This window comes from Nelumbo lutea, chromosome 1, assembly GCF_056320005.1.
Source record: "Nelumbo lutea isolate HS-2025 chromosome 1, American lotus-T2T, whole genome shotgun sequence".
Classification (NCBI taxonomy): domain Eukaryota; kingdom Viridiplantae; phylum Streptophyta; class Magnoliopsida; order Proteales; family Nelumbonaceae; genus Nelumbo; species Nelumbo lutea.
The window spans coordinates 199,274,394-199,395,891 of NC_142684.1; the positions used below are offsets into that span (position 1 = coordinate 199,274,394).

At 41.0% G+C, this 121,498-nt stretch overlaps 1 protein-coding gene across 1 annotated transcript; it reads left to right on the forward strand.

Annotated features, from left to right (window-relative positions):
• The first annotated feature begins 7,411 nt into the window (after window positions 1–7,411).
• LOC148880296 (putative serine/threonine protein kinase IRE) lies at window positions 7,412–119,956 on the forward strand. The gene is given in 18 exon segments (XM_088962164.1): window positions 7,412–7,950; window positions 8,121–8,188; window positions 8,281–8,451; window positions 8,561–9,395; window positions 9,398–9,879; window positions 37,345–37,517; window positions 37,777–38,026; window positions 74,480–74,572; window positions 74,665–74,805; window positions 74,927–75,019; window positions 92,675–92,852; window positions 92,901–93,010; window positions 93,796–93,884; window positions 118,787–118,843; window positions 118,937–118,988; window positions 119,078–119,254; window positions 119,346–119,426; window positions 119,514–119,956. Coding segments are annotated over 18 exon segments (3,555 nt in total). The 5' UTR covers window positions 7,412–7,526; the 3' UTR covers window positions 119,595–119,956.
• The last annotated feature ends 1,542 nt before the right edge of the window (window positions 119,957–121,498 follow it).

The window sequence follows — 121,498 nt, forward strand, 5'->3', positions numbered from 1 at the left end:
CTCCCAGGCTGATTGAGCCAGTGTGACATCTCTCCTAGTTAGGCCAAGCGCGAACTGGGATGAGGAGCCATGGATCCTTCACGTTGATGGCTCCTTGAACCAGCAGGGCAGTGGAGCCGGAATAGTTCTGCATGACCCAAGTGGCATGAAACTAGAGTACGCACTATGCTTCGAGTTCGCGGCATCCAACAATGAAGCAGAGTACGAAGCGTTGATAGCCGGGCTAGCTCTAGCCAAAGAAATGAAAGCCAAGCATATTATCATTTGCAACGATTCTCAGCTCGTGGTTAATCAGGTCATAGAGGAATACGAAGCTCGTGAACTGACTATGATTTCCTACTTGGCCAAAGTAAGAGAGGGTCTGCTCAATTTCCAGTCACACTTCATCAGGCAAGTCTCGAGGTCGGAGAACGCTGAGGCCGATGCCCTTTCCCGGTTAGTCAGCACAAGTGATAACACCATGAGAATCGTGTTCATAGAGAACCTGCCTCGGCCTAGCATTCTTGGGGGGGGCAGAGGATGTCGCTCCTGTCGTTCAAGCAGAGTCAAGCTGGATTGACTTGCTCACGAGCTTCCTACTACATAGGACCCTCCCTGGAGATCGCAATGCCGCCATAAGGGTAGAGCGTTAGGCGGTCAAATACGTCACGATAGACGGATGGCTGTAGCGAATATCCTACATGCTCCCCTACCTGCATTGCTTGTGACCTTCTGAAGCCGAGCTCGTACTCCGCGACACTCATGAGGGCCTATGCGGCGGACACTTGGGGGGCAGGCCCCTCGCCCAAAAAGCACTACGACAGGGGTACTACTGGCCAACAATGAAAGCAGACGCTATTGAGCTCGTCAGAAAGTGTGACAAGTGCCAGAAGTATGCCAATATCCACCATCAGCCCGCTGCCGACCTCAAGTATCTCACCAGCCTGTGGCATTTCGCACAATGGGGCATCGATATACTTGGATAGTTTCCACCAGCGGCAAGCCAGAGAAAGTTCCTAGTGGTAGTAGCAGATTATTTCATCAAGTGGGTAGAAGTTGAACCTCTTGTAACGATTACAACCCGAAACGTCCAGAACTTCTTCTGGATGAACATAGTGTGCCATTTCGGGTTTCCTCGGGTACTGATTTCTGATAACGGTAAGCAGTTCGAGAACATTAAATTCCAAAACTGGTGCCAAGTCATAGGAATCTGACAGAACTTCACTTCAGTCGCACACCCTCAAGCAAACGGTCAAACAGAAGTCACGAATAAAGCTATCCTCTGTGGATTGAAGGCACGGTTAAACTGAGCTAAAGGACTATGGGCTTACCAAACCACAAAGAAGACCGCCACAGGAGAGACTCCCTTCAACCTCACCTACGACACCGAAGCAGTTATCCCAGCTAAGATCGAGGTTCCCTCCCTACGACTGGAAGCTTATGATGACAAGGAAAATGAAGATGAGCTACGTACAAACCTCGACCTACTCGACAAAGTAAGGGACCTTGCATATATCAGGACCGCAACTTACTAGCAAAGAGTAGTTCGGTACTATAACGTCAGGGTCAAGAAGCGGAACCTCCGCGTCGATAACCTGGTCCTTCGTAAAGTTATGGTACCTGAGCCTGGCGTTGACAAGCTCGGACCGAATTAAGAAGGACCCTATCGAGTGAAATGGGTGCTCGGGGAAGGAACATACGAGCTCGAAACCCTTGAAGGGAAATAAGTACCTCAGGCATGGAATATTGTCAACTTAAGGCAGTATAACCTGTAACTATTGAGTAGACCATGCATCACTCTCAAAGCCTAAGGGCCAAAATCCCAATGCTAACACGACCTCGGCGCAATAAGACACAGTCGCCTCCATGGCATGGGTAAACTCCATGGGCAGACTATAAGTCACCCCCTTAGCCTAAGGGTTAAAAAACTGAGCTAATTAAGACCTCGGCACCGTGAAAGACTTAGCCGCTCCATTGGTAAAAGCAAAGTGTGAAGTACTAGAGACGTAAGCAGCTCGGGTCTGAACCCTACGAAGCATAGCTCGTCTCAGTACATCGGTTGAACCAAATGAGGAACAACCTACAAACATACAGTTCGGGCATACATGGTAACTACTTTGCGGTATACTATAAAAATGCCTCAAAACACTAAGGGATAGCTCGGGGTAATAATTACCGAAAACTCCTATTTCGGGTGTGTAGCTCTAATAACTTGAGTGATGAGATCGCTTTGGCAAAAAATAAAAGAGCACACCATACTTAGCAGAAAAAGGAAAATTTTCATTACTATTTCATAAATAAAAACTGAGCTAAAAAGCTCAAGAAAGTTCAACAAGAAGTAAAAAAGGGCACAACTATCCAAGAAGAAGATTTTTGAAAATCGGGTTCTATCACCCGGGAACCACCAAAAGTCAATCAGAAGAATAGAAAAATAGAAGAGCTGCCAGCCTCAAGGGTCCACCTCCTCTACCTCGTCCTCGTCCTCGTCCTCAGGGGAGTCAGGCTCCTCCTCCTCCACTTGGTCCACCGTTTCGGGAGCCAAGCCCTTAATTGTGATGCCCGTCGAGGTTGAGCCTAGACAACTTCTTTCAGACCAACCAGCGGCAAAGCTTGAATCCGGAACGGTATGAGCTCGAACTGTACTCCACTTGGAGATCGTGATACTCCTGGGAGTCCTTGAAGTCCCAGACCGCCTTAGCCCACTTGGCCTCAACCACGGTGTTGAGGTTCCGAGTTCGGTCCAGAAGTGTAGACTCCAAGTCTCGAACCTGCTGGCGAAGGAGCTCCCTCTCCGCTGACACCCTCAATGACTCCTCCCTGTAGCGCGTGCTCTCCTCAAAAAGCCTGGTGATCTGCATCTCTTGGTCACGAACGAGCAGTTCCTGGGCCTTGCTCCCGTTGCGAGCTTGAAGGATCTCACCTCGGGCCTAATCGAGCTTGCCCTAGAGCTTCTAGACGTTGGCCCTCTGATTGCGAACGACGCCGGAGTGGATGTTGGTCTGAAGGGCCATGGTGTGGATGGTGGAGTTCATCTGCCAACAAGAGACTAAGGTCAGAAAACAGGAAAAGAAAGGACAGAATGAGAAGAAAGAGAAAAGACCACTTACCACCATACAGTGAGAAGCGGCGAGCGCCTTGGGCTCCATCTCCCCCCACCTAGCGACCTCCTCATGGCAGATCGCCCTTCGGCTCTTCCGCCCAGCCATGAGGTAATCATTGACACTCTCCCAGTTCCCTATCGGGAACTGCAGTAGGGGAATGGGCAGGAAGGCCCAAGAGGAAACAACCCTTGCCTTGGGAGCTCGCCCTCCTCGAAGCTGCCTTCTCCGACACCTCCTTCAGAGGGGGCCAGTGGAACCTCAGGCGGTGGAGAAACAAAGTCTGGCTCAGTAGACTCGAACTTAGTGCCCCCAGAAGTGGAAGCTCGGTCAGGACGCGACCTCTTCACCTTACGCTTCTAGTTACTGGAAAGAAGGTGGCGCACGTCAACACCAGACTTGATGGCTTCCAAAAAACCACAAGGCACTAATCGACCTAAAAGACAACCTACCTGGACTAAGGCCAGCTTGCGCGAGCTTTTCCCCGGTCAAGTAGTCTGAACAAAGAAGGCCTACTACTACCCAGGACAGCAGCGTTTTCCGAGTTTCAAGGTCCAACTTAACCCCAGAATCCTAGATGGCAGCCCTCCAAGAAGTTGAGAAGGGCCACCCCTTGGGGTTACGGACCACAAAATAGTCCCGCTTCCAGGTCGAAATCCTGTTTGGCAGCTTGTGCAAGAGCTTGAAGCCACGATGGGGAGAAAAGTAGTAGGAATGCCTTTCCGGAGGTGCTCCGACAGTAGCATTTTTTATGCAGAGAATGCAAGAAAAGATATCAAGATCAAGGGGAAGACAATACTCATAGCATAGAGAAATAGTCCCAACTACATTCCGGATGACGTTGGGATGAAGCTGGTTAATGGTGACGTTGAAATGATTCAACACCTCCACTATTAGAGGGTTTAGAGGAAGATGCAGGCCAGCATTGAGCTGTTCCTGGAAAATCACTATGTCATTGGGACCATGCTCCTAGGGAAAGTTACCAAAGGGGAGACTGTAGATGAGGTCCCCGGGAAGGTTAAAGTAGTAAACTAGAGATCTAAGTCTCTCCATCGTCATAGAGGAGGGACCGAAAGTGTTAGGCTCTCTACCCCGAGAAGAAGAAGCCACCTCGATGGAGGCCTTTTGAGCCTTCAAAGGCTGCTCCCAAGCTCTCTCTGAGCTCGAGGGGGCATCGTCCTGGTTACCGTCCCGGGGATAAAAGTGGTACATATACCCAAACATGATTGACAGAATGATTAGACTCACTGGAAAAGATGAAACGGTGTGAACAGGAGAAGAGCTTGGGCAGACTAGATGAATGCGCGACCTCAGAATCCGAAGACAAAGCAAGTTAGCATGAAAGAAAATGAGGCTTGGGGTCCCTCCTATTTATAGCCACTGTGCCCCCAGATCAACGGCCCAAATTGAGACAGATCTGATGGTTCACAGTCAAGCTGACCGCACGTCTTCTGAAACCGAAATGTGATTGGCTGCACGTCCCCCATGATTGAGGTAATGACAGCTGCACGACATCCAGAGTTAGGAGCCGCTTTGGCGCGTTTCTCGAAATTTGGAAAGTCAGAAGTCCCCTGGCTTTCGCGTGCACATTTAGCAGTCATTCAAGTTTGAACTTCGGTCAAATCCACCCATCGCACTTCATGAACTCCTCACGCTAAGGTAGCACTCTTAGCCCGAGGAGTGGGGACAATTGATGGAGGGTGATTTGACCTGACCCCTTGAGACGATGACACGTGGACATGACTCAGCACGAGCAACAACTCAGCACCACAGTCTGACCATGACTAAGTAACAAGCCTAGAAGGCAGCTCACTATGCCATAGCTCGCTATAGGGGGCGATTGCTACAACACGAGCACGAGGTCCCCCGAGCTACTGAAAGGGAATACTCTGAGACTAGTCTATCCAGTTTGCGAGCTAGGATAACCAGCTCACTCCAACACTTAGGCAGAAAAACTGCCCCAAAGGCAACCTTGAGAGGGGTCACCTCGAAGTACCCCAAGGAGATCGATACAAAGCAACTCGCGACAGGATAGTTCACTATGCGACAGGATAGCTCGCTACAAGGTAGCTCGTGACTAAGCGATGCGATGCTTTCAAGAAGTTTTTATCTAACAAAATCGTACCCATCAGACTGCGTCATGTCTCCTGACTGACGATGCAATCCCTGCCAATTCAACCGATTGCACCCACATCTCTCGACAGATGGCGGCGTGCCTATCCTCCCGAAACCTGTCACTCATCCGGTTGGGTAGTACCCTGCAATGGTTACCTGCGTAGCCCTGGCAAATAACGGCTGTGGCAAAGGTCCAATGGCTATTACGCCCGATTTGACAAGAACGCCTATATAAGAGCTCCCTAGTTGAAGGGAAGGGCTATCTCGAACATCTGGTATCTTGAACTTACTCGAACTTTCTCTCGAGCTAACTCAGTGATCAAGCACGATCTACACTCTTAGTATTTTTTACACTCTTTTCTATTTTCTCCAGCGTTCTAACTTAAGCATCGGTGTATTCCCACCGGGCAAGTCCCCTGGGAATTCTTCACTGTCTTCTTCTCAGGTGCCGTTCATTGCCAGCTAGGACCCACTCAACAGCCAGGTAGGAGTGCCTGGACCACGCAACATCAATAGGGAAAATAATTTTTTCATGGATCCCACATAAATCTGAAAAAGGAAGATGGGTAGTTTGGTCAGCTGGAACCAAATACTCATTGACCAACTCCCCCTCTTCCCTTTACTAAAAAAATTCCCCCTCCCAAAATCCAAAAAAAAAAAAAAAAAACAAACCCTAAAAGGTATTATCTAAAACTCCCTACAGTCTCTGATTCTCTTAAATTTACCCTAACTTTTTGATACCTCAAGAGACTCCCTTTAGAAGTTTTGGGATAAAACAAAAGTAAATAAAAAGCTGAACAATTGTTGTAAAATTATTAAATTAATCTTTTGATTCAAATATAAAGAATTTCATCTCACTAAGGTTGTATATGGAAATGCAAATATACATAATGCATTTCGGTTTTTGAAAATGCAAAACTGGGTTAGTTTTGCATTGACAAATTTACCTTATTACCAAACAACTTTTAGTTGTAATATATACAAACATGAATCCCGAAAAAGTTATACACCTTTTTCTTAACAAAATCCACTTTTAATGCAAATTTATTTATTTTTTTGGATGCAAAATTACAAAATCCACTTTTAGTTGTAATGTTTGGATGCATTCTTGACAAACACTAATAAAACTTAACCATAGTGCATATTTACACTCTATTTGCATTGTTTGCAAATGTAGCCTAAATGGAGACGGAATACAACACCAAGAGTGTTACTTTAAGGCCTCATTTGTTTGACATTAAATTATTTTACTTGGATAAATGTGTTATCTTGGGAAGGTGTTACTCAAGTAAGTATATGTACCCTTGTTCTTTTTGTGATACAATATTAATTGGATAAGTGAACAAATTTCCTAAAGGACCCCTAGATTTTTTGCTGGGGCAGCGGCATTGGACATGAAGAGAGACAAAGAGAGGCTATGGAGTGATCTCTCTTTTAATTTCTTACTAGTAGGGTACATTCAAACTGCAATACATTAGAGAGTTTTATTTAGGTGGCGTTTGATAAATCTAAAAAGTTAAAAAGATATTAAAAATGTTTGAAATCTGAGAAGAGACATAGTTGTGTTTTGATTATTCGGTAGTTTTGAAATTCACTAATTTAACTATTTTACCCCTAAATTAGACTATTCGGTAATTTTGAATTTAACTTGTACTATTTCATAAAAATAATTTATTAAATTCAAAATAATATAAAAAAAATGAATAAATTACAAAAAAGAAAATGTAATTTATGAAAATAAGAAAAAATTGAAAATACAAATAGAATATACTTAGTGGAGAAGAAAGATGAATACGATGAACAGAAGATGGAAGAAGAAGAAGATGGTTGGAGGAATCACTCATCACCTCTGGTTAGTCGAAGGAGTTACTTGCTGCCACTCTCGAAAGTTGCAGCGGCTATCAAAAATAAAAATCAAATGATAGAAAAAGAAAGAAAGAAGAGAGAGATGGAGAAACACAGACATGCTTTTAAGGGTGTTTTGGACATTTGGCCTGATTTTTTATAAGGGAAATCTAAATCCGGTTCGAATGCTCTATAAAACCGATACATAAGAATCTGATTCGGTTTTGATTCAAATCTGGACCTACCTTATATCCATGATTCGATCCGTTTGCAGTCCGAACTGCATCTCAGGAGTCAGGATGATGAACATCATGAACTATTTAAACCGAGCCGAGTGTTTCGGCCATTTCGTATTGCGTGTCAGCTGTTGAAGCTCGAATTTCCCGCGAAAACTTGCACTCCTCTCTCTATCCCTTTCTTCCTCTCTCTCAACATCACTCCTCTCACTGATCATGCACAATAACACCATTGTCACCTTCTCCATTATCCATGTCCAGTCTCCCGACCTCCTCAGATCCTTCTGATTCAAGAGACCAAAATGCCAATCCGAACAACGGGGATTCATCGGCGGCACCGCCTGTTTCACCGACAGCAACTACGACAACAAAATTCAAGACTTGGAAGATCCCTCAGATACCAATTCATCGAAGCGAGGTAGAGACCTCGGAGATACAAGAAGCCAGCGACGGAAGCGACGAAATGGAACTCGGTCCCGATGACTCTTCTCCGATCCTAGCATCTTTTCTTGGCCTTAACCCCATTAGAACTAGATCGGCTCCTTCACCGCTCCGTTTCTCATCTCCACCTGTCGCCTCTCCCAATCAGACCAATGAAAAGAACGAGAGCATAGACGAAGGCAATACTTGCCCCAAATTCGTTCTTCCTCATCACCCTTCCCTCTCAGGGGAGCCAGGTAGGGTTGGTTTTTTTCATCCTTTTTTGTGTCAGAATATTTGGTCCGAGATAAAATATGTATAAAATATGTAAAGTTTATCGTGAACTAGTTTTACTAAGTGCGAGACGTTGATTCTTACGGCGTTCAGTTTGTTTAACCACTGGAGATCAACTGTCTGATCTGTGTAGGGAAAAGGAGCCACTGGATTCAATCGAAATCCTTTAGGGTTCCGATGACACTCAATCCAGGTTTGGAGGTAATGAGTTCTTCATGCACTTGGGAGTCTTTGAGGTTGAGTGCGAAATGCAGGCTAGTTTGCTCAGCTTCATGATAAATCCCCTATTGCAGGGTTTTGACACAGCCAAGGAATTCCAGTCTCCACGCTTCCAGGCCATAATGCGTGTCACAAGTGGTCGTAGAAAGAGAACTCCTGACATCAGGAGCTTCTCTCACGAACTAAATTCCAAAGGTTTACGGCCCTTCTCACTGTGGAAGTCTCGTACCTTGGGACATATAGAGGTAACTATCTCCTTTCACGTATGGATTATAAAAATGTGTGAATTTTGATAGGGCTATTCCTCTTCATTGTTGATGGTTTGTTCTATTTTCATGGCATCACCTCTCCCAGGAGATCATGGTTGTTATTAGGGCAAAATTTATCCGATTAAAGGAAGAAGTTGACTCCGAATTAGGTATTTTTGCTGGTGATTTGATGAGCATACTTGAAAAGAATGTTGATGCTCGTCCAAAATGGAGAGAGACTTTGGAGGATTTATTGGTTATAGCCCGAAAATGTGCAAAGATGTCAGCCACTGAGTTCTGGTCAAAGTGTGAAGCCATCGTGCAGAATCTAGATGACCGGCGTCAAGAGTTGCCCATGGGAACTCTAAAACAAGCCCATACCCGCATTCTCTTTATCCTCACCTGATGTACCCGTCTGCTGCAGTTCGATAAGGAAGGGGGTTTTGAGGATTAACATATTCTTGGGCTTCATCAACTCAGTGATCTTGGAGTCTATTCAGAACAATTTTTTGGGGCTGAGAACCCAAGGGTCAAAAGCTCATTGAGTGGGAAGGAAGCTAATGAGAAACACACAGATAAGTCACATGGGCAAGAACAAAGCAACTTGGATATGCATCAAGATCAAGATGATCAGAATTTGAGTTATGTTAATGCTTCAAATATTGGAAATGCTAAAAGCAAGGATCGAATACCCTCTTGGAAGAAATCTCCATCTTCTGCTGAGAAGAGCCGAAGGGAAGGCATAGATGAGAAAGATTCCCAGGCCAAAGATAAATTAGAATCCTCGGGGCTTCTGAATAAGACGAAATTGGGTGTTGACAAGAGTGCTGATAATACCCCACAATTTCCTCCTGGAAATTTAGATAATTCTTCAAATGCAAAAAGAGTTTCTTGGGGTTTCTATGGAGATCAACAAAACATAGTGCATGAGAATTCAATGATCTCCGGATCTGTGAGGTCGAAATACCAACTGTACATGTTGAAGATCACTCCAGAATCTGTACAATTTCTGATAGATGTGACCTAAAAGGATTAACAGTAAATGAACGTCTTGAAAAAGTTGCTGAAACTCTTGAAAAGATACTAGAAACATGCACTCCAAAAGGTTCAGATGCTGAACAAGGAAGCCCGGATGTTTCATCAAGTATAGCTGAAGATTTTGATCCTGTATTTCCTGAACAATCTTCTGAGGACTTGCTTGACTGTTTACCTGAAACTGATGGTCTTTTTATCATGGACGATATAAAGAGTTTGCCCGACATGTCATCTAAGATGGGTTCTATTATAATGCCTGATCAGGGCACAGCGTCATCATCAGCTGGAAGCTCGACTCCAAGATCTCCGTTGTTGACTCCACGGACTAACCAGATTGAACTGCTGTTGAGTGGAAGGAATGCAATTTCAGAACTTGAAGACTTTCAACAGGTATTTTTCTTATTAAGGTATTATTTCATACTATTAAGAGTGAGACCATTTTAGCTACCACTGAAAATGTAATGTCAACTTAACTTTCTTCAGCTACAGTTGATATTGAGAATGTACAAAACAAGGTCTGAGCTGTACAATCTATAACATCTTTGTGTGACAGGCTTAAAATAGAACAAAACAGGAATTCGGAACCACGGGCAAGAAGCCTGATATAACTTTCGTCTTGAACTAACAATATATTTTACATTTTCTTGATCAATAAGAGAAGATTTTATTAAAGTCAAACTTGAATATTACATCAAGGTGGGAAAATTCTGCACTCCAAAACTACAACTTTATAGCTTTGCCCAAAATATTTGATGCCTAACAGCCCCTTGTTTAGCTAAAGTACCCCAATCCCTTTTTCTGTTTTCACCCATTTAAAAGAAACACTCAACTCCCTTGCTATACTTCCAATTTCCCAAATTGTGTGCCCATAGATCCATGGGATTTGAGTACTGCATCTTGTGCAAGAAATGAAAACCTGAGAGTCCCCTTCTACCTCCAAATTGTGGAGTCTAAAATGCTTAGCAAATTTTAGTCCATGGAGTAATCCAAACAGTTCTGTTGTCAGTGCATCACCATTTACTAAGGGTCCTTAATATGAAGCTAGCAGCCTAGCATCTTTCCTTCTGAGTCTCAGAATACACCTCCTAACCCAGCAGCAGCTTGATTACCAATATAACTTCCATCAAAGTTAAGTTTCATAAAATTGGTTGCAGGGGGTCTCCAGTCCATGATTGTTCTTTCCTTTACTTGGGCTGAAAGTGCCACTTCTTTCCAAGTTCTCAAAACGTCATTTAGTGAGAAAACTTGGAAATCCTACAGTCTTCACCCAGTGTGCAACTTTTATTTTTACTGTGTCTATGATTTCCACCTCTGTCCTACTCTTTTCATTGAAAATCCTCCCATTTCTTTCTTCCCAAACAGTTCAGATCATAGCAGCCCTCACTTCTTTCTGCAATAACCTTCCTCTTTTCTTTGGCTATCTCAAGAAGTTTGGGTCAAAGAGACCCACTACATCCTGAGGAGTCCACCTGCACCCAAAGAGAGAACAAAGATGCTCCCAAATACAAAGCACAAAAGGATAGGGTAAAAAAAATGAGAAATAGTTTCACCTTTGTTTTTACAGAGGATGCACATGTGAGGGGTAATGCACTTACTTGGCCTTTTTTTCTACAACATGTCATAGCCTCATAGGTGTTAATATTTCCAAGGAAAACTTCCCAACATAATGCCTTAATTTTAGGAGGGATTGGCTTACTCCAAATTTCTTTTACATTGTAATACTAATTCTGTCAATATGTATTTAACCATGGCCATTGCTTGGTGCAAGAAGAAAAACAGTCCAAAAGAATGAGGGGACTGAATTAAAAGTTGTGAAAAAGTATTAGATATCAGCATCAAAGAGAAAAGAAGAGGAGAGAAGAAGAAGTTGGCGGCAATAGGGTTTTGGGAGAATTGTCAATCGAATGTTACTCCCTTCCCCAATCCTTTTCATTAAAACATAATTTACAAAGTTTTGGTATTTACAGAGAGGCCCTTAATTGGGGATTAACTTAATTAAGCATAATATCAAGAAACATAAAAGGCTCATTAACAAAAGAAACAGAACATAAACAAATAAAAGCATCCTATAGGCTTGAGAAGGTAACCCTACTAATTGAAGCTTGAGAAGACTTTCTGAGGTATTATTTTGATTACAAGACACAAACCAGTTCTCTAACTGAAGTTTTGTTGCAAGGGATGAAAGTTGGGAGGACTCTAAATTATAACAGTTTACTGGTTGAAGCCCATTCTAGCTTGGTAATCAGATGGATACAGAATAAAAGAGTGGGTCCTTGGTGTTACAAGCATACCATAAGAGAAGTGAGCAGAATTGCAAGAGAGCTGAGAACCACATTTAATTGGGTAAACTGGACAGAAAATGGCTTGGCGGATGCCTTGGCAAGACAAGGGGCTAGTAGGGACAAGGTTCAAAATATCGACATGATACACCTGATATCATATTGTATGAGATATGGGTCGAATGATAGATATCGATTCAATTAGTCCTGTATCGTTTGTATTAGTGATGTATTGCCTAATATCATATTGTATTGTTTTGCATTGTATTGTATCATTACATATCATTCAGTTTGAAATTCGAAATTCTAATTTTTGAAATTTAAAATTTAAACCAGTCATTAACTGCACCAAATTCCACTCATATCCCATATTCTTTTTTTTGATAAATCTCATATCCCATATTCATTGTGCCTTAATCTTCTTAATCTCTCTTATGAAATGCAAATTACAAAAATGTCTCACAACTCACAAGGGTGTAACAAGGTTTGAATCTGCTCTTCTACAATCAAAGTAGTGACAACACACCATTAAGCCATTCTCTAATTTCATGCAAGTATTTGACTCTAGTGTTATTTAATTTGGGGGTCAAATGTATTTTGAATAAATTGTGGTATATATGAATATCAAACCAAAATATTAATAAAAATGATCATAAAATTAACATTTTGTAAATATTAACAAAATAAATGGTCTACCGAATCTATAATTTTAATAATTTACAAAATAAACTGCAATGTGCATATGATACATACTTAAGAAATTCCAATTGCTATGATGTATTTTTCAATTAAGACTATATAATTCTTTAAATCATTAAATAATAAATAAAAATATATTTATTATTGACAAAGAATTAAAAAAATATTTACAAAAATTATCTTAAATGTTTGTTTTCTTTCTTAATGAATGGCTTTTCTACCAAAAAAGGATATATGTCCTACTATATTGACTTTAATCTATTTTTTATGTAAACTATTAAAATATGCATTTCTTATGTTATATATCTTATTTATAGTTAATTTGAACCTTAAATTTAGCCATGTCAATATATATGTGGGATTTATGACCATGTGTTCCCAAACTGTATTTGCATTCATATCTAAGCTATTCCATATGATACATTACACGATACCAATACTTCGATCATTGAGTAGGGAGCAAGGATTTAATTATTGATATGATATGCTCAATATGGGATGTATTTTTTTGATCAGCAAAAGAGAAATTTATTTGAAATTAGGGTTAAAATAAGGTTTTACAGTTTTGTGTATGGGATAAAAGCTCCCACACTATTACAAATTTCTGTGCCACTTTACATTGCAGGCAAAACAATTGTTGCCTCAAAGCCCCTTGTTTAGCAAGATAATCAGCTAGCCTATTTGCATTCCTTCTAACCCATTTGAGTTCAGCCTCTATATCCCTTGCAACCTTTTCCACTTCCCTTATCACTTGTCTGAAGGTCCACGGAATACTTCTATTGTTTTTAGCCCAAGAAATGATCACCTTGGAATCCCCCTCAACCTCAATGTGCCTCATTCCCAGTTGCTTAGCTATCTTCAGCCCTTGTAACAATGCCATTACCTCAGCTTTTAGAGAGTTGCCCATGCCAATCGGTCTAGAGAACAAAGCTAATATTCTCCTTTCCGAATTTCTGATTACTCTCCCAATACTTGACAGTCTCGGATTTCCAAAAGAGCTTCCGTCAAAATTCAGTTTAAACCTGTTACCATCTGGAGGTTACCATTCCATCCTTTCTCATTTTCTCTTGAGGATTGTGCTACTTCTGTCCAAGATCTCATAATATCTATGATTGAGAAATCTTGAAAGATATGCATGGATCTTACCTAGTGAGCTACTTTAACTTGATGGTGTCGATTACCTCCTCCATTGTTCTACTTTTGTCCAAAAATATTCTGTTGTTCCTTTCTTTAGGGGTGCAACTTGGGCGGGCCCAACTTGAGCCCGAACTGGCCCAATTCGGAATTTTACACGGGCTGGGCTTGGGCCCAAGAAGTCGGGCTTTTTTATGGGCTCGGGCCTAGCCCTTAGGTAGCCCAAACCCGGCCCGAGCCCGACCCAATTATATACATTTATACATATATATGTGTATATATGTAAATGTTGCATGCATTTTTACATATATATATTTGTATATATAACATTTGTATAACTATTTTGCATGCATATTTACATACATACATAAATATATGTATATATTTGCATAAATACATTATATATGTATAATTTTAGAGTGGGTTCATTGACCAACCCGACCCGGCCTGGGCCTAAGCCCAACCCAAGTGCATCAAATTATAGGGTGGCCTGGGCTCGGGTTGGAAAAATTGGGCTTGGTCTCGGGCTCGGGCCTTAAACCTAAATTTTAGGGCCAGGCCTAGGTTGACCATAAACCCGACCCAACCCGCCCGACTTGCACCCCTACCTTTATTTCCAAATAACCCAACAAATAGCTGCCTTTGTAGCTTTCCACATAACCTTCCCTCTTTTCTTTGGTTGACTCAAAAAGTCCCGGTTGAAGAGTCCTGCCACATCTTGAGGGGAAACCCACCTGCAACCAAAGAGACTACAAAATAATTCCCAAATGTGATGCACAAAGGAGCAAGATAATAACAAGTGTGCCAGGGACTCGCTACTTTCCATACAAAGGGAGCACATGTGAGGAGAAAGGCTTACATCAAGCCTTCTTCTTTGCAACATATCACAAGTATTTACCTTGCCAAGGAAGATTTCCCAACAGAAAGCTTGAATTTTTTGGGGAATAGGCTTACTCCATATTTTTTTTTTCACAGGGAAATCCCCAACTGGGATGCTAGTTGAAGCAAGAACATTAAAGAAGGAAGAACAAGAGAAGGGGCCATCTGAGGAGCCTTTCCATATTCTAGAGTGTTCCAAGGATGGGTCGAAATGAACTTGTTCTATTAGGTCCAACAACTGAACTAAAGAGCCATATTCATTTTCCCTGAGGCCCCTTTTGAAACCAAGATTCCAATTAACCCCATTTGGACTAGGATTTCCCAAATTTCTTACTGTTTCCCCTTTGAAATTTGACAGAGTGTATAGGTCAGGAAAAAGGTCCTTAAGTGGACTATCTCCCACCCAAAGGTCTTCCCAGAAACGAATTTTATTACCCTAGCCCACATCAAGTCGAATGAAATTAAGGAATGTTGGGTAAATTTCATAAATTGCTTTCCAAGGAGAAGATGAAGAAACGTGAGGGGCAATTTTTGCATCCCTACCATTTCCATCCAAACCATGAATACTCTCAATGACTTTGTGCCACAGCCTGCCTCTCTCAAAAAGGAATCTCCACAACCATTTTCTTAATAAAGCTAAGTTCTTGAGTGAAATATTTCCTATTCTCAGACCCCCTTGATCCTTGGGCGTTCTAACTTGGTCCCAATTAATCAAGTGAACCTTCCTCTCCTCTCCTAGGTCCCATAGGAAGTCTCTCATGTATTTTTCTAAATTTCTTGCTACTCTATAGGGTATTCTAAAGGTTGAAGGAAATAAATAGGGAGGTTTGTCAAAGTGGCTCTAATCAAGGTTATCCTTCCACCTAGAGAGATATAATTCCTTTTCCATAGAGCTAACTTCCTAGCAAATCTTTCAATGACTGCCTTCCAGAAACTTTCTGACCTAGGATTGCCTCCTAAAAGTAACCCTAAGTAGCTCATTGGCCAACTTCTAATCGCGCACCCCAAAATCTCTATGAATCTATGGAGTTCCCCTTCCTCTAGATTAACCCCTACATTGCCTGTTTTAGTCCAATTTATCCATAATCCTGTCACCCCCACAACGTTATCCAATAGTAATTTTAGGTTTACCACTCCTTCCTCATTGCCACCCTCACAAAAGAATATTGTGTCATTTGCATATTGGAGGTGGGTAACAACCACTTGATTTCTACCTATCCTCCACCCTCTGAACAGTCCTTGGGATTCAACTTTCACCACCATTCTGCTTAACACCTCAGCAACTATAGTGAAGAGAAAAGGGGATAACAGGTCTCCTTGCCTAATTCCTTTCTTAACCGGAAAGAAATCCTTCGCTACACCATTAATAAGAATTTAGTAATGGACAGAACTTAGGCATCCTCTAATGCAAAATCTCCATTTGGTTCCAAAGCCCAACCTTTCTAACATTTGAAGAAGAACTTCCCAGTTAACCATATCATAGGCTTTCTCTAGGTCCACTTTACACACCAACCCTTTTCCTCTACCCTTTCTTTTTTCTACAACACACTCATTGGCCACTAGAATTTGATCCACAACCTGTTTTCCTTCCACAAAGGCACCTTGGAAAGGTGAGATGATTGATGGTAGCACTTTCTTGCTTCTTTTTGAGAGAACCTTTGCAATAAGTTTATATACACTCCCAATAAGACTAATTGGCCTATAATCTTTAGGGGTTTTGGCCTCTTTCTTCTTCAGGATTAAAGTGATAAAAGTGGCATTTACCTCTCGAGGCACCTTTCCTTTGAAAAAGGATTCATTGAACATATTATAATTCGGCCTATCCTTGAGTTTTGTTAGTCTGATAACAGCCAAGAAGAGAGGCGAAGAAAGAAGAAAGAAAGAGAAGAAAGGAGAAGAAAAGTCTGGTTTGAATGAGAGAAAAAATTACCTCCCATTCGGCCATATATGTTTTATATTACTAACATAATGGAAAAGACATATGTGCCCCTACTTAATTGAGGGACACTAGTTCTAACATAATAATACACATCAACAACCTCAACATAAGTATAAAGACAGAAATACCCCTACATACTCGACACTAACACTCCCCCTCAAATTGATGAGTATATATCATATAATCCTAGCTTGTTACATATGTAGTCCACTCTTTCTTGACTCAACCCCTTGGTAAATAAGTCTGCCCATTGGTTCCTTGTGTTAACATATGCAGTGTCTATCACTCCACTCAACACCTTCTTTCTCACAAAGCGATAGTCAACCTCTATGTGCTTGGTTCTTTCATGAAACACTGGATTAGAAGAAATATGAACTGTAGCCTGATTGTCACAGTAGAGCTTCGTTGGAGTGTTAACATTGTATCCCATCTCTTGTAGAAGGTTCCTTAGCCACACTAATTCACAAATAGTATGTGCCATAGCTCTATATTCTGCCTCCACACTGCTTCTCGCCACGACTGTATGCTTCTTACTTTTCCATTTACCATATTACCCCCAAGAAAAGTGCAATAGCTTGTGGTAGATCTCCTATCAAATATAGAACCGACCCAATCAGCATTAGTATATCCTTCTATTTCAAGTTTTCCACCACTTTTGTATATCAAACCACGACCAGGAGCCCCCTTTAAATACCTCACAATTCTTAGAACCACATCTAGTGGGGAACCAGAGGTTTATGCATGAATTGACTTACTACACTAACTGCAAATGAAATATCTGGCTGAGTAATGGTTAGGTAGTTCAGTTTACCTACAAGTCGTCGATATCTGCCAGCGTCTTCAAACACTTCACCCATATCACTATTCAGCTTAGTGTTTGTTTCTATAGGTGTTTCAGCTGGCTTAGCACCTAACATACCTATTTCTTACAGCAAATCAAGCACATATTTCCTCTGACATAGATTAATACCATGCTTAGACCTTTCTACTTCTATTCCCAAGAAATATTTCAATTTACCAAGGTCCTTTGTTTGAAAATGTTCGTACAGAAAAGTCTTCAACTTGTCAATGCCCATTTTATCATCCCTGGTAATAACAATATCATCTACATACACCACCAATAGGATTTTTCTTGCCTGAGAGTCATGATTGAAGATTGAATGATCAACTTGGCACTGTTTCATACAAAACTTCTTTACCACCTCACTGAACCTACCAAACCATGCTCGAGGAGACCGTTTAAGCCCATAAATAGCTTTCTTTAGTCTGCATACCTTACCATCCTCCCCCTGAGCAACAAACCCTAGTGGTTGCTCCATATAAACCTCATCGAGCAAATAACCATGCAAGAAAGCATTCTCGATATCAAGCTAATAGAGGGGCCAATCATACATAGCAGCAAGAGAGATCACAACACGAATCGAACCTATCTTAGCAACTGGGGAGAAGGTCTCTGTGTAGTCCATACCATAGGTTTGGGAGTACCCTTTTGAAACCAGTCTAGCTTTCAGTCACTCTACACTACCATCAGGTAAGTACTTAACAATATAAACCCACTTACAACCGACAACCTGCTTCCCAGAAGGAAGAGTGGTGAGGTCCCAAGTATGATTATGAGTTAGAGCTAAGAGTTCTTCTTCCATTGCATGGCGCCATCCTGGAGAGGCAAGGGCTTCTTGGACATCCTTATGGACAACAATAGAGGATAACAAAGAGATAAACTGACGATGGGAAGTGGAAAGGTGAGTGAAACATAATTAGAAATATGATGTAGGGTACAAGTGCATTTACCTTTCCGCAAGGCAATGGGAAGATCAAGATCAGGTACTGGGGTTAGGGCTGGTGTGGGGACAACTGCCGGATCTGTTGACGTTGATGGAGTTGGAGGAGGAGCAGCTGGTACATGTGGGCGATGTGTATGCACTTGACGGATAGGTGGACGTTTAACAGGTAGTGACACTGGAGGCTAGGACTTGGTCACAACTAGAACAAGAGGAATAGAATCCACAACTGGAAGAGGAAGAGGAGGAGGTGATGAGGAGGAAGAAACATCACCAGACCCCAAGAAAAACGGAGTAGACTCAAAGAAGGTAACATCAACACACACAAAGGAACATTGAGAACTAGGATGATAACACTTATACCCTTTCTAGGTCTGGGAATAGCCAAGGAAGATGCACTTAATGGATTGTGCATCTAATTTGTCCTTCTCGGGGCCCAGATTATGGACGAAGCAGACACATCCAAAAGCCCGAGGAGAAAGAGGAAACGAAGACAAGGTGGGAAACAAGTTCATGAATGGAGAATGACCATTAAGGATAGACATAGGCATCCGATTAACCAAGAAACAAAAAGTAAGCACCGCATCACTCCAAAAGGGTTTGGGAACATTCATGTGATGCACGAGAGATTGAGTTGTTTACAAAAGATGATGATTCTTTCTCTCAGCCACCCCATTTTTGTTGTGGGGTGTAGGTACATGAGGTTTGATGTATAATGCCATGTTGTTCCAAGTATTTTTGAAATGATTAAGAGAAGCATTCACTGTCATTATCGAAACGAAAAATTTTAATGTGAACACCAAATTGGTTGCGAATCTCAGCATAAAATTTTTGTAAAATGGTAAACAATTCACTCATTTCTTTCATTAAATAGAGCCACATCATCCTTGAATAATCATCAACAAAAATGACAAAATATCTATGTCCATTGTATGACATCACATTATAAGGACCCCAAACATCTGAATGAACCAAAGAAAAAGGACTCGACACACGGTTATCAACCCTAGGACTAAAGGGAACATGATGATGTTTCCCCAACTGACATGGCTCACAATATAAAACAGAAAGTTGACTCAACAAAGGAGCCAAAGACTTCAAAACTTTCAGCGAAGGAAGACCAAATCGACAATGACACTGGAGAGGAGAGAGAGATGATTGGAGAGCTGTTAATGTTCTTCTACCACCGTTAAGATAATAAAATCCACTAGCTTCAGACCCTCCACCAATCTTCATCCCTGTCTTGAGATCCTGAAAAACACACGAAGAAGGGTAAAAGGTAATAGAGCAATTGAGTGACTTGGTCAACTTACTAACAAAATAAGGTTAAACGGAAATTTAGGGACATACAAAACTAAGGATAAAGATAAGGGGGTCATGTTAACATTGCCAATACCACAAATGGAGGATGTGGAGCCATTAGCAAGGGTAACAGATTGTGATGTTGAGCAATGAGAGAGGGAAGAAAACACACTTGGAGTTCTAGTCATGTGATCGGAGTCTCCAAAGTCAATAATCCAAGGATTGGCTGTGGATGCCAGACAAGCCATACTTGAGTGTGCGAGAGTAGCCTTGTTTTGTTGAGATGTGGCCTAGACAAACCTCTCATACTCATCACAGGGGGACACTCATCATCTCCTTCCTGGGAACATCTGTGGATGTAGGAAGCATCTGATCAACTGAGCGGCTCTCCTGTCTGAAGCTGTTGTCACAAGTCATGGCATGATTGGCCCAAGTTGAGGGTGGACCATGCAAGTCATAGCAATAATTAATGGTATGTCCATCCATACCATAGTGAGTACACCTCATTGGACCCGAACTATGTCCTCTGCCACGGGCTCTCCTTGAATCTCTACCTCCAGTGCGACCACCACCATGGTTATGTGTAAGTCCACCACCACTCCGGCCATATACTGGACCATTGCTACCACTACGGCTAGATTGAGTTCCCCGAGCTCCACCTCTAACACCACGGCCCCTTGATACTGCAAAGGCTGATCTATCGGAAACATTAGAGTTCTCAGTAGATCCAATGGAAATCCTTCGAAGTTGAGTAAACACCTCTTCTAAGGAAGGGAGAGCTGATCCTCCTAGTATTTGAGCCCGCACTGGTTCATACTCAGATTTCAGCCCCACCAAAAATCGAGTCACATCAAGCTGTTCTCTCTGCTGTTGCTGAATTTTGACATAAGAAGTGAGGGGGTGATAAACATTCAACTCATTATGAATGTTTCTTAGACTAGCATAGTACTCCTCAAGACTCTGTTTGCCTTGTTGTAGATGAAAGTATTCCTTGTACAGTTGATATACTCTGGTTGTATTGTCTTGGCCAGAATACAACTTCTTAGCATGGTCCCACACATCTTTGGCAGTGTCAAGAAACATGAAATTTACACTAATCTTGGGTTCCATACTGTTCCATAACCATGTGATAATCTGTGCATCCTCTTGTTCCCAATCATCATACTCATGAGAATCAGTGGAGGGTTTTTCTTCCCTTATGTGTTTCACCTTCTTCTTTGTCTTAAGAAAAACTTCTATAGATTTAGCCCAAGGTACATAATTCTCTCCATTCAGTTTAATGGAGGTCATTTGAACATTCAGGTAGTCAGTAGGGACAATCACATTAGACTTGCTATCGCTGCTGTTTCCCATTGCTGAATTCTGTTATTGCTGAATTTGGCACATTGCACACTAGACCACACCACACATTGATTACACTGGTTTCAACACTTGTTATTGCTGAAGATTGCACCCTTTACACTACAAATCCTACCCCACGACTACCTGAAATCTCACCACACTATATGTGGACCACTCCTCCCTTTGAATCACACTGAAAACAACATAAACCCTAGCACACTACAGTCTGAAATCCCATCATACGATCTGAAACATACTTGATGAAGGGTGATTTGGCCCGACCTCAGCACGTGGACACATGGACATGACCTGGCATAAGTGGCTACAAGAAGAAGGACCAAGTTCGGGGGGCAAAGGCAGTCCAGCCTTTCTGAGCTCTAGCAGCAGAAAGGGTGTTTACGCCCCTCAATACAAACCGGGCCGAGATCCTCATGGCAATCAAGGACGCCCCGTATGTAAATTGGCCACCTCGGCTCAAGGCCGATCCTAATGTTAGGAACAAAAATTTGTATTGTAGTTTCCATAGAGATCACGGTCATAGTACCGAAAATTGTAAGAATCTCCACGATGAGATAGAAGAACTCGTCCGTCGTGGATATTTGAGAAATTTTGTACAGCATAGCAATAATAATAATAATAATAAAGCAGGTCGGCACGGGGAACATAATAAAGAAGCCCCCGAGTCCAGCAGACAGGTAGAGCAGCCGTGGAGGCAGCCTCCAGACGAGAGACCAGTCCGGGGGACCATTCATGTAATCGTCGGAGGATCGATTATCGCGGGCTGCACTTCGACAGCAGCTCGGTCATCAGCCCGCGAAGCCGCCAGAGAAGAATTAAACCCCCCAAAGCGGCCAAGGGTGGACGAATCGATCTTGTTCACTGAAGACGATGCACGAGGGGTCCGTTACCCCCACGATGACACGCTCGTCGTCAAGATCAAAATCAACTACTTCGAGGTCAGGCGCGTCCTAGTAGACTCGGGCAGTTCGGCGGATATCCTCTTCAAGGCAGCTTTCAATCAACTTCAGCTCCCAGAAAGTGACCTGAAGCCCGCAAGCACTCCACTAGTGGGGTTCAGCGGCGAAGAGGTCAGGCCTTTGGGGAAGGTCACTGTATCGGTGGAGATCGGTACTTGGCCCAATGTGGTAAGGCTCAATCATGAGTTCTTGCTGGTCGCGACCCCCTCTCCGTACAATGCGATAGTAGGTCGGCCCTTCACCCATGTCCTGCGAGCGGTAGTCTCCACCTACCACCTGGTGATGAAGTTCCCTACAGACTTTGGAGTCGGAGTGGCACGAGGCGATCGACTCGAGTCCCACAAATGCTACGTAGCCGCCCTCAAAGGAAAGGCCAAGGTAGCTGACGACCTTGAGCTAGGATGACTTGCAGAGCAGTTCGCGGAGCAAGCTACACCTACCGAGGAGACCATCCCCATCCTGGCTTCAACAGAAGACCCAACTCGAGTACTTCAGATCGGCGCTTCCATTGAGGAGCCCCTGCGGTCTCAACTGGTAAGCTTCTTACTCAAAATTTAGATGTTTTTGCATGGTCAACGGCAGAAATGCCCGGCATAGACCGCAACATTATCACTCATAGACTTAATACTGATCCTATAGTTAGGCCCGTTAGACAAAAGAAACGTAACCTAGCCCCGGAGCGATGGAGGGCAGTCGGCGAGGAGGTCGGGAAACTCCTTCAACCGATTTTATCAGGGAAGTCCATTACCCGAGCTGGGTGGCCAACCCCGTTCTGGTGAAAAAGGCTAACGGTAAGTGGCGCATGTGCGTCGACTACACCGACCTGAACCGAGCTTGCCCAAAAGATTGCTTCCCCCTTCCCAAGATCGACCGTCTAGTGGACGCGACTTGGGGGCACGAGTTGCTGAGCTTCTTGGACGCCTACTCGGGCTATAACCAAATCAAAATGGACCCAGCTGATGAGGAGAAGACTGCCTTCATAACCGAGTTCGGCCTGTACTGCTACAAGGGCATGCCCTTCGGGCTGAAGAACGCTGGGGCTACTTTCCAAAGACTTGTAAATAAGCTGTTTAAGCCATTTTTTGGCAAAAAAGTAGAGTGTTATGTAGACGACATGGTCGTGAAAACCCAATTTTCACATGAATTAATACAAGATTTACACTCAGTCTTTGAAATCTTGTGTAGATTTAATATGAAGTTAAATCCGAATAAGTGTGTCTTCGGTGTCAGCTCGGGTAAATTCCTAGGGTACATCGTCAACCGACAAGGCATTGAGGCCAACCCGGACAAAATCAAAGCCATCCTAGAAATGAGACTACCCCGAAAGTTAAAGGAGGTTCAGAAGTTTAATGGCCGGCTAGCCGCACTGAGCCGCTTCGTGTCCAAGTCAGCAGACCGTTGCCTGCCCTTCTTTAAGGTCATAAAAAACAAAGGTTTTGAATGGACTAAAGAATGCCAGCTCGGCTTTGACGAGCTCAAAAGGCACCTGGCCAACATCCCAGTCTTAACCCGACCCGAAGAGGGTGATGTTTTAGAGCTGTACCTCTCGGCGAGTGACGAGATGGTCAGCTCGGTACTAATAAGAGAAGTAGATCGGGTCCAACGGCCCGTCTATTATGTTAGTAAATTGTTGCAGGGAGTAGAAACTAGGTATCCCGAGATAGAGAAGTTAGCTTATGCACTGGTGATGGCAGCCCGAAAGCTCCGCCCGTACTTCCAAGCTCACACCATCGTTGTCCTTACCAACAAACCTCTAAGGCAAGTCTTGCTCAAGCCCGAGGTCTCAGGAAGACTAACGAAGTGGGCCATCGAGCTCAGCGAGTACGAACTCCAGTATAAACCGTGAACTGTTATCAAGGCCCAAGCCTTAGCATATTTCGTTGCAGAGTGTACCTTCAGTTCTGAGGTCCCTAGGCCGGTGGAACACGGGACCCCCACTGCGGGCGAGCCCAGGGTTCCCGGGCCGGTTGTACTCGAGCCCCGTGAAGTAACAACCAACGCGGTATCTCTCCTAGTTAGGCCAAGCCCGAACTGGGATGAAGAACCCTAGATCTTTCACGTAGATGGCTCGTCAAACCAGCAGGGCAGCGGAGCTGGGATCGTTCTGTGCGGGTCAAGCGGTGTGAAACTGGACTACGCACTACTCTTTGAGTTCGCGGCATTCAACAACGAAGCAGAGTACGAGGCACTGATAGCCGGGCTGGACCTGGCAAGGGAAGTGAAAGCCAAGCATGTCGTCGTCTGCAGTGACTCCCAGCTTGTGGTAAATCAGTTTATGGGTGAGTACGAAGCCCACGAGCCCACCATGGTAGCATACTTAGCCAAAGTAAGAGGGGCTCTGCTCAACTTCCGGTCATATTTCATCCAGCAAATCGCAAGATCAGAGAATGCCGAGGCCGATGCCCTATCCCGTTTAGCTAGCACTGGTGATAACACCATGAGGGTTGTGTATATAGAGGACTTGCCTCAGCCTAGCATTCTCAAGGGGGCAGAGGAGGTAGCTCCCGTTGTTCAAGCAGAGCCGAGCTGGATTGATCCGCTCATGAGTGTCCTGCTAAACGGGACCCTCCCTGCAGATTGTAATGCCGCCAGGAGGGTAGAGCGTTAGGTAGCCAAATACGTCATGATAGACGGATGGCTGTACCGAAGATCCTACACGCTCCCCTACTTGCGCTGTCTGTGACCCTCGAAAATCGAGCTCGTCCTCCGCGATACTCATGAAGGCCTGTGTGGCGGACACTTGGGGGGCAGGGCCCTCGCTCAAAAAGCACTACGACAGGGGTATTACTGGCCAACGATGAAAGCAGATGCAACCGAGCTTGTCAAAAAATGCGACAAGTGTTAGAAGCACGCCAACATCCATCACCGGCCTGCTGCCGACCTAAAATACCTCACTAGCCCATGGCCATTTGCACAATGGGGGATTGACCTGCTCGAGCCATTCCCAACAACAACAGGACAGAGGAGGTTCCTAGTAGTGGCAATGGACTATTTCACAAAGTGGGTCGAAGCTGAACCTCACACAACAATTACGACTCAGAACGTGCAGAACTTCTTTTGGAAGAACATAGTGTGTCGCTTTGGATTACCTCGGGTATTGATCTCCGACAATGGTAAGCAGTTTGAAGACATCAAGTTCCAAAACTGGTGCCGAGACATGGGATTTCAGCAGAACTTCACCTCGGTGGCGCACCCTCAGGCAAATGGCCAAACGGAAGTTACGAACAGGGCTATCCTTTGAGGACTAAAAGTGCGCCTGGACCGAGATAAGGGACTGTGGACGGACGAGCTGCCCAATGTACTATGGGCCTACTGTACCACGGAAAAGAATGCCACAGGAGAAACCCCCTTTAACCTTACATACGGCACCGAAGCAGTCACTCTAGCCGAGATTGAAGTCCCTTCGCTGCGATTAGAAGCTTACGAGGACAGAGCAAATGAAGACGAGCTACGTACCAACCTCAACCTGCTTGACAAAGTATGGGACCTCGCATACATCAGGACCGCGGCCTACCAACAAAGGGTAGCTCGATATTATATCGCCATGGTTAAAAAGCGGACTCTCCGCGTTGGCGACCTGGTTCTCCGTAAGGTTATGGTGCCTGAGCTCGGCGTTGGCAAGCTCGGTCCGAACTGGGAAGGACCCTACCGAGTAAAGCGAGTACTCAGGAAAGGAACATACGAGCTTGAAACCCTAGAAGGGAAACAAGTACCTCGAGCATGGAATATTGTCAACCTAAGATAGTATTACCTATGAGTAACGGAGTAAACCACGGGTCACTCTCAGGGCTCAAGGGCCAAAAGGCAGTTTGGGCAGGTTAGGCTCAAGTAGCCACCTCTGTGGCGCGAATGAACTTAAATGGTTGAAACGCCGAGCTGACCAAGGAGCTCAACACCATAGCACACTGCACCGAGGGCGTGAGCAGACCAGTAGACCCTATGGCGCTAAGCCTGAAAGAATGGTAGGATCCATCTTATGGACGCCAAAAAGATTGCGGAATGGGTGGGCGAATTTAAAAAATTTTCCTACCTTCTCCCAACTGGGAATCGTATTCCCTAAATTTAGAATACAATATTCAAGGATCCTACTTGAACCATAATCGAACCAGATCTAAACCAAAAGGAAAATGGAGGATTATACCTGGTCCGAAGAAGCAGTATCTCCCAAAGTTGGTGTTCACGCCCAAAGAGGACACCAAGATCCGCTCCTGCTGAAGATGACACAGCTGTAGGTGGAACGGAACCAGCAGAGTACGTCCTACACACTGGATCCTTCTCAAGAACCCTCTGAAAACTCTGAGCACCAAATCTTTTACAGTCTTTTCTGCAAGACTGATGTCAAGAATTGATTTCTTGATTTCTTTCTTCTGCAAAGATCAAATCTTGCAAGAAGGAATGGCAGCGGCTGGAGGAGAACTCCTAGGATGAAGATGGTTGAATTGCTTCTCTTCTCTCTGGATTGTGTATGAGATCTAATCTCAGTTCGCAGGATGCTTTCTTGCTTGAACCCTTGGTTCGAAAATCTCTTTTTTTCTCTTAGGGTTTCACCTCCTTTCTTCTTGATTAAGAAACCTCCTAAATTAGGAGTTATTCCAATCCAAATCAATATTTGGATAGGGGATTATCTTAATCCTATCTCCAGATTAAGTTAGCTTACTCCTGATCTTATCAGGAGGTTACCAGATTCAAATCTGATTTGAATTTGGTCTCCCAGTGTGGATAAGGTTAAAGGCCCAAACCTTTTGCTAACATTAATCTCAGATCCGCCCCATAGATGGGTGATCATATCAGCCCAACTCGAAATGGACTTTTGGCCCATTAAGTGTTCAGTGCTTAACTAGTTTCCAATCTGCTGCCCAGTTGGGCTTCTTTGTATGGCGTGGGACCCAAGCATTGATCTACACACCAGCCACATGGGTTCGGCCCAGCCTTTATTACAAGGCCCAGCCGAATTCACTGAAAAGCTCAGTGAACCCCTGAGCCCATCACATGGACCCTATGGGCCCAACACTTACATCAAGTGGTCCCTGGGCCAAGCCATCTTATAAAAACCCAGGGACTGTGGGCAGGTGCAAGATTAGCCCATCAGGTACTATCCTAAATGGTCTTACACTTAACCTCTCAGCCCTTAATAACCAAGCACTGCCCGACAAGAGAGGACCTCTCCCCCGGCTGCAAGGAATAGTGCCGCACTCTCCACTCACATGGATCCCGGGAATTAAAACCATTTGCAAAACAAAATTCCAATGATTGAAATCAACTGCCGGCAGTTTGGTTTCCATCAGAGAGAGTGCATTCCCGATCATTACCTTTGTCCGACAAAGGGGCTGATCCTGTCACTATGATCACCCACTCAGATGAATTCTCAGACTGTCCCAACATACCCAGGTTTTGATCCCCGCTAAGGATCTCACTGATTGGCATATCAAAGGCAGCCCGATCCGACACCTAGTGAAGTGTCATAATCGAGTCTAGGGGTCAGGTGTAACTTTCCAGTTTTGCCCATCTGTCTCCAAGGTCCAAGGCAATACTGGAAATCTGGTCCGGTTCAAGGATTCGAGTAATCCCATACTGCATGTGCCTTGGGTCTTACCCTGGTGGCCGAGACAGGCCATCCCAACACTTGGTGGCACACCAATATCAGCATTGGCAGGACTAATCTCCCCAGACTTATCCAATTGGCTGTGAACATTTAAAACTAACACGAGTCTCTATAAGTGTCTTGTTTTAGGGTCTTACACAGAATTATACCAAACAACATGAATCAAACATTCACTTTATTAATTTACACTAAATAACAAAAGTACATCAAATCGGATTGAAGCTAAGGGCATACAAAACTGTCTAACAAAGCCCACCTCGGTGCACGTCACAAGGCAGTTCGGGCATACGCCTTACTATGCCTTATTATGTTAATCACCTTAGTGCACGCCACAAGGCAGTTCGGGCATACGCCTTACTACGCCTTACTATGTTAATCACCTGTATATGTCACAAGGCAGTTCGGGCATACGCCTTACTATGTTAATCACCTTAGTATACGCCATAAGGCAGTTCGGGCATGCACCCTACTATGCCCTACTACGTCAAACCACTCCGCACACTCAACCATGATAAGCTCGGATAAAGCAGTACTTAGAAAGATCACTTGGAAAAGGGTCAATTTCATTAACTGGTAAAGTTTGTATAACGAGTTAAATAGAAAAGAAAAACAACAAAGTACAAGGACTGAGCTCGCTGGCTCGGAGTACAAAGGTAATTACTTCAGGGGCTCTCCACCCCCACATGAGACCCCCTCAGGAGCTTCGGGCTGGTCAGGGGTTTCTTCGTCACCACCCTCCTCCTCTGAGTCCGGGTCCTCCGCTGCTTGACGAGCTATCTCGTCCGTGATTCGCGAGGTGATGGCGCTTGTATCGAGCTCGGGGTATGTATGCCTTATCAGCCTTGCGGTAGGCCTCCCCCAGAACGGCATCAAACTTATCAGACTGGAAGTAGTCAGCGACGGCTTTGGCCTTCGTCTCCTCTATCGTCTGAGTGAAGATCACAGTCTTCTCCTACGATGACCACCTTTAGGTACTCCACCTCGTGCAGAAGAACCTTCTTATTTTCCTTAAGCCCTTCCGCCTCTGCTCTAAGGGCATTCAGCTCGCCTTTCAGCACTGTCTTCTCGCGTGTCAACTCCGCTTTAAGGGCCTCCATCTCGCCCCTCAGCTCGTTATTCTCACGGACCAGCTCGTCCTTCTCCACCGTAAGCGCTGTGATGATGCCCCTCTGGGCCATGGCACCGCTCTCCAACCGATGGATCTACTCACGGGCTATCCTCAGTTCGGTATGGGCAGAGCGGGAAGACTCCTCGGTAGTCAAAGCCCGCTTCAGGTTCCTCTCGGACTGAAGGGCAAGGGCGTGCACAGCGGAGTTCACCTGACAAAGAGGTTAGTTAGTACCGAAGAAGCGCAAATACAAAAGGAAAAGAAAAGGAAGGGAAGAAAACTTACCACCATAGTGTGGGTGGCAGCCCGGGCTCCATGCTGTGTAGGGTTGAGCATATCGGCCCAAACCGAAATCTCCTCGGAGTAAGTGGCCCCCTTGCTCTTCCGAAGACCGCATTGGGGGAGCAGGATGCTTCGGCCCCCATTCGGGCTCCCCGAACTAGAGACAGCCGTCTCGGTTGTGTGAATGGGCTTGGCGGAGACTTCAGCTGCAACGTTAGCAGCTCCGGTGGCAACCTCGGCCTCAGCTTCCGCTCTCACAACGGCCTCAACCGAGGCCTCGGGCTCCATATGAAGGGATGAGAGATCCATCTATAGACGCCCAAATCTTGCGGAATAAGGTGGGCGAATTTCAAAAAAAAAATCTCTCCCTTCAACTAGGGAATCGCATTCCCTAGCACGGGGAGTGGGGGGCAATTGATGTAGGGTGATTTGGTTCGACCTCGTAGCACGGGGACACGTGGACAGACCTGGAATAAGTGACAACTCGTCAAGTGTGACAGCTTGTCGAGAAGCCAGGCCCCACTCGCCTCGAACCTGAGGATGGAGCCCCTGAGCTCCCCCATGCGAAGGGACCCGAGCTCCTCATGGGACCCGAGCTCTTCCTAAGGGACTCCGAGCTCTCCCTTCCTAAGAAGGAAGCACCCCAACTTTTGGCTAGGTGTCCTGAGGGAGAAACACCTCGGGACAGCACCATCAAGACCCCTGCTCGTACCTGCTCAAGGCTTGCCTCCAGTACGGGCACCCCGGTGTACCTCGGTGCCTCGGTGAAAGACAAACCTGCCCCAAGTGGTTCGGTACACGGTAGCTCGGCAGACTGCGGGGAGATCTGCCTGACATCCGTACCTGCCGGATCCGGTGGCAGTGCTCAGATCCCTGGCCAGGTGGCGTTCTGCCTGCCGTCTCTAAAAGACATGGCCCGCCAGACATCCGTGCCCTGCAGTAGCAGCCCGTGGCGGCAGCTTGCACCTGCCACCTCTGCCCAGTCAGTAACGGCTAGGGCAGTGAGGGTTACGCCTGATGTGACCGAGCTCCGGTATAAAAGGACCCCGGCCCTCACAAAGCAAAGGTATTGAAGCTTAAGCACTTTCAGCACTCTTACTCTCTGTTCTTCCTTTGAGATTTCTCCAGTTCAAACTTAGCCATCGGAGTGTTCCCACCGGGAGATCAGTGAGCACGACTTCAGATAAGTTTTTCACCAAAAACTGATATCAAGAACGTTTCTTGATCGCACCTATAGGTGGAGAACAAACTGGCAATGGCGTAGGAGGAGAAGGCAAGAGCAGAAGATGGCGTCAGTCTCACTAGAGCTGTCTTCTCTCTTGTATCTGTAATCAGAATCAGGTGTACTGGGGTTCGCCCTCCTCCTCCTTTTATAGCCTTAAAGAGAGGTTCTCCTAATCCTATTAGGAGTTTCCTAATCCAAATCTTTATTTGGATCTTGACTCTCTTTAAGAGATAAGGATAATCCCTTATCTTATCTGCAGATAAAGATCAGCCTTCCTAATCTGATTAGGAGTTTCTTGATCCAAATCTCTATTTGGGTCTGGACTCTCTGAATGGATAGGGACAATCCCTTATCCTATCTGCTGATCTAAATCCTAGATCCGCCCCTCCTTTAATTAATCAAATTAAACCAGTTCGAATTGGCTTTAGGCCCATTAAGTCCATGTGCTCTCTTTTCCTCCAAACTGCTGCCCAGTTGGGTATCCTTGTATGGCGTGGGACCCAAACATTGATCTACACATCAACCACATGGGTTCGGCCTAGCCTCTGTTATAAGGCCTGGCCGAATTCACTGTAGAAAACAATGAACCCCGGAGTCTGTCACCATGGGCTCTTAATGGGCCCAACACTTATATATATATATATATATATATATAATATATTTTGCAAAACAAATTTCAATGATTGAAATCAATTGCCGGCAGTTTTGGTTTCCATCAGAGAGAGTGCATCCCTGATCATTCACTTTGTCTGACAAAGGGGTTGATCTTGTCACTATGATCACTCACTTAGATGAATTCTTAGAATGTCCCAACATACCTAGGTTTTGACCCCCTCTAAGGATCTCACTGATTGGCATATCAAAGACAATTCAATCCGACACCTAGTGCAGTATCATAATCGAGTCTAGGGGTCAGGTGTAACATTCCAGTTTTGCCCATCAATTTCCAAGGTCCAAGGCAATACTAGAATTTTGGTCCGGTTCAGGGTTTCAAGTAAACCCACACTGCATGTACCTCAGGTCTCACCCTGGCAGCTGAGACAAGCCACCCCAACCAACTTGGCGGCACATCAGTGTCAGCTTTGGCAGGATAGATCTCCCAGATCGATCCAACAGCTGTGAAGATTCTAAACTAACACGAGTCTCATATGTGTCCAGTTTAAGGGTATTACACAGAAACACACCACAATAACATGAATCAAATATGTATTTTATTCATTTACATTAAATGTCATAAGTACATCATTCTGATTGGAGCTAAGGGCATATACTGTCTAACAGAAACCTCTAAGGGAAGAGGGCGACCACTCCTTTTTCAGCCCTTTCCCTTATCTCCAACCGATGACAAATAAACTAAGAGAAAACCCTAGACTGGGTTTGCAGAAAATAGAAATCTGGGCATATCCGAGTTGCTTAGTTGAGCTCTAATACCATATTATAATTCGGCCTGCCCTTGAGTTCTGTTAGTTTGATAACAACCAAGAAGAGAGGAGAAGAAAGTAGAAAGAAGAAAGAAAGAGAGAGAGAAAGGAGAAGAAAAGTCTGGTTCGAATGAGAGAAAAAGTTACCTCTCCCATTCGGCCAGATATGTTTTATATTACTAACATAATGGAAAAGACACATGTTCCCCTACTTAAGTGAGGGACACTACTTCTAACATAATATTACACATCAGCAACCTCAACATAAGTATAAAGACAGAAATACCCCTACATACTTGATACTAACAGAACACTTCCAGAATATCAATTTTCATCCAATCCCAACATTCTCGAAAGAAGGCCATTGAAAATCCATCCGACCCATGGGCTTTTGATCTTTCCATGGAGAAGATTGCATCCTTGATTTCTTCCAAAGTAAAATTCCTTTCAAAAAACAAGGATTTCTCTTCTAAGATCCTATCCCCTTCCATTTCTTGTAGCTCTGTTGTCACCCTGCTTGAACTTGTGAGAATTTCCTCGAAATGGTTTACAAAGATCCTTGTGATCTCTTGACTTTCTCTTACTTCCTGATCCCCCTCCTCCAATACTAAATATTAAGCTTTTCTTTCTTCTTCCGTTTGCAAAAATTGCACAAAAAACTTAGTGTTACCATATCCTTCAACAATCCAATGATACCTTGACTTTTGTCTCTAACATATTTCCTCCTTTGTTATTATCTCTTCCAATTCTTGCTTGATTTTCCATTGGTCCTCTCTCTCTTCTTTTGATAACATTTTGATAGCCTCTTTCTTGTCTAGCTCCTCAATCTTCCCCACTATGTTATCTTTCATTTCCTCTACCCTCCCAAAATGATCTTTATTCCACTCTTTTATTTTCCCTTTTATCCTCTTTAATTTCCTTGCAAAGCTTAACATTTTCATACTCCCCAAAGGTCTGAGTTCCTGCCACCATTCCTTCAATCTAGTTTTAAATGAGTGATCCTCAAACCACATATTTTCAAACCTGAATGGAGTAGGGCTTCCTCTTGGACTTTCCTTCTCAGTGGAAATGGGGCAATGGTCTGAAGTAACCCTAGGTAGCCCTTTCACTACCATTGAGCCCCACAATTCTTCCCAGTCAGGAGTAATGAGAAACCAATCCAGTTTGGAACAGGTGGGGGGGATTGAAAATTTGACCAAGTATAGTCCACCCTTAGCATCGGAGGTTCACTCAATTCAAAGGAATCTATTAAGTTATTAAACTTCATCATGCTGGTAGTGATTCCTTGGTTTGGATTATTTGTTTCTCCCGAAAATTTGATGACATTGAAATCACCTCCTACACACCGTGGTCCCTCCCAGATTCCCCTAATAGCACATAATTCCTCCCAAAAAGCCTCCCTGTCTCTATAGGAGTTAGGGCCATATACATTTGTTACCACCCATTCCCTCCCATCTGATAGTCTTCTAATTTTTAAGGAGACTGAATATCTACCAATCAATTCCTCCACACGTTCCATTTTCTCATTTCTCCAAATGGTTCCCTCTTGAGGCTCCCCATGATGGGGCATACGACCATCTTAGACCCCTGGCTCCCCAAATGCTTCTTATCCGCCTTCTATTCGGCTATGAAAATTTGGTTTCTTGAATCAATATCATATCTGGTCTTTCTTTTCTGAAAGTATTCCTGATTATCCTCCACTTTTTGGCACTTCTTAGGCCTCTTACATTCCAGCCAACTATCTTCATTTCGACCTGTTTATGACCCCTTATCAATGGCTGCCTAATATTCCCCTCTTTTCCTTTTCAGGCTCCCCTCTTCCTTCTTCTCATAATTTATTCCACAATTAAGCTTCTCCAACTCGCTTCGCTTTCTTCTTCTTTTCTTTCCTTTTTTCCTCAAGTATACCTTACTTCCTTCATTCTTCCTTCTCACTCTTCTCTTACCTTCTGACTCTTCTTTCTCTCCTGGTTCAGCCTCCAAGCACCCACAGGATGGTTTATTCTATTTTCATTATTCTCCAAAGCTAGGGTCGAGTCAAATAGGTTTTCCAGGATTAAGGACCAAATTCTAGCTCTCTCTTGTTCTATGCTATTGTCCGGTAGGTTCTCAGAATCTTGGGCTGTGGCACTTTTCATTGAGAGATTCCTGGGAGGAATGTCATTGGCTGAACCTGCGCAAACACATGAAAATAATTTAGAGGGGTCTAAACAAGGACTCACAGGCTGAAAAGGTAAACGCGAAGAAAAGGGATTAGGGACTCCCTATGCTAGCATGCCTGATTCCTTCCCTTTATCAATACCCACTGATTTGGAAATCTTGACAGGCAACTCTGATATAACATCAATGTTCTGTTCCTCCTGTGCTTCTTTGTCTGGGTTAGTACCAAGATCTGACACTCCTTTATTAATATCATGATGTTGTGCCTCCCCTGGGAGTTCCCCATCTTCCCTTTTGATTGAAACTGAGTTCGCCACTAAATCTGGGGCAGGACTATCATCGGTTTCTTCTCTTGGAGCCATGCTGGTGTACGTAGAGGGGTCTTCGAACAACAACTCTGTTCCCAGCATTTCATTGCCTCACAAGATGCACGTTTTAGCAGTGTTGACACTTCTGATACTATCTTCTAGCTCCGATTGATACACCTCTTTCCTTAGGTCTTCCCAACTCTGTTCCCAATCGCTTTCCTCTTTGGATTCGTCGCTCTCGTGCCCATTAAATTTCAGATTGGGCTTATCAGTAGATGTTGAGTTGTTCGTCCGCACCGGCATCCATACCCATGTAGAGGTGCCTCCTTTTCCGGCACCCCTAGGAGCTTTAGAAGTGGCTCTGCAACTCTGCGTCAAAATCACGGCCGGGGGGGGCGTGAAGGGATGAGAGATCCATCGTATGGAAGCCCAAATCTTGCGGAATAAGGTGGGCGAATTTCAAAAATTTTTCTCTCCCTTTCAACTGGGAATCGAATTCATAGATAGTAGGATACACAAAGTCTAGGGGTTCACTTTTAAGCATTTAGAATCATAGATATGTCAGCCACCACAACACAACCATTACCACACCACTGCTGTCGTGGACATCAGCAGTCTACTACTATTCTTTCAGCACACATGCGAGCAAGAAAACAAAGGAACATGACTGATATGTGTATCAGTTTCACCCAGCATCACAACAACTAACTTTTGAAGCACAAAAAATTAGCATTCACAGTCCATTTCTGAACACACGACAGCAGTGTCCATACCTGTATACGTCCAGCCCTCTTCGTACACTGAATAGAGGGTCTAGTATACCACTTCAACGACCACCACAGCACTTGCCAGAGGCATTCTCACCTCCAAGCCCTCAAAACGGCAACACCTTTTCAGCCCTTTATCGAGTCTTCAATCAGGTCAGCTGTAGGATGATGAAACCTACTGTGAAGCTGGCGGCGAACCCAGGAAGAAGACAGCAGCAAGAAAACACGAAACCTTATTGCTCTGATACCATGTGAATAAACCCTAGTTGATTCTAGGTCAAAGTAGAGAAGAAGAAAGAAGAAAGAAAAGAGAAAGAAGAAGAAGAAGGAGAGAAGAAGAGTGTTCGGCCATACTAGAAGAGAGAATGTGAAAAATCACTCTCCTAGCCGACCCACTTGAATTTTATTCATAAAACTTAGAGTTACAAGAAAGACAATTTTGTCCCTCAGAAGATGGGACACATAACTTAAACTCAGATACAATAGACCTTTCACTTTCAAGAAGATACACCAGAATGACCAAAATACCCCTGACTCAAGCATTCTAACAGTCACCAAGCGGGGCACCTCCTCCGGCTTGAGCCCGCAGATTCTTACTTTGATCGTTGTCATGCCACTGAAGCTGCATTTCTCCATCAAGCCACCCAATGTGTGGATTATTTTCTCTACTGTCGACTTATTCCAGAAGTTGAAAGGCACCCCAACAAGCTTAATGTTGAAACAACCTACTGTAATATCTCGCTCATTACAAGACACACACCACTCTTTGATGACGATCAACCTTTCCTGGGTTTCGATAGAAGAAAGTTCTATCTTCACTTCCCATGTGTCGAGAATGGCTCTGTTTTCACTAAACGGTACCACAAGAACAGGTTTTTTTTGATGCTAAAAATCTTCACTATTTCCTCTGCAACGAGCTGCCATTCATTAATCTTTTTTCCAGCTATCAACACAAATCTGTTCTTCCATTTCTGTTTATCTACTTTCAACTCCAGCTTACTTAATTTAACAGAGCAAGCTACTGACATATTTAGTCTCTGTTCCTCCACTGCCTTCTGAGTTATTTGCTCTCCCTTGCCTACCATATCACTCTCACTCTCCCCCAACTCTGCTTTCTCCTTTAAAGTCTTTTGCTGAACCTTTTCATTTATCTCTGTCAATACCAGGTATTCCTGTAGCTTTTCTGCAAAACACTTCCAACCTGTCTTCCTATTTCCTTCTGGGATACACACAAACTTCCTTATTGCCCTCCCCAAAACATTCTGTTATCACCATAAACCACCCCTTTCTGTTGTTTCTTAATTCAGCTATAAAGTTCTTCCTTTCCATATTCAACTGACCTTTCCATCCAACTTCTTTCTTGCTGTAAATAACTCCATCCACAAAACCCTTCACCCGAATCACTGCATCTCTGCAAAGAAAAATAGTTGTTTTTTTCTCTTCCCTGATCTTCAGGCACACCTGTCCCTCGTTTCTACAAGCTTCAAAAACATACTTTTTGGCTTCGAACTCCAGCTCTCTTCTCCATGTTGCCACTGGCTTGAACTCCATAGCTCCTCCTCCTTTCAATATGGGGTGTATTGTATTAGTATCGGGGGGGGGGAGGGTATGTTGCATACTACAATTTGGCACATAACCTCCGATTTGTCAGTATCCTATGCCTTTGTATCAGTTCATATTGTGTTATTTCTGTGATGAGGATTGCTATGAGAATCCTGTTGATATGTTGACAAAGCCTCTCCTTGGTGCTAAGTTCAAGCCAAGGTTCAAAATTTTGTTTTGTATCGGGCCTTATCTGCTCGATATGCCAAATGTGCATCTCTTGGGGGTTTAATCCATTTCAAGGGGTAGGCAAGCCTAAGACCTGCAAAAAGAGTGTGGTACAAAGTACCAATACATCCCTTCCATTGTATCGGGGTGTATCGATACTTTGTACCTTGGTTCAAGCATTACTTGGATTTGATTGGTGCCTGCAACACTTGAAATATACCCCTTGAGGGCCTATGTGGTGAAGGTAGAGAGAGCCTTTTATTCTTGTGTGGCTTGGTGGAATTCAAGCCAAGTTTGTGCCTTGAATTCTTGTTTTGCAGCCCACTCCATGACCCAACCTAACATTTGTGGAGAAGAGTCCCAAGGGGAAATTCCATTGAGGTCTGTGGTGGATGTGGAGGCCTTGGGCTGATGCGGGGTTGGAGCCCCATGTACCCAACCCATTTTGTATATGGATCCCATATACATTTCGTGAGAGAGAAAGCTTTGGGGGCATATTGGGTGTAATGGAGTTAGGGTTTGTGTAGGATGCACAAACTTGTACTTGATTTTTGACTAATTGGATTTCTCCTCCTCCTCCTGTGGACATAGGAAAAGGGCTGAACCATGTTAAATCTCTATGTGCTCTTAAGTTAATCTGTTTTTGTTTCTTTTCTGTTTGACCGTTGCTTTACTTGCCAATCAATTTAGGTCTTGGGTTTGTCATAACGAGAACCAATTTTTCAGTTTCTTTACTGTATTGTTCTTATTAAATTTGAGATTTACTAGCTTTACTTGTTAAAGATAGTTTAGTTATTTGTTTTCTTTACACTGCAATACCCATAGACACTCTTTATTCTAATTATAGTTTATCTCTTCTAATTCTTTTAATGGAATGGCAGATAAACAAACTGTTGGATATTGCTCGATCTGTTGCAAGTATAAACACTAATGACTATAGTACATTAGAATACCTGGTGTACCGCCTAGAGGACCTGAAATATGCTATCCAAGATAGGAAGGTGGATGCCCTTATTGTTGAAACATTTGGAAGGCGGATAGAGAAACTGCTACAGTGAGTACAATTCTTAATTCTAATACAACACTAAAATGTCATTGATGAAATATAACTGTAAAATGTATTTCCTGGTTTATAGAATAGTGAAGCATATTACTTTATTATTGTATTTCTAATATTTCAATACATTGTTTTTTATTTATGAAAAGACCTATTGTTGGTGCTTTTGTACTCCTCCCTCATTGATTCATTTTTTTTTATTCAATCTAATAGCCCTTTATTTCTATTTCATCCAACATGTTCCCCAATTACACAGGGAAAAATATGTACATCTTTGTGCACAGATAGAAGATGAAAAAGCTGATTCATCGAAGGTCTTGATTGATGAACATGGTTCATTAGAAGATGATCCAATTCGTAGCTTGCGTGCAAGTCCCGTAAATCCAAATAGTAAGGACCGAACATCTATAGAAGATTTTGAAATTATAAAACCAATTAGCAGAGGGACATTTGGACGTGTTTTCCTTGCAAGGAAAAGAGCAACCGGTGACTTATTCGCTATAAAGGTAAGATTCTATATATGGGTTACATTCCGACTTGTAGAAGTAGAAACAAATTAATTACCAATCATTAATGTTAATCTTTTCCTTTGAAGTCTTCTATTTCGTTTTTCAAATGGTAGATTTTAGTTTAGAATTTTATGGATCTTTTGGTATTCATTTTGGAATTTGATTGTAATGATTTTGATACACTTGATGTATCTATATCATGATTGCAAATTATGCTAACCACTGCATTCTCCTATATTCTTCTTTTGCATATATGATTCTAGTAATGAACATGGTTAGAGATTTTGATATTAATAGAACTATTGAATTACTGTGTTACCCAGACATAATAATGACACAGTCACACAACTGGATATGTTAGATACAAAAATTAAACTAAAAATTCAAGTATCTGACATGGTACAATGCCCTTGTTTAGATATCCTGGTATCTAGTTCAATTGGATTTTGTAAAAAAAGGATTAATAAGATAGAAATTCTCAGTGAGACAGAAATACAAGAGAAGGTTAAGCAACTGGATGTGGACAAGAAAACAAGCTATATGCAACATGTTAAAAGGTTTTTTATAGGCTGTTTGTCTTTTGTTTTTATTTCTGTTCAGTATCACAGGGGTACTATTGTAATTCCCCCTCTTTTATATTATGTTATGGTTGCGCTAATATAAATACCAAAAAGCTGGCATCGCCAGCACTGAGTTTTGCTCACAGATCTCTCTTCTCTCTTCTCTTCACTTTCTCTTCTGGATAATATGGTATCAGAATGGGCCCATTTGATCTAAAAGGAGATCGAGAAAGCACTCTTTTGTCTTCTCCCTTCACTTGCTGCTGAATTTTTTCTCTGAAGAACCAAGGTAGATCTTTGGACTGATCTCAGAAGCTTCTCTGTCACTTTTTTTTTTTAAATTTTATTTTTTTCCTGATCATGTATCAGGACAGAACCAAAACAAGGGGATCGATCAACTGATGTGAGGTGATCAGCACCTGTACCTTCCTTTTTTGTAGGATCTAGTGATCCTTGTGGTGGTTGTAGGTCGGAGGTGACCTGTATGTGCTGTGACAGCAGCTTTGTGGCTTGTTTGTAGGTCGGAGATGACCTCTGTGTGCTGTGACAGCAGTCCGGTGGTTAGTGTGTAGAACAGTGATGACCTGTAGGTGTCGTAATAGCAGTAAAACATTTTTTTGGTGATTGAAGGACTGTGCTTGAACTAAAAGGTGGCTGCCTCTAGTTTCCTGGTGCAAATTATTATTTTTTTTTTCAGAATAATACATTGTGTGAAAGGGAAACAGGTTGGACTGTATTTTTTTCTAGTTTTTTTGGAACTCTTTTGAGTGTGATTTGAACCAGTTATCATGAATAGTGAAGATTCTGCCACATCTGGTGTTTCTTCAATGTAGAATGAACTGAGTGGGGGTAAGGATTTATCCTTCCCTATGGCTGTCATACTTCTTGATGGTCTCAATTACTTAGAATGATCGAAGGGTGTTAAGTTATACATTATTGCAAGGGGAAAGAAATGATATATAAATGGAAGAATTAAAGAACCTAATTCTGGGAGTGCTGAACATGACACTTGACAGATGGAACCAGGAAAACAACATGGTAATGTCATGGATCTTAGTGTCTATGCAACCTTAGGTGAGAAGAAATTTTATGTGGGCTGAAATAGCTTATGAGATTTGGGAACAAGCAAGGTCAACCTATTCTGAATTGTGCCATTATGCAAAGAATCTATCAGTTACAAGTAGAATCCTCTACTTGTAAACAGGGGGAGAGGAATCTCTTTGTGTACTATTCAGACTTGTCTTCCATTTGGAAGGATTTGGATGACTATCAGAGTGTAGATTGGAAGTGTGATGAAGATGCCAAAGCGTATAAGTCTCTTGTTTCACAGCAGCGAGTCTTTGCCTTTCTCCTTGGCTTGGACCCTATGTATGAATCCATTAGAGTACAGATCCTTGGAAGCAAGGATCTCCCATTTGTCCAAGAGGTATATGCTCTAGTACAGTCAGAGGAAAGTAGAAGAAATCTGATGAATAAGGGACCGTTTGGCGCACCTTTCAGCGCAGTCTTTCGGCTGTTTACAAGCCGGGAAGACCGATTTTTGGTCTATTCCCGTTTGGTTTGTGGAAGATCTAGCCGTCAAAAGACGGTGCATCGAAAAGATGCGGGAAGCCCATTTCGGGCTGATTATTTGAAGCTTTCCGCGTCTTTCGCATTTTAATCTCGTATGAAAGGATGTGGGCAGATGCAAGGAAAGACACGCGTCTGCCAAACTGCCATTGGTCTGCTCAGATTTTATGTCAAAAGCTCAATGTGTCTTTTGACTGTCAGAGCTACAAGATCTTCTCTAAAGGACATGCCAAACGGGCCTTAATTCTGGGGGAGATCAGAGATGTAGTCGTGTTGGCAGCGAAAGGAAGTGTTGTTACAGTTGGGGGAAATTCCTTTAAGAAGGGAGACTCTCAAAAAAGGGTGGATGACAAAGAAAAATTATGGTGCACCCATTGCTAGAAGTCTAGGCACACTCGTGACACATGCTGGGATCTTCATAGGAAGCCGAAATGGGCTTAGGAATTAAGTAAGAAACAAGGTTCTGATCTGAATAAGAAGTTAGAATAGCAAGGTTCAAGAAAGCTCACTACAACAAACATTGCTACTTAGGAGAACTAGCCCTTGACTACTACTGCAGCTTAGACATAAACCTCTAGTTTTGACCCTAATGAGGATATCATTAATTCCTTCCATCACCATTTAGAACTTTATGGTAGGGCAATTTGTCAGATGGATTCTCCTCCTCCATCCACTTCATATGCGTCTACATCAGGTAAATCTACCACAACTCTCCATGTATCGTTTCAATCCCTTGACTCTCCTTGGATAATTGATTCAAGAGCGTCAAAACATATGACTGGTAAGTCTACTTACTTTCAGACCTATCATCTTCTCTCTGGAAGAGAGAAAGTGAGACTGGCTGATGGTTCATTCTCTACCATATCTGGTCAAGGAACCATTTCTCTTCATTTTGGTTCTACTCTTTCTAATGTTTTACATGTGGACTCTTTCTAATGTTTTACATGTTCCACAATTCTCTATTAATTTGTTTTTTGTTAGTATTATCACCATTTCATTAAATTGTTCAGTAACCATCTTCCCTTCTTATTGTGTGATTTAGGATTTGGCCTCGGGGAAGATGATTGGTAGAGGATGTATGGTGGATGGTGTCTACTTGTTGGAGAATAAGGCTGGTCTTGCAGTCAAAGAATCAAAGAGTCTGTCTAGTAAGAGTTAGGCCTATTTAAGGCACATTCGTCTTAGTCATTTATCCTTCGATTCCTTAAAAATTGTGTTTCCAGAGTTGTTTAAGTCAGTGTTAGAGTTGATATGTCAAACTTGTCAGTTGAGTAAACATTGTAGAACTCATTTTTCTTCAAAGAATAATGAATCTAAATTTTCTTTCCTTATTGTTTATTCTGATGTTTGGGGCCCAATAACTTTACCATCTGAAAGTGGTTGCAGGTATTTTATTACCTTTATTAATGGCTACTCTAGGTACACATGGGTGTATCCCATGCGAACTAGGGATGAAGTACCAAGAATTATCCAAGATTTCCAAAGAATGATCTTCACCCAATTTCAAACCGAGATCCAAATCTTCCAATCTGATAATGCCAAAGAATACTTTCATAATGATTTCACAGAGTTCTTTGCTTCACGTGGATCACTCCACCGTAGTTTCCGTGCCTAAACACCACAACAAAATGGTGTAGTTGAAAGAAAGAATCACCACGTTCTTAAAGTGGCTCGGGGATTATTGATTCATATGAATGTCCCCATATGTTTTTGGCTTGAAGTTAACCTTTGTGCTGCTTATCTCATTAATCACATGGCCTCTCGATGGTTAGAGTACAAAGCCCCACATCAACTTTTGTTTCCCAAGGCTCCTCTTTTGTTTATTCCTCTTCGTGTATTTGGTTGTCGTTTTTTTGTCCAAAACTTGTCACCCACTTGTGGGAAATTGGATCCTCGTGCTATTCCTTGCATCTTCTTGGGGTACCCTACAACTCAGAAGGGGTAGCAGTGCTTTGATCCCGTCTCTCGAAAATATCATGTTTCTGTGGATGTCTCTTTTTTTGAGAGTGAACCTTTCTTTCTTATTTCTCCTCAGGTGAAGTGTAGGCATGAGGAAAAACAGGTTCAACTTCCTCCTCTGCCTCAGATTCAGCTCCCTCCTCTTTCTGATCATCCTCCCATCCGTGTTTTCTGTCGCTGTCACAAAGGCCAACCAAGTTCAAGAGTTGTGGAGTATCTAGAAGCTATTACCACCAATGCCGCCAATGCCACCCATTGATATTTCTGATCCTATTTCTATTCATACCTCTAGTGCTGATGATCTTGACCTTTCTATTTCTCACCGAAAGGGTGTTAGGTCTTGCACCACTAAGCACCCCATTTCCCATTTTGTTTCTTATGAAAATATTTTACCTTACTTTCGGGCATTCCTCTCTTCCACTGACAATGTTCCTATTCTTACTCCTAAGAATGTGGCAAAAGCACTTTCGATGCCTAAATGGACAAATGCGTTGAAGGAAGAAATTAATGCATTACATAAAAATGGTACATAGGAATCGGTGAATCTTCCTGAGGGGAAGGATCTGGTTGGATGTAAATGGGCATTTACAGTAAAACATAGGGCTGATGGCATAGTGGAGCAGTGTAAAGCTTGTTTAGTGGCAAAAGTGTTCACTCAAGTGTATGGGATGGATTATGCAGAAACTTTTGCACCGGTTGCTAAGATGAACTCCTTTAAGGTTCTTTTCTCTTTAGTTGCTTAACTTTGATTGGGACCTTCACCAACTAGATATCAAGAATGCATTTCTAAATGGTGATCTTGAAGAAGAAGTGTACATGGTATAACCCCTTAGTTTCCAGGCTTAGCTACAAGCAATGTAAATCTGATCATACATTGTTTGTGAAAAGAGGAGAAGGGAAAATTGCAGCCCTAATAGTTTATGTTGATGATATAGTTATCACTGGTGATTGGAAAGATGAAATTCAAAAATTGAAGGGACTTTTTGATACTCAGTTTGAGGTGAAAAATCTAGGTCCTTTGAGATACTTCATTGGAATTGAAGTTGTTTGATCACAAAAGGGTATCTTCGTTTCTTAGAGAAAGTATGTCTTAGATTTGTTACAGGATACAGGAAAATTGGGAGTGAAACCCGTTGGTTCTCCTATTGATTCTAATCACAAATTAAGTGATTGTGAAGGTGAATTCATCAACGATGTGAAGCAATTTTAGAGGCTTGTAGAAAGATTGCTATATCTCTCCATGACTCTACTAGACATTGCTTATGCAACGGGTGTTCTTAGTCAATTCATGCATGCCCCTAAGACCACCCACCTTGAAGCAGCTAAAAGAATTATCAAATATCTTAAGAAATTTCCAGGTGTAGGTTTATTGTTCCAAAAGCACGAGCATTTGAAGGTTGAAGTGTTTACTGATGCAGATTGGGCATGATCACTAGATGATAGGAAGTCTACCAGCGGCTACTGTACCTTTGTGGGAGGAAACCTAGTCACATGGGGAAGCAAAAAGCAAAATGTGGTGTCTAGGTCTTGTGCTGAAGCTGAATATAAAGCAATGTCTTGTGGAGTGGCTGAAATAATGTGGTAAAAAAACTTGTTGAGTGAGCTAGGATTTACCGTTGGACCTATGACTTTATATTGTGATAATAAGGCAGCCGTAAACATTGTTGCTAACCCAGTACTGAATGATAGAACCAAGCACATTGAGGTAGGCAAGCATTTTATCAGAGAAAATGTTGTCAAAGGGAAAGTGTGCACCCCCTATGTCAGGTTTGAAGATCAACTTGCAGACATCTTTACAAAAGGGTTACATCACTTGCGGTATAATGATCTATGTGACAAGTTGGGCATGATTGACATCTATGTCCCAACTTGAGGGGGAGTGTTAAAAGACTATTTATAGGCTGTTTGTCTTTTGTTTCTATTTTTGTTTAGTATCGCAGGGGTACTATTGTAATTCCCCTCTTTTATATTATGTTATGCTCGCCCTAATATAAATACCAAAAAGCTGGCACCGCTAGCACTGAGTTTTTCTCATAGATCTCTCTTTTCTTCTCTTCCTTCTCTCTTCTCTCTTCTCTTCACTTTCACTTTTGGATAATACAACACTTAAAGTGTACAACAATAAGCACAAAAATACCAAGCTGAAAACAACAAAACAAGTTGGATTGTTAAGGATTTCAGACCTGAGCCTGAAGTAGAACTCTTGGAACAGCTCCTCTATGGTAATAATGGCATTAAGCTGGCCTCTTGCATGAACATGCAGCGATAGAGGGATTGGAAGGGGCCAAAATGGTTGACTCCCCAAAACCCAAGCTCCTAATACTTGAAAACCCTAGCTAAGGTTGTACTACAACTCAAACAAGAGAGAAAAGATCCTACAAAAAAACCCCTTCTCTTTTATAAAACTCAATGGCTCGTTGGAGAAGCCGACTAAAATATTTACACATAAGCCCCTAGAATGTTCTCCCTTCATAAACAACTCTTAAGAACAAAACTAACTTCAAAAAAAAAAAACCCCAAAAGATAACTTTTGTACAAAAAGACCTAAGAGACCAAAACCCAATAGAAGTGCACCCAATTGCCCTTAACTAGAATTTAAATTATAAAAATGATGAAGGTACCCCCTAGATCCACTTTGTTAACAATGCTACCTAAAAGCAAAAATTTTGGATCCTACTACAAAAAAACATATAAATTTAGAATATATTCAACAACACCTTTAGATGACGACTATACACAACTTCAAAAGGAGTCTTCCCTGTAGATCTGCTAACTAAATTATTGAAGGCAAACTTAGCTTGTGGTAGGATAAGATCCCATTGCTTCAAGTAATCTCCAACTAAACTCCTCAACAAGTTGCCCAAGCTTTGTTCAGCCACTTCAATTTGTCCATTTTTTTTGTGGATGAAATGTATTGCTATATTGTAGGCTATCACCCATACACTTCCATAAAGTTCTCTAAAAGTGGCTAAGAAATCTTGTGTTACGATCTAATGTGATAGATCTTGGCAACCCATGCAACCAAACAACTTATTTAAAAAATAAGTTAGTTACATGAGAAGCATCTTTTGGTAATCAATAAAGTGAGCCATTTTGGAGAAACAATCAACCACAACAAAAATAGAGTAATTACCCCTAGCTATTCTTGGCGACCTTAACACAATCCATAGTAATATCAGGCCATGGTGCTTTTGGTATGGGCAAGGGAAGATAAAAACCCGTATTTTGATGTTGTCCCCTTAGATGTTTTCTTTTTTTTTTTTTTTTGATAAATTTTGTCTCATAGATGTTTGGCACTTGTGACACCTATCAACATGGTAGAACGTATCCTTTAATAATCTTGGCCAAAAGTATCTCTCTTGAAGACCATCTCAAGTGTCTTTTTGCGACCAAAATGTCCCTTACAATGTAAATCAGCAATGAGTAACACTCTCAAAGACCTTGATGAAATACATAGCCTATTGCCCATGAATAGGTAACTGTCATTCCACACAAACTTGGATCAACTATCCTTGTCACCTGCTGCATAGCTTCGACAAATAGGGCCAAAATAAGGGTCATTTTGGTATTGCTCTTTGATGGAGTTGAGTCGCACAATATTAGTAGGTATTGTGGTCACCAAGTGAACTCTCCTACTTAATGGACTGACTACCTGATTTTGCTATCCAACTTTATGCTTCAAAACGAAATTATATTCTTATAAAAAATCAACCCATTTAGCATGCCTTTTGATGTAGGAGTTGAGGAGCCTAACTTCAATGGAGGTTTGGTGTTGGCCTGTACCCCAAACAATTCGGGCTTTTTGTTGGGAGGTGATTCTCCAAAAATCAATACTCTAGATATTTTGCAAATAAAAAGGCCAAATTTATGCCTATCACCCCAAGTTTGTAGCCTCTGCTTGGGCTCTGGTGAGACGACCACACACCTATTAATTTTTTGTCCATTTATGTGCTTTATTTGGGCTTGGTTCTCTTCTATCTTTGGTTGTAGGTGGACACCTCCCAAGGACGTGGCAAGCCTTTTTGACCCAAGCCTTTTCAAGCAACCGAAGAGATGTGGAAGATTAAGGTGGAGAGCCACAAGAGTAGCTATCGTATGGTTAGTTTGGCAAGAAAGGAACAATAGGATCTTTAAAGGAGTTGAGAAATCCAAGGAGGAAATTGTAGAAAGAACAACCATTATGACTACTCAATGGTTGAAACTTTGTATTTGTTTAAAGACTTCTCAATTGAAGATATTTATAGGAATTGGGGAGTGGTGGCATCTACAACTCCCATAAAACCTACTGTGCAGGAATTGTGGTCCCAGTTGTAAACTAGTATTTTAAATCTAGGGTTTGTATGAGAAAGAAAGAAAGAAAGAGAGAAAGGAGAAGAGAGGAATGTGTCGAGTGGTGTGTTCTTGTTACTGTTCACACCCTCAAAAGGCACTTTATATTTTGAAACAAGAAACTACAAAGAGGTCCCTACTTGGGTGCCCAAATACAAAAAGAGTATAAAGGGAAGAGGTAAAGACTAAAAACACCCTTGCCTAAACTTTCTCAACACTCCCTCTCAAGCTGAACATATATGTCAATCATGCCCAGCTTGGCAAGGTTCTAAGCAAACTTTGGGTGGTGAACACCTTTAGTGAGGCAATCGGCTAGTTGGTCTTCAGATCTTACAAAAGGAAGGCAAATCTCTCCACTAGCAATTTTTTCTTTAATAAAGTGTTTATCCACCCCAATATGCTTTGTATGATCATGTTGAACAAGATTGTGGGCAATGTTTATGGCTGCTTGATTGTGACAATATAGTCTCACTGGGATATCCGTTTGGTTGCCCATCTTAGCCAATAAGGTCTTCAACCAGAGTAGTTCAGATACTCTATGAGCCATTGCCCTGTATTCTGCCTCAACAGTCGAATGAGCAACCACAAATTGTTTCTTCTCCATGAAACCACATTGCCTCCAACTAATGCACAATAACTAGATGTTGATTTTCTATCATCAATGGACCCTGCTCAATCTGCTTCTGTGTAAGCCTCAATCTTTAGATGGTTGTGGTTGGACTACAACATCCCTTTACCAGGGCATCCTTTCAGATAGGCTAAAATTCTATTAACTGTCTGCATATGAGAGGTCCTAAATTCATGCATATATTGGCTAACCACTCCAGCAGTGTAGGATATGTCAGGTCTAGTCAAATAGAGATATAGAAGGCGGCCCACCAATCTCTGGTATACCCCTTTGTCTAGAAGAGCTTCTCCTTCAGTAGCACTTAAGTTGTAGTTGGGATCAATTGGAGTTTTTACAGGTTTACACCCTAATTTCCCAACTTCATGAAGCAAGTCAAGTACATATTTCCTTTGTGACAGAAAAATTCCCTTCTTAGATCTTGTAGCTTCATGCCAAGAAAGTATCGAAGATCACCAAGGTCCTTAATCTCAAATTTGGAAGTAAGGAAGGACTTCAACTGGGAGATACCTATGATATCGTCACCTATCGCAACAATGTCATCAACATATGCTATTAACGTTATTACTCTTCCATCAACTCTTTTAATGAATAAAGTGTGGTTTGCCTGAGATTGAGAAAACCCAATCTTTAAGATAGCATTTCTGAACTTGTCAAACCAAGTTCTAGGGGATTGCTTGAGCCCATACAAGGACTTCTTTAAGCGACAAACTTTTCCTTCACTGTTAGGAAAACTCACCCCAGGTGGCAAGTCCATATACACTTTCTCTTGTAAGTCCCCATTGAGGAAGGCGTTCTTCACATCCAGTTGATATAAAGACCAAGGGTAATGAGCAGCAAGAGACATGATCACACGAATAGGGTTCATTTTTGCAACTGGAGCAAAGGTTTCCAGATAATCAATGCGATAAGTTTGTGTGTATCATTTGGCTATAAGCCGAGCTTTGTACTTCTCATTTGAGCCATCTACCTTGTGCTTAACAGTGTAGACCCACTTACACCCAACAGGAGTCTTATCCTTAAGACAAGGGACAACCTCCCAAGTTTGGTTCTTTATCAGGGCCTCCATCTCTTGGTTCATAGCTTCTTTCTGGTGAGGGGAATGCGTTGCCTCTGTAACATTGCGAGAGATGGGAACAAAAGAGATGGTAGAAATATAGGCACGATAGGAAGGTGAGAGGGCATCATAAGACACATAGTTAGTAATAGGATACTTGCTGCATGCCCTTTTCCCTTTTCGAATGGCAATAGGAAGATCAAGCTCAGGATCAATAATAGAATTATCAGGAGGTTCAATATTACCTGATCTGGGAGATCAGATTGTGATGGGCATTCTACTTCAGGAGCCACCCTCTTATTGCGCTTGATGAAAAACTGCTGCTAGGACCGAGGCTGACACATAGGAGGAGTAGGAGGAGGAGAAGGAATACCATCGTTACAGGGAAGAGAGGAAGGAGAAGGACGAACAGAAGAGATAGGGACAGCAAGGCAGAAGGGAGTTCAATCTTCACTTGCATTCTCCTCCTGAAGAGGACGGGATGATTGGAAAAAAGAGGACTCCAAAAAGGTAACATCCTTAGAGACATATCTCTTGCCAAAGAGAGCATCAAAGCATTTATAGCCTTTTTGGACTGGGGAGTAACCAAGGAAGTCACATTTAACTGACTTAGGATCAAACTTACGTCGGGAAGGACTCATATCGTGAACAAAACAAACACAACCAAAGATTTTAAGGGGGAGATTGAAAAGAGGTTCATTAGGAAAGAGAAGTTAATGAGGAGATTGAAGATTAAGGGTCCTTGGAGGAAGTTTGTTGATGAGATACACATGTTTCAACAGCATCACCCCAGAAACGGGTGGGAACATGAGTCTGAAACAGTAAACCTCGAGCAACTTCAACCACATGCCTATTCTTCCTTTTAGCTACCCCATTTTGTTGTGAAGTATGACTACATGAATTCTGGTGAATAATTCCCCGATCTTCAAGAAATCTATCCAAATGATGTTCAAAGTATTCCTTGGCATTATCAGGTCTTATTATCTTAATTCTTTTGTCAAACTGTGTCTCTATCATATTTATGAAGTTTTGAACTACCATAGGAACTTCATCTCGACTTTTTATCAAGTAGAGCCATGTATACCGATTGTAGTCATCAATGAAGAGGATGAAGTATTTATACCCACCCATGCAAGGGATAGCACATGGGCCCCAAACATCAGTATGAATCAAATGAAAAACAACATTACTTCTTTTACTACTTGCAAAATATGTGGTTTTACATTGTTTTTGTTAGAATGCTCGAGTTAGGGGTATTTTGGTCATTCTGGATTATCTGCTTGAGAGTGAAAGGTCTATTGTATCTGAGTTTAAGTTATGTGTCCCATCTTCTATGAGGGACAAAATGGTCTTTCCTGTAACTCTATGTTTTTGAATAAATACAAGTGGGTCAGCTAGGGGAGAGAGATTTTGACTCTCTTCTAGTCTGGCCGAACCTTTCTTTCTTCTTCTTCTTCTTCTTCTTTCTCTTTTTTTTTTCTTCTTCTCTACTTCAACCTAGAATCTGCTAGGGTTACTAACAGTTTTGATTGATGAGAAACTTCACATTCAAAATTCAACTTTGACATTAAGCCAAATATGTTTGGAAACAAAAGTTTTATAGAATTGAAAGACATGATCAAGACGACAATGCTACAATTTCAAAAGACTCATTTTCTCATTTGGACAAGACTCAGTTTGGCTCGACAATCCATGCTCTGAAGGTCCATTAAAGAGGTAGACTCTATCAGCTTTATGCCCACTTCCAATCATCTTCCCCGTGCTCAAGTCTTGAAAAACACAATGGGTAGGAAAAAAGGTCATTGAGCATTTATGGGATTTTGTAAGAGAACTAACGGACAACAAATTTTTATGTAATTGGGGCACATGAAGAACTGATTCAAGAGAAAAGTTATGACTAAGTTTGACTTCACCGTAACCCGAAATAGGGGTTTGAGATCCATGAGCAACAGTAATCTTGCCCTTCCCTGGGTTATCTTTTATGAGGTAAAATGTGAAGGCATACTAGTCATATGGGCACTAGCCCCGGAGTCTACAATCCAAGGACTAATATGTGGAACAAGCAAGTGCAGCATTTGTCTTGGCATATGAATTAGATGGATTTCTAAGTCCAGAACCGGATGAGGAGGATGTACCACCCTTTTCCAACTGCAACAGTATATTCTTGACTTTGGCCATTACATCAGAGGAGTCATGAACATCAGAAGGTTGAGCATTTCCCTTCCTCCCGATTTTGTATTTTTCTAGTTTTAAGTGAGGATTGAACTTCCAACACTTTTCCTTAGTATGTCTTGGCTTCTCGCAATAATCACAAACCACATCCTCAACCTTCTCAATAACATGGTGCTTAGTAGTATTTTGTTTGGATCGAGTTGACATAAAGGCAGAGTGATCAATCATAGGTGGTTGCATCATGGCTCTCCTTCAACTCTTCCCTTGTACAAGGGAGTACGCGGAAGCAAGAGTGGCAATGCCGGTACTAAGAATATGTTGCTTAGTGAAATCAATCTCTGGATTCAAGCCAACCGAGAAATCAAAGACTATTCTCCTCTATATACTTTCGATATTGCTCACCATCTTCAGGGTCCTTCCATATAAGAGTCTTCAGCTGATCCATTTCCAGATAGACTGTAGAGAAGAGAAATACATAGCCACAGATCTCTTCCCCTGACACATACTACAAGCTTCCCTCCGAAGATGGTACACTCTAGCAGTATTGTTAACTTCGGAATAAGTAGCAACAACTCTATCCCAAATATCTTTGGCCATTGGAAGAAACATGTAGTTCTGGGCAATATGAGGTTGCATTGAGGAAATCAACCATGACATTACAAGGGAGTTATCCTGTTCCCACTTTGCATATTTTGGACCTTCCAGATTTGGCTTCACCTCCTTTCTAGTGATGAATCCCAGTTTACTTCTTCTAGTGATGGTAAGTTTAGTAGATTGGGACCACTCTTAAAAGTTGGTTATATCAAGTTTAACAGTAGTTATCATACCACTTGAAATGTCTACACTTCCTAGGAACACACTAGAAACCATTTGTACATCCTTAGATGATTCAATAATCTATCAAAACACTTTTGTGTCAACCAAAAGGGGCCCTAAATACTTAACAACTAAGGACCCAAGAAACTAGGCCACCACACGGTTAAGAGGCAAAAAAAGGCCAAAAAACTAAGTTGGTGCCAAAATAGAGGGAGAAATAGCTAATTGTAGAGTTTGGTCCCCAACTTCTGATGCTTATTTTCCTGTGCATCTTTCTTTGGTTTGCTCACTCACGTTGATCCTATGGGTGTGAACTTCCTAGTGAGAGAAATCTGGTCTAAACCGATCCCTCCAAAAGTACAAGCTTTTTGTTGGGAAGTGTTCTTAGGGAAGGTAAACACTTGTGATGTGTTACAGAAAAAGAGGCAAAAAAATTACCTCTCTCCTCATGTGTGTGTCCTTTGTTTGGGTTGTGGTGAAACCCTAACCCACCTACTTTTATCCTCCTCTTTTTCTTTTGGTATTTGGAATGTTGTTTGTTCTCTCTTTGGATGCAGATGGGTTCCCCCATAGGATGTGGTAAGTATATTCAGCCCCTCTTTCTTGTGTCAACAGAAGAAAAGAGGAAAGTGCTTATGGGAGGCTGTAAGAGCAGCTACAGTATGGACTATATGGGAGGAAAGAAACCTGAGAATTTTGTTTGGAAAAGGTAAAACAAAGGAGGAAGTTATTGAAGCCATAAAAATCAGAACTGCACATTGGGTGAAGACCATGGAGATTTTCAGAAACTACACGAATGAGATCCTAAGAAATTGGGCTGAAGTAGCACAAACAGATGCACCCAAAGTACTTGCAAGCATGGAATGGAAGCCATCGGCACTGAACAAACTAAAACTGAACTTTGATGGGAGTTCTCTTGGCAACCCAGGAAGGGCAGGCATAGGGGGTGTGTTTAGAAATCATCTAGGTGTGGTGGTGGCACTCTACTTAGGACCAATAGGTTTTGGTGACCTAATACAAGCTGAATCTCTAGCCCTACTTCAAGGTCTAAAAATGGCTGAGCAGACAGGAATAACAGATTTAGAAATAGGAGACTCACTATTGGTCATTTCTTGGGCCAAAAACATCACATCAGTACCTTGGAAACTCAATTTTATCTTAAGAGAAATTGACAAATTTGCAAGGAGGATCAACTCTCAGTTTGGTTGGGTCAAACGGGATGCAAATGGGATGGCGGATACCCTAGCAAAACAAGGGGCAAATAGATCTTCATTGTATTGGGCAGAATTATAACTGATTGCTGGAGATTGCAGTTCAGATTAGTGTCCCTCTGCAATCTTTTTCTATTGTAACTGAATTTCTTTGTTACTAATGAAAATTTCTTTCTGATAAAAAAAAAAAACTCCCAAAAATTGTCTAGGGCTTAGAAAAAAAATGAGACCACTTCCTGTTGCTTCCAAGGTAAAAAGCGACTTGAACGATCTAGGTTTTGCGGCAGAAAAACTGATTAAACAAAGTGTATAAGGCTCGACATCAGATCTGGGTTTTTTGTGATTTTCTGCTTGAAAATCTATTACAAATCATAAATGCTTTGAACAAAGACAAGAGTCATACCAAAAATCTTCTAAAATGAGGGCGAATCAAACCATATATGATTCATGTATTGCTGCCAACACTTGTACGGATTGCTGACGTCATCCGGCGGCGGTATGACGTTAACAGTTCATCTCATGCAAGAGAGTTAGCAAGAAAGGTAATCCCAAGTGCCTTTACCTGCTCTGATACCAAGTTGGAAACTAGTATTGTAAATCTAGGGTTTGTATTTGAAAGAAAGAAAGAAAGAGAGAAAGGAGAAGAAGAGAGGAATTTGTCGAGTGGTGTTTTCTTTTTACTGTTCATACCCTCAAAAGGCACTTTATATTTTGAAACAAGAAATTACAAAGAGGTCCCTACTTGGGTGCCCAAGAGAGTACGAAGGGAAGAGGTAAAGACTAAAAACACCCTTGCCTAAACTTTCTCAACAGTCCTCAGCAACACAACAAAGAGTGAAACTGAACTTTGATGGGAGTTCTATAGGTAGCATGGGCCCTTCAGGTATAAGGGGAGTATTCAGTGATGAAAATGGCAAAATTGTGGCTATGTTTTCAGTGTAGAGATAGTGAGAAGATATAGCTGCAGGGCTATTTTTGTACTTTTACCATCTTTTGTTGTACACATATTTTATGTACTCTTTATCTTATACACTAAGGGCAGATTTGTTCTTTTATCCTTTTTTAATATAAATATCTCCTTTAGGGTGTCGACAATCACTAGGTGACACATCCACCAATCTGCTGTGTTCTCTCTTTCTCTCTCTCTCTCTCTGACTTTTGATCTGACTTTGACATGGTATCAGAGCAGGTCACGATCTGATCTGCATATAACCTCTTCGTAACCCTTTTCTTTTCTGCTATCTAGAGTACTCCCTGACAGTATTTGGGAGGCTCTCCAGTGCTCTTGAATCCCTTATCTGTGGCTGCGTTTGATTAGAACTCTACAGACACATTTCCTGGACTGTTGTGCCATCAGATTTCTCTTTATTGTTGGATCTCCCTCTAGAGGCATCGGATCATACTAAAACTTTGGATCTAGTGTCATCCAGAGATGATCTACTAACTCTAATTGGTTTGGTTTGAATCGGATTTTTTTAGAAGGGTTTTGAGCCACTTCTGAGTTCGGCAGATCCTTGTAGTTTCCTTTTCTGGACATTGGCTAAAAGTACCTCTTTCTTTCTTTTGTTTTGAGCCCTACTCTTTGTTTAGAAGTGTGGTTTTCTTGCTCTTGTGATTCAATGACATTAGAAAGGATGGAGGTTCTCCCTATTAGGGGGCGCTCGTTTTTTTTTTGGATTTTGAGAGGGGGGAAAGTTGGTCAATGGGATTTTGATTACCATTGACTGAGAAACCCATGTTCTTTCTTCAGATTTATGTGGGGATCATGGAAAGTTTATTTTCCTAGGTATCACTTACCCGGGTAAGTGATACCCATCTCCTAGGTGGGTAAATTACTTTCCTACCTAGGGAAAAAGTTGCCAACACTTGAATGGGACAAAAATGCCCCTTTTAATAATGGATTTTTATGACTAAAATGGTCATTGCCTTACTTACATGGAAATTAAAAGAACATAGGTAAATGCACTTGGGTAAATCTTTCTTGGGAAACACTTACCCGGGTAAGTGCATTTACCTAGGTAAATAACTTACCAAGAAGCAAAGGGCCTTAAGTTTAATGGTACGAACTATGCACTTTGGAAATTTAATTTTCAATTTCATGTGGAGACAAAAGGTCTTTGGGGATATCTGGATGGATCTGTAGTTAAACTTGATGATTCCGACATTAAGGGTCTTAATAAGTGGAGAATGGATAATGCGAAAATCGCATCATGGATCCTAGAATTGGTTGAAATTGATATTGCAATTCCTATGAGAGGATACAAGACCACCTATGAGATGTATGAGTATCTCGAGAAAGGAAGGTCCAAAATATTATGCTGGGTTTATTAACTTTTGGATAAAGTATGAGCTTGTACACATGGGAAAAGATCCATCAGAATGTTGCGTGAAGTATATGAAGGAACACTTTGATAGAAGGAAGATTATGCACTTCCTAATGCGTCTTAGGCCTGAGTTTGAAGTTGTCAGATCTAATATCTTGAGCCAAGGAACACTTCCTGACTTGGATTCTATTCTTAGGGAAATTTTGAGGGCTAAAACCAGATTTGCTACACAGACTACTCGGGATGGGAGAAAAGAGTCGAACATCAATACTGTCTTCCTAGCAACAAAACTAAAGGGGAGGGACTTCTATAAAGTACAATGCTACGAGTGTAAGGAGTTCAGGCTTGTTATCTCCCTTTGCAAGAAAAAGAATACATGCACTTACTGTAAGCAGTTTGGCCATATTATTATTGAATGCCATACTCTGCCTCGGAAAAACAATGGATCAAATCAGAAGAAAGGAAGCTACATGGCTTATCAGACTGCTGTAGATGGATCAAATGCTGTATCCTCCATTACTTTTGTGGCTACCAAAATGACATTGCAAGTGGCATGTCTGAAGAACGGATTCAACAACTCATGTCCTCGGCCATCTCTTCAGCCTTCTTTGCTATTGGTCTGTTTGGTAAGTCACCAACCTATTGTCCCTCATCGAATCATATCTGGTATATTGACTTAGGAGCCTCTAACCATATGACAAGGGCCACACTTGGTCAGTGGCCCAAGCTCACCACCAATTTGATTTCAGTTGGCCAACTTGTAGAGGAAGGTAACATTGCCTCATTCACATCTGATGGTTGTTTGATACAGGATCGGAAAACTTGGGAGGTGAAGGGGATTGAGACGACCGTTTTCTTTGGAGTTTGAGAAGAATAAGACTGCACCAGTTTCTACTTGTTTGATTTCTACTACCTTTAGTTTTTAGTCCTTTAATTGTAATAATGATTGGCATTTGTGGCATAAATGTCTTGGCCATCCATTTTCTAAGAATCTTGATCAGTTATTTGCTTCTGGTAATTTAACTGTTTCTGCTACTGTCAAGAATGTTAATAAAGATTGTATTACTTGTGGTTTATGTAAGAGTCATATTTTGCCTTTTCCTTCTCACTCTGAGCATGCTACAGTAGTCCGAACCAGTGAAGAAGGAAGAAGAAGATGAGGAAGAAGACAAGAGAAAGAGAGAACAGGAGGGTTTAGTCGAACTAATTAGTCACCCATTCAGTCGACCCCCTTGTGTTTATTAGGTTCTAATTACACTTACAAAGACTAAACTGCCCTCACTTAAGTGTGGGGCAAAGTACTCTAATAAAACAGCCACATAAGCAAAGTACTTAACTGACATAAGATTACTAAATTACCCTTATTCGGCTCACTCTAACACTCCCCCTCAAGCTGGAGAATATATGTCATATAATCCCAGCTTGTTACATAGATGATTCACTTTCCCTGAGTTTAGAGCTTTTGTAAACAAATCTGCCCATTGATCATTCGAGCCCACATGTTTTGTGTTTATCTCTCCAGCAAGGACCTTCTCCCTCACAAAGTGGCAATCAACCTCTATGTGCTTTGTTCTCTCATGAAATACAGGATTGGATGAGATATGGAGTGCAGCTTGGTTGTCACAATACAGTCTCATAGGTTTATCCATGTGAAACCCAATTTCTTGTAGAAGATTCCTCAACCACACTAACTCACATGTAGTATGTGCCATGGCCCTATACTCAGCTTCAGCACTACTTCTGGCCACAACCGTCTGCTTTTTACTCTTCCACGTCACAAGATTTCCTCCAAGAAATGTGCAATAGCCCGTAGTAGATCTTCTATCATTCACTGAGCCTGCCCAGTCTGCATCTGTATACCCCACTACTTCAAGTTTTCCTCCTGGTTTATACAATAGTCCATGGCCTGGAGCTCCTTTCAGATACCTCACAATTCTAAGAATTGCATCCCAGTGAGGTATACGAGGGTCCTGCATGAATTGGCTCACCACACTGACTGCAAAGGATATGTCGGGTCTCGTGATAGTTAGATAGTTCAGCTTCCCCACTAGTCGTCTATACCTTCCAGGATCTTCAAATACTTCTCCTGTATCACTGCTCAACTTAACATTTGGTTCCATAGGGGTCTCAGCCGGTTTTGCACCTAACAGTCCTGTTTCTTCCAATAGATCAAGAACATATTTTCTTTGGCACAGATTTACACCTTGTTTTGACCTGGCAACCTCTATTCCCAAGAAATATTTCAATGTTCCAAGATCTTTTGTTTGGAAATGGTTTTGCAAAAATACCTTTAATTTGCCAATCCCCAATTTATCACTGCCAGTAATGACAATATCATCCACATAGACCACTAATAGAATCTTCCCAGCTTCTGAGTCATAGCTGAACATTGAGTGATCTACCTGGCACTGCTTCATTCCAAAACTCTTCACCACTTCACTGAACTTCCCAAACCAAGCACGCGGCGATTGTTTCAACCCATAAATTCCCTTTTTCAATCTGCATACCTTACCATCCTCCCCCTGAGCAACAAACCCAGGTGGTTGCTCTATATATACCTCCTCCACAAGATCACCATGGAGAAAGGCATTCTTGATATCAAGCTGAAACAGAGGCCAATCATACATAACTGCCAGGGAAATTAGTACACGAACAGAACCAATCTTAGCCACCGGAGAGAATGTCTCCATGTAGTCTACTCCATACAACTGGGAGTAACCTTTAGCAACAAGTCTGGCCTTCAGACGCTCTATACTACCATCTGGCAAGTATTTCACAGTATACACCCATTTACATCCCACAACATGCTTACCATGTGGGAGAGTAGTAAGTTCCCACGTTTGAGTATGTTGAAGAGCAGAAAGTTCCTCCTCCATTGCCTGCCGCCAATCAGGTGAACTGAGAGCTTCTTGGACATTGTTAGGTATGGAAATAGAGGATAAAAGGGAAACAAACTGGCGATGTGATGTAGAAAGACGAGATAATGAAACGAAATTGGAAATGGGATGGAGGGTAGAACTGCGTTTGCCTTTCCGTAAGGCAATGGGTAGATCAAGGTTTGAGGGTTCAACAATAGGAGCCATGAGAGGATCCGCAGATGAGGTAGAAGCTGGAGGAGGGGCCGATGCCGTTCGACGTGTATACACTTGCCGGATTGGTGGACGTTCGGTGGTGATCTGCATGGGATGAGGTGATGAGTCTACTCCAACAACAATATCTGGAACTGGATCACTGACAGGGAGAGGAAGAGGAAGTGCGGGTGGAGAGGAGGGTGCTTCAGGGCTTGAGAAGAAGGGGACTGACTCAAAAAAGGTGACATCAGGACAGACATAGCACTTCCGGGTAATGGGATTATAACACTTGTACCCTTTCTGAGTCCGTGAGTAGCCAAGGAAGACACATTTAATTGAGCGTGCATCTAGCTTGTCTATTCCAGGGCTCAGATTGTGGACAAAGCACACACAACCAAAGACACGAGGAATTAATGGGAATGGAGATAAAGCGGGAAACAAGATAGAGAAGGGGGACCGACCATGAAGAATGAAGGAGGGCATCCGATTAATGAGAAAACATGCAGTGAGTACAGGATCACTCCAAAAACGTTTAGGAACATTCATGTGGTGAAGAATAGACCGTGCAGTTTCAAGAAGCTGACGGTTCTTCCGTTCGGCTACCCCATTTTGTTGAGGGGTGTATGCACATGATGTCTGATGAATAATGCCATGCTGTTCTAAATACTGTTGAAATGAAGTAAGAAAGTATTCACGACCATTATCTGAACGGAGAATTTTGATTGGAATACCAAATTGTGTGCGTATTTCAGCATGGAATTTTTGAAAAATAGAAAACAATTCACTTCTTTCTTTCATTAAGTAAATCCATGTCATTCTTGAACAATCATCAATAAAGGAGACAAAATACTTGTACCCATTATAAGACTCTATTTTGATTGAACCCCAAACATCTGAATGAACCAAAGAAAAAGGACTCAACATATGACTCTCAACTCTTGGACTGAAGGACACACGACGATGTTTCCCAAACTGACATGACTCACATTGCAAAACTGACAAATGACTCAATGACGGGACCAAAATCTTGAGAGCCTTGAGAGATGGATGTCCCAGTCGGCAATGCCATTGTAGAGGAGTAAGCGAAGTCTGAAGAGCAATTGAAGATCCACCACCGTCAAGATAGTACAGTCCACCAGCTTCATGCCCCCCACCAATCTTCTTCTCCGTCTTGAGATCCTGAAAAACACAGGTGGAAGGAAAGAAGGTAACGGAACAGTTAAGAGCTTTGGTTATTTTACTAACAGACATAAGATTGAATGGAAACTTAGGGACATATAAAACAGATGATAAGGGCACAGGAGCCATGTGAATATTACCAACACCACATATGGGAGATGAGGACCCATTGGCAAGTGTAACAGTTTGTGATGTGGAGGTTTCAGAGAGAGAAGAGAACACACCTGGAGTCCCGGTCATATGATCTGAGGCTCCAGAGTCAATAATCCAGGGAGAGGTTTTAGATGACATGCAAGCAATACCTGATTGGGCAAGTGTGGCAGTGGTATGCTGTGAAGTAGTTTGAAGGAACCGTTCATACTCATCACGCGGTACGCTCACCATTTCCCTCCCAGAGGTAGATGTAGATGTGGGATGAGTTCGGTCTGCCGGTTTATTGTCACTGATATCAACCTCACCCGCTACAGCATGATTATCCCATTTAGAGGGAGGGCCATGTAGATCATAACAGAAATTCACTGTGTGTCCCTCTCTACCACAATGAGTGCATTTCCTTGTAGAGTTATTCTTCCCTCTGCCACGGCCTCCCCCTGAGTCACGACCACCCCGACTAATCATGGAACTGCCACGGCCTCCTCGGGGAGCATGACCTCCCCCTCTCGTACTATATCCAACCCCTCGAGCTGTCACAAGTGCTGATCTATCAGACTGTGTGGAGTTCTCTGTCTGTCCCAAAGAGATTCTACGAAGCCTTGAGAATACTTCCTCAAGTGTAGGAAGAGTAGAGCCCCCCAATATTTGGGCTCTAACTGGTTCATATTCCGACTTCAGCCCCACTAAAAATCTTGTAACATCTAGTTGCTCCCTTTGCTGTTGCTGAACTTTAATATCTGGAGTAAGGGGGTGATAGACATTGAGTTCATTCCTTATATTCTTCATGTTGGCATAGTACTCTTCTAGTGTTTTGGTTCCTTGTTGTAAATCAAAATACTCCTGATAAAGCTGATACACTCTTGTTGTGTTATCTTGTCCAGAATATAGCTTCTTAGCATGCTCCCATATATCCTTAGCCGTATCAAGAAACATGAAGTTGGCACTAATTTTAGGTTCCATACTATTCCACAGCCAAGTCATGATTTGAGCATCTTCTTGCTCCCAATCATCAAACCCTGGAGAGTCCTCCGATGGCTTTTCATCTCTTACATGCTTTACTTTCTTCTTTGCCTTGAGAAACACTTCCACTGATTTGGCCCATGGAACATAGTTCTCCCCATTCAGCTTAATTGAGGTCATTTGTACCCCTAGGTAGTCGGAGGAAATTACCACCTTAGGTTTCTGATCATTGTAGCCATCTCCTATTGCTGCCATTGTACTCTTTCACAGTTGCCTCTAACCTTACTTCTCAGCTACAAGCTGATTGATGTTGTTCACAGTTTGATACTTCAGCACCTATTGCAGCCCCTAAACACAACAGTGGGAGCACACACTTGTTCTTCTTTACACTACTGCTGACTTCACACACCTCCGACCCACATAAGCATCACAAGCACCACAACACAACAGTAGGCCCTCTTGCAACCACTCAATAAAAAAAATTGCGCATCACAAGCACCACAACACAGTCAAACTGCTACACCCAGTTCAGATTTGTTTAACACACTTAAGAGGGCATTACACGACCACAAGGAGCTTGGCAAGGTCACTGCATTCCACCTTACACCACTCGGCCACCTACAGCAGCCCTAACACCACTCAACAACTCACAGCAGCCCTACACCATTCGGCTACTGCACACACAGCCCTTTTTAGGGCAACAATGAACCTAGTTCTCTAGGTTCTAATCAGTACTAACTGATTCTTGAAGGGTTCCTACCCAGAAATACCAGCAACACAAGAGGACTAAATAACCAACCTTCCTTTGAGAGTATCAGCCAACCATTCACTGCTGAAATCACCTTCCTTGATGAAGAAAACTGTGCGCAGCAGAGAGCAACGAACTGTGATGTCTCAGACCTAGGGCGAACCAGCTCTCTCCATTAACCAACTAGAAACGAAGAGGAGGGTGTCACGAACACAGCTGAGATGCTTTGCAAGCGGAAGCATGTCAGAAACCTTGCTCTGATACCATGTTTTGGAGCAGCTACAGTAGTCCGAACCAGTAAAGAAGGAAGAAGAAGATGAGGAAGAAGACAAGAGAAAGAGAGAACAGGAGGGTTTAGTCGAACTGATTAGTCACCCATTCAGTCGACCCCCTTGTGTTTATTAGGTTCTAATTACACTTACAAAGACTAAACTGCCCTCACTTAAGTGTGGGGCAGAGTACTCTAATAAAACAGCCACATAAGCAAAGTACTTAACTGACATAAGATTACTAAATTACCCTTATTCGGCTCACTCTAACAGTAACCTTTATTGATGACTGCACTCGTTTCACTTGGCTTTATTTTCTTTGAAAGAAATCTGAGGTTTACTCTGTATTTAAACACTTTCATGCTTATGTTACTACCTGCTAAAGTGAGCTGAATAAGGGTAGTTTAGTCATCTTATCTTTGTTAAGTTGTATGCTTATGTGGCAGTTTTATTGGAGACACTCTGCCCCACACTTAAGTAAGGGCAGTTTAGTCTTTGTAGAAATTATTAGAGACTAATTACTATTAAGGGGTCGACTGATAGGGTTTACCTATCAGATTCGACAGTCCCTTCTTTTCCTTCTTCTTCTTCTCTTCTTCTTCCTCTTTCTGGTTTGGGTTACTGTAGCAGCAGTCGAAACATTGTGTCAAAGCCATGTTCCTGACCTACTTCAGTTCGTGAAACTTCTCAGCAGTGTTCGTGACCTCTCTTTCTTCGGTTCTGGGCTGTTAATGGAGAAAACTGGTTCGTCCTAGGTCTGAAACTTCTCAGCTCGTCTCTTTCTGCTGTGCCTAAAAACGACCTCAGCAGTGAATGGTTGGTTGAGACTCTCAAAAGAAGGTTAGTTATTTCTTCTCCTTGTGCTGCTGGTATTTCTGGGTAGAAAATCTTCAAGAACCTGCTAGTACTGATCAGAACCTAGAGAACTAGGTTTATTGTTGCCCTAGTTCTTGGAGAAAATCCCAAGAACGGGCTGTGTGTACAGTAACCGAATGGTGTAGGGGCTGCTGTAAGTTGTCGAGTGGTGTAAGGGCTGCTGTAAGTGGCTGAGTGGTGTAAAGTGTAATGCAGTGACCTAGCCGAGTTCCTTGTGGTCGTGTACTGCCCTCTTAAAGGTGTTAAACAGGTCTGTACTAGGTGTAACAGATATGATTTTGTGGTGGTGCTTGTGATGCACAATTTTTATTGAGTGGTTGTAAGAGGGCTTGCATGTGATTAGTAAGTGTTGAATTGATGTTTATGTGGTTCGTGGTGTTGTGAAATCAGTAGTAGTGTGAACAAGAACAAGGCTTGTGTACCTATTATTGTGTTTAGGGGGCTGATATAGGTGCTGGAACATCAAACTCCTAATAACAACACTCAGTTTGTAACTGAGAATTCAGGTTAGAGGTAACGGTGAAAGAGTACCATGGCAAAAATGGGAGATGAGTATAATGATCAGAAACCTAGTGTGGTGGTTCCCTCTGACTACCTAGGTGTACGGATGACCTCAATTAAATTGAATGGGGAGAACTATGTTCCATTGGCCAAATCAGTGGAAGTTTTCCTCAAGGCAAAGAGGAAAGTGAAGCATGTAAATGAAGATAAACCACCGACTGACTCTCCAGGGTTTGATGATTGGGAACAAGAGGATGCTTAAATCATGACCTGGCTATGGAATAGTATGGAACCCAAAATTAGTGCCAACTTCATGTTCCTAGATACGACTAAGGATATATAGGAGCATGCTAAGAAGCTGTATTCTGGACAAGATAATATTACAAGGGTATATTAACTTTATCAGGAATACTTTGATATGCAACAAGGAAACAAAACCCTAGAAGAGTACTACGCCTGCATGAAGAATATAAGGAATGAACTCAATGTCTATCATCCCCTCACTCCAGATGTTAAAGTTCAACAACAGTAGAGGGAACAACTAGATGTTACAAGATTCTTAGTGGGGTTGAAATCGGAGTATGAACCGGTTAGAGCCCAAATATTAGGGAGCTCTACCCTTCCTACTCTTGTGGAAGTATTTGCACGGCTTCGTAGGATATCTTTGGGACAGACAGAGAATCCCACACAGTCTGATAGATCAACACTTGTGACAGCTAGAGGAAATGGACATGGTACAAGAGGGGGAGGACATGCCTCCCGAGGAGGCCGTGGCAGTTCCATGTTTGGCCGGGGTGGTGGTCGTGACTCAGGGGGAGGCCGTGGCAAAGGAAAGAGTAACTATGCAAGGAAGTGTACTCATTGTGGCAGGGAAGGACACACGGTGAATTTCTGTTATGATCTACATGTCCCTCCCTCTAAATAGGCTAATCATGCTGTAGCTGGTGAGGTTGATATCAGTGACAGTAAACAGGTATACTTAACTCCTTCCACATCTACATCTACTTCTGGGAGGGAGATGTTGAGTGTACCGCGTGATGAGTACGAACGGTTCCTTCAAACCATTTCACAACATACCATTGCTACTCTTGCCCACTCAGGTATTGTTTGCCTGTCATCTAAAACCTTTCCCTGGATTATTGACTCTGGAGCCTCTGATCACATGACCGGGACTCCAGGTGTGTTCTCTTCTCTTTTTGAAATTTCCACATCACAAACTGTTACACTTGCCAATGGCTCTTCATCTCCCATCTGTGGTGTTGGTAATGTTGACATGGCTTCTCTTTATTTATCATCTGTTCTATATGTACCTAAGTTTCCATTCAACCTTATGTCTGTTAGTAAATTAACCAAGACTCTTAATTGTTCTGTTACCTTCCTTCCTTCCTCTTGTGTTTTTCAGGATCTCAAGACAGGGAAGAAGATTGGTGGGGGGCATGAAGCTGGTGGATTGTATCATCTTGATGGTGGTGGATCTTCAATTGCTCTTCAGACTTCACTTACTCCTCTACAGTGGCATTGCCGACTGGGACATCCTTCTCTCAAGGCACTCAAGATATTAGTTCCGTCTTTGAGTCATTTGTCAGTTTTACAGTGTGAGTCCTGGCAGTTTGGGAAACATCGTCGTGTTTCCTTCAGTCCTAGAGTTGAAAGTCGTATGTTGAGTAAAGGGAGAGATTAGAAGAGAAGCAAGAGAACACAAGTTGCTGAAAGGAGGGACAGATTCTTGACAGATCTGCCGCCGCCACTCTCTTAATATTTATAGGTTTATGTTTAGTACATGATGAAAGGACACATCTGCCCTTGGTACTTACATAATAAAGAAAGTAAATAAAACTGAAATAAATAACAGCTGAAATAGAAAACTGACTCAAACTGACACTACTATAACTGAAACAAATACTGCTGTCCTACGAACACAGTGGGGACCACTGCAGTGGAGCCCACATCAGTGTTCTCTACACTCCCCCTCAAGTTGGGAGTAGATATCTATCTTGCCCAACTTGAATAGGTCTGTCTCTAACTTCTTTCTTGGTACAGCCTTGGTGAGGATATCCGCGAGCTGCATATTGGATGTGATGTACGGAAGACACACTTCTTGTGATATAACTCTTTCTCGCACAAAATGTCGATCAACTTTGATATGTTTAGTTCTGTCATGCTGCACTGGGTTGTGGGCTATATTAATAGCTGCCTGATTATCACAATACAACATTAAGGGCTTTTCATAGTCAATACCCAACTCTTCAAGTAGTGACCTCAGCCATAAGATTTCAGTCACTCCATTAGCCATTGACCTGTATTCTCGTATGTTTACAATATCTTTGGAAAGACTTGTGAGCAAGCCAATGTGTCTAATTTGTCATTAGACCTATTCATGGGCCAGGTAGTCTGATGGCCTAGCTCGGCCTTGCTCGTTTTTTTTTGGGCTAGGACAAAACTTCAAGCCCGCGGGCTCGGGCTCGAGCTTTCTCAAATAAGCCCAACCCGAGCCCGAGCCTGGCCCGATACTATTACATATAATAAAAAGCATTTATTTTATATATAATAATATTTATATCTTAAGTTATTAATAAATATTAATTTACCATTAGGAAATACAAATTAGTTTATTAATTTATTAAATTATTACTAAATTAATATAATATTAGTTTATAAAAGTACATTGAAAATAAGACATTTTGTGTACAAGTCGGGCTTTGGGCTCAGGCGCAGGCCTGCACATTTTCTGTTGATAAAGAGACAAAGCCTGACCCGACCCATGAACAGTTCTACTTGTCATCAAAGTGAGGTATGGGAAACCTATATTTAATTGTAATCTTGTTAATAACATGTCTATCAACATACATACGCCGACTACCATCTATATTTGGCGAGAGCAAAGCTGGTACAACACATATGCTTAAGCTTTCACGGATCAACCCCTTCTTCAACAACCTTATTACTTGTCTTTGGAGTTCTCATGCTCCTTAGGACTCATTCCATAATGGGGCAGGTTAGGTAATTCTGTTCCAGACATTAAATTTATATGATGTATGCATCCCTTAGGGGAGGAAGGACATCGGGTAATTCCTCAGGCATCACATCAACCTACTCATCAAGTAGCTTCTTCACCATCTCTGGAATGTGTTTCTTTTTATTGTTTTTCACATAGTTGTATGTTTTCTGGTCTCCATAATGAATGGTCTTACGGTCGTATTGCTATGGGCGTCCCAATAGAATATGGCTTGCGTCCGTTGGGACAACATCACACTAAACCGATTCTTCAAATGTGTTACCATAGAGATATTAACTAAGCATTTAGAAGAAACTCTTACATCATTTCCTTTGTTGAACCACAAAATGCGATATGGTTGGGGGTGTTGAACAATCTTGAGCTGCAATTCCATCATCTCTTGAGAAACAAGAATCCCACTACTCCCACTGTTAATAATTAGGTTACACAACTTCCCCCCAGCTGTACAACGTGTTCTAAAGGTATTTTTTGTCCACCATCTCCAAGTAGTGGTTCTTGAGGTGCAACCATGGAGTACCGTACCACTAGAGCTTTACCCTCAGTGTCCCCTTCCAAGTTTTTTTCCTCTAAAGCATTAGCTTTGGTAGTTTTAGCCACTTGTCCATCCACAACATGGCCTATATCATCTTACTTGTCATCAAAACTTCATAAACTAAATGTGTTTTCCCTCCAATCCTACTCTTAGGACATTCATTAGAACGATGTCCCAACTTCATACACTTAAAACATCTAATAGTAGGTTGCCCTTGGTTGCTCTTTGCTTCATTTGAGGTTCCTTGGGTTGTAGGTTATGTTTGGTTGATCACGTGACCCCTACCAACCCCAACACTTTGACCTATTGATAAAGATGTACCTTGGACAACACTTAGTTTCTGCCTTGAGCTCTAACTTTTAGTTGAGGTTCAACCTTCAAAGCTAGCTGATATGCACCCTTTACCTTATATGAACAAATGTAGGCTGACTTGATCTTGTATTGGCAACCTCAAACCATTGATATATCTACTAACTTTTTGCTGTTCAGTTTTTGTCATGTTACTCTGAAGAGTTAGTCTATTAAACTCTTTTATGTACTCCTTTACACACTTTTTCCTTTGCCTTAAATTCTGCACCTTTTGGTAAAAAGTTTGCTCATAATCCGGTGGTAAGAATTGCAACTTTTTCTTCTCTTTCATTCTTTCTCAAGAACTAACCTTTCTTTTTTCTTTCCTTTCTCTGTCCCGTTAATAATGTTTCCACCAATCCAAGGCTGTCCCACTCGTCTTCATTGTTACAAGTTTCACTTTTCTTTCTTCATTAATTTTCTTCCAATCAAAATGGTTTTCAATGTTGTCAAATCGATCCCAAAACTCTTCAGGTTCCTACTCACCATCAAACTCAATAATATGAAGTTGAACACCATGACCTTGATTGGATTGTAAAGTTTGCACTATTCAATCTTCCCGTTGTTGGTTGTTATTCCTTTCGTGCTGATCACGTTCAAGTTGCCTGATGTTTTCCTCACTTGATTCATCACTAAGAGCTTCTCTTCTTCCCAACTCCTAATCAGTTGCTATGTCACCATCCCTAGTGGTATTTTGTAGGGGTGCTACGGTTTTTTGGAAAACCAGTAACTGAAATTGAATTGAAGCCAATCGGTTAACCAGTTAACCGGTTTGGTTAACTGTCGATTTGGTTCATTGGTTTTTCATTTTTTTAAATTTTTATAAAATATATTATAAATATATATAATATAATAAAAATAGAAATACATATAAAATATTATGTTATAAATAATAAATAATATATTATATATTATAAATATATATATGTGTATATGTAATGCATATATATATATATATTCATTTATAATATATATATATATATATATATATATATATGTATGTATGTATGTATACACACACATACATACATACACATAGTGGTCAGTTCAGTCAATCACTGATTTTTTATATTGGTTAATCGAAACCGAACCGGTACCTTCGGTTTTTCGAAAATACTGAGCCAAAACCGAACCGTTTGGTTTGGTTAACCAGAATTTTTGGTTTGGTCTCATCGGTTCATTTCAGTTTTTCTTGATCACCCCTAGTATTTTAAGCTACAAGTCAAGCAATAGTGATTCTTGTGGAATGTAGCTTGTGGCAAGATAATTACTTGTGATATCTTGCAAAAGAAAAGACTAGAGCAGTGGTGCATTTCTCCTGTCTGCATTATGTGCTTTGAAAATAGAGGAACAATTGGCCACCTCTTGATAAATTGCAATTTGGCCCATAGTTTATGGCGATTTCTACTATATTTGATTTATGAAGGCAGCTTCTCTTGGGTCCTTCCCAATACTGTTGGTGAGTTTATCTCTTGATGGAAAGGTAGAAATTTGGGTGAAAGGAGTAGGATTTTTTGGAAGACAAAGAAAGCCTTCGCTGGTTATAGCTATGGAGACTTAAGCAGGAATTTGTTAGAGATCCAACAGTCTTCTTCAATTGGCCCTCAGCCTCCCATTTCCCCAAGGCCTGATTGTGCTTACACTCTTCGATGGCAGCTTAAGAAGATCCTCTGATGGTAGGAATTGGGGGAGTTATTTACAACTCAGAGGGGTTTATTTCTTGGTTTTTCAGTGGCCTTGATTCAGCCCAAGATGCTTCTGAAGCTGTGGTTCAAGCTCTTTTGGTGGGTCATCAGGCAACTAATGCTCTACAGGTGGAGCCTTTATTGGTGGAAGGAGATTCTAGAATCATTATTGGGTGGGCTAAAAGGAAAAGTGTAGGCCCTGGGAGGATCACCTTTTTTTTTTGATCAGCAAAGAAATTCATTTATTAATTTAAATATTTGAAAGTTAGTTACAAGTATGCAGATCCCATAAGTATTAGGTTACAACAATGCCCAAAATAAGGATGGTCTATCAGCTCCTGCTTGGCTAACACATCTGCTAACCCATTAGCTTCCCCTTTAACCCATCTAAAAGTAGAGTTAAGTCTTTGCAAGTTGGTCAACATGTTTGAAAGTGAACTCGAGTTTCCAAGGTGCTGGCTCAAATTGCTTTGCCCATGTTATGATTAGAAGGGAGTGTCCTTCAATTTCTAACTCTCTTGCCACTAATTGTTCAGCAAGCTTCAGTCCTTGCAATTCAGCCTGAATCGAGACACCATAACCGATTGCTCCTAGAACAAGGCCATCGCTACTATTGATGGTTTCGAAAAACTCCCCCTATTCCTGCTCTTCCTAGATTGCCGAATGAACTACCATCAAAGTTTAGCTTTAGTTTATTTAAACCTGGTGGTTTCCACTCCATTCTTATAATTTCTCTATGTGGTTCTGAGAGTGACACTTCTTTCCAATTTCTTAAGAAGTCATTCGTGGGAATACCTTTGAATAGTTCCAAGGTTTTAACCTAATGTACTAATATGATTTTAATGGCTTCAACCACCTCCTCTAAGGATTTACTTTTTTCATTGAAGATCCTATGATTTCTCTCTTCCTAAACAGACCAAACCATGGCTGTACGTACTACCTTCCACATGCATCTTCCCCTTTTCTTTTGTTGCCTTAAGAAAAGTTGGGTTGAAAAGGCTTACTATGTCTTCTGGGGGAGAGCCCATCTACAACCAAAGAGAGAACACAAATAGTCCCAAATACAAGAAACAAATGAGCAAGAGAGAAGTAAGTTAGAAAGGATTTCACCACAAGCCTTGCAAATAACACACACATGAGGAAAGGCACTTGTTTTGGGCTTCTTTTCTATAGCATGTTATAGGTGTTTACCTTCCCTAGGAACATTTCCCAGCAAAGAGCTTGTACTTTAGGAGGAATTGGTTTGCACCATATTTCTCTTACAAGGAAATTTACCCCCACATTATCTAACTAGGCAAGCATGTTGAAGAAAGAAGAATAGGAAGACAAGCCATCTGAAGTTGGATGACAAATTCTATTATCAAGGCCATTTTAGTCCAGGTAAACCATTTCCAACTTTGACAAAAGGGCAAGGAGAGAATCACACTAATTGTCTCTCAAACCCCTTAACCCTAAGTGATGCAGAAGATGAAGAGTCAAAATTGGAATTTTATGAATTTTCGTATTTTTGGACAGTAGAGGTATTTTTGTCATTTTGCAATTTTTTGTAGGGTCCAATGATGGGGTTTAATTTGTCTAGTTATAGTTTGTTTATGTCTAAGATTTTAGAGTCATTGCATAAGTAGGATTAGAGTTATTGAGTCTTCTTCGAATTGAAATAGGATATGATGGCTTAGTTTGAGTCCTACTATGATTATTGAGTCTATTAGTTTGATTCCTAGGACTATTATGAGACTAACAGTTTGACTCCTAGGTTTATTATGAGTTTAGAGTCGATAAATATGTATGGACGTTTTACACAAAGAGCAATGAATTATATTGAGTTTCAGCTTATGCTAGCTATAGTGAGTTATTCCCATGCCCTAGAGTGATTCTAGGCACCCTGTGAGCAAGGATTAAGGTATCGATACGATACTCCCGATACGGGGCATATCATATCCGTATCCATGATCATGGATACAGGATACACTGTGACTGAATATTCATCCTACGAGTCATGTGTATCAGATGATATGCCTTCGTATCGTGCTGTATTGCACTGTATCGGTGGATACGGTCCGATACACACCGATATGGAGGTGTATCAGTGTCTAGTTTGACAAAATTGTGCATTGAGTACTTTTGGATTGTTTTTCATCTTTAATACAAGTTTAAAAATTGTATTATGAAAATTAAAATAAATTATTTAAGATTTAATTTTTCCAAAAAATTTAATAGAAACTAAAAATTATAAAAATAATATATTTCATCTACCTTAGATGATTTGTATATTTTATTTTACACGTAATTATATGTTAAAAATGAAAACATGGTTATTATTTGAAAAAATAGAGTAATTATATAAAAATACTAAATAAATAAATTTTCCCAACAAAATTAATGGAAAACAGAAAATTATAATTATAAAGACTGAAATGAATAATTTAAGATTTAATTTTCCCCAAAAAATAATAAAAACTGAAAATTAAATATAATTTATTTTATCTACCTTAAATGATTTATTTGTTTTATTTTACAATTATGTGTAAAATAAGAATATCATATTTAAAAATGAAAGCATATTTATTATTTAAAAATAGTTGTTATTTAAATAAAATACTAAATTAATAAATATTCCCAAAAATTAATAAAAATTGAAAATTATAATTATAAAATTGAAAGAGTGATAATTATTGTACAATGTTTGAATGTTCTAGAGTCCCAGTATTGTTTACTGTAATATTTCTCTTCATATAACCTATTGAATTATGCATTTCTCATGTGCTTATATTTTATTCATAGATAATTCAGCTTTTGGTTTAGTACGATTAATATATTTATGTGATTTGTATGCATTTCACTAGCATATCCAAGCGTTTCCAAAGCGTATCTGTATCCATATCCACATCCGAGTTATCTGGTACGACATACGATACCCGATTCCGATACTTTGATCGTTGCCTGTGAGTGATTCCTGGTATTTTTTCTCTTTTTTCTCTCCCTATCTTCTCTCTTATTTCTTCAAGAAGCCATTATAGCCATTGACAACCATAAAACTCTGATCAAGATGCCCATTCAACATTCTCTAAGGACTACAACTGAGCTGGTCCTACATCACTAAGTCCCAATTTAACCCAATTTCTGAGGGTATAACTACCGTAGATATAGTTTCAGCCTTTAGGTTTGATAGAGAGTAAAGGTTAGGGAATTGCAAGCTAAGTGGTTGGTCTCCAAGACAAAAGTCTCCCCCGAATAAAATCTTGTTCCCATGCCCAACATCAAGATGAATGAAATTAGTAAATAAAGGCAAGATTTCAAAGATTGCTTTCCAAGGGGAATTTGAAGCTGCATTGGCCACTACTTATGCATCATAGCCATTGTTTGCTACACCATGAATGCTTTCAATGACCTTGTGCCACAATCAATCTTCCTCATGGGAAAACCTCCACAACCATTTTCCTAGTAGAGCTGTATTCCTCTTCACTAAGTTCCCAACCCTAGTCCTCCCTACTCCTTGGGTCTATAAACCCGTTCCCATTTTACTAAATGGTCATTCTTCTCCTCTCCTTTCTCCCATAAGAAATCCCTCATTATCTTCTCTAGCTATGTAGCTAATTTTGATGGGATCCTAAAGGTGGACAAGAAGTAAGTGGGCAAGTTTGCTAAGGTGGACTTAATCAATATAATCCTTCCTCCCAACGAGATGTAATTTCTCTTACACATGGTTAACTTCTTAGTGAATCTCTCTATGACTAGTTTCCAAAAGTCCTCATGTTTTGGATTACCACCCAATGGCAGACCGAGGTACTCTAGTGGCCAACTTTTTACCTCACACCCAAGTAATTGTGCCACTGATTGCATCCTCTTCCATGTTGACTCTTGCCCAACAATTCTTTTCCTAGTTTACCTTTACTTTAGAGGTCCTTTGAAACTCTTCCACTAAAGTTCACATATTCCTCAAACTGTAATTACCAACCTTCTCACAAAAAAAGATAATATCATATGCAAATTGCAAGTGAGTTACCACCACCTCAGATCTCCCAACCCTCCAACCTTTGATAAGATCTTCTTAATCATCCTTTGTGATTTGCCTACTTAGAACCTCAACCACAAATGCAAACAAGAAGGGAGAGAGAGGATCTCCTTGCCTTATTCCTCTCTTTGCTGGAAATAAATCCTTAGCCATTCCATTGATTAGAACTGAGAAATGCACTGAACTGATACAACCTTTGATTCACTTTCTCCATCTTTCTTCTAGACCATTTTTCTCCATAACAAGCATAAGTGGAAGGACTAATCCACCATACCATATGCTTTTTCCAAGCCCAATTTACAGATTATGCCTTGTCCTCCCTGTTTCATCTTTGTTGCGACACACTTATTTGCAGCTAGAATTTGGTCCACTTTTTGTCTCCCTGCAACAAAGGCCCTTTGGTTTTGGGAAACTACCAAGGGTAGAACAGTTTTTAGCCTTCCTGTTAGGACGTTTGCAATGATTTTATAAAGGCTACAAATAAGACTTATAGGTCTGTAGTCCTTAGGGGTTCTAGCATCTTTCTTCTTGGGTATTAGGGCTAGGAAGGTTGCATTCGCTCTCAGTGAAAATTTTCCTTTTTCATGAAACTCTACAAATACAACCATTAAGTCATCCTTTATGATTTCCCAAAAGTCCTGATAGAAAACCGTTGATAAACCATCAGGTCTTGGGGATTTTGGCCTTTCCATATTGAAGGCTGCTTCATGGACCTCATCCTCACTGAATGCTCTTTCCAAGAACACAACTTTAAGAAGTGGCACCTTGTCCCAATTCAAGTCCCCTAAATTCACAATCCTTTCTTCTAGGGTGGAAAAATTGATTTAAAATGATCCACAAAGCACTTTTCAATTTCTTCATTTGAAGTTATTAGCCGATCTTCACTCACAATGCTAGAGATTATATTCTTCCTTCTTCTCCCATTAGCAAAAGAAGAAAGAATTTTGAGTTCCCATCTCCATCCAGTAACCACTTACACCTTGATCCCTTTGATTCCACTCCATTGCTGTTTCAGATGGTTCCCTAGGAACTTCAATGTTGTGGCTGATGCATTAGCTAAAAGTGGGCTAGGAAGGAATTTGATGCATAGTGCAAATACCTTTTCTCTTTCTTGAGATGGATTTAATTATTTTATTTTTAAGGAAGCCATGTTTTTTTTTTTTTGTGTGTGTTTATCTCCTCATGTACACCCTTCCCTTATTGTTTGAATGAAAGTTGCCTTTAAAAAACAAGCTGTCATTCCCACCACAACAGCCCATTCATTATTATGATGAAAACCCAGGTCCAGACACCTATAAAGTCTTCCTTTAGCTGATTTAGAATCAAACAATCATATACCCAAAACCAAACTAAAGAAGGCCTAAACTTTACGTGCTAGGCATCCTTTCACCAGTAAGTGATTTATATCTTCTACACTCGGGTTTCTACAAGTACACCCAGAACGCAGGATTTCTAAGGCATTGAATATCCTTATCCACCCTAAGTCTGCTATTAATAACCTTCCAATTAAAAAAGGCAATCTTTGTTGGCTTCGCATTGCGCCAAAGCACCTTATGCCATCGAACCTGCTCTTCCCTCCTACCTTTCTCCCAAACAGCTTTTGTTGAGAAATCCCTAGAAGGGTTGCAGACCCATATCATTCTATCATCATTCAGAGATAGAGGCACCCTGGAGCTGGTAACCAATTCGACTTGCAATATTCATATCCCATAGAAATCCTATAATTATTTTCCCTGTCCTTTTTCCTTTCATAATCAACATTTAGAAGGGAGCAAGGGTTCTACTACACGGGCCTATCACTACAAATAGCTCCTCCTCAAGTTAGCATTAATAGTGAAGTTATCTTTATCTTGCAGATATGTAGGTATATAAGAAAATTCGAAGTGTCAGAAATGTCCTGAAAAGTGGACTTGAAGTCATTTTTTTCCATTGGGAAGTGGATCATTTTTAAACCTAAGGGATTTTATTTCAACTCTTTACTCTTTAAAAAAAAATATTGGAATAATTTGCAAAGTTTCTGCATAATTGTGAATCATGGTCATAGCAAGAATGAGAAAATAAAATTGCCTTGTGTTTCCGCCTAAATTCAAGGTTTCATAATTATTTTTATTAAATTGATGTAAATCTGGTAAATTTCACTCTAAGCTTTCCCTTGTCCACTGAATTATGCATTTAAGTTAGAACAATTTTATTATGTGGGCTTTTGTATAGGTGCAACTATCATGGATTATAATGAGTTTGTATTGTAATTAACATATACTTCTACCTCATAATTTGGTTGTGTTCCTTCTTGCAAGTTAATAGTATTGTTGTATGTGAATGTTTTAGCTACCTTTGGTTATACCACCTTTTGTGGATTTCAACTGCATACTGATCTACCTCAGAGAAAGTAAAGAAGTCATTTTAAAAATCTTAGTGGAATGTTAACTTTTGGTTGTTTGATCATTAAGATGCTAATATCACCGAATTTTTCTGCAGGTTCTGAAAAAGGCAGATATGATTCGCAAAAATGCAGTAGAAAGCATTTTGGCTGAACGAAACATCCTGATGACAGTTCGCAATCCTTTTGTGGTGAGCTACTCTGCAACTTTTAACTACTTCAAGGGCAGAGAGTATGCAAAACTACTTTTTCTAATTTGTGTTTCTAATCAAATGGTGAACAGGTCCGTTTTTTTTACTCCTTCACATGCAGGGAAAATCTATATCTGGTCATGGAATACTTGAATGGAGGAGATCTTTACTCCTTGTTGAGAAACTTAGGTTGTTTGGATGCAGATATGGCCCGTTTATATATAGCAGAAGTTGTAAGAACTTGTCCAGCTCTTGTTATCATCCAGATATACAGCTGCTTATATCTGTTTCGTCATGGTTTATATAAGCAAATGTTCAACTTGGATAACTTTATGTACTTGTTAATTATTTCAGGTTCTTGCATTGGAATATTTGCACTCCTTAAATATTATTCATAGAGACCTGAAGCCAGACAACTTGTTAATTGCTCATAATGGCCATATCAAGGTCATTATCTTGCTTATTTATTTATATAAATCTAATAAATTCTATGTATTTGCATAATTGCATGGACATAATTCTGGCTAAATATTAAAATGTTCCTTTTGCTTTTCTTGACGATTGTGTTATTTTATTTTTTATTTTTATTTTTTGTGTCTAATATGACTACATGTCCAAAAATGAAGCCTGGCATTTGAAAATCTTTCAAAGTCAGGTGTTGTTTTTTACCCTCTAATTTAATTTTGTGCTATTTGATTCTGGTCTTGTTTTCCAATTTCTATCAACATTTACTATGTTGCATAATGTAAAACAGTAAACCGAAAGTACTGTAGTAATGATGATAAGTCAGGTGAATAAAACATTGATGATTATTGGTGATTTGTATATTTTTATTCAAGAAATTCCAATACCAGAAGTTCTTGAAAATATGAATACTATGAAGATAATGCCATATCTAAAGTTTTACTGATAATTTCCTATGCCATAACAATGTTTATTCTCTTGTCTTATATGTGTGTGTGTGTGTGTGTGTGTGTGTGTGTGTGTGTTCCATATAAGAACCTACATCATCTCAAGGAAAAAGCATCACCCAACAATCAAAAGTTAGGAACATTGTCTGGTATTATCCACAACCCCCAATTCCCCCTAGAGAAGATAGATTCAAGATCTTAAGCACTTCTGAGGTAGAGAACCAATCCAGAAGAAGTGGCTCTAATCTTGGTGTAAATCCTTGGTAGACATGAATCCTCAAATCTTCTCCTATTCCATTCCTTCTGTATATGCTGAAGAGAAGGAAAAAAGGGGAAAAACCAACCAGCAGTTTCCAAAATGAAAATAAGGCCATCTTTTCCCAAGTCACTACAACCCAAAAGAGATAGAAAGAAGCTCCAACAATCTAAGATGGAGAATATGCTCTAACGAGTCCTCCCAAAAACAGGAGCTCCACCTCCATCTTCTCCATCTTTCTTCAAAATCCATTATTTCCATCACCCCTTCAGATAATTACATTTTACATGGTTATTGGTTATATGGTTTTTCAAGTAGATATTGCAAATAAATTCACAATATCGCTCCTGAATTTTAGAATTAGAGGCAGTATTCTGGTAGCCACTTAGCTGAATATATAACCATTTATTGGTGCATGCTACTCTATTCAATACTCAATAGGCTTTCATATGATTTGAATGTTGTTATGTGGGAGAGTAGGACAGCATAGCAATTCTTACATTTTAAGTTAGTTCTAGGAAGTTCCAATCTATTTCTTTTTGACTTCTTTATATAGCCATATGAAGCCTCCAAAGCAAGGCTTTCTGATACTTCTCATGTTTATGCTCTGCAAGAATCAAGATTATTTATTACTTTCTTACATGAAACTGACATCTATTCAGTGGACATATCTTCATATTATCCCACTGTTTTTCTTCAGTTGGGGACCCTCCAGCTTTTATATATTAATTCAACTATGCCCTTGCTGTTGTTAATTTTAATTGCAAATCTCTAGGACTGTTGCCACTATTGGTGAAATTGTTTTCTTGGTCCTATGCTTGTCCTTGGCTTCTTGACCAGGAAAAAAAAATGAAGTTACCAACTGGCTTAGTTGGTAAGGTCTCTAGCTGGTTTGTAGCGGAGACTTTGGATTGAATTCCACCTTTATGGGGGGGGGGGTTGTAGGTTTGTGGATAGGCTACCTCACAGGAAGAGTTAAAGAAAACAGGTGAGTTTTGTGATTTAGGGTTTAAATCAGTGATTGAAGGTGGCACTCAGACTTTTCTGAGTAGATTTCACACTTTGGAGAAAGTGGTTTTCAGTTTTAGGCTTTCTCCAGGGCTGATTCTAGGGTTTCCTCTGAAGAGTGATCAGCTACTGGTTTTCAGCCAATTCTTCATCTGTTATTCCTTTTCTTTGGGCTCTTAGAAAAAGTTTGTGGGCTGTTTTCAGTTTTAGGGGTTGCTGAACAACTTCTGAAGGGACTAGTTTGTGTGGAAAGGAGTGAAATTCTGCAATTTTCTCCTAGCCTGTGAATCACTTGGGGTGTGCTTAGCATGAGACAACCGGGAATGAATTTAAATCATATGGGGAAGGACTTATGAGGGCTGGAAGTGTTGTAGGCAACAATTCTTTTCAGATTACCATAGTAAAATTTGATGGAACAAATTATTTGGAGTGGGCCCCAATTGGCCATGATGGCCATTGGGGGAAGAGGAAAGCTAGAATATGTGGTAGGAGGCACAAAAAAATTAGCAAAGGAAGATCAATGACATGCTAAGTGGGTTCAAGAGAACTATCTTGTTATGACTTGATTGTACAATTCCATGCAGCCTCATATTAGCAGAAACTATATTTGGGCAAGTAGATTCGGGATAATATGAAAAAACATATTCTCAGCCCCTTAATGTTGCTAGGTGAACAATCTTAAATAGGGGGAGAAACTTGTATCGGTTTACTTCTCCACCCTGAAATCATTAGTGTGGAGATATATCTTGATGTATATTATTAGTATAGTCCCTGTTCTACAGTACACTTATTGTTTTATTTGTTCTTTTTTTTTTTTTTATCTTCCAGCCCTATAAGGGCATTCTTGTAACTGTACGTTTCTTTTAATAGAAAAGGGGCTCCTTGGGGTGGAGGTCAACTATTCAAGACACCCCTGAATCTGCTCTTCTTTGCTCTCAATTCTGCTCACATGGTATCGGAGCGGGTCATTTGTATCAGCCTGGGAGTTCTAGTTTCTGTACAAGATTGAAGAGTGCTTTTCAAGGCTTCCATCAGTACTGTTCAGATTCTGATCTGAATCTTCTTGGGGCTATTTCGATCAGCACAAAAACCCTCATTTTTTTGAAAAAGACGCTTGACAGGTTGGTTTATCCCACTTTTCTCTCTTTCGGCTGATCCAATCAGCCTTTAACTCTAGATCTGGTGTCACTCTAGACCCCTCTTGCCTTCCATTCTCTTAGATCTCCTTTTCATCCTTCTTTTGAAGGGTTTTTGGTCCCTTCTTTTGACAGTCCTAAAACTTACCTTTTTTGGACTGTCAACCCCTTTTTTGCTTGCTGAAGCTGTTCGGACCCTTCTTTGGACTTCTCTCGATTGCTGTAGTGCTGGTTCCTCTTTCCCTCTCTTGGGCAGAAGAGGACTGCTGTTTGGACCGATGTTCAGACTGGTATTTGGACTATTGCTGAACCTGTTTTTGGCTTTCTGTGTGATTTATTGTTTTCTGCTATAATGCCTTCAGACAAAGGGGATATTATTCCTATAAAACTGAATGGACAAAATTATGGAATGTGGAACACTTGATTTTTAGGTTGAAGGGAAAGGTTTGGAAGGACACCTGAATGGGACTGTCACTAGACCAACTGAGGCTGAGGTCAAAGCCTTACAACAATGCAACTAGATACCAACAAGATTGTTTCTTGGATTCTCAGCTCAATTGATTCTCATATTTCTGTACCTACGAGGAGAATGAAAACAACCTATGAAATGTATTTATATTTGAAGAAATTTTATCAACAGTCCAATATGTCTAAACAATATGAAATAGAATCAGAGATATTTGCTTACTGTCAAGGAGATGGAAGGATACAGGAATACTATGCAAGCTTTCTTGATTTGTGAGCTGAATATGAAATTTTCCATATTGGTCCCTTAGACTTAGCAGAATATGTGAGATATCTCCAGAAACATTTCGAAAATAGGAAAGCAAATCAGTTTTCTGTGAGGCTTAGACCTGAATATGAGATAATTAAGTCCAATATTTTGAGCTGAGGAACACTTCTAGATTTGGATTCTGTTTTGGGGGAGTTACTGAGAGAAGAGACTAGGGTTCTCACTACAACTGGATTTGATGGAAAGATGATTGAAATTGGGGCTGAAACAACCTTTGTAGCTCATGGAGGTAAGAAGTCAACCTCCAAGGACTTCTCCAAAACCCAGTGTTATGAGTGTAAGGGTTTTGGACATATTGCCTCTCATTGTAAAAAGAAGAATGTGTGCACCTATTGCAAGCAACATGGTCACATCATTCTAGATTGTCCAGCCTGACAAACTAAGGGTTCTAAGAAAAAGACTCAACCTTGGGCTTATCAGGTAACTAAGGGTTCACATCATTCGACAATTGGTACCCTCTGCCATTTCCTCTACTTTTTCTGCTATTAGCTTGTCTTGTAAGTTCTCTGGATATTGTTCTTCTCCTTCACATGCTTGGATTAGAGATTCAGGTGCCACCAATCATATGACAGGAGGCTATTTCAATCAACCAAATGAGTTTATTGAAACTCACCATAAACACATTGTTACTGCCAATGGTGAAAAGTTAGACATTATTGGTAGTAATGACTTATCCCTTAAACTGTCATCCACTATGTCCCTCCCTCTTTCAAAAAACCTCTTAGTGCTCAACCTTACTACTAATTTGATTTCTATTGGCCAACTTGTTGGTGAAGGAATGTTCTTACCTTTTCTCATGATGGTTGCTTGATACATGATCGGTACATTGGGAAGGTGAAAGGGAAGGGGCATAGGTTTTTCCGTCTGTTTGCGTTGGAGTTTGAGAAATCTCAATCAGCAACATGCTTGGCTTATCTTAGTTTCTATATGTCTGGTTCCTTGTTTGAGTCATAGAAATAATGTTTGTGATTTATAGCACAAATGATTAGGTCATCCATATTCTCAAAAATTGAAGTTTTTGTTTGATTTTGGTTTAATTAAGAATAAAATTCCTCTAGTTCATACCTTTGATGTTGCCTTTTGCTTGAATAAAAGTCATGTTTTACATTTTCTTCACACTTATGAGCATGCTGCCGTACCTTTTGAGATTCTACACAGTGATGTTTGGTCTGCTTCTATTACTTCACGATTGGGATACAAATACTTTGTATTGTTTATAGATGATTGTACCAGATACACTTGGATTTATTCCATACTATTGTACCAGATACACTTGGATTTATTCCATACTATTGTACCAGATACACTTGGATTTATTTCATACTATGGTCCATACTATGGTGTCAGCATCATACGTTCAGATTTAGGGGAGAGTGTACAGATGGAGCCTTTCAGGCCTACTTGAGGAGTTATGAAATCCAATCTCAGCGTAGTTGTCCAGACACTCCTCAACAGAATGGTGTAGCTGAATGTAAGAATGGACATATCCTTAGTGTTGTGCGGACATTACTACAGGAATCTCACGCTCCGACTTCGTTTTGGGTAGAAGCAGCCAATACAATTGTGATTTTGATAAACTATCTTCCTTCTTTTGTTCTTGGCAACACTTCTCCCTTCCAAAAACTTTTTGTTATCCCTCAGACTTATCCAATCTTCATGTTTTTAGTTGTCTTTATTTTGTACATCTTGTTCGTTAATGTTCTAAATTAACCGCTTAGTCTACTATGTGTGCCTTTGTGGGATATAGCCCTGACCACAAAGGATTCTTATGTTATGATCCTTTATTTGGCGTATTTGGATTTCACAAAATGTTGTGTTTCTTGAACATATTTTTTTCTTTGTTGGAATTGCTAGATTGTCTACTCCTATCTCTATTTTGTAGGACTTTGATTCAGATAACACTCCCACTTCCTCTACTGAGAAAGTGTAGAGAGTCTAGTTCGAATGGGCCCTAGCCCATTGGTGTCTTTCTTATTAGTTCTTTCTTGTTATGTTTTCTTATTGGGCCTTTTCTTTATGGGCCTTTAGCTCTTGTTTATGCTTTCTAAGTATAGTGCTAATGTGGACGCCTACTTAAGGGAAATTTTGTAAATTATGTAACTTAAGTAAGTTTATTAAAAGATTTGTGGGGGAAAAGAGGAGATTATTGAATTCCTTTCTTTCTCCTTTCTTCTCCAATGTTCCTTCTTGTTATCTTCTTCTTCTTCCTTACTTTCTTTTGCTTTAATCTAAAATATTCTACTAATTTTATTGATTTGAATCACATCTGGAAGATCTTCTCGTCTTCACTCGCAAGAGGCCACGTGTTCCAGATCCTGTGCCTACAACTCCCCTTCCACCCAGTCCAGAGCATCCACCTCCTGCACCTTCTGTAAGTGACATTTTGCCCCAAGATCCTCTTGTTTCAGATGGTTGTTCTCCTATTCCGCTTTGTCGTTCTACTTGTATTTCTCGACCTCCTGACGACTATGGTTTTCCTTCAAGCCATAACCCTTTTTCTGTTGTAGTTTCTTCTACAGAAGTTGCTCATTCTTATCGACAAATCATTAGGAGTCCTCATTGGAAAGAAGCCATGGATGGCGAGATTCAAGCCCTCCATGAGAATGATACTTGGGATCTTGTGCTTGTTCCTCCAAATGCTTTCATTATTGGTAGTCGTTGGGTCTACATGATCAAACTAAAATCAGATGGTTCCCTTGATCGATATAAGACTCGGTTAGTTGCCCAAGGATACAGTCAGGAATATGGGATTGATTATGAAGAAACATTTTTCTAGTTGCTAAGATCACCGCAGTTCGCATTCTTCTAGCCTTGTCTGTTGCCCATTCCTGGACTATTTACCAATTAGGCATGAAGAATGCTTTTCTTAATGGTCAATTAAGGAGACAAACTACATGAAGCCTCCTCCTGGATATTATAATTGATTCTTCACGCATTTGTCACCTAAAGAAATCCTTGTATGGTCTGAAGCAGGCATACCAAGCTTGGTTTGAGCGTTTTCGAGATGTTGTTGCAACTGGGTATATCCAAAGTTCCTCTAATTACTCTCTCTTTGTTAGGAGAAGGCCCCAAGGTATTACTATTCTATTGTTGTACGTTGATGACATGCTTTTAATTGGGGATGATCATGACAAAATTTGTGAGTTGAAGTCCTTACTTCATAACTCCTTTAACATGAAGGACTTGGGCGCTCTTACTTATTTCTTGGATTTGGAAGTCCGCCGTAGCAGTTGGGGGTATTTTATTTGTCAGTAGAAATATGTGCCTCTGATCTCATCAAATTAGCTGGAATTACTGATGAGAAACACGTTGATACTGCTCTGGAGTTGAACGTCAAATTGTCTAAATCTGAAGGTCTAGTTCTTCCTAATGCTATTTTGAGAGTTTATGGTGATGTAGACTAGGCTGGTTGTCTGGACACTCATTGATCCACTGCTAGGTGGTGCATCTTCATGGGTGATTCTCTAATCTCTTGGAAATGTAAGAAATAGAGCTGTACACAGGTTGATTCGGTTGGGTTATACATGGTTTTTTCAACCGAACTGACTATGTCAGGTTGACTACTAAATCAACTGAAACCGATCCAGAGAAATAAAAAACTGACTTGCAATAAAAACTATCGATCAATCGGTTTGTTTGGTTTCAACCGAAACATCATCTTGAAGCCATCAAGCACTTTGTCAAGTTTGATGCTGTCGCTTGCAAGGCTCTGATTAGACCTGAGAGCTAGGCCTAAGGCTTTTCATACTATACCTGAGAGCTAGGCCTAAGGCTTGCCGTACTATACTTGAGAGTTGGGCCTAGGGCTCAGATTAGACTTCTTACTACTGTCCTATTAGCATTAAAAATCCAGACTTGTCATATTATATCTGAGAGCTAGGCCTAAGACTCAGGTTTGACGTCACATTTCCACCCTCTTGCACATTATGTCATAAAAAGACTCGTCTTTTTTGCTTTTTTTTGCAAAGATTAAACTAGAACATGCAAGCATCATTCATATGGCCGCTTCGGGTCGGTTTACTTCGGTTTACAAAGTTATAATCCGCAACCGAACCAATTAGTCAGTTTATGCATATTTCTAAACCGAAACCAACCAAATTAAGTTAAAAACCTGCGACATCGGGTCGAGTTGGGTCGGTCTGGTCGGTTTTTGACATTCTATGAACAACCCTAGTAAGAAATAGAAAACTGTCTCTAAGTCTTCTACTAAAGCTGAACATAGAGCTATGTCTTCTGCCTGTAGTGAGATTGTTTGGTTGAAGTCTCTCTTCATGGATCTTGGTACTCAACTTCCTACTCCTACCCCTCTATATGCAGACAACTTAAGTGCTATCAAGATTGCATCTAATCCTGCTTCCTTGAGAGGACCTAACATATCAAGGTGGACTGTCACTTTATTAGAGATCTTTTCATTGTTGGCTCTATATCCCCTCCTCATGTAGCCTCTAACATGTAGATTGCCAACATGTTCACCAAGGCCATGACTAAGGGTTGACACCTCTTTATTATGGGAAAACTGATGTTGTCTATGCATCAATTTCAGGGGGAGTGTGGAGATATATCTTGATGTATATTATTAGTATAGTCCTTGTTGTACAGCACATTTATTGTTTTATTTGTTCTTTTTTTATCTTTTAGCTCTATAAGGGCATTCTTGTAACTGTACATATCTTTTAATATAAAAGGGGCTCTTTGGGGTGAGGGTCGACTATTCAAGACACCCCTGAATCTGCTCTTCTTTGCTCTCAGTTCTGCTCACAATTACGGCATGATATTGATCACTTGGGGACAATTAAGCACCTGTTTGAGAACACTTATAAGAAGTATTTCTTTTAAGAGCTGGGACCACACATTAAGTGATTATTAAGTGGTTTTGTGTGTTTGGTAAAAAAGTGGGGAAAAAGTACTTCAAAAAAGTGACTTCAAGTTGGCAAACGGTGTTTTATCAGAGATGAACAAATGGGAATGTAACATAGATTAAAAACCATATCTATGTAGGTAACATGAATCAAACTAAGGTTGTGGACTAACGTCTTTGCTGTTTTATCAGAAAATGGCAAACGGTCAATTCGCAAAGCTTCTAGACGATAACAAGCTTAAGGGCCCAAACTATGCCGACTGGTACAGAAAACTTATGCTGGTCCTAACTTCCGAAAAGTTAGATAAGGTGGTGAAAAATCCTGCCTCGGAGCGTCTGGGTGATAGGGCTTCTGAGGCCTGTAGGAGGGACTACCAAGATTGGGAGGATAAGAACTCCCTAGTCCGCTGCTTTGTCATTGCCTCACTGGACAACTCAATACAGAGGCAGTTCGATCAGATCGAACTAGCCAAGGACATATTGGACAGTCTAAAGACAATGTATGAAGAGCAGAACCGTTCTACTCGACAGAAGGTCCTGAAACTGTTCATGACCGCGCAGATGTTCAAAGGGCAGAATGTTCATGACCATTATCTTCGGATGATGGGCTACATTAATGAACTCGAAGCCCTTGGATTCGGGCTAGATCTTGGCATGCAAGGGGATGCCATCCTAAATTCTTTGCCCTCTTCCTTCAATGTGTTCACTATGAACTACAACATGAACAAGCTGAATGTCAGCGTCCAAGAACTCAGCAACATGTTGCAGAGGGCCGAGGATTTACTTAAGAAGGATGAGCCTGTGGTTATGCTTGTTGAAGCTAACAGATCGGGCAAGAAAAAGAGAAAGGCAAAGAAGCCCCAGAAGAAAGCTGCCAAGCCCAAGAAGCAGAAGAAGAACAAGGCATCTGATGTCCGTCACTTCTGCAAGCAGACCGGCCATTGGAAGAGGAACCGTCCTGCCTACCTGGAATCTAAGAAAGGTAACGTCGAAACTTGTGTCATAGAAACTAACATGTTAGTTACTTTTGTGTTCTGGTGTGTTGACTCCGGGGCTTCAACTCATGCGTGTAACTCACTGCAGGGGTTCAAAGTTAGCAGAAGATAGAGTGAAGGCGAAGTGACACTATTCTTGGGAACGACTGCAAGTGTTGCAGCTGCGGCAATAGGAACCATAGAATTAGTTTTTAGAGGAGTGCTTGTACTTAAAGACTGTCTTTATGTACAAAACTTGATAAGAAATTTAATTTCTATTTCTAAACTGTGTGCTGATGGATATACTATTTATTTTAGTAATATGATTACTGTTAAACGAAATAACAAATTCATCGCATGCGGGAACTGGAGAACGGTCTCTATGTTCTACATCCTTCTCTGGAAACTAACTTAACCGAAACTACGTCGGTCGAAAATCCCAAGAAGAGGACTCGTGATACAGTAAATCTCACATGCCTCTGGCATTACCGACTTGGCCATATCGGTGTTGACCGAATCACAAGGCTGGTAAAGGATGGTCCTTTGGATTTTCTAATCGTAAAAAATCTTCCCACTTGTGAGCCTTGCCTCAAAGGTAAGATGACTAAACGACCATTTGACGGTAAGCCTGAAAGATCTGCAGGCACACTTGACCTAATACATACTGATGTATGTGGTCCCCTGAGTGTTAGGACACGGAATCAACACGTGTATTTCATCACCTTTACATTTGATTTTTCACAAGTTCAGATAGGAAGTCGAGAAACAGTTAGGGAGAGAAATTAAGCCCTTCGATCGGATCGAGGTGGCGAGTATGTCTCTGACGAATTCAGGGACTACTTAAAGGTCAACGGGATAGTGTCACAATTAGCTCCTCCTGCTACACCTCAACTCAATGGTGTTTTAGAGAGGAGGAATAGGACCTTGTTGGACATGGTCCGGTCACTTCTCGTATGCTCAGAATTACCCACATCCTTTTGGGGATATGCATTAGAGACCGCTATCTATGTGCTGAATCAAGTTCCAACCAAATCGGTTCCGAAAACTCCATATGAATTATGGACCGGAAGGAAGCCAAGTGTAAGACACTTGAAGATTTGGGGTTGTCCTGTTCACGTTAAAAGAATAAGTGCGGACAAATTGGAATCCAAAACCAGTCGTTGCCTATTTATAGGCTAACCAAAAGATTTGGTGGGTTATCTATTCTGACCCAAGTGAGCAGAAAGTGTTCTGCAGTCGAAATGCCCAATTCTTAGAAACTGAATACATTCTGGACACCCATCGTCAGGAAATAGTTCTTGATGAGGAGAGCTCAGGAGCAGTGGGAGATGTCCCACAAGTTCTAGGTAGTAACCAACCTAGAAGATCCACTCGGGTATCCAGGTCACCAGTTGGATATGGTTATGACCAGGATAGTTACCTGGTGGAAGCCTTGACTAGTGAGGAGGATCCCGTAACTTACGCGGAAGCTATGTTAGACATAGATTCCCAGAAGTGGGTGGAGGCCATGAGAGCTGAAATGGACTCGATGGAGACCAATGGAGTCTGGACTCTAGTAGATCTGCCCTCCGGGGTAAAAGCAATTGGTTGCAAATGGATCTACAAGAGGAAGAAGGGCCCCGATGGCAGGATTGAGACCTACAAAGCTCGATTGGTGGCGAAAGGGTATACTCAGAAAGAAAGCATCAATTATGAGGAAACCTTTTCGCTCGTGGCCATGCTCAAATCCATTAGGATCCTTTTAGCAGTAGCAACATACCATGACTACGAGATTTGGTAGATGGATGTCAAAACCGCGTTCCTGAACGGAGATCTTAGTGAGGATATCTACATGCAGCAGCCGCAAGGCTTCATTGCTGCTGGTCAGGAACACATGGTATGTAAACTTAATAGATCCATACATGGACTTAAGCAGGCTTCTAGGAGTTGGAACATCCGTTTTGATTCTACAGTCAAAACGTTTGACTTTGAGCAGAATCCGGATGAGCCCTGTGTTTATAGGAAGTCCGGTGGGGATAAGATCACCTTCTTGGTGTTGTACGTGGACGATATCCTACTCATTGGGAATGATGTAGGAATGTTGACTTCGGTCAAGGTATGGCTATCATAGCAGTTCTCCATGAAAGATCTTGGAGAAGTTTCATATATACTGGTCTTCGACTCTATAGAGATAGATCGAAGCGGATAATTAGATTATCCCAAGCTGCTTACATTGACAAAATTGTCAAAAGATACAACATGGAGAACTCCAAGAAAGGAAACGTTCCTTTCAGGCACGAAGTCACTCTCTCCAAGAAGATGTCTCCCAAGACTTCTGAGGAGATTGAAGGCATGAGAGACGTTTCCTATGTCTCAGCCGTAGGGAGCATCTTGTATGCCATGCTATGCACTCGCCTGGACATTGCTCAGGCGGTGAGTGTGGTAAGCAGATTCCAAACCAACCCAAGGTAGGAGCATTGGACTGCTGTGAAAAACATACTTAAATACCTTCGAAGGACAAAAGAGTTTTGTCTGGTATTCGATGGTAGTTCACTACAAGTTCTAGGGTATACCAATGCCGATTTCCAGTCAGATCCAGACGATAGAAAGTCTACATTTGGGTATGTTTTCACGATAGGATCGTGTGTTGTTTGCTGGAAAAGCAGCAAACAGGGGTCCACTGCAGATTCCACAACCGAGGCCGAGTACATTGCCGCAAGTGCAGCTGCCAAAGAAGCCGTGTGGATGAAATTCATACACGAATTGGGAGTGATTCTGTCCAGCACATCACCCATCCTGTTGTTGTGTGACAACAATGGAGCGATTGCCCAAGCTAAAGAGCCTCGGGCCCACTCGAAGTGAAAGCACATCAAGAGGAAGTACCATGTACGGCGGGAGATCGTTGGTAGAGGGGACGTCCTAATTCAAAAGGTAGCATCAGCGGATAATGTGGCAGACCCATTGACCAAGCCACTTACATAGAAGGTGTTTGAGAAACACGTGGAAAGTATGGGACTCTGGCTTGTACCAGATTGGACCTAAGTGCAAGTGGGAGCTGTTAGACAGTTTTGTATGCCCTTAGCTTCAATCCGATTTGATGTACTTTTGACATTTAGTGTAAATAAATAAAGTGCATGTTTGATTTATGTTGTTTGGTATAATTCTGTGTAAGACCCTAAAACTGGACACTTGATGAGACACGTGTTAGTTTTAAATGTTTGCAGCCATTGGATAAGTCTGGGGAGATTTATCTTGTCGGACAAAGGTAATGATCGGGAATGCACTCTCTCTGATGGAAACCAAACTGCCGACAGTTGATTTCAATCGTTAGAATTTTGTTTTGCAAAATTTATATATATATATATATATATATATATGTACGGTTTCAAAGTGTGTGCAAATGGTTTTAATTCCCAGGATCCATGTGAGTAGAGAGTGTGGCACTGTTCCTTGTAGCCGAGGGAGAGGTCCTCTCTTGTCGGGCAGTGCTTGATCATTAAGGGCTGAGAGGTTAAGTGTAAGACCATTTAGGATAGTACTTGATGGGCTAATCTTGCACCTGCCCACTGTCCCTGGGTTTTTATAAGATGACTTGGCCCAGGGACCACTTAATGTAAGTGTTGGGCCCATAGGGTCCATGCGATGGGCTCAGGGGTTTGCTGAGCTTTTTAGTGAATTCGGTTGGGCCTTGTAATAAAGACTAGGCTGAACCCATGTGGCTGGTGTGTAGATCAATGCTTGGGTCCCACGCCATACAAAGAAGCCCAACTGGGCAGCAAATTGGAGACTAGTTAAGCACTGAATACTTAATGGGCCAAAAGCCCATTTCGAGCTGGGCTGATATGATCACCCATCTATGGGGCGAATCTGGGATTAAAGTTAGCAAAAGGATTGGGCCTTTAACCTTATCCACTCTAGGAGATCAAATTCAAATCAGATTTGAATCTGGTAACCTCCTGATAAGATCAGGAGTAAGCTAACTTAATCCGTAGATAGGATTAAGATCATCCCCTATCCAAATACTGATTTGGATTGGGATAACTCCTAATTAGGAGGTTTCTTAATCAAGAAGAAAAGAGGAGAAACCCTAAGTGATAGAATGAGATTTTGAACCTAAGGGTTTTTGGCAAGAATACATCCTGCGAATTGAGATAGGTTCTCATACACACTTCAGAGAGAAGAGAAGCAATTTCAGCCATCTTCGTCTCAGGAGATCTCCTCCAACCACCCCACACTTTCTGACAAGATTCGATCTTTGAAGGAGAAAGAAATCAAGAAATCAGTTCTTGACATCAGCTTTGCAGAAAAGACTGAAAAGGATTTGGTGCTCAGAGTTTCCAGAGGATTCTTGCGAAGGATCCAGTGTGTAGGACGCACTCTGCTAGTTCCGTTCCACATACAGCTGTGTCATTTTCAGCAGGAGCGGATCTTGGTGTTCTCTTTGGGCATGAACACCAATTTTGGGAGATACTGCTTCTCTGGATCAGTTTTAATTCCTCCTTTTCCTTTTGGTTCAGATCTGGTTCGATTATGGTTCAAGTAGGATCCTTGAATATTGTATTCTAATTTAGGGAATATGATTCCCAGTTGGAAGAAGGTAGGAAAATTTTTGAAATTCACCCATCCATTCCGCAACCTATTTGGCATCCATTAGATGGATCCTGCCATTCTTTCATCAGCCTCCTGGGTTTGTACCACATGGGTGTGAAGCAAAAGTCTATTAATTAAAAAAATCTTTATATGGTTTGAAGCAATCCCCAAGGGCTTGGTTTAATAAATTTCACTTGGGTCTTCAACAAATAGGGTTCTAGTAGTTCTAGTCTGACCATACTTTTTTCGTCAAAAGGAACCAAAAGAATGTCGTGGTCTTGATTGTGCATGTTGATGGCATTGTGATTACAGGGAATTGGGACTCTTGAGATTTAGAGAGTCAAATAATCCCTTGTTGTGCAGTTTGAAGTGAAAGATCTGGGACAACTACGTTATTTCTTTGGTATTAAAGTTGCCTGCTCTCAAAAGGGCATCTTTATGTCTCAAAGGAAATATATCCTAGATCTCTTACAAGACATAGGAAAGTTGGGAGAAAAGCCTATAGATTCTCCTATTAATGGAAATTATCGACTTGGTGATTGTACTAGAGAACTAGTGATAGATGTCAAGAAGTTTCATAGGTTTGTAGGAAGACTTCTTTACTTATTAATGACTCGGCCATATATAGCTTATGTTGTTGGTGTCCTTAGTTTATGCATGCTCCAAAAACCTCCCATTTAGAGGCAACTGAGAGAGTGCTCAAATATCTAAAGAAATATCCAAGAACTTGGATATTATTCCAGAAATATGGTCATCTGAAAGTGGAGGTCTACACAAATGCAGATTGGGTTGGAGCAGGTGATGATAGAAAATCAACTGGTGGATATTGTACCTTTGTTGGTGGAAATTTGGTCACTTGGAGGAGCAAAAAACAAAGTGTAGTGGCCTGATCTAGTGCTAAAGCCGAGTATAGGGCATGGCGCATGGAGTTGCTAAATTGCTTTGGGTAAAGAATTGGATCGGAGAGTTGGGCATTTCCGTTGATGGTCCAATGTCTCTCTACTATGAGAACAAGGTTGCCATTAATATTTGCAGCCAACCTAGTTCTTCATGATAGGACCAAGCATATTGAAGTTGAGAAGTATTTCTTAAGGGAAAAACTTGAAAAGGGAGAAGTTTGTACCCTTACATCAGTTCCAAGGAACAATTAGCCGATGTCCTTACAAAGGGTCTTCACTATTTGTGGCATAATGAGTTGTGTGACAAATTGGGCATGATTGACATATATGCTCCGACTTGAGGGGGAGTGTTGCCAACTACATACTTTTGAATAGAACTTTTCTCCCTCTCGTCTTCTTCTTTCCTTTCTCCCTTCTCTCTTTCCTCCTTCTATTTTTGTTTTTTCTTCTTGTTGGACTACACCCACTACTACTGTAGATGACATCCCTACTACCACCATTGATCCTCAGCCTAAGATGATCATGAACTTTCTATTGTAGTTCGCAAAGGAAAGTGCCATTGCACCTCATCTACTATCCATTGTATCTCAATGTTTCTTTCTTATGACCATCTTTCATCATTATATATATCCTTTTTGGCTTCCATTGTTGCTATACCCATTAGCAGATCAATATAAGAAGCCCTGGTGGTGCTTGAGTGGAAGGAAGCAATGAAAGTTGAGATGGATGCTCTTGTAACAAGTGATACCTGGGAATTAGTGGACCAACCTAGAGGGAAGAAAACCTGTTGGATGCAGATAGATATTCATAGTAAAATACAACGTAGATGGTTCAATTGAAAGATACAATGCTTGACTAGTTGCTAAGGGGTACACATGGGCTTATGGTATTGATTATTTGGAAACCTGCACCAATTGCCAAAATGAACACCATAAGAGTTTTGTTGTCACTTGCTGCAAATTTTTCAGGGTTGTTCTAAATGAATGTTAAAAATTTCTAAATGGTGACATGTAGGAGGAGGTGCATATAGAGTTGCCTCTTTTTTTTTTTTTTATGATATAGATGCTGGTAAGAAAGTCTGTCGGTTGAAAAAAGCATGGTCTGAAGCAATCTCCAAGAGCATGGTTTGATAGATTTAGACTTGCCTTGGGAAAATTTGGGTATGTACAGGCCTAGTCTAGTCACACTTTTTTTATCAAGAAAGTAGGTTTTGCCTTGACTCTCTTGGTTGTGTATGTTGATTATATTGTAGTAGTAGGAACTCGGGGAATGATATTGATGAGATTAGTTCTCTTAAACAGTTACTCAAGAGTTTGAAGTGAAGGATCTAGGTGAGTTGGGGTATTTCTTGGGAATTGAAGTGGCTAGGTCCAAGCATGGTATTTTCATCTCCTGGAGGAAATATGTCCTTAATCTTTTAGAGGAAACTAGAAAATTGGGGGTTAAACCTATAGACACACCCATTGAGCAAAATCATAAGATAAATGCAAAAGAGGGTGGGCCTCTTGATGATAAAGGCATGTATCAATGGCTTGTGGGAAAGCTTCTCTATCTTTGCCTGACACATCCTGATGTTTCTAATGCAATTAGTATATGCACTCTCCTAGGACAACCCATCTTCCTATTGTTGAAAGAATACTAGCCTACTTGATGAGGTGTCCAAGCCGAGGTATATTCTTCAAGAATAATGGTCATATAAAGATAGGAGTGTACATTGATGTAGAATGGGCAAGGTGTGATAGGAGATCCACTCTAGGGTACTATGCTCTTGTTGGAGGAAATCTTGTTTCTTGGAGGAGTAAGAAACAAAATGTTATTGCTCGCTCTAGTGCTGAAGCAGAGTATGTGTCTATGTCAAATGGTGTGGCTGAAGTGTTATGGCTGAGATCCCTACTTGGAGAATTGGGCATTAAAATTGCTGCCATTGGTGTTTTATTGTGATAACCAAGCTGCCATTAACATTGCTCATGACCCAATACATCATGATAGAACAAAACATATTGAAGCAAATCGATATTTCATCAAAGAGAGAGAGAGAGAGAGAGAGAGAGAGAGAGAGAGAGAGAGAGAGAGTTGATTCTTAGGAAGTGTCTTCCTTATGTAGCTTCTGATATGCAACTTGCTGATCTCTTCACCAAAGCAGTCAAACAAAGTCAAGCTAGATAAAGATTTACGCAAGGTGGGAATGATGAATATCTATCCCAAATTGAGAGGGATTGTAGAGATACAACTAATTAGTTTGTGGTCCATTGGTTTATTATTATTGTTGTTTTGTTGTCAGTCATTATTAGTCTTTTCTTTCTTTCATATTGGTAGCAGGGGTATTCCTGTCAATGTATATCTCTTTTATTTGATTAATATAAATAGCAGCCAATGGGGCGGTAGGACATTTAGATCCTGCACCCCTTTTCTCATTCTTTTCGTCTCTCTCTCTCTCTTCTTCTTCTTCTTCTTCTCTGATTTCTTTCTTCTTTTTCTCCTTTTCTTTTCTGCTTTCTTGCTAAAACAGGTCTGATTACCATTGGTTACGACCAACAGCTTGAGTTTAGGTGTAGATGGAATTTGTAATGTTCTTTCATTTTATTTTCTTGTGCCTTTGATGTCAATGTAATAGAGTTTTGTATTTGGTATTGTTGCCACGGTAATTGATAATATTTATTTGTCATCTCTCACAAATCTCTAATCCCTTCTGTTACAGTTGACAGATTTTGGGCTCTCAAAGGTTGGTCTTATTAACAGCACAGATGATCTATCAGGTCCAGCAGTTGGTGGCAGTGCTCTTCTAGGAGATGAACCAAAATATGCTGAACAGCATACACCTAAATGGGAATGGGACATGGTTTGTATTCTTATATTAACCTGAAGTAACATATACTGTATAAACCAGTAAGCTTATTTATTTTTTTTTCCCTTTTGATTTTTAGTTTCTTGTGCTATTCTATTTCTAGGTACAACTGCAGATTGGTGGTCTGTGGGTGTTATTCTTTTTGAGTTGCTTGTTGGTATCCCGCCATTCAACGAACAACATCCACAGGTAGTCATCTGATATTGACAACATATAGACTTTTCCAAATGCTTCTAAAAAGCATTTAAGATGCTCCTTTTCATGTTTCCAACTTGGCAATTGAATTTTTCTGTGATTCATTTTGGGGGTTTTGGTGTATTGATTGGGTATTTGAGGGGCATCGGGCTGGTTTGATTTTCTGGGTTCTTTTTGTCATTTTTTGTTTTGTATTCTATTGTTATGTGTAAGGGGCTTTCGTTAACTGGGACTTATTTAGTTTGGTTCTGGACTTTGTTGATTTGGGTTTGTTTTTGTCTCCTTGGGGTTCTTTTCGGGTTGGTCTTCTTCTTCAGGTGATTGCTCATCACCTTCCTTGTATCATCTTTTTTGGTTCAATAAAATTTCTCTTCTATCTTCAAAAAAAATTTGAAATTTTCTGATCTTCTTGTTTTCGGTTATGTGTGTATGTGATCACAAACTGCATACCATTTTTAATCCTAGAACTTTTATTGGAGGGATTAAATTAATCAACCAAATACATTGGCAATCCAATTACTATTCTTCATCCAATGATTTCCTTTTAAACCTGCAAGGGTGCAACATATGTACCATATCATCTATTTTGCACTTAACAAGATCTTTGTGAAATATTCATCAATATTGTTTTTTTCCTTTTTCATAACCTAGGAAGTTAGTTACAAATATGTTCTTGAAGCATTTATGAGGAAATCAGTGCATTTCAAATTCTGTACCATTTCATTTTTATAGACATACAGAGCCAACACTCTTTACTATTGGTTTGTTATTTATTGCAGCAAATTTTTGATAATATAATGAACAGAGATTTACCCTGGCCACAAGTACCTGAAGAAATGAGTTATGAAGCATATGATCTGATTGATAAGTAAGTTCCTAAAATATTGATAGGAAATCACCTTAGACCAGTGATTTTTTAAAGAATCTCAATGATTTATCATGCACATATTTTTTTTTTTGATAGTAAAGAAAAATTTTATTAAAAGAAAAATGAAGAAGGTGACTAGGGCTGTAATCGGATCAGACTCGAATCGGATGCAGCAAAATCCACATATGATCCAATTACTGAGAACGTACATCCGAATCTGATCGGATGTAAAGACTCGGATTCAAATTTGAATCCTAACAGACTCGGATCGTATTCAGATTTAATTCGACTCCACTATAAATTTATGAAAATACCAGAAAAATAAAAAATTTATTTACATTTCAACATTTGTATATAATAAATTAATATAAATATAACATATTAAGTTTATTATATATAAATTCATATATAATAAATATATAGAATATACTTTTATAATTTTAAATGTAATTATATAAAATTTATATATTAAAATTAATAAATATTGTAAAATAATCAGATTTGGATTTTAATTGGATCGAATGGGGTCAAATCCGAATCTGATCTGATTACATAAATACGTCATCCAAATCCGAGATAATCGGAATGGATGTCGGGTCGGCCTCGAATTTTTGGGTATCATTGACAGGCCTGAAGGTGACAAGATATTGCAAGGGGAGAAAAGGAAGAAAATAAAACCCTTACATAATAGCACCCCTTCATATCTAGCAAGATAAAAAGTCCCTATATCTAAACCATAGTTGTCAAGGCGTCACCTAGGCGACTAGGCATCCTTGGCTGGGCACCTCGCCCAAACACCTCGACTTTTAGGAACTAGGCGCCGGCCTAGGCAACAAAAATGACAAGGTGGGCGCCTTTTATAATATCATTTATATTGCTGTATCTTATTAATGTATGTGTTAATACATTTTGTTATATATAGCATATATTATCAATTATACTTTGTTTTAATGTTTTACTATTGAAATTTAAAAGATCAAAGGGTTTTGAGAAGAGAAAAAGAAAGAAAGAAAGAAAAGAAAGAGGAAAGAAAGAATAGAATAGTAAAGTTCTTTTTTTCTATTCTCTCTTTCTGTAATTAAATAAAATAGAAACTCCATCCTTGTTTTTTTCTATTTTACTTTCCATCTTGAATATTTATCATATAAAGTTAATAACCTTCTTTAGCTGCTAATTAATATGAATTTGCTCTATTAAATACTTATTATAGTAGTATTATTTTTGAAAATAATGAAATTAATATATGTAAAAGATTTTCATCTTTTAGATGTGTTGATTTGCCACATTTTTAGAGGAAATTTAATGTTCTTAATAAAGAGAATTGCTATTTTTTCAATTAGCATACATGCTGAATGGTATATAAAACTAGGAAACTAGCCAAAAGTCAATTTTTTTTATATTATAAAATTTTTATTGCCTAGGTGACTAGGCACCCCAGTGTCACCCAGAATCGCCTAGACACCTTGAAAACTATGATCTAAACTAAAATGCCAATCAGTAAACTTCTTGCCAACTCCCAACAACAAATCAGTAGAAACCGCTTTCCAAAAATTGCACTTCACAACTAGCTTCTATATTTTCTCTCGATAGGTCTCACAACTAGCTTCTATCCTTCTTTATAATAAATCTTATCCTCTGATATCACCCTCATCCTAATGATATAGCTGTCCTTTCGCTTTATTAATCTTCTTCTTCCTAGAACATCCATATTCCTTCCTTCTTCCCTCAATCTCTCACTTAGATTTTAAGGTGGCATTTGGTTTGCTAATAAGTCTATGGTAAGTTACTTACCAAGAAGTAACTTATCACATAAGTTACCTATAATCAGCCATAATTTTTTTGCATCACCTAATTTACTTAAACTTATCAAAGTTGTTATATAGATGGAAGGACTAAGTGTTTTACTTTTCTTCTGATGATCAGTAGAAAAGTTATGTGGCGAACAAAATACCTCCAAGTGATTTTGTTCTCTCTCTCTCTTTCTTTTTCAATTCCCACAACCACATCTGAGGCCCTTTGGCCAATGCGTTCCTACCATTTTCACCTCTCCTTACCCCCACTTCCATCATGGAAAACCCTACCACTCTTCTTATCCCATAGTCCTCTATTCTCATCCCAGCACACCTTGATCCCTATAGACCTCTTTCTTTTTCTTATCACTCTCCCTCGACTTCTTATGGCAATCCCATAGTATTCTAGTCCTATCTCAACTTCCCAATATAACCTCAATAATACTTTTCTCTGTTTTGTACCTCCTTCCTTAAAGTATCCTCTAAACCATTGCACTGGATTTGAAGATGAAGGGAGAAAGAGGGAAAAAACCCATGCTGTATCAGTCATAGGTGTGTCCCTTGATGATGTAGGACCAGCTCAGTTCTAGTCCTTAGAGAATGTTGAATGGTCTTCTTGGTCAGAGTTTTATGGCCGTCAATGGCTGTAATGGCTTCTTGAAGGAATAAGAGAGAAAACAGGGAGAGAAAGAAGAGAGAAAATACCTGGAATCACTCACAGGGTGCCTGGAATCACTATAGGGCATGGGAATCACTCACCATAGCTAGCATAAGCTGAAGAAAACTCAATATGATTCATTGCCTTTGTGTAAAACGTCCATACATATTTATAGACTCTAAACTCATAATAATCCTAGGAGTCAAACTGTTAGGCTCAGAATAGTCTTAGGAGTCAAACTATTAGACTCAATGATCCTAGTAGGACTCAAACTAAGCTGTTATATCCTAATTCAATTCAAAGAAGACTCAATAACTCTAATCCTACTTATGCAATGACTCTGAAATTTTAAACATAAACAAACTATAACTAGACAATTTAAACCCTATCATTGAACCCCACAGAAAATTGCAAAAATGACAAAAATACCCCTACTATCCTAAATACAGAAATACATAAAATATCATAATATTCCAATTTTGACTCTTCAGCTCCTGCATCACTTGATCCCAATTTGGAGAAGACAACAAGAAGAAATATGGAGGAAGGAGAGAAGAGAGAACCAACACCATAATGGTTAGTGGCCACTAGAGGTGGAGTTCTTGTTTCAGTAATGGAGTTCGTGCTGGCAGGTCAGTGGAGGAGATCCTTGAAGATAGAAGCAAAAAATCTCCTGTTCGAAGAGATGAGAATTAAGGGGAAGGTAAGCCTGAAGGTAAGGGAAGCGAAAAAGGGTACAATATTGCTGGAAGGATTAGAAGTGATCGAGTGGCTAAGAGAGTTCATAGCTGGAGCCTGTTCAAAAGGTAAGCAGATAAACTGGCAGGATTTTAGTACATTAGAAGGGAAAAGATATGTTGTTGAATGTAAGAGGAATAGAAAGGGGTTTTTCATAGCTTTGGCTGAATTCTTTGGTAAGGGACAAAGGCAACTGGTGTGTCTACCAGTAGGAAAACAGAACCAAGGTTGGGGGGAAGTTGACTGGTTGCTCAAAGAGTTCTTAGCTCAAAGATTAGCAAATGAGAAAAAAGCCTCCATAAGGGAGGAGAAGGTATATCTCAGCAACAGCAGGGTAGAACAAGGGCCAGTGGTCATGGCAAAAACAAAAGGCCATTGCAGAATGGTGGGAGGTCTAGAGAGAGAGGAGTGGGATTGTAAGCTTGTGATACAAGCCAAGGAAAAGGTTAATGATTGGAGGAGGGTAGCTGACTTACTGGCAACCAGGTTGAAGCTGAAGAGTGTCTTCATAGTAACCCCCTTCGATAACTGTAAAGCCATCCTAGATCCATTAGAGAATGATTTGGAAATATCAGCTATCAATGTTCAGGCTGAGTTCGGATCATTCAGTCTTCAAATGGAATCCAACATCTAACTCCAAGGATTTTTTTGTCGAAGATGGTGTGGTGGTGTGTGTAATAGGCTTGCCATTCCATCTATGGAAACAAGAAATAGCAGAGTCTATAGCTGTGTTGTGTGGAGGAATCTTGAAAGGTGCTTTCTGGGGAGATCTTTACTCAGTAGCAATCCTGCTAAGTGGTGTGAAGCCAGAAGACATTCCATGAAAGGAAGAGATACGAACAGAGGGGAGCTTTGTCTCTGTGTGGTTAGCTTCCTCCATTGAAGCAGTGCTGTGGAAGGAGGCTCGTATGGTAGGAGGGGAGGAGGAAGAAGAAGCACTACGTGGATTTGTGAGAGTGGTTAATTCAAATGGGAAGGGATGTTTCACTAAAAAGGGCCAACAAATTCTGGGAAGCAAAAAAGTTTTGGGGCAGTTGGAAGGTCAAACTTGGAGAAAGCAAGAAAAAATTTTGACAAATGGCAGATCCTTTGCGCAGGTGGTGTCAGGGGAGACAAACAAAAATTCACTAGTTTCGAAAGGGAGAGGGCTGAACAACCTCAAACAGGGAAGGTTGCTGGTTCGACCATTAAATCAGGGGGGCGTGACCTTTTAAGTGGTCACGTGGGACGAAAAGAAGGGCCCAATCGAGTGGATCCACTTGATGATGGGTCGGAGAAGGCATCTCAAATAAAGGCTGTAAAGGTGGGCTCCCATAGGCTTCAGCCCAAGGCCCATTACAAGATAGATGGGCCGAGGGGTACTTTAAGTAAGCACGTGACTGGGAGGAGGGACGAGCTGATAGACGAAATTAAGCGTCTATCTTCTTCTACCCCGAACCCCTCCTCTCGTTCGAGCAGTTCAGGCGCAAAAATATCTCCAGATTCGCAGTTGTGAGGCTCTCTACAGTGGGTCCCATCCAACCTGGCGAACCGTCTCTCACTAGATAGGCGAAACCCCAGATACCTCAAGCCTAGTGATGAGAACAGAACAGGGATTGAAGACTGGTCGAGTGAACAAAACAGCAATAACGATTCTGATAGAGATGAAACACTAAGTCTAGGAAGTCTGTCTCCGAAAAGCAACAATGATTTTTTTGAAACAAAAAGTTTGCATACAGAGCTGTTGTTTTTAGAGGAAGAGACTGAAGAGGCAGGTGGCGAGAAGACTAGAAATGGTGAAGAAAATGGTTCTAAAGCTGTGAAAACTCCTCCCTTCGTCGAGGGAGCTGACCCAGAGTCTACTGAACTACAGGATGTTGGTAGAGAGGGACAAGAATCGGCTGTGAGGATGGATGCGGGTATTCCAGTGTTGGAAACACAGAGAAAGGTCTTCCAAGTGGGTAGGTCGTCAGGAAGTGATTCTTTTACCATGTCTACTTCACAATCTTGTCCCAAAAGGGGAAAGGCTTTAAAACCAGTCGTCGCCTGTCAGCAAGTCATTTCCAGTGATTCTAGTCCTACCCCCGTTCTATCAGGTATGGGTGTCAATTCTGTTTTAGGTACTGACTTGTTTGCTCTGCCTGTAACAGATATCCCAGCTTCCCATCCTGGAGGTTCTGATGCAAGAGAGAGGGTGATAGTGGAAGGAGGAGAGAGGGTGTTGGAAGGAAGTATTAAGGGGTAAGGGGGAGGTGGACAGAATTTGGGAGTTGATCTGTGTTAGAATGCTCGAGTCAAGGGTATTTTGGTCATTCTGGATTATCTGCTTGAGAGTGAAAGGTCTATTGTATCTGAGTTTAAGTTATGTGTCCCATCTTCTATGAGGGACAAAATGGTCTTTTCTGTAACTCTATGTTTTTGAATAAATACAAGTGGGTCAGCTAGGGGAGAGTGATTTTGACTCTCTTCTAGTCTGGCCGAACCTTTCTTTCTTCTTCTTCTTCTTCTTCTTCTTCTTCTTTCTCTTTTCTTTCTTCTTCTCTACTTCAACCTAGAATCTGCTAGGGTTTACTAACATGGTATCAGAGCTGTAAGGTTCTATCCTCATTTCTTTCTTGCTGCTGTTCTCTTTCTGGGTTCGCCGCCAACTTTCACAGTCATCTTCTTCCTTTTCGACTGACCTGAGTGGAGGTTTGATAAGGGGCTGAAAAGGAGCTGTCGTTTTGTGGGCCTGGAGGTGAGGATGCCTCCGGCCGTTGTTGTGGTGGTCGTTGGAGTGGTATACTAAACCCTCTATTCAGTATCAAAGAGGGCTGAATGTGGACAGGTATGAATACTACTGTTGTTTGTCCAAGTAAGGAACTGTGAATGTTTCCTTTTGTTTCAAAAGTTGGTTGTGGTGGTGCTCAGTGTGACTGATATGCATCTCAGTCGTGTTCCTCTGCATTTCTCTTCGTATGTATGTTGAAAGAAGAGTTGTCGACTGCTGAAGTTCACAACAGCAGTAGATTGGTGGTGGTTGTGTCGTGGTGATTGGTGTATCTATGTTTCAAAATATTTAAAAGTGATCTCCTATACCTTGTGTGTAATCAGTTCTGCAGTGTGCAGCCCAAGTGTTTGATGTGAAGACTGAGTGATTTCAACCTTAGTGTATGGTGTGTAATGAGTATTTAAAGAAGCTGGAATTGGTGGTGTTATAAGTGAAATAAGTCTTGTGAAAGAGTGAGGTTGTGTTGTATATTTGAAGGTGAAATAATTAAGATGGCTTCATTTGAAAATGGGGATGATAACAAAACATGTGTCATGCTTTCTCCAGACTATCTAAGTGTTCAAATGACACCCATCAAGTTGAATGGTGAGAATTATGTCCCATGGGCAAAATCTATGGAGGTGTTCTTGAAGGCCAAGAGGAAGGTAAAACATGTAAGAGAGGAGAAACCTCCCTCTGATTCCCCTGGGTTCAGTGACTGGGAACAAGTAGATGCATAGATAATGGCATGGCTCTGGAACAGCATGGAACCAAAGATTAGTGTGAACTTCATGTTCCTAGATACAACTAAGGAAATCTGGGATCATGCTAAGAAGTTATACTCTGGACAAGACAATACAACTAGGGTGTATCAGTTGTACCAAGAGTATTTCAATTTGAAAAAGGGAGTCAAAGCTTAGAAGAGTACTATGCAAGTTTGAGGAACATTCGTAATGAGCTTAATGTGTATCATCCTCTAACATCAGATGTTCAGATCCAACAACAGCAACGTGAGCAGCTTGATGTGACAAGGTTTCTTGTGGGGTTGAAGGCTGAGTATGAGCTTGTTAGAGCACAAATATTGGGAGGATCTGCTCTTCCCTCACTTTAAGAAGTCTTTGCTCGTCTTAAGAGGACATCTATTGAGTCGGGAGAACATTCTTCTCTCTCTGACAGATCTGGTTTGGTAGTGACTAAAAGGGGTGGTCGTGGAAATAGAAGTGGTGGTGTCAAGAGTGGACTCCCAAGAAACCGTGGTGGTCACATGTTTAGTAGGGCTAGTGGCCGGACTGGAGGCCGAGACTCAGGGGGAGGTCCGGGAAGAGGAAGGAGTAATACTCAGAGAAAGTGTACACATTGTGGTTTAGAGGGGCACACAGTTAATTTCTGCTATGATTTGCGTGGTGCACCCAACACTTGGGCTAACCATGCTAGGACTAAGGGTAGTGACACAATTACTAAAAGTCGGCAAACTGACCCAATCCTCTCCACATCTACTTGTGCTTCTGAGAAGGAAATGGTGAGTGTACCACGTGAAGTATATGAGGAGTTCATTCAAACATCTCAGCAGAACACCACTACACTTGCCCATTTAGGTATGGCTTGCTTAGCTTTCAAAGACTCACACTGGATCATTGACTCCGGGGCCTCGGACCATATGTCTGGGACTCATGATGTATTTTCTTCCCTTTCCCACTCCTCCACACCTCAAACAGTTACACTTGCTAATGGTTCTACATCTCCTATTTGTGGTGTTGGTGATGTTAATCTCTCCTCCTTGCCTTTATCATCTGTTTTATATGTTCCTAAGTTTCCTTTTAACCTTATGTCTGTCAGCAGATTAACCAAGTCTCTTAATTGTTCTGTAACCTTCTACCCTTCTTCTTGTGTGTTTTAGGATCTCAAGACGGGGAGGAAGATTGGTGGAGGGCATGAAGCAGGTGGATTATATTACCTTGATGGTGGTGGTCCTCCAGTAGCTTTTCAGTCATCTCTTACTCCTCTTCAATGGCACTGCAGACTTGGTCATCCTTCTCTCAAGGCCTTGAAGTTACTGGTTCCTTCCTTGAGTCATCTTTTATCATTAGATTATGGGTCATGTCAATTGGGTAAACATCATAGAGTCTCATTTAGTTCAAGAGTTGATAGTCGTGTCTCAAGTCCTTTTTCTTTAGTTCATTCCGATGTATGGGGTCCAATTAAAGTGGTGTCATACAATGGGTATAAGTATTTTGTAATCTTTGTTGATGACTTTTCAAGGATGACATGGATTTATCTTATGAAAGATCGTAGTGAGTTGTTCCCTATTTTTCAAAAATTTTATGCTGAAATACGCACTCAATTTGGTGTTTATATTAAAATTCTTCTCTCCGATTATGCCAGAGAATACAACTCCTCACCATTTCAGCAATACGTAGAACATCATGGGATCATTCGTCAAACTTCTTGTGCCTACACCCCACAACAGAACGGTGTAGCTGAACGAAATAATCAACATCTTTTTGAAACTGCTCGATCCTTGATGATTAATATGAATGTCCCAAAACATTTTTGGAGTGATGCTGTTCTCACATCCTGTTTTCTGATCAATTGGATGCCCATGTCAATCCTTGGAAGTCAATCCCCTTTCTCCGTGTTGTTTCCCACTTTATCTCCATTTCCTCTTACCCCAAGAATCTTTGGTTGTGTTTGTTTTGTTCAACACTTGGGGCCTGGGTTAGACAAGCTAGATGCTTGAGCTACGAAGTGTATCTTTCTTGGCTACTCAAGGACTCAGAAAGGGTATAAGTGTTATAACCCAAAATCTATAAATCGTTTGTGTGCTCTGATGTCACCTTCTTTGAGTCAATTTCGTTCTTCTCAGATGTTGGGGTCTCTTCCTCTCCCTCTGTGGTTCCCCTTCCTGTACCTGTTGTGGACATCCTTCCAGTAGCTCCTGTTTCTACTGCAGATGCACATCCTATGCCTGTTACTTTTGAGAAGCCGCAAATCACTCAAGTGTATACCCGCAGAAGTGCATCGGGCCCTCCTCCACTTCAGCCCTTGTCGACAGATCCTGCTACTGCTCCTCCTTTAGATCCTAATCTTCCTATTGCTCTGCGAAAAGGTAAACGTACTTGTACTTCTCACCCCATTTCACACTATGTTTCTACTGCTCTCCTTTCTTCTTCTCATTGCAAATTTATATCATTACTCTCATCTGTTCCCATTCCCAAGACTGTACAAGAAGCTCTTGCCTCCCCAGGGTGGCGGCAAGCCATGGAAGAAGAACTCTCTGCTCTACAACATAATCACACGTGGGAACTCACCGCTCTTCTTTCCGGTAAGCACACAGTTGGGTGTAAATGGGTCTACACAGTGAAGTATCTTCCTGATGGCAGTGTGGAGCGATTGAAAGCGAGGTTGGTGGCCAAGGGTTATTCTCAGATGTATGGTGTGGACTATATGGAGACATTTTCTCCTGTGGCTAAGATTGGTTCAGTTCGGGTGCTGATTTCATTAGCTGCTATGTATGATTGGCCTCTTGTACAACTTGACATAAAAAATGCCTTCCTGCATGGTGATCTAGTTGAGGAGGTGTATATGGAGCAGCGACCAGGGTTTGTTGCTCAGGGAGAGTTTCGCAAAGTGTGTAGGCTCAAAAAGGCAATTTATGGACTGAAACAATCTCCACGTGCTTGGTTTGGCAGGTTCAGTGAAGTGATGAAAGCCTTTGGGATGAAACAATGTTAGGTTGATCATTTTGTGTTCAGCTATAACTCAAAGGATGGGAAAATCTTGCTAGTCATGTACGTGGATGATATTGCCATAACTGGGAGTGATAGCAATGGAATCAACAGGTTGAATAAATTCTTACAGGATCACTTCAATACGAAAGATCTGGGGAAGTTGAAATATTTCTTGGGAATAGAGGTTGCGAGGTCAAAACATGGGATCAACCTATGTCAGAGAAAAAATGTTCTTGATCTACTTGAAGAAACAGGGTTGTTAGGTGCTAAACCAGCAGAGATTCCTATGGAACTCAATGCCAAGCTGAGTGTTGATGCGGGTGAAGAGTTTGATGATCCTGGAAGATACAGAAGGTTGGTGGGCAAATTGAACTACCTGACCATTACCCGACCAGATATATCATTTGCTGTGAGTGTGGTGAGCCAGTTTATGCCACATCCTCGGGTTCCTCACTGGGAAGTTGTTATGAGAATTGTTAGGTACCTAAAAGGTGCTCCTGGTCGTGGTTTGTTATACCAAAGTGGAGGAACTCTTGAGATAATAGGGTACACAGATGCTGACTGGGCTGGTTCTATATCAGAAAGGAGATCAATTCCAGGGTATTGTACCTTCCTCGGTGGCAATCTTGTAACTTGGAAGAGCAAGAAACAAACAGTGGTGGCAAGAAGTAGTGCAGAAGCAGAGTACAAGGCTATGGCCCATACCACATGTGAGCTAGTATGGCTGAAGAACTTGCTTCAAGAGATGGGATTCTCAATTGACAAACCCATGAAACTATACTGTGATAACCAAGCTGCTGTTTACATCTCTTCCAATCCCGTCTTTCATGATAAGTGGGGTGATAACCACATCTCATGTGAGCTCAGGAAATCAGTGGGCAGATCTTCTCACAAAGGGATTGTCTCGGGGAAGAATAGATTACATTTGTAACAAGCTGGGACTATATGATATATACTCTCCAGCTTGAGGGGGAGTGTTAGAATGCTTGAGTCAGGGGTATTTTGGTCATTCTGGATTATCTGCTTGAGAGTGAAAGGTCTATTGTATATGAGTTTAAGTTATGTGTCCCATCTTCTATGAGGGACAAAATGGTCTTTCCTGTAACTCTATGTTTTTGAATAAATACAAGTGGGTCAGTTAGGGGAGAGTGATTTTGACTCTCTTCTAGTCTGGCCAAACCTTTCTTTCTTCTTCTTCTTCTTCTTCTTCTTTCTCTTTTCTTTCTTCTTCTCGACTTCAACCTAGAATCTGCTAGGGTTTACTAACAATCTGTACAATGATGGAGGAACAAAATAAAAAGGAAGGACTCGGAGAAAGATGTTGTAGCCAAAATAAGTGTGAGCAGGGTAAAGTTCTTAGACATTGGTTGGAAATGATGGAGAAAAGAAAGAGGATGATTGTTGTATTAGGAAGGGGGGGGGGAGAAAGGAAAAAATAAGAAAAAAAAGATCTGAAGTAGAAAGGCTAATTTCAGACATTGAGGGGGATTTAGAATTCAGTGGTAGAGGGGATAGGAGGAAGGGCCTAAAATAAGGAGAATATGGCCTCTTATTGGGTTCTTTTGCTACTTTGTCTCGATGAAAATTATTAGCCTGAATGTAAGAGGGTTAGGGAGTGCAAGGAAGAGAAGGGTGATCAAAGACCTACTCCGAAGGGAAAAACTTGATATTGTGCCGTTACAAGAATCCAAATTGATGGAATTAGATGGGAGATGGGTGAGGAGTTTTTGGAGGTCTAGAGGTTTAGGTTGGAGCTCGACTCCTTCTTGGGGAGCCTCGGGAGGGATTGTAACATTGTGGAGGGAGGGTGTGGTGGAAGTAGTGGAAGAATTGATAGGCAGATTCTCTGTTTCCATTAAGTGCAAGAATGTAGAGAATGGTTGTGTATGGGTTTTAACCAATGTTTATGGCCCTAATTCCTATAGAGAGAGGAATGAGATGTGGGAGGAACTATATGCAATCAAGGGGCTATGGGATGGTCCTTGGTGCCTGGGCGGGGATTTTAACGTCATTTGATTCTCTGATGAAACCAGTAATCCCCAACAGGTAATCTCAACAAGCATGAGGAAATTTAATGGTTTTATTGAAGGTTGTGATCTGAAGGAAATACCTCTGCTGCAAGCCAGTTACACTTGGTCCAACCTTCAGGAAACCCCTTTGTGCTCGAAGTTGGATAGATTCTTATTTAATCTTGCCTGGGAGAATAGTTTGGAAAACTTGGTTGCTAGGGCGTTACCCAGGGTCACCTCTGATCACTGTCCTATCCAAATAGGTACCGAGTCTTTTCCTATAGGACCCAAACCTTTTAGATTTGAAAATATGTGGCTTACCCATCCAGATTTTGTGAAAAAAGTGAAGGAGTGGTGGGGTGAGGAGGAGAGGGGGGTAAGATGGAAGGGGATCAAGTACTACAAGAAATTAAAAAGGTTGAGAGCCAAAATAAAAGAGTGGAATAGAGATCAGTTTGGTAGAATTGAGGAGCAAAAATTGGGCCTGTTGGAATAATGTTAGAATAACTTAGTTGCAGTTGTTAGGGTCTGTTTGTCTAATTAAAGTGTTTTTTTACTTCGTTTTTTATTTCTGTTATGTCTGTTATTGTACTCAGGGGCACAAGGGTCTTTTCCCTTGTTATTTCTGTCGCCCTATATATATTAAATAAACACTGGCGCCGCCAGTACTGTTGCATTGCAAACTCTCTCTTTTCTCTTCTCTTCTCTTCTCTTCTCTTCTCTTCTCTTCTCTTCTCTTCTCTCCTCTTTCACCATTCCCAGGATGGTATCAGAGCAGGAATACTGATTAAAAGAGAGCAGACCGATCAACCCTACTGTCAAGAGAAGATCGATCAACCCTACTGATTAGTGGAACAGGCTAGCAGAAAGGAAATCTGATTCTGGACTACAGAATAGCTACGACTGGTACAGTTCTTCCTCTATTTTTCTCCTCTTTACTCTCCTTGATCATGGGCCGAGTGAAAACCCTATGAATCTGGGGCGGTTGAATGCTATCGAACCTGTGTAACCCTAGTTGTCTTGGATCGTGTGATCCTGTTGATGTGTTAAGATAACTGTAGGTCAATGCTGACCTGTCTTCTCAATGGTTTGAGTTGACTATAAGCAAGAAGGATCTCTCCTGCTGATTAGTGGTTGTTAGCCATTCTAGAATTCTGATAGGCAGGTCTGAAACTGCCGAATATTACCTCAGTTTTGTCCAGAATTTGGTACGGTTTGTGCACAATTTGGTTGGTAAACCCTAGTGTGTGGGTGTGAACTGAGTGGAGCATTGCTTTGTGGAGTAAGGAGGGGTCCTAAATCCGGTGTGTGGGACTGAGTAATTGCTTGACCATGTCGACTGAGAATTCTGCTACTTCAGAAATCTTAGGGAGCCACAATGGAGTGAGTGGGGGAATGGATATGAGCTTTCCCATGGCTGTCATTCCCTTTGATGGTCTGAATTACCTTGAGTGGTCTAGGGGGATAAACTCTACATCACTGCTAGGGGGCGAATAGGATACATCAATGGGAGAGTAAAGGAACCGAAGTATGGAAGTGCTGAGCATGATAGGTGGGACCAAGAGAACAGTATGGTGATGTCTTGGCTCTTGGTTTCAATGCTGCCACAAGTAAGGAAGACCTTTATGTGGGCTGAAACTGCTTGTGAGATATGGGAACAAGCGAAGTCCACTTATTCAGAACAGAGACACTATGCCAAGATATATCAACTACAAGCAGAATCTTCTACTTGCAAGCAGGGGGAGAGGAGTCTCTCGATGTACTATTCTGATTTGACATCAATATGGAAAGAACTTGATCACTATCAGAATGTGAATTGGAAGTGTGATGAAGATGCAAAAGCCTATAAGTCACTTGTATCACAGCAACGCGTGTTTGCCTTTCTCCTAGGGCTGAAACAATCATATGAGTCCATCAGGGTATAGATCTTGGGTAGTAAAGACTTGCCATCAGTCCAGGAGGTGTATGCCTTGGTGCAGTCAGAAGAAAGCAGAAGAAGTGTGATGAATGGTGTAGAAGGGGAGTCAGTTGCCCTAGCGGTCCGGGGAAATTCAGATACAAATGTCGGATGTGATTTTAAAAGGGGTGACATGTTAGACAGTTTTGTATGCCCTTAGCTTCAATCAAAATGATGTACTTTATGAATTTATTGTAAATGAATAAAAGTGCATATTTGATTCATGTTCCCTTGGTATGTTTCTGTGTAATACCCTTAAACTGGACACTTATTGAGACTCGTGTTAGTTTAGAATGTTCACAGCCAGTGGGTCGGTCTGGGGAGACCTATCCTGACAAGGCTGACACTGTGGTGCTGCCAAGTCGGTTGGGGTGGATTTTCTCAACTTCCAGGGTGAGACCCTAGGCACATACAGTGTGGGATTAATTGAATCTTTGAACTGGACCAGACTTCCAGTATTGCCCTGGACCTTGGAGATTGATGGGCAAAACTGAAAAGTTACACCCGACCCCTAGACTCGATTGTGATAATGCACTATGTGTTGGATTGGGCTGTCTTTGATGTACCAATCAGTGAGATCCTTAGCGGGGGTCAAAACCTGGGTGTGTTGGGACAGTCTGAGAATTCATCTGAGTGGGTGATCATAGTGACAGAATCAGCCCCTTTGTCGGACAAAGGTAATGATCGAGGATGCACTCTCACTGATGGAAACCAAGACTGCCGGCAGCCGATTTCAATCGTTGAGATTTGTTTTGCAAAATATATTTTATATGAGATATAAAAGTATATATATATATTATGGTTTTGAAATGTTTGCAAAAAGGTTTTAATTCCCGGGATCCATATATGAGAGAGTGCAACACTGTTCCTTGCAGCCGAGGGAGAGGTCCTCTCTTGTCGGGCAGTGTATGATCATTATGGGCTGAGAGGTTAAGTGTAAGGCCATTGAGGATAATACCTGATGGGCTAATCTTGCATCTGCGCACAGTCCCTGGGTGTTACAAGGTGGCTTGGCCCAGGGACCACTTAGGGTAAGTGTTGGGCCCATAGAGCCCATCTGATGGGTTTCAGGGGGTGCACTGTCCATAACAGTGTATTCGGCCAGGCCTTGTAACAAAGGCTGGGTTGAACCCATGTGGCTGATGTGTAGATCAATGCTTGGGTCCCACGCCATACAAGGAAGCCCAACTGGGCAGCAGTTTGGAAGGCTTAATGAATACATAACCCTAAATGGGCCTTAAGCCCATTTCGAACTGGGCTAATTTGGTTAGTCTTTAAGGAGCGAATTCTGAGATAAGATCAGCTGATAGGATTTGGCCCACACCCTATCCACTCAAAGAGTCCAAAATCTAAATGAGATTTAGATTTGGAAACTTCTTAATTAGATTAGGAACTGGCTGATCTAATCTGCAGATAAGATAAGGATTATCCCTTATCTTAAAGGGACTTTTAATCCAGATATGATTTGGGTTAGCAACTCCTAATGGGATTAGGAGCTGATCCCTTTAAGTCTATAAAAGGAAGAGGGGCGGCAGCCTTTAGACACAACATCCAACAGACTGAAGTCTTGTCTTCAGAGCTGAGATCACAGGAGAGAGAATTCTGCACCCTGCAAATACTCTCTAGCCGCCTCCTTCCTGCAGCCGCCGCCTATTGCAGTTCGATCTCCATTCCTTGGGAGAAATCAAGATTGGATCTTGATTCCAATCTTTTGGAGAAAAGATTGGTAGGAGTTGTATTCACAAGCCGTCCAGGTGATTCTTGAGAAGAATCAAGTTATTAGGAAGGACACTGCTGATTCTGCTGCACCTTGCACTGCGCCATCTTCAATAGGAGCAGATTTTGGTTTCTACCTTGGGCGTGAACACCTCCATTGAGAGATATTGTTTCTCTGTATCAGGTATTATCTCTCTCTCCTCCTTTTGGTTCAGATCTGGTTCAGTTTATGGTTCAAGAATGATCATTGAAAATATGATTTTCTAAATAGGGAATTCGATTCCCAGTTGAAGGGAGAGAAAAATTTTTGAAATTCGCCCCCTTTATTCCGCAGTCTTGGGCGTCCATGTGATGGATTTCCTATCCCCTCATGACACTCAAAAAAAAAACAGAAGATAAAAGCAAGCTTTGGTGCACTCACTGCCAGAAGACACGACACACTAAAGATACATGTTGGGATCTCCATGGAAAACCAAAATGGGCACAGGATTTGGGTAAGAAGTCAGCACCGGATTAGGGCAAGAAACTAGGTCAGCAGAATCAAAGAAGGTATAACTCAGCTAATCTGGCATCGACAGAGACTAGTCCTTCCGTAAATCAGGAGAGACATCCCGGTTCTGACCCTAAGGAAGATATTATCAATTCCTTCCGTGAACATTTGGAATTGTATGGTAGGACTCTCCGCCAGGTGGATTCTGGGCCTACTCCTTCTACCTCATTTGCGTCTACATCAGGTAATGCCACAACCTTCCATGTGTCATCTCATACTACTGATTCACCTTGGATTATTGACTCCGGAGCCTCAAATTACATGACCAGTAAGTCAAATTTGTTCCAGACATATAACCTTCTCTTTGGGAGAGATAAGGTAAGACTGGCTAATGGTTCCTTTTCTACCATAGCTGGCCGAGGCACCATATCTCTCCCACTTGGCCTTACTCTTCCAAATGTCCTGCATGTTCCGAAATTACCTATTAATTTGTTGTCCATTAGTAGTATTACTCACTCTTTGAACTGCTCAGTCACCTTTTTTCTGTCTTCATGTGTGTTTCAGGATTTGACCTCGGGGAAGGCGATTGGTAGAGGAAGCATGGTGGATGGTCTCTACATGTTGGAGAATAATGCTGGTCTAATGGCGACTGAGTCCACAAATTCGGCGAGTGAGAGTCAGGCCTATTTATGGCATAGTTGTTTAGGTCATCTTTCTTTTGAGTCTTTAAAAGTTATGTTCCCAAAGATTTTTGAGTCCTTGTCAGTGAGTCGGTTACAGTGTCAAACTTGTCAGTTGAGTAAGCATTGTAGAAGCTCTTTACCTTTAAGAAATAAAAGATCTGAATTTCCGTTTCATATTGTTTATTCTGATGTTTGGGGCCCTGTTACTCTACCTACTGCGGCTGGCTATAAGTATTTTGTTACGTTGATTGATGATTATTCTCGATACACTTGGGTTTATCCTATGCGATCTCGAGATGAAGTGCCACAAATTGTGAAAGATTTCCAACGCATGGTGTTCACTCAGTTCCAAACGGAAATTCATATTTTCCAGTTAGACAATGCAAAGGAATATTTCCATAGTGATCTCACGAAGTTCTTTGCTTCGAGTGGGTCACTTCAGCGAAGCTCTTGTGCCTGGACACCCTAACAAAATGTTGTGGCTGAACGAAAAAATCGTCATCTACTCGAAGTTGTTCGTGGTTTGCTGATTCATATGAATGTGCCGAAACAGTTCTGGATGGATGCAGTATTGTGTGCGACATATATCATCAATCGCATGCCCTCTCGGCTACTAGACTATAAGGCCCCACATCAGCTCTTGTTCCCTACAGCCCCGCTGTCCACCATTCTGATGCATGTCTTTGGGTGTCGTTGTTTTGTCCACAACCTATCACCTACTCGTGGTAAACTTGACCCTCGGGCTATTCCTTGTGTTTTTCTTGGTTACCCCTCATCTCAAAAGGGGTATTGTTGCTATGATCCCATTGCCCATAAGTACTATGTTTCCATTGATGTCTCATTCTTTGAGAGTCAACCGTTCTTCTCGGTTTCTCCTCAGGGGGAGAGTAGGGTTGAGGAGAAATAGGCGACGACTCAGATTCAACTACCTCCTTTACCCGATCCTCCTTCGTTCCGGGTTTTCCATCGTCGTCATAAGAGCCAGCAGAGTTCAAGAACCGTGGAGCCGGACACTATGCAACCAACATCATCGGATTCACCCGAGGCAGATCTGTCTCATCAGCCAGGTACACTTGTTCCCATTGCTCCTTTAAATGTTGATTCACATGTCCCCAATGATCTTAATATTCCTATTGTTAAGAGAAAGGGTGTTAGATCTTGTACCACTAATCATCCTATCTCTAACTGTGTGTCCTATGAGCATGTTTCACCCTCGTACCGTGCCTTCCTCTCCTCTGTGGACAATGTTCCCATCCCTAAGACCGTGGCAGAAGCTTTGTCAAAACATGAATGGATAGATGCAATGTAGGAAGAAATTGATGCCTTACATAAAAATGGTACGTGGGAGTTGGTAGATCTTCCTGAGGGGAAGGAACCAGTGGGGTGCAAGTGGGTGTTCACAGTGAAACACAAAGCTGATGGAACTGTTGAAAGGTGCAAGGCTAGACTGGTAGCAAGAGGCTTCACACAGGTATATGGAGTGGACTATGCAAAGACTTTTGCCCCTGTAGCGAAGATGAACTCCATCCGGATTCTCCTTTCCTTGGCAGCAAATCTTGACTGGGATCTTCACCAATTGGACATCAAGAATGCCTTCTTGAATGGTGACTTGGAAGAGGAGGTGTACATGACCCAACCCCCAGGGTTTTGTGCCAGAGGCAATGAACAAAAGGTGTGCAGGTTGAAAAAGTCCCTATATGGATTGAAACAATCACCTCGGGCTTGGTTTAGTAAGTTCCATGTAGCAGTCCAACAAATGGGATTTAAACAATGCCAATCAGATCATACCTTGTTTGTAAAAAGAGGTGAAGGTAAAATTGCAACTCTTATTGTGTATGTGGATGACATAGTGATCACAGGAGATTGGGAGGCTGAAATCCAAAGACTAAAAAAATTCTTAGTCACTAAATTTGAGGTGAAGGATCTAGGCCCCTTACGATACTTCCTTGGAATTGAAGTTTCCCGCTCTCACAAGGGCATCTTTATTTCCCAATGGAAGTATGTACTAGATCTACTAGAAGATACAGGCAAGTTGGGGGTAAAACCATTTGATTCACCTATTGAACCTAATCACCATCTGGGAGACAGTCAGGGAGAGTTTTTGAAAGATGTAAAGATGTTCCAGAGACTTGTGGAGAGACTTCTGTATTTGTCTATGACCAGGCCTGATATTGCCTATGCAGTGGGTGTCCTTAGTCAATTCATGCACAACCCGATGACAAGTCACTTTGAGGCTGCAGAGAGGATCTTGAGATATCTCAAGAAGTTTCCTGGGGCTGGTTTGTTGTTCCATAAACACAGTCACTTAAAAGTGGAAGTATATACTGATGCAGATTGGGCAGGAGCAATCAATGACCGAAAGTCCACCAGTGGTTATTGTGCCTTTGTAGGAGGAAACCTTGTCACATGGAGAAGCAAAAAACAAAGTGTGGTGGCTAGATCCAGTGCTGAAGCTGAATATAGAGCGATGGCTCATGGGGTTGCGGAAATCATGTGGATAAGAAATCTGTTAGGTGAACTGGGTTTTGCAGTAAACAATCCTACTTCACTCTACTGTGACAATAAAGCAGCCATCAATATTGTTGCTAATCCAGTTCTGCATGATAGGACGAAACACATTGAAGTGGACAAACATTTTATCAGAGAGAAAATTGAAAGTGGAGAAGTGTGCACACCATATGTCAACTCGGAAGAGCAACTTGCAGATATCTTCACCAAAGGTCTTCATCATGTGCGGCACAAAGATTTGTGTGACAAGTTGGGCATGATTGACATCTATGCTCCAACTTGAGGGGGAGTGTTGGAATAATGTTAGAATAACTTAGTTGCAGTTGTTAGGGCCTGTTTGTCTAATTAAAGTGTTTTTTTTACTTCATTTTTTATTTCTATTATGTCTGTTATTGTACTCAGGGGCACAAGGGTCTTTTCCCTTGTTATTTCTGTCGCCCTATATATTAAATAAACACTGGCGCCGCCAGTACTGTTGCATTGCAAACTCTCTCTTTTCTCTTCTCTTCTCTTCTCTTCTCTTCTCTCCTCTTTCACCTATCTCTGGCCGGCTACACTGCCAAGAGGGCCTAATCTCTCGAATACATAACTTGGATGTAAAGGAATCTCACAATGGGCTGACCGAGGAGGACAAAGTGTTAAGGAGACAATTAAAAAAGGATTTGGAAGAAGTGCTATTGAGGGAAGAAATCAGTTGGAGACAAAAATCTAGACACAAGTGGATTAAGGAAGGCGATGGGAACACTAGATTCTTCCATGATTTAGCAAATGGGAGACGAAAAAAGAATTTTGTGACCAAGCTAGAGATAGGAGAGGAGGTGTTTACCAACCAGGATGACATAGCCAGAAAATTTGTGGACCACTTCAAATCAATTTGTAGAAGGTCTCTGAGAGAGAGGACGGTCATGGAAAGGGTGGATTGGCCAAGAATTGATGGAGTGGCAAGGTGGCTGCAAAGGGATTTCGAGGAAGAAGAGATTAAGAAAGCTATCTTTATAATGGATAGATCCAAGGCTCCGGGTCCAGATGGCTTTACAATGGGTTTTTATCAAGACTGTTGGAGGTGTTGAAAGAGGATCTAGCTGAAGTCTTTAAGGAATTTGCAGACAATCACACTACCATTGAGAATCAAAACAGTCCTCCCTACCATCATTAGTGAAACCCAGGGGGCTTTCATTCAAGGGCGACAAATAACAGATTAGATCTTAATTGCGAATGAGTGTGTTGAAAAAATGAAAAGGTCTAGTAAGAGAGGATTCATTTGTAAATTGGATCTTGAAAAGGCCTATGATTTAGTGGACTGGAAGTTTCTATTGGAGGTTATGCAAAACTGTGGACTTGGGGACAAGTGGTGTAGTTGGATCTTTGGGTGTATCAGTACTTGTCACTACTCTATTCTGGTAAATGGTACGGTGAGAGACTTTTTTCCAGCTTGCAGGGGTGTCAGGCAAGGGGATCCACTTTCACCCTTCCTTTTTACCTTAGTAGCTGATGTGATTAGTAGGATCATTACTAAGGCTGACAGCGAAGATGCCATTAGGAGTTGGAGAATAGGGAGACACCAAACTCCCGTCACCCACCTTCAGTTTGCAGATGACCTAATGATTTTTTGTGAAGGAGGTCTTAGTGAAAAGGTAGCAAACCTAAAGGAGATAATAAAAGGATTTGAATGTGTCTCTAATTTGAGAATAAATCTGGAAAAGAGCTGCATAGTGGGTATAAATTTGGAGGTAGGGGAGGTCGAGGCTATTGCGGAGTGTCTTGAGTGTTCCACCTCTGCTTGGCCTATGTCATATTTAGGGCTTCCTTTAGGGGCAAATCCTAGGGAGAGTAGATTTTGGACCCCAGTGATAGAAAAGTTTGAGAAGAGATTAGCCTCATGGAAGAGGAACTATATCTCTTTAGGAGGGAGAATTACCCTAATAAGAGCTACCTTGGCTAACTTACCTACCTATTATTTGTCTGTCTTTAGGATACCAGTTAGGGAAGCCAGGAAACTGGAGAAGTTGATGAGAGACTTCTTATAGGAGCCGGGACAAGAAAAAAATGATCACTTGGTTAATTGGGAAATTGTGTACAGAAGTAAAGAAGAGGGGGGCTTGGGAATTGGGATGGTAATTAGAAAGAATCAAGCTCTGTTAGGGAAATGGTTGTGGAGATGGCCTTTGGAAAGAGAGAGATTGTGGCATGAGGTGGTGGGAAGCATTCATGGGAGGTCAGAGAACAGATGGGATGCTGGTGTATCGAGGCAAGCTAACCTAGCAGCACCGTGGAAGGCTATTCACAACACCCTTCCTCAATTCTTCAATTTTATCAGGTATGAAGTTTGTTCTGGCAACTCTGTTCTTTTTTGGGAGGATATTTGGGTAGGAGACTCACCGTTAAAGGACTTGTTCCCTTCGCTTTTTTCTATTTCTTTGTACAAAAAAGAGGTGGTCTCAAAATTTGTTTCACCTTTGGGAACACCCTTAGATCCTACTTGGGATTTTGGGTTTCGTAGAGGACTTAGGGATGCTGAAATTGAGTCTCTTTCTATTTTGCTTGGTTGTCTTAATCAGGTTTGTTTGGATCCCTCCAAGCCAGATAAGAGAGTTTGGACTCCCAGACCCAATGGAACCTTCTCTTGTGCTTCTTTCTTCAAGTCCATCTCTCAACTTTCTACTCACCAACCCTTTCTGTCAAAAGAAATTTGGTGTAGGCCAGTCCCCCCAAAAATTATGGCTTTTTGTTGGGAAGTATTCCATGGGAAAGTAAACACTTTAGACAACCTACAAAAGAGAAGACCTTTTCTCTGTATTTCTCCTAATTGGTGTATCCTCTGTAGAGCTTACGGTGAGGATTGTTACCATCTACTAGTATCTTGTCCCTTTTCTGCAGACCTTTGGGCTTGGCTACTTTCGTTGTTTGGGGGTAGTTGGAATCTACCAGCAGAAGTCCACATGCTCTTCAACCATTCTACCTTTTATTGGCCTACAAAAATAGGGAGAATTATGTGGAGATGTGCTCGTGCTGCTTTGACTTGGACTCTTTGGGAAGAAAGGAATCTCAGAATTTTTCAAGACAAGGAAAGGAACAGCCAAGATTTGAAAGACTGTGTGTTAAACAGGGCAATACATTGGCTGAAGACCTTGGAAATCTTCCATCAATTCTCCTTTAATGACCTTTGGAGAAATTGGTCAGCAGTAGCAAGGTGCTCATCTTTAAAGGACAAATCAATTACAAGCTGGTCTCCTCCACCCGAAGGCTCAATAAAGTTGAACTTTGATGGAAGCAGCATGGGTAATCCAGGATTATCCGGAGTGGGGGTGCTTTGAGAAATGAGAAGGGAGAGATTTTGTTGCTCTACTCAGGTCCCTTGGGAATTGGGAACTCCATCAGGGCAGAACTTTTAGCTGTTGTACAAGGGGTGCAATTTGCAAACCAGCTGGGGGTACAACACCTAATAATCGAGGGGGATTCCAAAGTGGTGGTGGGTTGGTTGAAAAATTCTGAAGAGGCTATGTGGCGATACAAGAATGAAATGAAGAAATTTAGTTGGTTGACAAGGAATATGTTGGTCACTATACAGTGGGTGGGGAGATCAGCAAATACTTTGTCAGATGTCTTAGCTAAGTAAGGGGTAAATAGAGAAGAATTATTTTGGGCTCAGTTGTGATTATTGTTTTTCTTTCCTAGTTTACTTGTAAGATTCAAGGAGGGGCTGCAGCTCGTGCCTCTCGTTGGGATGATGTATGAACTCACTCTAAAGTTGCTTCTGAATCAATAAACTTATTATTATTCATCAAAAAAAAAAAAAGAGAGAAGAAAGAAAAAGAGAGAAGAAAGGAGAAAGATTTGAGAACAGCAACAGTCCTGGTGGCGCCAGATTTTATTAGTATATATAGTGCGACAATAATAAAAGGCAAAAAGACATTACTGTCCTTGTGGCACATATAGTACAAAATGCTAACTATTCTAACAAATACTATCTAATAAATGATTTCTTTTGACAATAATTAAATGCACTTTTACTAATTAGAAAACAGGTGTGCAACTTATGGAAAAAGAAATTTCCACATGTGAAGACCACTATTTTGTACCAATTCAAGTGGTTTTGGGAATATTGTTGCATGTTTCTAGAAGTATAAAAGAATGGAAGAAGACAAGAATCTTCACTTGGCTAGTTTTCTAAACTGATGAATGGGGTTGGCAAATTTGAAATTAGTAGAGAACCTTCTTCCTCTATGCTAACTAGAAATCTTCAGGCTTTATCAAATGCTTGTATTTTCTAATCTATTCTAAGAACTATGGAGGGCTGGAGTATTGAGCAGAAGTTAACCAGTAACTTGGGACTAGGTGGAGGTACCAATGATTCTTTTGGACTTGGGATTATTACCACAGATAAATTAGATGTTACAACTTGTTAGAAGTTGGTGGAGAAGAATAGAGTCTTTGAGTTTTTGGTTGGACTGAACCCTAGATTTGATATTGCCAGCAACCATCCTTCCCAGAAAGAATCGACTCTTTCTTAAGCTTATGCCTTTGTGTATAGAGAGGAGAGTAGGAGGAATGCTATGTTGAGACAATTTGGGATTGACCAATCAGCTATGGTTAGTAAAATCAAGCCTAAGTCAAATAAAGACATGGGGAGTAGTGAGATCAGGAGGGAGGATAGGAAAGATTTTGGTGTGTAACTATTGCAAGAAGCCTAAGCATACCAGAGACACTTGTTGAAAGCTCCATCCACATCTCATACCAGCTTGGGTAAAGAACAAGAAGGGAAATGCAAATGTGGCAAGTACTATACCATTAAAATGTACATTTCCTTTGTATTTATGCATGATTTGTGACTATTTGATTTTAAATTTAGTGTTATTTATATATTTATGGAATTTATTTGTGTTTCCCTAATGCATCTAAGCGTTCCCATTTTTTTCATCCGTATCCAAGTTGTCTAATACGATACTCGATACCAATACTTTGATCCTTGAGCCTGCCTTATGTCTCCTATGAGTTACAATTAGCTGATACCAAAGGGGTTGCAAAGAACAAGCTTGAACATGACCTATGCAAGTTGGGAATGTATGACATTTACTCCCAACTTGAAGGGGAGGGTTGAAGATTTTGTGCAGATTTGTTGGTTAATTTGTTTAGTTAGAGAGTAGGGACTACAACACACTTGTTGGGACCCTTTAGAGTGATGTTTTAAAGTATTTATCGAGTATTTTGGGTTAGCTGCCCTATAAGGGAATATTAGTCATTATACATGATTTTACTTAAAGTATGAATATCAATAAGAGGGGGCAACCAGATCTGATAGCTCTCTCATTCTTGTCTCCATTCTCTCTCTTCTTCTTCTCTCTTCTCACAAAAACTTATTTTCTTCTTTCTCTGCAGTTTTTGTTTCTGTATATTTCTACTAAGGCAAAGTATTGAATTGATTTATAATAAATTAATAATGTACAAAAAGAAAGTACATTAGCCAATGTACAATGAGAACCTGTATATTTGGAATGTGAAAAAAGAAGAATCATCCAAAAAAGGTCCAACCTGCAAAACATAACTTAGTTGGACACGCTGAAATATTCTTTGTACACCCAACCAAGAACTATGCAAACCTATATGATTACTTTTAATTTCCTCCATGTCAGAATATTTGTTGTAAAAAAGACGACTATTTCTTTCCTTCCAGATTAACCAGATGATAGTTGCCAGGAAAGTATTCCATAATAGTTTATCCCTCCTGTTCAGACCTTTAGTTTTCCAACCTCGCAGAATCTGTATTACTGATTCCAGAAAGCAGATAATCTTTCTTTAATGTGTGAAAGGCTAGCATCAATTATTCATCAAAAAAATTGCTAGTGTCAATAAGGTAAGCTACATGTATGTGTTCTTTGAATTTCTCTTATCTTTTTCAGATTGTTGACTGAAAATCCAGTCCAGAGACTTGGAGCAACTGGAGCTGGAGAGGTAAGGTCCTATCTGTTGTTGATGAATATATATTATATGCAACTCTGCACATTAAATAATGGTAGAAGATTAGCAAAAAAGAATGATCATTGTCGCAGGTGCCATGATTTCTTCAAAAACATAAACTGGGACACACTTGCCAGACAGAAGGTCATTTTCCCTTTAGTTTAGTTTTCTCTTAAATTAATTTTCTTAAATGCCACACAAACATTAATGGAGTATGGTCTTATTATTTACAGGCTGCATTTGTTCCATCAGCAGAAGGTGCATATGATACAAGTTATTTCACAAGCCGTTATGCATGGAATTCATCAGATGAGCAAGTTCGTTCAGCAGGCTATGACTCTGATGACACGACTGAAACTTGCAGCATATCCTGTAGTGGTAGCTCATTCAGCAACCCACAAGATGAAGATGTATAGACAATTTTCTTAGACCATTCAATTAATATCTATAGACTGTATATCATCCCTTTTAAGTTCTAACGGTTGGATGCCTGTGAAACAGGGGGATGAGTGTGGTAATCTTGCAGACTTTGGAACTCCCATCCTTTCAGTGAAGTATTCATTCAGCAATTTTTCTTTTAAGGTAAGCCTGCTATAGCTGGACATCTTTTGATGCATTTTATTTATTTAAGAAACCAGGATACAACTCTTCTTTCTCTTGTATATTCAGAATTTGTCTCAGCTAGCTTCCATCAATTATGATATGCTTCTAAAGTGTAGCAAGGATTCTTCAGAACCTTCCGAGCCTTGAATCACAAAACAGTGAATTTAGATAGTTGCTTCATAAACAACGAGTTACTCTCATGGATCTCCTGCGAATCAATCTGTTTATTCATCTACCTTCTTTCACGTCTGGATGTTGGTGACTGAATTTTGTTTCGGAACCAACAAATGTTCATGAAGAGCAAAGTTTGATCATCTAGGTAGAATTGACACCAGGTGCATATTTTCAACTTAGATCGAGGGCGTTAGAACTGAATAAAGTATAATCTTCATTGAATTTATTTCTTTCATACGAACATTGAAATGGTGTACACCGAATTTCTAGCTTTTGTCCATATGTACATATCTTTTTCTCTTTCAATTACTGAAATTTAGCTCTTTTTCTTCTCATTCTTCAGTTTTGTTCTTAGTAGTGTTAACACAGTAGCGCTGACGTCACACAATGAAATATTAAAGGTGATGCTTTTAATACGCTCAAGCAAAACACACGATAGTTTCTGATTACAAAATATATGGCAATAATTCTATCTAATACCATTCTCCAAAATTTTCCTGGAAGCCAATAGTTACGATGCCAGAAAGGTATGACACCGAAAGAAATTTGACCAATCAGGTTCACTGAATTTTGATGAATACTAGCTGATTGATACCATTTTTAATACCGGTTATTAGTTACAAGTTTTATAAGGTATCATGCCTTTCCGGTATCATAAAATTTTTGGATAAACATTTGGAACCTAGATATGTCTTAGAACTAATTTTACCTCCAATATATAAAATGATGAGCATAACTGATGTAGAACGATTAATCGAAAACCTAACCAATCCAGAAAATATGATCTTATACAGTTCATGGTGTAAATGGGCTAACAAACCTAAGATGTGTGGGCAGTACGCCGAGAAGAGCCCAGTGTAGACTAAGATGACAAAACTTCAGTGAGTTTCATCTGGTTACGTCGATTTTTTGGTGTGACCATGTTACCTTGCTCAATCCATAAATGATAAATTCAATGAATTCAAAGTTATCAAATGATGTGCATGTTGGCACAAACGTTGACAACTAGTTATCAAATTGCCCACCATTTACTAATTTATTTTAGATCAATTCCACAACTTAGGAAAAAATAAACAAAATGAAATGACAATTTAGAAGGGCATAATGATTGCACTGAGACCAGAAGCAACTCTGAAATTCAATAGTCTCTAAAAACAGTGAACTTTGGAGCGGAGGCTGCATTCATTATTTACATTACTTTCAAACAAGTCTCTAAACGGTATTTGAAAATTCGAGTATAATTCAAGATTAGATATAATTGAATCAAATTCGGATTATTCGAATGATATTGGCAGTCGAATTTGAATGAAGCATTTTTACCGATTAATTAATCTAATCGAATTCGAATAGGAGTCGATCCGATTCGATAAATATATATTATACGTATATATCGATATATATTAATATATTATTTTGTTGGAGTACGCCTTTTGAAAAATTTCTTTTATAATATTATTTTAATAATAAAGAATTGAATGAACAGAGACACTATGATGATTTTTCGGTCAAATAAAATAATATTTTAATACTTTTTTATATTTTAATAATAAAACAATTGAACCAATGCGGATGTTATGATGATTTTTGGAACAAACAAAGTTATATTTTAATATTTTTTTTATCAAAAGGCCCGAATCTCATTAATTATTTTGTACTTTTCATTTCAATCGCTTTTAATTTACTATTCATCTTTCTTCTTCCTCGGTTCTTACTCTGCAACATGTTTCCTTCGCATCTTTTCTTTTGGTCCATTGCAACTTGTAAGTTTTAATGTTAATCTCCCTTTCTTCATTCCTTTTTTTTTATTTTTTACGTACAAGTGTCTTTTATTCTTTGTTTCTTGGTCACTTTCTCTCTCTTCCTCTCTCCCCATCTCT